Source organism: Haliotis asinina, chromosome 7, assembly GCF_037392515.1.
Source record: "Haliotis asinina isolate JCU_RB_2024 chromosome 7, JCU_Hal_asi_v2, whole genome shotgun sequence".
In the NCBI taxonomy this organism is placed as follows: Eukaryota; Metazoa; Mollusca; class Gastropoda; order Lepetellida; family Haliotidae; genus Haliotis; species Haliotis asinina.
Window position 1 is genome coordinate 25,594,945 of NC_090286.1, and position 128,788 is coordinate 25,723,732.

Consider the following 128,788-nt stretch of genomic DNA (forward strand, 5'->3'; position numbering starts at 1 on the left):
TCTATAAACACACAGAACTTAGCAAGTTTATTCAAACATTCCTCAAGACAGCATTCGGCATCTCCTTTCTTCTATGGGGCAACAATGCCAAGCTGACCAAGTGGCTTTAATAGCATTATTTTGAAAAAAGAAAAGATGAAAAACAAGAATATTTTTTATGTGGCCTTAGTTTAATTTTTCAAATAGGTAGGTGTGTGAAGCCCATTCTTGATATGGATATGTAACATCCTAGCCAGGCAATAAGTATTCTTGATTATCCAGCTAAACAGATATTGGGCTTAGAAGGAACATAGCTTTAGTAATTATAAAGATGATAAATGATAAATTAATACCATGAGCTTTCGCTCGTTAGAATCCAAACCATTCACTCGTTTCATAAATATGGTATTACACGGGGCATAGTTTAGTATTCTCTATATATCTGTCTGCCTGTATATATGAATAAACAGTATTATGTTTTTGTTATATCCAAACAGTACTTTCTGGCCTTGCAGTGACAAACGTCTCGCCTTGGTTTCTTTGTTACCCCTAAGAAAGAAATGAACCACCTTTATAAACAAACACTTTTATCTCCATGGAAACACAGATATAGGGTCGTCTCCTATAGTTCATCGATGAAAAATATCTGCTTTGTTTCGCTTCTGAAAACAAGCATGGTGAAATACGCAAACGTGGTTCCATCCACCTTCGAAGTTCACATATTAGGATTTCTTTGATTAAGTTCTTTCAGAATAGCAGTGCGCAACTAAAAAGGCCTGTCTGGTATGTTACCATTGACGCTCATTCTCGAATGTCGCTACTCGTACTCCACACAGTACGTGTATGCTATGCAAATCATACAAGCGAACCGTATATCACAGTATGGAATTCTTGTCGGTACTGAAACAGAGGAGATTACTTCCGAGATTGCAACAAACTCATGAACTATAATGCTTCATGTATAACACTGCGTTGCGACATCTATTTCTTTGTACAAATGGGTATATAAAAAGTTGGGTTTGCTCTCCATTCCGCATGTCGTTAACGATGTCGACTACAAACATGAACCCTAGTAACGAAAAACAGTCAACCAGCCTAAGAGCGGACGAAGGCACTCGTGGTGCAACATCTCTCGAAGAAGCAAAGCAAAAATACGAATTCTTTTGGAAAAGTCATTCTCCTTTCAGTCAGTGGTACCCAGCAAGTTTCGAGGTCAATGGCCAGAAGTACAACTGTGCTGAGCAGTATATGATGTACCAGAAAGCAGGTAGGTGATTAGCCGAGAGCCGCGATGCGGTCCTATATACAGTCAAGTCTACTCAAGACATGACCCTGCATCGCGGCCGAGAACACCACCTTCATAAATCCTATTCAGATTCTAGCGGCCGATTACCCCTTGTATTTTCTTGAGATTTTTAAAATATACTTCCCGTGGGTTTTTGACTGAAAAGTCGATATAGGGTCATGTCTTGACTGTATAGGACCGCATCGCGGCTCTCGGCTAGTAGGTGATTTTAATTAATTTTTCTGAAAAGAGGAACTGGTCAAATGGGCACAAGGGCCGAGAAGTGCTAAGTCATAATTACCGATGGAAAAAGCCAAAAGGGCCGTGACAAAACGTCAAATGGACCTTATTCCTAGTCATATGTGCCGAACAAAAAAAAAAAAACGTTTAGAAAGGTTTTACATTATTTATTGACGCATTGAAACAAGATATATCATCATAACATTTAATAAAATGCAAAGGCTAATGGCATGGTAACAGCCAAGCATGTAGCCAGCGTTTAATGTAATGGCAATTCATATATTTAATTATTTACTTAATTAACATAATCATAATTTACACTAGTTCCTTCGTTCATAAGTACATGATTTAGACAGTTCATTTGTTCATAATTCACACAAGTTCATTCAATCATAATTTACACATGTTAATTTGTTCATGATGTATCGCACTTGGGGCAGGCAGGGTAGGACATGAAGCATCTTCTTAGATGATTTTGACCTGTTGAATTAAGAATTAATTCAATTCATTAACATCTCTAAATAGTTAGTTCAATTACCAATTCAGTTATTTCTAATTAGGAATCAATCAATTGGATGTACTACTCACCTGAGTTCTTACTTGGACTGAAACAAGTTTGCTTGCCTCTATGATTGGCTATGGTTATGTTTTAATTAGATTTGGATTAAAAACTTCCAGCAGCAACAAAAATAAACATCCCATGTTTTAATTAGATTTGGAATATTAACATACAACAACAACATCCCTTTTGACTACAACAGACGAAAAGGAGTAATTAGTCACAAGTGCAGTACCCCACAACTGTAAATACATGTGGGAATTAACATGATAAATAACTGAATTTTGTAACCATAGTAAATTAAAACATTAGTATTAAAATCCCATATCATCGAAGGAAGTGTGTATTGTCCAGTTGGTGAGTAAGTGAGTTTAGTTTTACACAATACCTTATTATAGGTATGATGGTGGCCTCCCAATTTTGTGAAGAAATATAGTACGGTTTTCAAGATCTGCTCCAGTAATGCCACTATTTCCAGCCTCTTGTAGCTGTGGAAAGAGGAAACAAATTACAAAATCCTAAGCTATGAAAGTACCCAAAATCAGCACTCGAGGCTTCTCCATGGAACAAGTTTGGTGTAAAAATATTGCATGATGTTCAAGATCTGCTCCTTAAATAACAAATACAATGAGACTGCATTCTAAAAACATATGTCAGACAGTCAATTTCATTTTTGTTTTGAACATATCTCATTTTCTTCCACTAGAGAGACATGAGCGAATTCAACAGTCAGACAGAGATCTTTAGACTACTTATGATGTAGGCTTTTGTCGTAACTGTTGGATTCCTCAGTGTTTGTCATGGAGAGTGAGTGAGTGAGTGAGTGAGTTTAGTTTTATGCCACACTCAACAATATTCCAGTCATATGGCAGTGGCCCGTAAATAATCGAGTCTGCACCAGAAAATCCAGTGAACAACCACATGAGCATCGATCTGCGCAATTGGGAACCAATGATATGTGTGAACCAAGTCAGCTAGTCTGACCACCTGATCCCGTTAGTCACCACGTACGAAAAGCATAGTCGCCTTTTTTTTTTACCCCAGGACCGTCACGGGTCGTTTGTCATGGTAATATAGGTTGTTTGTCAAGTAATATATGTTCACCTTTATGAACTATGTCATGATCATGACAGATGCATATACCAACTATTCAAAGTGTACATGTTTCTTAATGATGGCTTGATTGTTGGTATCAATGTCTGGACATTTTTGTTCAAGTGCTGTTTGGTGATGAGGAGATTGCTGCAGAAGTTCTCAAGGCAGAGGATCCTAAACAACAGAAGTCTCTTGGTCGGAAAGTGAAGAACTGGGATGATAAAACATGGAACAAAAACTGCCACAGAATCGTAGAGGAGGCGAATGAAGCCAAGGTGCATAATTTAAGTAACTGTTCTTAATTTCAGTGTTGATCTTTATTCATTCCACTCAGTTTTTCTGAAGAATGAGAGTTATCTCCCTTACATGACAAGCTCTATGACATACATGTCTATACCACAACTCCCCACCCAGACCATCTTATTTGCTCTACAAAGACAAACATGCAGATGAGGCTGGGAATTAGTTCCATGTCTATGTGTATTTCCTCCTGGAAATAGTGAGTGAGTTTAATTTTTTGCCACAACTGAAATGATCGTGTGGTCATGTTCACACGTCACACTGACTTGACTGATAGGTCATCGGTTCCCAGTTGCGCAGATCAGTGCTCATGCCATTAATCAGTGGATTGTCTGGTCGAAGCTCAGTTGTTTACATACCACTGCATTATTGCTCTAATGTTGCTGAGTGTAGTGTTAAACAATAAATAACAAACAATTAATGATGAAAGAGGCCTTAAAGTATTCCATTAATCACAGTAATCCACATAGATTTCTTCCACTATGTTTCAGTTCGGTCAAAATGAGCATCTGAAGAAGCAGTTATTGGCGACCTACCCCAAGACCCTGGTAGAGGCTAGTCCGGTGGATACTATATGGGGGATAGGGTATGCAGAGGACCACATCAATGCATGGGATGAGAGGAGTTGGAGGGGCACCAACTACCTGGGGTATGCCTTGACAAGGGTTAGGGAAAAACTGATGAAACAAAATGGACTCAAATGAACATTTCATCCAATACCTCTTTCAGCCACATGCTTACTGCCTGAAGTGCAATCAACTCATGATCATAGTTGCCATGGTGACAAGACTGTGTCAGGTGTTGCTGGACTTTGCACTGGATTGGTGTCACCAAAGGGATAAAATTTGCAGCAGTTATTTTTCAGATTTTGCATCCAAATTTTCATTAATGTAAACTTTGAGGTATTTGATTCGTGTTTGTAAACAGGTTGATAAAGATGGATTTGACCTTTTGATGGATTTGAATCATTGGATAGGGATGCACGAGTTTTAATTGTTTTTGTTTTAATTATTTTGTCATGGCCTAACTTTCATCACAGTGGGCTTTTGTGTCAGGCCATGCTTTCATGTTGTTGGAAGGGAAAAATAATATGTTGTCACTCAGGTCAAAGATGTTGTTGAATAAGGACTTATAGACTTGTTTTTAGTTTAGTTGTTATTAATACTTTCTTATCGGTATTATATTCTGTTTTCACTCTAAATAAATATTGCTGAGCACAACAAAACTCACTAAACTTATATTACACTTAATCTTTTACCCATTTATTTGAGAGAGATGATATGCCAGACTTTCAGAATCTGTCCACAGGCCCTCCTGTCTTCATGAGGATTATAGATTTAATGATTAATTTGTTTACTTGACCCCCAATTTGAAATGCTTCCCTTTTCAATTTTGTTGATGCTCATCTAAAAAAAACTCCCAGATTTTAAAACTTTAATACTCCCAAAGACACAAGGACCAATGAATCTGTCTGCATCATATAATATTGATATGCAAAAGGGCATGTACCTGTGGCAAGCATTACCATTCAAGAGCATCCTTTTACACAGCTCACATGTCTTTCTCATTCCTTTCACACATTTCCATATCAACAGAACTACAGTATAACAGATACTGGGAATTCCTGTATTTACACACTTGGCTTAAATCCAGATAATCACTGTTCTAGTGATGAAATATTTTAATCATATTATGCTCTGGGCTTAAATTCGAAAATGCACAATATTTTGATAAAAATGGATACAAAGAAATGAAGATTTAAGCAGGAAACTGCTCTATAAATACAAAATAAAAATTGCAAAAATGTTTACTCAAGTGAGTAGATGTGAATGTGAATGATAAAGTTGACAGTTTAATTCATGCAAAACACTAACTATTATGAGACAATGAACCGAGGACAGTGACTAGTCTCTACACAGGGTATTTAGAGGGTCACTGTCTCAGTATTTGGAATGGGACATCAATCTGAACACCCAAGAATTATTACCAAATTTAAGCCCATGGGCTAAATTTCGTGTGGGCCTAAATACGGGAATTCTGGTAGCAACATTGATCAATACGTATGTAAACATGATGTAAACAGTCCAGAACTGATAGTTATCTCCCTTACATCACTGGACCTGTCATATGCATTTTAACTCACAGGTTCATGGGACCAATATTCTACAATAACAAACAAGCAGAAGAGGTTGGATGTTAATTGGGGGACACCAGAAATGGGTTTCACACATTTACGAAAAAAATGGGCTTCACACAACTCGTGGTTAATCGAACCAGGTGTGACGAACAAGAGTCTTAAGCACTAGGCTACTCCACTGCCCACTTACCTTGACTGCAACACATGCCATATATTTATTTTCCAGTAACAAATATCAACAGTTTAGTAAATGAATATTTATTTACTAATTGACAGCAAGTAACAATTAACATAAATAAGCATGGTGGGGGCAACTGCCCAGCATACCCATGCCTTGAGCAGGCTGTCGAACCCAGCATAGGTTTCTTGCATACTTATAGAGTACATTCTAATGATAATGAATTTATATAAAGTGCCTGCAGCGATAAAAAAGAGAGTAAGTAAAGCCTATGGGAGTTATATTGTAAACAGGTGGGGTTTTAAGAGCTTTCTTTGAAAGAGTCTTTACAATTGATTTCTCTGGTAGTAATTGGGAGGCTGTTCCAGAGTGAGTGAGTTTAGTTTTACGCGGCACTTGGCAATATTTCAGCTCTGTAGCGGCAGCTTGGAAATAATCGAGTCTAGATCTAGTCTTGATGGTCGGTTATTGAATTTATAACAGGTTTAATTAGTGGTGACATCACTCATAGAACTCGACAAAGGTTCGACAAAGGAGTAAATACTCAACAATATTAATTAAGGTCCGATGTGGCAAATGTATGACATGTTATGTGATATGTGCATGTAATGGTTTATCAGGTGAGTTACAAAACAAACATCAATCAAAGGATTAACCAATAAAACACTGATTGATTAATTACTTTTATCTTCTACAGCGGATTTGTCAAAAGGCAGTGAGTGTAGATGTACTAATCTATACTGACTACACCCTGTCATATAGTGCGAGCGTGAAAACAACATCCTCCTTTCAAAGAATTAACCACCATTGCGTTGATTGATTGATTGCTCATTATCGGTTCACTAAATTACTTAGAATGGTGGACATCATGCAATAAGTTTCCAGGTGTGCTATTGCAAGTGACCAATGAGAGGTTTATCTGGTTTTCACCAATGTGAAAAATCTGAAATGATGTGTCACTTTTTCGCATAATTGACTGTTGAAAGACACAAGACATAGAGCAGGATTATTTACCAGCTTCAGATGAATGGAATATCGTTCTTTTATGTGAATATTGATGGATACATTCCTGAACAAGGTAGTAGCCTGACATTGTTGCTATAACATTAGTCTGTTTTAAATTCATTATTTGCATTTTGTTTTAATTCATTTGTTGTAGCATTCAGCAGAATCTATATGACAGACAACGCACACTAGATTGCGCATAGGGCATGCGTCAAATACGATCCACATTGACAGTCTATACAATGTTTAAATGTTAGTCATGTTAGAAATTTACTAAAAGTATAAGCAGACCGTGTGTTCTTATATTTTCAAAATAATACAAATAAGACAAACCAATTAGGGTTATGAGACAAAACATAAAGACGTACATTGGCTTCATTATTTTTCCGTCCTAATAGTTACCATTTCTACTACTGGCAGATGATTAACCTTCAAAGTGTTTCATTTGTTTCCATAATACATTTGTAATGAAGTTAAAAATGACTTCACCTTACTTGATCTACCTATAATTAAACTCTCAGTTGTGCATACGGGCTGCGCAGCAGAGGTCACGTACCAGTCACGAATTCTGGGATATCATCCGGGTACTCACGGGAGAAAAGCAATAACAAAAATTCACACCAGTCCATGGAAATTGCTCCGCATCATTGCCCCTTTAAATATCTCAGTGCTCTACACTGAAAATAGTAAATTTTTTATTTGGCTAGTAATAGAAAATATTTGCTAGTCAAAGGTCATCTAAACAAAAATATGTCCGTAGAGCCCTGTATCTACCCAAATGAGATACGATAACATGAATCAGCCAAGTCAGCGAGTCTGACCACCCGATGCTGTTAGTTGTCTCATACGACAAGCATGGGCTACTGAACTGAGGCACCTTAGATGACTCTGTCTACCTGTGGTCCTGGCAACATATGCTTCATTGCTCATGCTGTCAACCCTTTGATTGCGGTTTCACTGCACACAAGCTGCTTCCTTAAGGCTTATGTATTGGCTGTGGCATTAAATAACATTGTATGTAATGACCTCATGAAAACTATTGTTTGTTCATTGAAACAAAAGGTCAAGACAGATAACAATTCGTAGATGACCATTTCCTCAAAGTTCCCAAAGTAATCAGTTATATTTATCGATGTCATTCATATTTTTTGTAATCGTGGTTGTTGGTTAAGGCCAATATTCAAGCTGTATGGTGGCAGTATGTAAATTGTTAGGATCAGATTAGACTATCCAGTGATGAACAGCATGAGCATCGACCTTCTCACATGCAGGTCTCATCTCAAACATTGAAATACATAGATTCAAGGGGATTTAATACATTCATTTGTGATCTGTTGAGCTTGAAATCTTAGGATCACCATGGTCCTAAACATTGACAATAAGTAAAGAAATAACATCTCAGAAACAAGGATTATTGCTTACACCAACATCTGTGGCTTATAAATGCGTAAGACAAGTAACATTCAGATATTGTGTGTTCGTTTCTCAACAACCAAATAATTCTGATAACCACCAAACAGTAGACACACGACCTGTCATCCTGATCAACTATTCGTATGATAGGGAGACGCGCAATAGTTAGGAAAGCAGAGTAACCTCCCTTGGGTTTTCCCTACACATGGAAGAGTCGTAATTACTCGGAAATCCTGACAGGAACAAGATCGGATTCCTTGTAAATAAAATATGAAATAAAATTTTCTGTTGTTTACTAGGAGATATCAACGCGAGTTTTAAAATGCAATCGTACAACGTCAGACCGATCAGAAGCAAAACCTGTTTCCGATACAAGCTGTTCCTACCTATAAAGGCAATACATAAAAGCAAATGTGAAAGCGAAAATAAGATTGATAGTTGTAATGAGAATCGCTGAGCCTCACAAACATGGCGGGCGAAAGTGGATTTGAGGTATTCTCAGCCGAGTCGTCATTCAGCCCTCGACATGCAGCTCCATTTGACATCCAGGGAAAAACATTCTGTAGTGTTCTGCAGTGTTTGATGTATCGGAAGGCAGGTACGTTCGAATGCTGAATCAGTGTCCTCGGTTTATCAGCATATATTTTGCTATCGATGTCCAATTTGTGGTTAATCAGATAACAATATACCAAATAATATATATATATATACATCACCATACTGTCTGTTTTGATTTGTTTGTGCACAGTCCAGTGTCATTTATAACTTCCACATTTAACGATGGCTAGTAAAATACCTGATTGAAATGCACCTCCTGACAGAATCTTATTTTAAACATGGTTTGCCTGGATTATTCTTGATTACTGAATGTCACCACGACGAATTCTACCTACTGTAGATAATGTTTATTCGTTACACAATTACCTTTACAGTGATTTAAACGGGGTACCTCAGTCAAATGCACTTATAGTCTATCAGTTATATCCAACATTGGTTATGCATCTGTAAGGCGTTATGAACTGATAAGCAGTGAGATGTGTGGAAATGAAAGTGAAATTAACTACCCATTAACGTGTTGCAACATGAATATAAATGTACTTTCTGTAACTAAAACGATGTGCAACGTCAGGTCTACACACACACACACACACACACACACACACACACACACACACACACACACACACACACACACACACACACACACATATATATATATATATATATATATATACATGTATACAATGTACACACACAAAAAAAACCCAAAAAAACAAACAAAAAACAAACAAAAAAACAAAACAAAAACAAAACATAAAAACCAAAAAAAAACACTCGATATGCTGTCTGTGATCTCGATTGTTAACCGGTCAACACGGTAAGAGGCAATAGATTAAATTTCTAATAACTGTGTTTGTCAGACCATTAACCGCTCAAATGATAACGACTTCTGAGCAAATGCCGAGTAATTATAATACATTATGTTACCGACGTGTGAAGAACCGGGTTAGGATCGTTCTTCAGCAACGCATGCTTGAAATAGGAGACATCTAATAGGATCGTGTGGTCAGACTTGCTGATTGAGTTTAAGCATGTCATCGTGTCCCAAACGATCGATGCTCATGATGTTGATCACTGGATTTTATTGACCCAGTTTGACAAATTTGCAATGGTACTGTCAATATAGTAGATGGCAATGTATACATCATGCGATTTGAAATCTCATCTGAAAATGTTACTGTTACTTTAGTTTTCTGAAAAACGAAGTACTTAATATTTAGGAGCGTTGGGGTAGCGTAATGGTAAAAGAGTTAGCTCTTCACATGGAAGATCTGGGTTCGATTCCCCACATGGGTACAGTGTGTGAAGCACATTTTTGGTGTCCTCTACCATAATATTTGTGAATAATGCTAAAAGCGGTGTAAAAGTAAACTCACCACACTGAAAGAAATTTAAACAACTCATACTGGAACGTTTGGTGATTGAAGTTGAATCACTTCACAGTCATTATTTCGATCTGAAATGATGCTTTTATTTACAGAACTCTTCAAAGACAAAGAACAAATGTTCAATATCATGGCAACACATGATCTGAAGCAAATAGAACACTTTGGTCAGATTGTCCGGATGGTGGATACGCACACTTGGAATAAAGAAAGAGTTATATGGCTTGAACTCGCTCTCGAAGAAAAGGTGAGAACTGAATTTTCCGCATCCTCGACAGTTGTTTGTGTCTCAGCTCTGTTTTCTGTATTATTATATTGAGGGACGATAGATTTTTAGATACTAAGGGTGTGATCAGTGATAAATGAGACAGTGTGGTTTTACGCCACTTTTAAGTATATTCCAGCAACATCACAGCAAGGGTCACATGGGCTTCACTGATTGTATCCATGTGGGGAATTGAACTGGGGTCTTTGGCGTGACGAGCGAACGCTTTAACCACTAGGCTACCCCCACCATCACAATTAAGGATTAAGTTTCCAGTGACCGTATGGGTAGGTAACCGCAACATGGGTGAATTAAATATTTGTATGACATTTAGAACTGATTCACTTTATCTTTAAAAATTTTCCTTCATGGGTGAATGAGAGTTTGATATCTGTGTAAGTAATTGCCTTTTTTTATCAGTTCTCACAGAATCCAGACTTGAAGAAAAGTCTGTTTGCTACGTTCCCAAGGACACTAGTATATGCCACCACGAAAGACAGGTTCTGGAGTATTGGTCTATCTGACAAAAATCCTAAAGCTTTGTCCATGAAGGACTGGAAAGGACTTAACTTATTTGGCGAGGCTCTCACTAAGATCAGGGACAAACTCATGAAGATGAATAACTGGCTCCAAGATGGCAGTGAGGGAAAGGATAAGAGGGTGAAGGAACGGGATGAGACAAGGCAGGGTGATGGAGGGAACAGACATGGGGTAGGGGGACAGTCGACCCGGGATACGAAAAGACAGGGTGGTGAAGGGAACAGACATGAAGTGGAGAGGCAGGCGGATGGGGACGAAGGGAGGCACAGGGATGGACTGAACCGCCATGGTGGAGAGATACATCCACCTTTGGATGAGAGAATGAAGGTGGAAGGTGAATCGAACAGCCACGAGCTGGACCAACAGGCGGGACGGGATAGCATGGAGCAGAATGGGAGATGGGAGAGCCAAACAACAGAGGAACAAGCCAGTGGGGATTACAAGGTGCAAGGTGGGGAAGCGAAAAACCAGGGGATAAAGGAACACGCCTCCAAGGGCAAGAATAGTCAGGGCGGTAATGGGTTGGAGGGGCAAACAACTCGGGGTAGTAAAAGAAAAGGTGGGAAAAGGAAGAACCAAAGAGCAGATGGTCATAAAGCTATAGGCAGTAGGCAGGAGGGTTGTGGTGGGGAAGGTGAGAAGAGGCACAAAGGGTTGGAGGAAGAACGCTTGACGGGAGAAGAGAACAAAGAATCAGACAGGATTTCGGACTGGCAGAAAGTATCCGACGAGATGCCACACTGGGATGCAACAGAAATAACGTCTCGTCTCAAGCGAAAAGAGACAAATGAGCAGACACAACAAGACTGGAACAAACACGGACGGAAAAACACGGGATCAAGAAACACTAAAGGGTTCTATAAAGAAATGCCAAACCAAGACAAATTTGTCCTTTTTTTCGGCAATCAGTCACCATTCAGTCAGCATCATCCAGTCAAATTCGTCATAGATGGAACCGAATTTAACTGTGCTGAGCAGTACATGATGTATCAGAAGACAGGTAAATACGATGTGATTTTGTCTTCATTTATAATTTCTTGATTAGGAATTGATTTGTCACTGAACGAATTTGAGCAAATCACGTTCTACTGATGCGCGCCTTTTCCTTATTACTTAATGTCAATATTCGCCAATCCATGCATTATGTTCGTATTCATTTTATGTATCCAAACAAGTGTTCAGTTGTCCTTCTAATGTTCGTCAGTTTATTTGTCTCTTTATGTTTGACCATAGAATTGGTCTTCAGTTACCCATGCTTGTCGGGCTCAGATGGTCAGGCTCGCTGCCTTGGTTGACACATGCCATCGCACCCCAGTCACTTTGTTCGATGCGCATGATATCAGTCACTTGATTGATGTTAAACAAGAAACAAGAACTCCTGATGTTTTCATTCACTATCAGCTTCATACAAGTGATGATTACATGCGAAGATCCGGATTGGCATTGATCTTCAGCGACCCGGCCCCATGCTTGACATGTGGCGACTAACTGGATCGGCTGGCCACACTCGCTTACTTGACTGGCATATGTCATCAGTTCCCAATTGCGCAGATCAGTGCTCGTGCTGTTGATCACTGGATTGTCTGGTCCAGACTCGATTATTTACAGACTCCCATCATATAACTATAATGTTGCTGTTTTAAAAAACAAATAAATGAAAAACTCGTCATGTTTGTAATCATAGTCCGCTTCATATAAGTATTGGGTTATCCTTGCAGTTATATTTGATAACAAGGAAATGGAGCGGAAGATCATGGGGACGTCTAACCCCGTAGAACAGAAGCGTTACGGTCGGCAGATACCAGAATTTAAGTTCGAAGTATGGAAGAAACACTTCATAGATGTGGTTGAGCGGGCAACGGAGGCCAAGGTTTGATTTGTTACCTGTTCATTCAAGTGTCCTCCTAAGGTGTGGCGTAAAACTAAACTCACTCACTCACTACAAGTCGGATTACTGTTCCCGACCACGCAGACCGTTGTTGATAATACAAATCCTTGGCCTCAGATCCACACAATATTTACTTGTCGTCATACAGCTGCAATATCATAATGGTTTGCACAGTATAGTGATTACATTGTTCTTCTTTCAGTTCACCCAGAATCCACATTTGCAGGGACCCCTGTTCGCCACATATCCTAAACTCTTGGTGGAGGCGAGTCCGTCAGACCGACTGTGGGGAATAGGTCGAAGCGAAAAAGACCCGTTAGCCTGGGATAGAGAGACATGGCGGGGAAAAAACCAGCTTGGCTATATAATTACCCGAGTGAGAGACAGACTGATGAAGAAGGAGGACACGCACTGGGCGGAATGGGAAAAGTGGAAAGATGACAAGAGATGGGAGGAAATGGAGAAAGAAGAGAAGATGAAAAAGAGGAAATGGGAACACTCGAACTTGGACATTGGAAACACCAAAGAAAGGAATCCCAAGACTAGACGCGAACGTGACAATGTGAGAGATGATATGGTGACTCTGAAGGAAGATAGGCCCATGTACCTATCCAGACGAGAATCTTACAAACATGTGTCCGGGAAAGACAATTTTGAATTTTTCGGTGGCATCAAGTCTCCATTTAATCAACACTATCCTGCCAGATTCACAGTCGATGGTCTAACCTTCGCCAGTGCAGAACAGTTTACATTGTACCAAATGGCAGGTGAGTGGATGCTTGTTGCCCTTGGTTGTTGATACATCAGGGCAGAGTTCTTCATTTCACTGTATGTGATTGAACTCTATGAACATGTACTCTAAAAACAAAGGTATCGGTGTGTATAAAATCGGAATTTTGTTGTTTCTTGTTCGATAATGCAAGAATTAGGTTAGATTGTTAATTTGTGTAAGGAAAATCGTAAAATGATAATTGTCAGTATTCTGCAGTTAACCCCGTTCGCAATTGTAGATCTAAAAAACTGAATTAACTGTACTTTTACTTTCTGCTTTTCAACAAACTGAAATAATTAAATCTTGTGTGCATATACTTTCTTAGTTATGCTGGTAGTTGAGGGCTTTTTGGCAGATTTCCATGACTCGGAGAAGCAATGTTTATTGTGTTTGTCTTGTGCCTGTTTTTCAGTGATATTTGAAGACCAGGAATGTCAGAAGAACATCATGTCCACAAATGACCCCAAAGCGCTGGAGGATTACAGCTATGAGATACCAAACTTCCAGTGGGAAGTATGGGAACCAAAATGCGTACAGATTGTTGAACGTGGCATCACGGCAAAGGTTAGAGAACCATATAGTACACAGGTGGTAGTATTTTACGATCTTCATCCGAGGACAAATGGTACACTGGTTCCCGGTCTTTTTTTTCAAAATAACCCCTTACACTGTATGGGAAATTTTCTTGGAGAAAGAAATGATCTCAAACTTTAAACTCATTAAATATTCTCATTCTGTTGATCTTCCAGTTTCTTGAAATGGCTCATTGTTTTCCTTGTTTCTTCAGTTCACTCAGAATTCCGACCTGAAGGAGCTACTGTTCGCTACATCCCCCAAACTGTTAGCAGAGTGTAAGTATGACGACCTCTTCTGGAGTATTGGATATGGCCTTGGGTTTGCAAGGAAGAACTCCAATGCATGGAATACAAAATTCTGGAGAGGGGATAATGTTCTGGGCTACACTTTGACTCATGTCAGGGATAGACTTATGGAGAAGGAGCAGGCCCAGAAGGAGGTGGGAATGGGAGATATGAAGCCTCAGAGCACGACAGAAGGTGGAGAAGATGATACGTTGATTCTTGGGACTATGAAGGAACTTGCAGTGGGTGGAGATGATAAGCAAAATGTAAAGACAATGAAAGACGAAACTAATGCAGTAAATGTGGAGATACCAAGAAATGTTGAGGATGTTGAAGATGATGAACGAGGATCATGTGGCAAACAGGATGTGAGAGAGAACTGGGATGATGAGATGGAAGATGTCACTTCAACAGAATGCGAGGTGCGTGAGAACAAAGATGTGTCTGAGAGCGTATCAGGTGGTGAAAGGAGAGTGGTAGACCATCAACAGGAGGCAAAAGACAGTCTAGGAGAGGAAGTAAGGTTGGAGTATGCCCCAGTTGAAGGAGAGGATGATGGTACACAGGAAGTTGTAACTCGCCTTGATAGTACAGAGGTGGGTGAGGAAAACCGGGTGGAACAAGAGAAGGTGGAGAAGGATGATAGAGAGGAACTCTTGACGAGAGAAGAGAGCACACCATTAGAGGATCATGAATCATCGCCGAAAGAGAATGACAAAGAGGCAGACGAGAAGACTGATGATGGAGAAATGGAGAGATTAGAAAATGGTGTAGAAAAGTCAAGATTGGTGGTATGTGATGCTGAGGATAAAAACGATGCTGCTGTAAAAGGCATCAAAGAAGGAGACACGAAGATAGAGGAATACCTACATGGGGAGACGAAGTTGGCAGAGCCGGTAACTAAATCTGGTGAAGACAACAGGGAGGTTGCAGAAACTGGTATAGTGGAAGACAGAAAAGAGGGCGATGGAAGGGCAGCAGTGGCGCACCAGGGCAATGTTGGTGAGAAAATGACAGTAGCAGAAGAAGCCTCGGAAAAGGTACAGGAGGTAGAAGGGAAGGAAAGTGATGGTCCAATGCAGGACGTGAAGGCAACAGAATATGCCAAGTCGGGACTTGATATCGTGAAGAAAGAGAGTCATGGAGGGAGGAGGATGCAGGAGAGAGGGGAAAAAGAAAGTAATGTTACAATGCAGTATGTGAAGGCAACAGAGGTTGTCATGTCTGCGCCAGATACCTCAAAGGAAGATGTCAAAGGAGGGAGGAGGATACAGGAGGATGAAGAAAAGGAAAGTAATGATACAGTGCAGGAAGTGGAGGCAACAGAAGATGTCCCGTATGTGCCTGAAGCCTCAAAGGAAGATGTCAAAGGAGGGAGGAGGATACAGGAGGAAGAAGAAAAGGAAAGTAATGATACAGTGCAGGAAGTGGAATTAACAGAAGATGTCCCGTCTGCGCCTGATGCCTCAAAGGAAGATGTCAAAGGAGGGAGGAGGATACAGGAGGAAGAAGAAAAGGAAAGTAGTGATACAGTGAAGGAAGTGGAGGCAACAGAAGATGTCCCGTCTGTGCCTGATGCCTCAAAGGAAGATGTCAAAGGAGGGAGGAGGATACAGGAGGAAGAAGAAAAGGAAAGTATTGATACAGTGAAGGAAGTGGAGGCAACAGAAGATGTCCCGTCTGTGCCTGATGCCTCAAAGGAAGATGTCAAAGGAGGGAGGAGGATACAGGAGCAAGAGGAAAAGGAAAGTAGTGATACAGTGAAGGAAGTGGAGGCAACAGAAGATGTCCCGTATGTGCCTGATGCCTCAAAGGAAGATGTCAAAGGAGGGAGGAGGATACAGGAGGATGAAGAAAAGGAAAGTAATGATACAATGCAGGAAGTGGAGGCAACAGAAGATGTCCCGTCTGCGCCTGATGCCTCAAAGGAAGATGTCAAAGGAGGGAGGAGGATACAGGAGGAAGAAGAAAAGGAAAGTATTGATACAGTGAAGGAAGTAGAGGCAACAGAAGATGTCCCGTCTGTGCCTGATGCCTCAAAGGAAGATGTCAAAGGAGGGAGGAGGATACAGGAGCAAGAGGAAAAGGAAAGTAGTGATACAGTGAAGGAAGTGGAGGCAACAGAAGATGTCCCGTATGTGCCTGATGCCTCAAAGGAAGATGTCAAAGGAGGGAGGAGGATACAGGAGGATGAAGAAAAGGAAAGTAATGATACAGTGAAGGAAGTGGAGGCAACAGAAGATGTCCCGTATGTGCCTGATGCCTCAAAGGAAGATGTCAAAGGAGGGAGGAGGATACAGGAGGATGAAGAAAAGGAAAGTAATGATACAATGCAGGAAGTGGAGGCAACAGAAGATGTCCCGTATGTGCCTGATGCCTCAAAGGAAGATGTCAAAGGAGGGAGGAGGATACAGGAGGAAGAAGAAAAGGAAAGTATTGATACAGTGAAGGAAGTAGAGGCAACAGAAGATGTCCCGTCTGTGCCTGATGCCTCAAAGGAAGATGTCAAAGGAGGGAGGAGGATACAGGAGCAAGAGGAAAAGGAAAGTAGTGATACAGTGAAGGAAGTGGAGGCAACAGAAGATGTCCCGTATGTGCCTGATGCCTCAAAGGAAGATGTCAAAGGAGGGAGGAGGATACAGGAGGATGAAGAAAAGGAAAGTAATGATACAATGCAGGAAGTGGAGGCAACAGAAGATGTCCCGTCTGCGCCTGATGCCTCAAAGAAAGATGTCAAAGGAGGGAGGAGGATACAGGAGGAAGAAGAAAAGGAAAGTAATGATACAGTGCAGGAAGTGGAATTAACAGAAGATGTCCCGTCTGCGCCTGATGCCTCAAAGGAAGATGTCAAAGGAGGGAGGAGGATACAGGAGGAAGAAGAAAAGGAAAGTAGTGATACAGTGCAGGAAGTGGAGGCAACAGAAGATGTCCCGTCTGCGCCTGATGCCTCAAAGGAAGATGTCAAAGGAGGGAGGAGGATACAGGAGGAAGAAGAAAAGGAAAGTATTGATACAGTGAAGGAAGTAGAGGCAACAGAAGATGTCCCGTCTGTGCCTGATGCCTCAAAGGAAGATGTCAAAGGAGGGAGGAGGATACAGGAGCAAGAGGAAAAGGAAAGTAGTGATACAGTGAAGGAAGTGGAGGCAACAGAAGATGTCCCGTATGTGCCTGATGCCTCAAAGGAAGATGTCAAAGGAGGGAGGAGGATACAGGAGGATGAAGAAAAGGAAAGTAATGATACAATGCAGGAAGTGGAGGCAACAGAAGATGTCCCGTATGTGCCTGATGCCTCAAAGGAAGATGTCAAAGGAGGGAGGAGGATACAGGAGGAAGAAGAAAAGGAAAGTATTGATACAGTGAAGGAAGTAGAGGCAACAGAAGATGTCCCGTCTGTGCCTGATGCCTCAAAGGAAGATGTCAAAGGAGGGAGGAGGATACAGGAGCAAGAGGAAAAGGAAAGTAGTGATACAGTGAAGGAAGTGGAGGCAACAGAAGATGTCCCGTATGTGCCTGATGCCTCAAAGGAAGATGTCAAAGGAGGGAGGAGGATACAGGAGGATGAAGAAAAGGAAAGTAATGATACAATGCAGGAAGTGGAGGCAACAGAAGATGTCCCGTCTGCGCCTGATGCCTCAAAGAAAGATGTCAAAGGAGGGAGGAGGATACAGGAGGAAGAAGAAAAGGAAAGTAATGATACAGTGCAGGAAGTGGAATTAACAGAAGATGTCCCGTCTGCGCCTGATGCCTCAAAGGAAGATGTCAAAGGAGGGAGGAGGATACAGGAGGAAGAAGAAAAGGAAAGTAGTGATACAGTGAAGGAAGTGGAGGCAACAGAAGATGTCCCGTCTGTGCCTGATGCCTCAAAGGAAGATGTCAAAGGAGGGAGGAGGATACAGGAGGATGAAGAAAAGGAAAGTAATGATACAATGCAGGAAGTGGAGGCAACAGAAGATGTCCCGTCTGCGCCTGATGCCTCAAAGAAAGATGTCAAAGGAGGGAGGAGGATACAGGAGGAAGAAGAAAAGGAAAGTAGTGATACAGTGAAGGAAGTGGAGGCAACAGAAGATGTCCCGTCTGTGCCTGATGCCTCAAAGGAAGATGTCAAAGGAGGAAGGAGGATACAGGAGGATGAAGAAAAGGAAAGTATTGATACAGTGAAGGAAGTGGAGGCAACAGAAGATGTCCCGTCTGTGCCTGATGCCTCAAAGGAAGATGTCAAAGGAGGAAGGAGGATACAGGAGGATGAAGAAAAGGAAAGTATTGATACAGTGAAGGAAGTGGAGGCAACAGAAGATGTCCCGTCTGTGCCTGATGCCTCAAAGGAAGATGTCAAAGGAGGAAGGAGGATACAGGAGGATGAAGAAAAGGAAAGTATTGATACAGTGAAGGAAGTGGAGGCAACAGAAGATGTCCCGTCTGCGCCTGATGCCTCAAAGAAAGATGTCAAAGGAGGGAGGAGGATACAGGAGGATGAAGAAAAGGAAAGTAATGATACAGTGCAGGAAGTAGAGGCAACAGAAGATGTCCCGTCTGCGCCTGATGTCTCAAAGAAAGATGTCAAAGGAGGGAGGAGGATACAGGAGCAAGAGGAAAAGGAAAGTAGTGATACAGTGAAGGAAGTGGAGGCAACAGAAGATGTCCCGTATGTGCCTGAAGCCTCAAAGAAAGATGTCAAAGGAGGGAGGAGGATACAGGAGCAAGAGGAAAAGGAAAGTAATGATACAGTGCAGGAAGTGGAGGCAACAGAAGATGTCCAGTCTGCGCCTGATGTCTCAAAGGAAGATGTCAAAGGAGCAGGGAGGGTACAGTGGGGAGAAGAGAAGGAAGGTAATTGTTCAGTGCAGGAAGTGAAGGCAACTGAAGATGCAGCGTCTCCACCTGATAACTTGAAGGAAGGTGTCAAAGGAAGGAGGACGACACAAAAGGCAGAGGAGAAGGAAAGTTTATCTAATGGTACCATGCATAAAGTGGGGGCTACCGGAGATGTCACGTCAGTGCCTGATACATCGAAGGAAGATGATGACGGAGGGAGGACGATACAGGTGGTAGAGGAGAAGGAAGGTAATGGTACAATGCAGGAAGTGAAAGCAACGGAAAATCTCACGTCTGTGTCTGATGACTCGAAGGAAGATTTCGAAGGAGGGAGGACGATACACAAAAATGACAAAAAACAGGTGATAAAAGGGGAAGATGATAATGTAGAGAAAGAGCCTACTCCAGCGGAGGAAGATATCGTTGCAACGTCTCACTGCGATAACTGGCAAGAAGATGTAAGGAGAGTTACTCTCCAACAGGAAGCGATGGGTGCTGTAGGGGACGACTCTACACCAGAAACTCCCGGCGAGGAAGTCGTGTTGGAGGGAAAAGAAGCGGGAGAAGATGGGATGGAACAAGAGAAGACAGACAAAGTGAATTCTGAACAAGCAGCTGTTGTTGGACACGACATAGACCCACAGGCAGACGAAGTACAGGAAGTAAAAGATGCACCAAAGGGAGAAGTAACTGACATGGCAACCGAAATTGTAGTGCCAGAGAAAGTACAGGGACGCTTCCAGCAGAGCTAACATCGAGATATATGCAGAGGTCGTGGAGGGGAGTCGGTCTGAACTGGACATACTAGTGACAGTTTTGTTGTACAATTGGGAAGGTGAACGTTGAGAAGTACATGCATTTGAATTTTCATCACATCTGAAAAGGAGACATTTGGTCACTTTGTTGACTTTGTGAATATAATTCATACACTAGTGTGGCAGTGGAACGCCGTACGTGGCAAACTTCCATGGAGCAACACTCTAAGGCTTGACGACACAACGACAGACGTGGCCACTATACATTCTATCGAGTGAATGAAAATGTAACGCACACCTGCAAAAGACAATTAAGGCATGAGCCAAAGAAAAACAAACGAAGTAGCACTTTTTTGTAAGCCTCGTTTCGGAATACATTGAGCTCTCAGCGACAACCTTTTTGTGGCAAACGATCTGAATTGTTTTGCTTACTTAATTTTATATGCCAAAGATCCGGGTCAGAATTGAACTTAAGTAATTCAAGCTTGTCGTAAGAGGCGACTACCCGGATCGGTTGGCCAGGCTTGCTGACTTGGTTGACACATGTATACCATTTGGGTAGATCGATGTTCATGCTGTTGATTGTCTGGTCCAGATTCGACTATTTACAGACCGCAGCCATACAGTTGGAATATTGCCGAGTGCGGCGTATAACTAAACTCACTCACTCACTCACTCACGCACCCTGGTATTTGCTAATCTAGACATCGACAGTTCACGTGCACATTCCCACCGATTGGAGTAAAAATTCCCGAATGTCCGTTGAAATATATTTTATTTTAGGATATCAGGATAGGGAGGACAGTCAATAACTTTTTCATCAAAGTGACACGTTTTCCGTAATGGCATAATCAATAGATTATTGTTCACTGTGTTTTATTGTTCAACTGAAGTAGAAGATTGCCCAGGAACCGACTTGTCCCGAAGTACCTAAGGCTGTATAAAAAAGTTAAATGTTTCTCGGGTACATCTTTTTTCAAAATGACGAGGGCGGTAGGACTTTATTTTAAATTTTTGATGAAAAAAAGTGACGAGGGAGGTACATATTTTCTTACTTTCTCAGAAACACAGCTTGGAAAGTATAGTGCTTGTTAATGAGTTGTAGATTCAGTCACACTCGTTCTTACGGACACTTATAGTGGACGAATGGATGATCGAGATGCGGAAAAGTCAAAATTATTTTTTTTAAAAGGCAATATAAAATTGTTACGCGCACAAGTAAAGGTGACGCGCCGATGCAAGAGAAACATTTATTTATTTATTTTGCCGAAGTATATCGAGGACCACGTGTTCCTCTGGATACTGGGTGCTGAAGGAACTCAAGACACTTGTTTATACTGACCACTTTGCTTTTGCTTACCGACCTGGGTTTGGTTTCTTTATTTCCAAACAGATGAGCTTAAGTTGACGTTCAGGGGCTCCTTTCACAAAGCAACGAAGGTTAACCTTAAGTCCCATTCCTTAACACTGCGGTAAGGTTACCTAAGTCTAAGGTCTAAGTCTAAGGTAACCTTAATGCAGTGTTAAAGAATGGCAGTTATGTTAAGGTTAATCTTAGTAAAGGTTCTTTGTGAAAGGAGCCTCAGATTTATATAATTATTTATTTTGTCTTGGTGAATATCAGCGGCTATCCAGATCGTCTAACGTATGAGACATGCGATTGTTGTTATAGGTTTTGTAGTAAATTATATGATAATCAGCGCAATCACGTATATTTAAAGTCAAAGGGACTATAAACCTGCCGTTCGATTCAAGCCCTAATACACTTATCCCTCATTAAGACATGACAGTTGTCAAGTGTTCTAGATAGATCACGTGATGTTTCAGCACGTGTCACTGCGTCTAGTGTGTTTCGCTTGTTGAGGGAATCTTGACATTGTTATGAAACAACAATATTATTCGAAAGTATTCCCTTTTCAGTATTACGTCCACGTGCTGTTGTAGAGCACAGATTTGTTAACATATCAGATTATTTGTTCATATTTGGCATGATTTCATTTCTGATTAAAAGTTTGGCCAAATATTTTTTTGACCTGTGATGAACGTATTGTTTATGTAATTTACACGTACATTCTGTCTTTTTTACTATTAAATAATATAATTTGAAGTAGCAATGTGTCCGTCTTTATATTCCGTACGTCCTGTGAATATATACATATATATATATATATATATATATATATATATATATATATATATATATATGAATGAGAGAGAGAGACTCAAATTGTTACCACCCCAAAATATATTTAAGCAGGTAAAATAATCCAAAGAAAATTACTCAATTTTAGTTACATGTACAGTTGATTGAAACTAATTCGTGTACGTACTGTCAAACAGTCACGCCAGTCATTGCTGTTACTCAGATGTATGGTACATGATATCTATTTTTTACCATACCATTGTTGCTGGCAGCTGTAAACTTAGACTGTCCGTCAGAAACCTACCCCGCTTCGGGCGGTCGGACGGGCCTTATTCATACACTGACATGTGTAGACATATTTTTTCTAATGTAAAGCTTTTCACCAGTTAAGGCGATAGCTATTCACGTAGGCGCCTTATTTGGGTTAGAATTGGTTTTCCGCAAGCCATGCTTGTAACAGGTTGACTAACAGGATCGCGTAGCCGGGCTGATACATGCCACCGTGTCCCAAATGCGTAACTCGATGGTCATGATGTTGATCACTGGATTGCCTGGTCTCGATTACTAACAGACCACTGTCGTATAATTGGAAGATTGCCGAGTGCGGTGTTAAACAACAATCAGACGAAACTTGTAAGGGACGACACAACATCTGGGCGTCAGGCATGGTGATGAGGATGAGTACCGGCGTTATTTCAGTCATATAGATGCCCGTGTAGATTTGATCTTCAGTTAGTTTAGTTTTACGCCGCACTCAGCAATATTCCAGCTACATGGCTAAGGTCTTTAAACAATCGAGTCTGGACCAGACAATCCAATGATCAATAGTATGGGCATCGACCTACGCAATTTGGAACCGTGGCTATGTGATCTGGTATTCTTTTGTATGGATCCTAGATTTGGGGATTCCAGCGATATGAATGCATAGAAAAAATACTTAAACTAAACTCACTCATTGAACCATTTTCGACTACACGTGACGTGAACACATGCCTCTATTCCTATACCTTTTCAGAAGACTTTTTTATATTTCATCCGCCCTTTTAAACCTTACCCATACTCAGGTGATCTACGACCAGAACGTTAATTCGTACAACGAGCTTGAAATACACACACGCCCGCATACGCACACGCACACGCACGCACCTTGTCGAACAAATGAACAGACTTTTGTAACATTTTTGAACTTGACATTTGAAAAACAGAGTTACCTCCCTTAATTCGTCACTGCGTTGTATCAGTGGTTGTCGCTTCGAGTAGCCTGCTTCTCCGGGAATGCCAAAACCCTGGCCGCGAAAGTTTAAAATTTACATACTTTTTAACTAATCACACATATGACTAGCAATGACAAATACAGACTTGTATTCGACCTGTTCCCAGAAGATAACGTTTTGTTAATAAATATTCATATCAATGAAACGTGGAAAATTTGTAAACGTGAAGCATTTCTGGGAATACCCCAGAACCGAAAGTATCGGGTACTTAGAACCGTGGCTACACTGACATGGTGCGTGGCTAAATGGGGTCACGTGACACATACCAAAGCTATGTAGGGTCTCGTTAAGGAGAAACGCAATACATAAAGTAGCATTAGGTGACGTACATTGCATGGCAAGCTGGCTTCGTTGAAACATGGAGGAACAAAATGAATTTCGTTTCTTCTCAGGCAACGATTCACCATTCAGCCTCCAATATAAGGCGGATTTCGAAATAGATGGCAAACAGTTCATCTCCGCCGAGCACTACATCACCTACCAACAGGCTGGTGAGTTGATTATGTGATAAGTAAGCACGTATACTTCGCTGAAAGCGACATAATGACCAACAGGGAGAGAACAGCGTCGCATGTATGCTATGACATAAAATGTGATATAAATCATGACCCATTTTACGAAATATGTAAGTGAAGATTCATGTCATTATGCATTTCGAAATCGAAAGTCGTAACTGACAAAACCTCCATTGCTATCTGTGTGCATGCCGCGTCGTGTCATGTTGCCTATTTATATTGCTAACGTGTCAAATAGTGTAGCGTGTACCTTGAGCGACGCCTGTCTAACTGAAAAGATACATTTCACCGCCTGCATCCTTTGCTACAATTCATACTCACACACATGTATCGGTGCCAAATAGTGAGTGAGTGAAGGAGTTCAGTTTTACACCGCACACAGCAATATTCCAGCTATATGGAGGCGGTCTGTCTAGTAGTAGTAGTAGTAGTAGTAGTAGTAGTAGTAGTAGTAGTAGTAAGTAGCTTAAAATATGCAGTAGAAGTATACAGGCTGCCATGGTACAGTGTAATCATACTGAGTGTGGCATTAAACACAGCATATGCTGGGATTGTGGGGCCTAGACTAGATCATATACAGGCTGCCATGGTACAGTGTAATCATACTGAGTGTGGCAATAAACACAGGATATCCTGGGTTTGTGAAGCCTAGACTAGATCATATACAGGCTGCCATGGTACAGTGTAATCATACTGAGTGTGGCATTAAACACAGGATATCATGGGTTTGTGAGGTCTAGACTAGATCATATACAGGCTGCCATGGGTACAGTGTAATCATACTGAGTGTGGCATTAAACACAGGATATCCTGGGTTTGTGAAGCCTAGACTAGATCATATACAGGCTGCCATGGTACAGTGTAATCATACTGAGTGTGGCATTAAACACAGGATATCGTGGGTTTGTGAGGTCTAGACTAGATCATATACAGGCTGCCATGGTACAGTGTAATCATACTGAGTGTGGCATTAAACACAGGATATCCTGGGTTTGTGAAGCCTAGACTAGATCATATACAGGCTGCCATGGTACAGTGTAATCATACTGAGTGTGGCATTAAACATAGCATATGCTGGGATTGTGGGGCCTAGACTAGATCATATACAGGCTGCCATGGTACAGTGTAATCATACTGAGTGTGGCATTAAACACAGGATATCATGGGTTTGTGAGGTCTAGACTAGATCATATACAGGCTGCCATGGGTACAGTGTAATCATAGTGAGTGAGGCATTAAACACAGGATATCCTGGGTTTGTGAGGTCTAGACTAGATCATATACAGGCTGCCATGGGTACAGTGTAATCATACTGAGTGTGGCATTAAACACAGGATATCCTGGGTTTGTGAAGCCTAGACTAGATCATATACAGGCTGCCATGGTACAGTGTAATCATACTGAGTGTGGCATTAAACACAGGATATCATGGGTTTGTGAGGTCTAGACTAGATCATATACAGGCTGCCATGGTACAGTGTAATCATACTGAGTGTGGCATTAAACACAGGATATCCTGGGTTTGTGAAGCCTAGACTAGATCATATACAGGCGGCCATGGGTACAGTGTAATCATACTGAGTGTGGCATTAAACACAGGATATCCTGGGTTTGTGAAGCCTAGACTAGATCATATACAGGCTGCCATGGTACAGTGTAATCATACTGAGTGTGGCATTAAACACAGGATATCCTGGGTTTGTGAGGTCTAGACTAGATCATATACAGGCTGCCATGGGTACAGTGTAATCATACTGAGTGTGGCATTAAACACAGGATATCCTGGGTTTGTGAAGCCTAGACTAGATCATATACAGGCTGCCATGGGTACAGTGTAATCATACTGAGTGTGGCATTAAACACAGGATATCCTGGGTTTGTGAAGCCTAGACTAGATCATATACAGGCTGACATGGTACAGTGTAATCATACTGAGTGTGGCATTAAACACAGGATATCCTGGGTTTGTGAGGTCTAGACTAGATCATATACAGGCTGCCATGGTACAGTGTAATCATACTGAGTGTGGCATTAAACACAGGATATCCTGGGTTTGTGAAGCCTAGACTAGATCATATACAGGCTGCCATGGTACAGTGTAATCATACTGAGTGTGGCATTAAACACAGGATATCCTGGGTTTGTGAGGCCTAGACTAGATCATATACAGGCTACCATGGTACAGTGTAATCATACTGAGTGTGGCATTAAACACAGGATATCCTGGGTTTGTGAGGCCTAGACTAGATCATATACAGGCTGCCATGGTACAGTGTAATCATACTGAGTGTGGCATTAAACACAGGATATCCCGGGTTTGTGAGGTCTAGACTAGATCATATACAGGCTGACATGGTACAGTTTAATCCTACTGAGTGTGGCATTAAACATAGGATATCCTGGGTTTGTGAGGCCTAGACTGGATCATATACAGACTGCCATGGTACAGTTTAATCATAGTGAGTGAGGCATTAAACACAGGATATCATGGGTTTGTGAAACCTAGACTAGATCATATACAGACTGCCATGGTACAGTTTAATCATACTGAGTGTGGCATTAAACACAGCATATGCTGGGTTTGTGGGGCCTAGACTAGATCATATACAGGCTGCCATGGCACAGTTTAATCATACTGAGTGAGGCAATAAACGCAGGATATCCTGGGTTTGTGAGGCCTAGACTAGATCATATACAGGCTGCCATGGTACAGTTTAGATCATACTGAGTGTGGATCCGTTCTGTGTACCTGGCATTTCGTGTTTTATGTCTTTTCAAATAGGCAGATCGAGGAATCAAAGTCCCCAATCAGGGTTAGAAAACACCAGCAACACTAGAATAACGCTTAGTGTCTGAATATATATAGTTTTGATAGTAACAAATACACCCATTTTAAGTTGAAAACCAGCCCATGTTTGATTGGAAATTCAGAGCCTGGGGAAATCTAGACTTGGCAGAAGGGGAAAACAACGTTTCAGTTGCAGTTATATCTGAAGCATGCGCTAAAGAGACCCGATTTATTTTACGGACTGTCGTAATAGAGATTGATGTTGCTGAGTGTTGTGTCAGGCAAACAACACATTTTGAAAATTTCAGTTCCACTGTGTGTACGATTCATGTTTTCAAGAGTCAAGGCCCGACTCAATTACGGACTCGTCCTAGAGCTGAATGTTACCAAGTGTCTCTTTAAGCAACAAACAACATATTTTCTCAATTTCAGTTCTATCTGAGGACGAGGCATGTGCCAAAAAGATTCTGTCCGCCAGTGACCACGAGAAAATGAAAGACTGTGGAAAAGGTATTCAAAATTTCAACCAGGAGGCTTGGCAGGAGAACATGGAAACAGTCCTTGAACGCGCCATCGAAGCCAAGGTAGGATGATGCCCTATGTGCAGGATCCGGATTAGAATTGGCTTTTAGTAACCCAAGCGTGTCATATCTGGTCCAGACTCGATTGCTTACAGGTCAAACAAAAATGATGCCCTGAATATGACTTAAGACATCCGTATTTTCCATGTGTTTTTCATCTCCTGCCTCAACCAACATGACGGCCGAGCTGTAAAGTAGGGTCGCTCTGCGTCTGATATATACTAAGGGGGGAAAATAACGGATCACGTGAAAGAAGAATTATTCCTTTATATTTTTTCCAGCTTTCTTCACAATCTATGCGATACTAACGATTTGGAAGACATTGGAAAAAAACCCAAAGGAACACATTGCTCTCATGTGATCCTTGTGTTCCTTCAGTATATTTATTACAAATATAGAGGAAGAGGGATACAAGATAACCTGGTTTTATATAAGTTAGTTTTGTCATCATGACATACATAAATGGCCACAGCGGCGAGGACAAATGGGTATATAGCTTTTTATGATTTCACATCGGAGAGTAATTTCAGGGCAGGCGACAGGTGGAAAATAGCTGGAAATACGGAGAATGTTAAATTTGTTCCTAATAACCACAACATATTTATGAGAATTGGTAGTACTATGTATTCCTCATCATTGACGCCCAGCAAAGCAAGGGCACCATATGGACTTTAGGGCTCTTTACAAATTATGGCTAAATGATAGAACATGAACATAGTAACTATATATGTTCACAAACAAGACAGATATCTTAACAAGTTTTTAAAACTCAAGTTTTTAAAACTCAACTCAAGACATCGTGAGTGGACATATTAAAAATTCAATTACTCCCTCAAATCTAGGAAGTGACGTTTGTCTACTAATCTTTATTTTTGTAAAATAAGCTGAAATATCTGAAAGGTTATGCCGACAAAGCCAGCCTGATATTGATATTTTAAGGGGTTTGTTTTCTAAAAATAATAATAATGATAAAAGCACTGTTTATGGTATAGTTGCTGTTTTTCTTACAGTTTGATCAGAATCCCAAGCTCCATGCATCCCTTTTTGAAACACACCCTAAGATCCTGGTTGAGGCTTCCCCCGGGAACAAGAAGTGGGGCATTGGGCTGGCCAGCACAGACGTCAGAGCTCAGGACAAGAGTACGTGGAAGGGAAGTAATCTTTTGGGGTATGCCTTGACTCGTCTTCGGGATAAACTAATGAAACAGCCGCGGAGGCATCCAGCTGAAGCGAAGAAACACGTGGCAGCTGAGAAAGAGGGAGAAGCAACAGCGGACTCCGAGAACACAAAGAGCAAGACAGCGAAAAAGAAGAAAAAGAAGAAGAAGGCCCATAAAGCGGAAGAGGGGGCCGGGGACGCAGAGAGGCAGAGGGAGGGGGCTGTTGGAGACGAGGAAGCGGAGGATGGCGATGTCCATCCCAAGCGAAAGTGGTTTAGCGAAAAACAGGATCAGAATAATAAGAAACGTGAAAATGAACCAATGGGAAAAGGAGACTGCAATTCTAGGAGTCCAGTGGGAAACAAAGAAAATGAACCAAAGGGGCCAAGGTTGACAAGGGAGATAACACCTACCAAAACATGCAGCAACGAGTCAACAAACGGCGTTCACTTTAATCCCACGTACAGAGACAAAAGATATGAAGGATTGTCCGGACAAGACCAGTTGTTTTTATTCTACGGTCACAAGTCTCCATTCAGTCACCATCACCCAGCCAGGTTCGTGATTGATGGTGTGAAATTCAACTGTGGTGAACAATACATGATGTACCGGAAGGCTGGTGAGTCAACGCTGAAATGGAGTTGATTGGGCAGGAGAGGAGTGGAGCAGAGGGAGCGATGAGGTGGAGTGGAATGGGGAAGCATGGAGTGGACCGGAGGGTAGTGGATATTAGTGGAGTGGGGTGATTTAGTGGGTCGTGTTCGTATATGAGCGAGAGCGTACTGGTGGATGTGGAGTGAGTGAGTGCGGCCACAGACCCCCACTGCGGGTGAGAAAATCTTTAAACTAAGCGCTGGTTTACTAGCCAACCCCCCACTTGGATAGTAAAGCTCAATTTATCGATTTACTGACCCGTAGTGCGACCTGGTGCATGGGTGTGTGCGTGCGTGCGTGCGTGCGTGCGTGCGTGTGAGAGAGGGAGAGAGAGAGAGAGAGAGAGAGAGAGAGAGAGAGGTGGTAGTTGAGGGAGTGACTTATTGAAAGGTAGCTCCCGTTTAATCATTGTGATACTTCCACATGTATGTAAACTGATGGACAAAAGAAACGCTGGCAACATATTTTCTTATGAAATGAAAACGTAAGACAATATATGTAAGCAATTATGACTGTATATCAAAGAGATGGTAACTGGCAACAGGTGTACACGCTCTAACAAAAATATGGTGGATATTTAAGAAATTATAATGAATTTTGTTCAAGCAGTTGGATTGTCCATAAGTCGATCACACCGAAATCACCCAAAATTAAGAAAATGTCATCAGTATGGAGTGTGTCCACCTCTAGCACGAATGCACGCCCTGACACGACGTCTAACAGATGTAACCAGTCTCCTGGCAGTTGCTGGGGTGATTTGACGCCACTCCTCTTGCAGGGCTTGCGTTAACGTCTGTCGGTCATGAGGACGTTGTTGACGTTGCTTAAGACGTCTCCCGAGGTGATCCCACAGATGTTCTATCGGATTCAAGTCGGGGGATCTGGCTGGCCAAGGAAGAACCTGGATGTTATTAGCGTTCAGAAAGTCCCTTGTAACACGTGCACTGTGTGGAGTGGCGTTATCCTGTTGAAATAGAGTTCTTGGATTATTCTGTATGAAGGGAAGCACGACTGGTCTCAATACCTGGTTGATATATCCTTGAGCATTTAGATTACCATTAATGACAACCAAATCAGTCTTCCTGTCACCACAAATACCGCCCCATATCATCACACTGTCGCCACCATCGGGTTGCACCTCTTGAACACAACGACGTGACGTCCGTTCCCCTCTACGTCTGTACACGCGCACTCGGCCGTCAGCATTGAAGAGTTTGAATCTGCTTTCATCCGAACAAACCACTCTGTCCCACTGTCGTCTTTGCCAGAGTTGCACAGTTCGAGCCCACCTCAATCGGTTCCGTCGATGTTGCAGGGTCAAGGTCATTCCTCTGAATGGTCGATAAGCCCTCAGTCCATAATGGCGGAGACGTCGGGCCACGGTCTTCCTGCTGATGGGGTGTTGTAGTGCATCTCTTGCTGATGACGTAACAGTGAGGAATCTGTTACGAAGGTGAAGCAGACGTAAATAGCGGTCTTCATTTTGCGTTGTTACCCGCGGTCTTCCACTCCGTGGTCTGTCTGATGTCTGACCAGTCTGTCTGACACGTTGCACTAGTCTCTCTATCGTGGTTTTATGACAGCCCATGATTGTCGCAACCCTGGACTGGGTTGCACCCATCTCCAGCATTCCTATCGCTCTCTCGCGCTGTACAGATGTTAAACGTGGCATTCTTGTTCATCAAATCTAAACGGTCGAATGTCAGAGAAGAGTTTTAATCATTATTTATACCCGATCTTTGCACGAAATTTTCGTAAAAGCACTTTTGAAATTATATGCAAAAACGCAGATTTCACCCAAAAATCATGCTGCACGTTCATTACATGTTATCAGCCACGAAGGTTGGGTTTGCAAGAATGTTCCTATATTGCTGTAAACAATGTTTTTGAGTTTGAATCAGTTTTGCAACCAGGTTTGTGAAACCAGCGTTTCTTTTGTCCGTCAGTTTATTTCCGAACATCAGTATTTGACCTGACAATGATTGTCTGCGTAAATATAACCATAACACACCATTGGAACAGTTCTCAATACGTGCCTTGAGCGGTGAGCTCGGCATACATAGTGAAAGCGTTCCCTTGTCATGGCGAACTCCGGGGTCTGATTCCCCACACAGTAATAGCATGTAAAGCCGTTTCGGGGACCCCGCTGTAATATTGCTAAGAGTGGTCATCCACACCTTTTTTCAGGTTTGTCAATCACGGTTTGAGAATGTTCTGGATAAGATATAATATATCTCAGTGAGTAACCTCCAAAAATACGAGCTTTGGCAGTAGTGAAGTGGTTTTAACAATGTCACGACGGGGGACACCAGAAATGGGCACATATGTGGGGATCGAACCCGGGTTTTAGCATGAAGAGCGGATGTTTTATCGATGAGGGTACCCCAACGTTCCTTGGACTGGAGATGTAAGCATGGTTCACTATCAAAAGCATTTGTTTTCATTTGAAATATTTTCATTATTATCTGAGATACTCTGTACTAATTCCATCCGCCTATTTTACATTCATTATTATTGTGTCTATGTGTATATATATTTATTTTTTCCTTTTCTATCCTCGCTTTGTATTTCCAGTTACATTCAATGACAAAGACATTGAGCGGAAAGTAATGGCAACGGATAACCCTGCAGAACACAAGCGACTTGGAAGGATGATTCCCAATTTTGACATAAGAGTGTGGAAACAGTGCTGTCAGCAGGTTGTTGAACGGGCAAACATGGCCAAGGTGAGTGTGATATGCGCCGCTTTTAGCAATATTCAAACAGTATCACGACTGCAGACACAAGAAATTGGTTTCCCACATTGTACCCATGTAGGGAATCGAACCCGGATATTCGGTGTGGCGAGCGAACGCTTTAACCACCACGCCACACCGCCGCCATTGGACAAGGTGAGAATGCGTGAATGATGGAATGTTGCCAAACCTTGCTTGGAAACACGCTGTTGTTAATGGTGTTGAGGTCTTAATTGAGGAGTTAATACTGTAATGGTTCTGGTATATGTGTGTTGGATATGAAATTAATACTTACTTTTGTAACAGATCATTTACGAAATATAGAACTTTTATGGATAAGAATGTTCTGTTTATTGCATAGAATGATGTTCCAATGTAGGTTATCACATTCTTATCAAGCGAAGAGTGACCACATTAAAAGCTTGAGAGAAGAATCCTTCTAGAATGCTGATCAAACAATGGCAAACAGTTCAATTATTTTTCTGTGTAGCGGAAAGAGGTAGTGAGTATGGTGTATTTCGCTGACATTTCCATCATGTCCTACTGAACTTGTTTTCCTTAAACCATTCGAATTACAAGCAAAGTGGAAGCAACACTCATCCAAAGCCTTTCTATGTCTAAACCTTACGAAACCAAATGTTAGTGAGTGTGATCACTTTTACGCCGCTGCAAGTAATATCACGGCGGGGGACAGAAATGGACTTGATACATTGTACTTTAGTGTGGAACTGGAACTCGGGGGAACATTAACCTGAAGAAGAAAGAGTGATTTAATTTATATGTTAAATCAGCTTGGGAATATATATCCACATTTATATTATTTTTCAGTTTTCCCAGAATCCCTATTTGAAGAAGAAGCTGTTTAAAACACATCCGAAACTGATGGTTGAAGCGAGCCCCTCCGACTTTGTATGGGGTATTGGGCTTGACAGGGAGGACCCGTTGGCCTGGGACATGCAGAATTGGAAGGGGAAGAACCAGCTTGGATACATATTGACATATGTGAGGGACAAGTTGATGGAGGAGGAAAATTACCAGATGTAATAGAAAAGAGGAGATAAGAAACCGGATGGAATTATATAAAGAACCGGATGTAATGGAATAGATGGAGGGATGGAACCAGATGTAATGGAATAGGGGGAGGGAAGGACCAGGTGTGACAGAAAAGGGGTAGGGAGTGAACAAGATATAATACATCGAATGATAGAAATGATGAATGTAAAGTATTGTATAAGTTAACTTTTTAACTTTTTCTGGACAATGGTGTCTGGTTTCACCCGTTGTTCATATGGTCAGTGATTTCACTGTGTCAAATGATGTACAAAACCGTCATTATGTCCAAAACCCTATTTATGTTCCCTTTACACGGGGGCACATCGAGGCTGATACCAGTGCGAAAAGATTCGGTTCGATCTACGATCAAATGAAGTTTTAAAAAAACAACTTTCAGGATGTGAAGTTAGACATTGGTAGAAACGTTCCCGAATTCCATCAGTGCAACAAATGAAACAAGTCATTATTGGTCAGATAAACAGGTGATTGGTCGTCACATGTCATGTAATAAATGTTTAATGCAAATAAAATGATTGGTTCTTGCACACTTTTGCATATTTTCTGTGTATCAAGTCATTTCAATGAGACAGTTCTCAAGTGCAGATAGCTTACCTAAAGCTATTGTCAAGCATGTACTGTCCCAGCACACTCACTAGTCACACTAAAATATCACTTCCAGATTGATATATTTTGTAAAATATGAAAGATCTGAATCTTTAACACAGCGCTAACATACGGTCGTATGTTCAGCGGTGATGACTGTTATTACCCCGAATGATCCCAGCTGCCTGTGAGGTTAACAGTCACATAACTTATCCCACCGGGTACCCATTTACTGTTGGGTGAACGAAAGCAATTTTTAACAAACTCACTTGCCTGAGGTGAGACCACAAGTATCACATGTGCTTCGTTGTGGGGCAGGAGTAGAAAGGCTCAGGGGTCAAGCTGCCATATACGGTCACCCATCTTAAGCTTGTCCAGCTTGACCTGATCAAGTGAATACTAATGCATTGCGTGACAGTATCACAACTGGCTGGGTCTATTATTGCGAACGGGTCCACCTTTGTCAGTTGACTGTCAACATGTCCGAACAGCCGACACAAGGTTGCCGTTTGTCACATGAGTGTCGAGAAATCGTCAGCAATGTCCTACTGTTTTTTTCAAAAAGAAGCAACAGATGGTTGAATATTTCCAATATTTGCATGTTTCGCACGAACACGACATCAATAACATTCGCTGCTCCCATATTTGTTGAAGTTGACGCCACCTGGCTTTTATGCCACTGACCTCTCGGATCATGCATATGTAGAGTACTGTCGTAACTGGGATTTGGGTGTTAGTAAACCCTCGTACCAGTTACCTGTTACGACGACCGTTCTGCCTTATTGGGGGTGCTGCCAGCTCTGGTGGCATACTCGCTGGGTCTGTCCGGGGGGCTACATCTAGGAATAACTGGTCTGACGACCGGGATTCCTAACTAGCGCATATCATTCGTGTACTGGCACTGAGGCATACAATGAATAACTCAACACAAGTTTCTATACTCACATCGGTTTACTCGATCCCTCTCTTCATAACAATTGGTCTTGGCCTGGACAGGGTAGGGCAAGCTCACGGGATGTGAACGTTCTACTGTCTCTTCAACCCGCACCGCACCTCGCACCTTTTAGTGCTGACGGTATCTTTTTAAGGTGTTCGAGCCTGCTCCACCCTTGTCACATGACCCTCTACAATCTCTCTGATTCGTTAGAAGTTACATCATTCCCTGGTCTCATGTCGTACCTCGTGATTGGAAATCTCCCTTAATTCTAATCAGTGACTCAGATTTAATTGCTACTTGACGAATCTATTCTGTTGTGTTGTTTGACATTTATTCCCTTTTTCATCCCTTAATATATTACCCAATAGTAATAGCATTGGTGCTATGCCGAACTTACCGCAAATCTCAATGATAGATGTATAAATCGTTTCTTGTATACGATTGCAATTTTCACCTTATAACAGTACCTCAGGTCAAGCTGGCCAAGCAGTGAAGACTCAGCGCTCAATGTGGCTGAACTTTAACCTATTTGTGCTATCCATGCCCAAGACCACAGGCCAACATGTGCTCTTTGCACACAGACACTGCCATCTCAGCTTTGAAAAATATTGCGTTTCTGCCACAGATTTTACATTCCAAACATGGTAGGAGGCATGTGGTACCTTAGGTACTGTCAGAAATATAACAAAATTGTTGCGTTTATTTTACATTTAATTGTACACTTTATGTAATTGATATCTGAAAGTGTGAAATATCTGTTCTACTAAGTTCGGCCTAACTACAATTCCAGCGGCAGGGAGATGGGAAACGTAACAGAAGGGCTTTACTGATGACGGATTAGTGCAGAAATGAACAATGTGGACTTTACAACTTATTTGGCTTTATGCAAATTAGTGTGAGGTGATATTGTATTACAAAAGGACAATTTCTAAATGCCCATTTTGAAAATAGACTTAGCTTCATTATAAACGACAGCTGACGTAAAAAATAATAACTTTCAAGCTGAAACTATTAAAAATGTAGTTACCATTGATTCTGTCTGTCACTATACACAGAAACATAGTCTCAAAGCAAGCCCAGGGCGGTGTAGCAGATGATGGTTAGGGTCGGGCACGAGGATAGAGATATAAGCTAATATATGACTATCCCTTAGAGGAATTAAACTGTGGAAGCAGACGGCATGTCATAACAGTTTACAAATAATATCCAACCCTGTCGATCTTCGGGTGGTTATGCTACCTATATGTTTTGAGACAAGTGATACGATACGTTTCTGTGTGTATCAGGTATAATACTCCTTTAAACGTCTCATAATCTTTATGAAAGAAGGACACGTAAGATGAGACATATTCGGCACATGAAAAAGCAAAACATCTTTGAGGTGACCCCTTGAGCCACTAGGCAGCGAATGCTTTTCGTGCCAATGGTACGTCGTCATACCTGTCTGGGCGACATTACTGCCATTTATAGTCTATCTATTGTTTTCAGCAGCTAGTCGTATTTTAATAAGTTTTGCCCGGTTTCACGACATGTTTTTTTGTGTGTGGATAACCTCTCACGCATCTCACTTACTGCCCACTTAGGCCAAAGTGAGCTATTTTGACATATATATCGTATTTGTAGTTGTGTCATTTTTAGGGATACAGAGTAACAGCATGAAAACATTTTTTTCTATTTCCGACTTTAATTGATTTCTCACCATGAACAAACTTATATTTACGCAGTATTTTGATCCATAAAATACTTTTTACGAACTGTTGCAGGAATGACTTATGCGCTCAAATACAAGTGTCCTCAATTTTTGTACTCAAAAAATATTCTAAAATTAGGGGATGGTTGGGGGTGTCATTGATTTTGTACATGACATGCAGGAGAGGGGTCATTTACTTTACATTATGAACAGGTCCTTACTTTCACGGTTTTAAACATACTGCTTGACAAGTATAGGATGAGCCAGCGCAGTGAACGCGTTTGTGACAAGCAGGCGGGGCAAGTAATCTGGACGAAAACACTTGGTTGCTCCAGGTAAATATGCGATTAAACACATGCAATACATGCTGGCCGTGGCGTGAAATCAATACCGATACTGTTTAAAACGTGTGTCGCAGAGCGATTTAGTTCAGCAAAACACCATCACGACACAATTCGCAAAGGAAATTGAACTTTTCAAAATTTAGACGACAACCTGTTTCCCTCTTGTTTCAAATGGAATGTTCTGTGGGATGTTCCCATATATGCAAATTGGGGTCATTTGTCAGGTCGTGGCTCATCTAATATTTGTCAAGCAGTAGTATTTTGAGAGTTCACAGAAAGTCTGGGTTAAACCACGGGGACATCCATCACTTTCTTACGATATCTGAGTTCTTCATAAAGTTGATGGCAGAGATCAAAGCTTACAGGAGTGTATAGCTGTTTGGAGGAACAACAGCCATGCTCAAAGCTTAATCTGTCAGCATGTGTGTGTACACTTTGTGTATAACACTTCAATGGTGGCGTTAAGTACAGATAAATTATTAAGTATACAGTTTAGGTATAGATAGTGGATATATGTAAATAGTGGTATTTGTAACTTTCGAAATTATGAATAATGATATATTTATTCGTTGATATACTGATAAAATATCAGTAATAAAAATACCATTATCCCTAACTCATTTTGTCAAGTATACTTGCACTTATCTAGGAATGTGAGGGTGTACATGCGTACATGAATGAGTATGCGCGTGAGGGCTCGTGCGTCTTCTCCTTCATGAATATCACTTTGTTGAAGCGTTGTGGGATATTCTTAAACTATTTATATTCATCTCTAAACAAATAACCTAGAGACCTTGTACTAGCCGAGAGCCGCGATGCGGTCCTATACAGTCAAGACATGACCCTGCATCGCGGCCGAGAACACCACCTTCATAAATCCTATTCAGATTCTAGCGGCCGATTACCCCTCGTATTTTCTTGAGATTTTTTAAATATACTTCCCTTGGGTTTTTGACTGAAAAGTCGATACCGATCTACTCCCAGATAATTTCCCTACACATACACGTAACTGTCATGTTTTTATGATCATGCGTTTATATATTAATGGGCATGTTACCCGTAAACTTCGTGTTTCAACGATAGCGAGCTGACATGTTGACATGCTATGCGCATGCGCCAAATTTCTATAGTCTGTATCGGAAGATGTTCTGCATTAGTGGTACGCAAAACTCACTCTCGTCTCATGTTTCGCGCGCTCGTACTTAGGTTACAATCACTCTTAATGTCTAACGTATTTATCTGTTTTTGTGCCATGATTTATAGCTTTTCTTTGCAGAGAGGATTCCATTCACATCCAAACGAAAAAGACGTTTAGGTGGGATCAAGCACATTTATTTTTGTACAATATAGTGCTCAGGACACTTAAGGAAGCACGATCTTGTCGTTTTCACTATCATTTTTCACTTCGACACATGTCCAAGAATTTCAAACATTCTCAAAATTTACATTCTTGTATTGTTAACAAAATCCAAGCAGGCCTAAGTGTAAGATAAGAATGTTATTACTAGTATTAGTTTTTACACTTATAAATAATATTTTGCCGGATAATATGAATGTTTGAACTTAATCTGTGAGTGAATTTGATCGTGTTTGTGCAGACGTATTGCTTGTTGCAAGGTAATTTGACTTCAGACGTCATTACATTTTTCTTTTAATCATAAAAAATGAGGGTGTTCTATTATGCATTTTGTTTAGTACCGGAATAATTTTCTATCCGTTTTATAAGGTTGTGCACCCGTAAAGATCCGGGATATATTTAAATTTTCAGCATCACATGTCTGTCGCAAGAGGCGACTAACGGAATCGGATGGTCAGGCTCGCTGACTTTGTCCACACATATCATCGTATTCCATTTGTGGTGTTCACGCTGTTGATCTCTGGATTGTGTGGTCGAAGCTCGATTATTTACAGACCGGCGCCATATGGTTGGAATATTGATGAGTGCAGCTTAAAACTAAACTCACTCACTCAGTTATACTTGGTTGTTCCTCAATGATTTTACATGTGTAGGTTTAAATAAAATATGAATGATATTTTCAGGTTCAGCTTTGCAGAAAGAATACAGAGAAACTACAATTTTAAATTTGAACGACTTTATCTGTTGTCAGCATCCTAATTTCTGTGAATAACACGGTGTTGTAGTCATCTTAGCTTTGTCTTCTTCGTTGCTATTACTTACTGACGTTTTCAAATTATCTTTCGATATTTATGTATCAGTATCCTTTTGCCATTTTGATTAACTGATTTTTATCTATTTTTCCCCTTTAAACACCATCCTCTAAGCAACAGCATAAATTAACCTGCATCCTCCCCCTGTAGTATGAAGTTCTGAGGTTATATGTATATGGATTTAATGCTTTCCCCAATATACAATCAAATGATACAGATTCAGTTTCCACATCATAGGATTTTTTATGGATTTGATAATATGTTTTCCAAGAAAAAATACTTGAAAGGAGATATTAGAACAACAGATTGGTACAATGTTTCACTGTAGGAAAGTTATTAGTATTTCTTATTAACAGACATATTCATTAGAAATTATCCTGGTTATGAAATTTATATTACATACGTGTTATATGACGTATATATTATTATGGACAAAGGCGTTTAATGACTCTAGGTGTGCGTTCGTTACTAACTTTTAACGATATAATCGTTTTTTTTGGTTTTTTTCTGTTTTTGTTTGTTTTTGGGGGTTTTGTTTATAATATATACGGCGTATTCACTTTCAATTGCCAAAGAAACTTTACTTCTGCAAAAACTGTACCAAAAATTAAAAAGAAAAGAAAACAAAACAAAAACAAAACGACCCAACAACACAAAAACGCGTAATTTACGTGTAGACATTGAAACACATGGTAAATTATTCCGTTGTTTATCTGTCAGGACATTCAAATGGTGAGTGATTGATAACTACACTGGCAATATTTCAGCCATATGGTGACTAAAACAATTCATTTATTAAACCCGTGGAAGCGATTTGAAGTTGTCAAACAACAATCAAGCTTCAGGTAATCTCAGATTTGTTCTTTTATATGTCAGAAGTGAGGGCCGGTGGGATATGTCATCTTCTAATGAGTGAGTTAATATTTAACGTCACATCGGCAATATTGCAGCCATATCGTGACGAGAACATACGTGATATAAAAACGAAATATATATGTATAGTATGAAGAACCTGTCGACCAAAGGACAGTAAAACCACTAGTCTATCACAGTTAGTATTTAAAACTAGCGCGTCTTCTAAGCGTCTTCTACTGACTCATAAAAACAGATAAAGTTATATTATAGAAAGGACAGGAAAATAACTAGATTATCACTGATAGAGAATTAAATTAAAATAACGAAAAGAAATTAAGAAAAGGACTGGGGATACGCACCAACTAAAGGTAGATCACCGGGTATCTCGGTGACTTACAGTAATTTGTCTACCTGCATGGACCTTATCTGGATTTACATGATCTCTTGTACCGATGGCGATAGTAGTCAAATCTAGCCATATTTGGAAATCACAAAAATGACTCGTTTAAAAAATCTGGTAAGTTTGCATTTACTTAAGTTCGTGAGGTAGGAACTGTCTCAGGACAATACTTTTACACTACTTCAACATCCTTTGAGGACAGAGCCGCAAACAATCTCAGTTGCTAATTTAAACTACCAATTACAAAAGAAAAAATATATCTAACAACAGCAACCCTCTCTGCAAAGAAAAGCTATAAATCATGGCACAAAAACAGATAAATTCGTTATACATAAGAGTGATTGTAACTGAAGTACGAGCGCGCGAAACATGAGACGAGAGTGAGTTTTGCGTACCACTAATGCAGAACATCTTCCGATACAGACTATAGAAATTTGGCGCATGCGCATAGCGTGTCAACATGTCAGCTCGCTATCGTTGAAACGCGAAGTTTACGGGTAACATGCCCATTAATATATAAACGCATGATCATAAAAACATGACAGTTACGTGTATGTGTAGGGAAATTATCTGGGAGTAGATCGGTATCGACTTTTCAGTCAAAAACCCACGGGAAGTATATTTAAAAAATCTCAAGAAAATACGAGGGGTAATCGGCCGCTAGAATCTGAATAGGATTTATGAAGGTGGTGTTCTCGGCCGCGATGCAGGGTCATGTCTTGACTGTATAGGACCGCATCGCGGCTCTCGGCTAACCTTGTACCAGACGAACACCCCCAGCTAACGCCCAGCGATCTAAATTGACTAAGCACATCGATCAGGTGTTCCAGCAGAGTTGCCTCCCTTTCGAACCCGGAAGTGTCGTAAGTTTGCCGAAATGGAAACTAGCCGATTTAGCGGTTTATAACCCACTAACAGATCGACGTAAAAGGTCGATCGCTCCTGGCTGTTATCAGCATGGCAGAAACCAAACCAGTCAAAATACCTGAATCTAAGGCGAACCTCAAGCGTAAACTCGTCGATGCACCACCAGTCCCTGAGAAGAAACAACGTAAAAACGACAACAAAACCAACGACACACTCAGCAAGGGCGGTCTTTCACAATCGCACCGACACATTAATGGGAGGGAGAATTTTGAGTTTTTCTACGGCAATAAGTCGCCCTTCAGTCAACACTACCCAGCCACATTCACGATAGAGGGTGTAACATTCAACTGTGCTGAACAGTACATGATGTATCAGAAGGCTGGTGAGTGTTGCTGTATCGATTTACCGTATTACCTCGATTAATAGTATTAGGCGCCGCATCTCCCACGTACCCCAGTGATTAATCACAGCTTGTACGTTCAGTTACCTGAACCTGGATCTCTTGTAGAGGCCCGGACCATAATTTCATAGAACAATAACACAATATAATACAGTCTGGGTAAACATGGTCTCAATACTTATCGTGTAACAATTAATACTGTGACTAAGTTTAGTTAGACTGAAATGTAATGATGGTAATAATTATCTGATGATTCGTCATTGCATGACGCTGGTTCAACGGCTTGCCAGAAATAAATTAATCAACATATAGGAGAAATACACCCTGTGGGTATGTTGGCACAGACTTCAGTATATGATGAACAGCTTTGTTAGTATGACTACGACAAACGAATACCAACTCCCCTTAATGCAGCTTTTATGACGAGTTTGTCCAACAACGATAATTATAATAATTATAATATTTAACGCGTTGGTTAGAGTGACTTGTGTTTTACGTGATGTTTAGCAATGTTCCAGCAACATCAAGGCAGGGGACACCTGACATCGGCATCACACACTGTATCCATATGGGGAGTCAAACCAGGGCCTTCAGTGTGACGAGCGAACATTTTAACCACTAGGCTACCCCTCGCTGAATGGAAGAGAAGATGTATAGGTCAGAAACAATTATGATAAATTACGTATCGACTCATGGTCATTGGTTAGAATCGATATCCAACTCTGCTGCTGTAAGGTGAATCGACTGTGTGATCCAGTTGCCCCAAAGGTTTTGGACTTCTATAATCGCTCACTGGTTTGCTTGTTCCAGGTGTAGTTATTTAATTCCTGCTGCGATGTGACGGTCATGATGCCAGGAGAACGATAGCCATTTCCTTTTGATTTCTGTTTAAGTTCCACAATGTATCTACTTTCAGTGTTGTTTAAGGACGAAGAATATAAGAAGAAAATCATGTCAACATCAAATCCCAAGGAACAAAAGCGCCTTGGTCGGAAAGTGCGGAACTTCGATAAGAAAGTATGGGGACAGAATTGTGTTGGGATTGTTGAACGTGCCAACACGGCCAAGGTGAGGCCACAAGTGGGACAAACGTTCCCTACTGACAAATATAAACTGAATATATGACGAATGATTGTAGGGCAGGTATAAATGTAATTCAGCTAAACAGAATTCTGGAATTCTTTGATTTGATTTGATAATCTTCCAGGTGGGAACAGTTGGTCAGTATGAAACTGGATCACACATTTTATGAAGTATCCATAAAAGGCTTTCCAGGTTTTGCTTTGTGATTATTTTGCCTTGACTATACATATAGCATGCGTAGAAAATATAACTTGCCCGATCTTATTGTTTCTGGACAGGGGCGTCATGCAATTACAATTATTCCATTCAGCAAAAGAAATAACGGATATTGGATTTACCAGACCAATAAAATGCAAATGATGAAGCCAAAGATAAAGCCAGATGGTGAAGAGAAATTTAGGGATAATATGAGAATTTATTCCATTGGTTTCGTTTCATCTGTATGGATACATTTTACTCTTTCCCCATAAGCAATGGCTTTGGCTGGTGGTATGCTAGCAAAATGAAATGTCCCCTATTTTTGTAATGTTATACTTATATAAATAGGGGCAAGTTAAAAGCGTGTGTTGGCACATAGAAGCCGAGGGTTCATTTCCCTACATGGATACAACGTGCGAAGTCTGTTCTGGTGTCACCCTTTGGAATATTGCTAAAGGCAGCATATAAACATGCTAACTCCTGTGAGACAAGTAATAATGTCGTGAAGTATTTAACAGCCATGATTTTTGGGGTTTTTTTCCAGTTCTCTCAAAACCAGGACCTGAAGAAGCAGCTTCTGGCCACATCCCCTAAACTGATGGTAGAATGTAGCCCTAGGGATCGCTTGTGGGGCATTGGCCTTGGCAGAAGCAACCCCAAAGCTTGGGACACCAAGACGTGGCGGGGGAAGAACCTCCTTGGGTACGCCCTGACTGCTGTCAGGAGCAGACTGGAGAAGAGACATGGTGATGAAGACGGAGGAGCAGAAATGGTTGAGGAGAATAAAAGAACAGCTGAGATAGATGAAGAAGGAACGCAGGTCGAAGAGAAGAATGTGGATGGAAAGAAAGGGAAGGACTGAGATGTCATGAGACAAGTGTGTCTACGTACGTGCGTGCGGGTGGTGTGTGTGTGCATGTGTGTGAGAGAGAGAGAGAGGGAGAGAGAGAGAGATTTTTATGGAAGATAGAGGGGTCCGTTTACGTTTGGTTGCAATTATACACGAGGTTGTGTTTTATTATTATGCACATATTTCATTGTTGTTTTTGCCATTAAATGATAAATTAGACTCTGTCGTGTTTTACATCATTATTGTTGTGCTGTCGCTTACTGAAAAGTCCAGAATACGGGTCGGGTCGACAGGCTTACACCTATGAATGGAACTGTTTGTCGAAGTGTAGGTCAAACACAAAGCAATAAGAAGCGGCTTCATGGGTTACACAACAGCCATAAAACACCGGACAAATTATTTCATTCAGTTGGACAACAGTTCGGAAGACAGTCAAGCGTATTCGTTAAAAAGGGCACGATGCAGATTATGTATCCCCCATATCTCCAGGGCATACGTTCCGATAAGTTGCCACTCCTCTCTGGATGCATCTAAGGGTAAGCCTCATAAATCTATAACCTCCTTTGGTTGGCTTTTCATTCAGTCAGTTGTATACGCTGAGAAGTTGAGCGAACCAATCACGACTCACTTTCGGTTTTTAAATTATCTGACCGATTGAACTTGGCAACACGAACCATGCAGATGGCAGAAGGAGTTCCTGCATATATTTGTTATATTTTCGGACCTAGCAGTGTGTGTGTAAGAAAGAGGTATAACGAGGTCAACACAAGTTCGTTTCAGTGCCATCAATTTATCGTAGTTGTTTTTGCGTTTCGGTCGTGTACATGATGCAATAAACTAAATTCTGTAAGTTGGCGCTACAAATACTGAGCAGGGATTTTAGGTCGAAATATAAAAATCACGTTTTTGTGTAACTTCCGAAGAGCTTATCTCCCAAAGTACGGCTTCGGTTTTAGTGTTCTGCGCCTCATGGTGTAGTTAAATATATTGGCTTGACATATGTGTATAGTCTCAGTGGGGTATACATAGTAAACATTGTTAATTCAGACAAACAAGTTTTATTCAGTAAAGGGACCTGAATGTTAGTTCCTGCTGAAACGAACTACAGTCTATAGGTGGATCGAACTGGCAACGCCCCTTAACCCCTGCCGTAGACACTGTACCGTGGCAAACAGGTATTATGATAACAGAAATGTGATAACATTCTTATCTGTTGATTGCGTGTTGTATAACTATGTGCATGTCATGAATGATTCATACATGTCTCCTTTTACTCCCTAGCGCTAAACCAGGCGAATCAGTCCGAATGTCACTCGTCATGACTCGCCTCTTTCCGTGAACTGCATTCGGAGTAACACGAATGATCATGAATAGCCTCACGCCATACCCCTGCGTTATTGTATACTACGGTATTGTCGTTAATAAATATGAATAATATAAACATGCGTAATTCATCCAATGTTTACTATACAACAGGGTGGGCTATTCACATGTCGCGCGAAAAAAACTGTAACATTTTTATAATGTGCCATTATTGAGTGTGTGAAGTCCGCTGTATGTTGTGTTTGCAAACCAACGATCAAAATCAGCGGATCCGCTAACGAACAAGAGACACAACTCCCCAATTGGGTAACCAAGCCCCTTGGTTACCGGAAAAATGAAAACCCGGTTTAGCGTTGTACCACCACACAGTATTCGACTCAGAATACCATCCGTACCTTATCCATATCCAAATGGAAGGAATGTAGATTAGATGGCCACAATGGCTGTCGCTTATGGCAGATTTATTGAAGTATGTGTATACATGTACTCGAACTGTTTCAGTTTTATCCTCATCCTCAAAATGTCTCTTGGGGTACCAGCAAAGGAGAATCATTTCAAAGAAAAAGATCTTAATTTCTTTTCTTTAACATTCGAATAAGGTGGAAACAATACTCAAAGCAATATCCCAAGGTTTTCTTAGTCTATATTATGCGAAACCAAGTGTGAGCGTGTGAGTGTGAGTGAGCTTTATCACGGCGGGGGGAATACACAAGGAATGTGTAACACATTGTACCCAATGTGGGGAATCGAACACGGGTCTTCGGCTGGGCGAGCGAATGCTTTAACCATTAGACTCACCACCGCGTCTATTTGACTAAGTGTAAGTCTGGAGCTAGAAATAAAAAAACAAAGAAAGCACGTATATATATTTATTTATATTGCAAATGCTATCCACATGGCAATTGTTGAAAGTATCATTCTAATTCGAACGCAGATAGTATTTGGTAACGGGTTTTAATTACGGAAGGATCATATTATATGAAATACGGTACATAAGCCCAAATATGAATAGGTCGCATGTACGGTTCTTCAACAAAGCAGACGATATATCGATACAACAGACGTCTTGGAAGCGGATAAAGCAAAAGCGAAAGTAGAATACTGGGAAGACTCCGTTGTCGGCGAGCCATACATTGTTAAGGAGACATTTACTCCTATCGATAAGGTAAACTGTAACCTCATGAATTCATGTGATATTTCACATACAGGCACTGGTGATCTAATTCTGAAAGGAATTTCCATGTGGAGTACCCCTCCTTGTCTATTAACTGGTAGCGATCAAAAGTAATGTCAAGTCATAAACGGAAGAGGGAGAATGAAGATGTCGAGGTTGGTCCAGCCAAACGACGGAGAAATGAAAGTCACCTTCAAGCAAGATCACCCTACAGACACAACTTTCACCGCGGTGATAGATTCCCTGGAGGACAATCACAGAAATATGAACTGTTCTTTGGCTGGAAGTCCCCTTTCAGTCAACACCATCCAGTCAAGTTCATAGTTGAAGGCAAAGAATTCAACTGTGCAGAACAGTATTACATGTATAGGAAGGCAGGTGAGCTGACAGGTTGATGCTTACAAGCATTTGCAACACTAAACTACTGTTTCAAGTTGAATTTTCCTGTCGTGAACTTGATGAAGACCTTTGTAATTTTTTTTTTTTACCTGAAAGGCAACATGAAGATTTTCACATTGGCAGAACTGTATCATAAGTATTTAGCTTTGATTCTTGAGTATCTGTAAAACGTTCACTTTTATTCACCAGAAACGTTTTGTGCCTCAACAAAGGAAAACAGTGAAAACCTAGCTCACTCATATTGTCTTTGTATTTTTCAGCTCTTTTTGAAGACAAAGATATCGAGGAGAAGATTATGAATTCCAAGGATCCCAAGGAACAGAAGCGTTTGGGCAAGCAGATCCGGAACTTTGATTTTGACACGTGGATGCAGCACAGCAAGGAGGTCGTGGAGAAGGGCAACATGGCGAAGGTCAGTCTGTAGCTGTAGCAAAATACACTTGGGGTGGAAGGGTATCATAGTTGCTCAATGGTATTGAAATGAGTGTTGCAAACAGCCTTGTAAAACCACACCCACTTACGAAGTGGGCTGTGGGGTAGCCACATGGTTAAAGCGACGCTGAAGATCCGAGTTCGATTCCCGACATGAGTACAATTTGAGAATCCCATGCTTGGTGTACCCCGGTGTACTCACTCACCCACATGCACTTACTATACTGTAGGGACTGAAATGCAGACACCTAGATAAGGATATATATCTGGGTGCATGTGTAATAATCTTATACAATATCTTATAGATTTTAGAAAGTAACCATTTCACAAGGAGTTGTCCGCTGTTCCCATAAGTAACAGCATTAGGAGGTCTGTGCAACCAACTTTTAACATGAATTTGTAAAACTTACGATGAATAATTTCAGTATTCCCTCTTTTTTGAAAATCCCAGATCTCAGCGCCAGATTGGAAGATTGGAATAATCTTCTTAGCAAAAATATGAACAAGCATCACAGAAACACACATTATACTGTCTTATGAATGACTTAACAGACTAAGTTCTTTGGTAGGTTATTCAGAGAGATTTTAACATGCTCCAGTCCACATTAATTTCGGCGTCAAGACGACGTTGAAGTTTAACAACAGAGTCAACGACCAAAATCATATCATCTGCAGACAACAATGCAATAATGTTTAACATTTTTTCGGATATAGATATACCGACCTGAAATCTATTTTCTTATGACTGTATGGTGTTCATTAATGAACAAAGAAAACAGAACAGGTCTGAGGACACAGCCCTGTCAAACTCCACAGTAGCTATAAATACATTCAGTTAATTTTCTACCAAAATCATAAGATACAATGGCTTTAATATTTCTGTATATATTTTGTATCAGAGAACGAAAATTACCGTGAAATCAGTTTTGTTAAAGAACATAATTTGTACATGTTTACCATATCAAAGACCTTACAAAAATCTATGAAATCAAGGTAAAGTTAACCACCTTTACACGTTATATATTTCTGAATAATAACCTGTAGAAAAATATACTGTCAACAGTCGAGTGATCTTTTTGAAACCTCATTGGCATTCACCTACTAGTTTACAAAATTCTAAATAATACTCCAATCTTTTATTTAAATCCGTAGAAATAATTTGATACCCATAAAACTACCCCCTAATTTGTCATGGAAATCGTGTGAGATTGCGTCTCTGTATTTCTTTACTGAGTGACAGTATTCACTATCTGCACAACATTGACGCAGTGAGATTTTGGGAAGCTTAACCCGCTGTTTGCCGATTGCCATATGCACTGTGTCAGGTGACATCTTCATTCGTCGTGTGCACGGCAAGTGTGCACATACAGAAAAAACATATTCAATCATTGGTTTATGAACACTGATCAACAAAACTAACGACTTAAGCCTTATTGAATCATCACAACAAATAACTTTCTATTCCCACTATGAAAAATACCAACATGGTAAACGACATGTGATTGATTGACTGAAGAAATATATTGACCCCTGACAAAACTACACTGCGCTTGTATACGGAGTTGACGCACAAGAGTATTGATAGATCATAATATCCAGTATATTTAGTTAATATTATGGAGAATATGGAAAAATTACATGTTAACCTACAAAGCCGAATGCGTGTATTTACAATATGTAAATCGACACCTGTAATAGACTTGTGAAAATCTATGCTACAACGGTTTTTCAAGAACCCATGCCCTATGGGATTTCGGACTCGCTGACTTGGTTCCGCAGGTCATCGTATCCCAATTACACCGATTGATACTCGAGATATCAGTAATTGGCGATTATCCACAAACCGTCGTCATATAGCTGGAAATTCTCCGTGCAGCGTAAAACACCAAACGCCGCTGGTCATTGTAACATTGTAACTGAATTGCCATTCTTGGTGCCTATACTCGGATTTCGAAGACATGGACACGGTCCAGCTAACATTTTTTCAGATGTACGTTGTTCCATACCAGTATCTTTGAACTGTGTGGCAATGGAGGTCAGTTTCAAATGTTGACGTTTGTTTACATTCAGACACGAATATTTATTGACCGCCTTTTGCAGGGAAACTGATGAATGCGTTGTTAAACAACGAATATGATATTCTTACTTTTCAGTTCATGTAAAACATTTCTATTATGTTTCCAGTTTTCCCAAAATCCCCACCTAAAGAAACAGCTGTTTGCCACAGCACCTCGACTTATGGTGGAGGCCAGTCCCCACGATGCCACCTGGGGAATTGCCTTACCCAGGAACGACCCCCGGGCCTGGGACGAGCGAACATGGAGAGGTCAAAACCTGCTTGGCCAAATCATCACCAAGGTCAGGGACAATCTGATGAGACAAGATGGAGTTCAGGTTGACAAAGCTGGAGGAAGTATGGAGAAGACAGATTGCAGCTCTACAGTGGCTGATAGTTCGGATGAGTACCAGTGCACCAGTTATAATATGGACAGAAGAAGATTGAGGTGGCAGGATTTCAGCCAAGGGATGAGTTCCGGACATAGGCCGAGCAGCAGTGGGCATCTAAATAACCCTTGGCAGTGGTCACAGAAGACGAACAGAGACCAGAGTGGAGGAGAGCGAACAAACAGACACAAGAAAAAGAAGAAAAAGAAACGAAATAATAAAAACGAGCATTTTCCTAGACATGACCGACCAAGAAACATGGACTATGAAACACAGACAGATTATCGAGGACATTACAACAGGGGGCATAGTGACAGGGGCTGGAAAGGCAGACGAGTATTCTATAATTAAGACGACAAAGATACTGGGATAGCTGTCCGCGTCGACAGAGATACCCTGTAGCACCCGTGACCAGCTCGCGACCTTCTGGCACAAGCCGAACTGAGACGGGCGCCCATCTCGATGAATGCCATATTGGTGTTTGAACACGAGGCTGACTTCAAACAAGTACGATAACGTTTATTCTGCCGTCCTCTTTTTGTTATCTTTTTAGTGCTACGGTAGGTTTCGTTTGTTCCTGCTGCTGTGGTCCTTTACCTCTCTGATCTTAAAATTTCCTCCAGGTAGTATGTCCTATATACACGTGATCTTTACAATAAAGAATATAACAATGACTTGCCCGAGACTAATATCTTAATCTCTGTTTAACTGGAATGAGCAATGGACACGTTTTGGAATAAAACGGACCGATGCTTATGCTGCTAATCAATAGATTGTATGGTCCAGATATTTCTGTAAATAATCGAGTCTGGACCAGAAAATACAGTGATGAAAAGGATAGGCATCGGTCTACACAACTGGGATACGATGGCATGTGTCAGCCAAGTCAGCGTGTCTGACCACCCGATCGTCATGCTTGCCTCTTTACGATAAGCATGAGTTACTGAAGATCAGTTCTAACACAGAAGGTTTCCGCTAGTGTGGTTCACCACATATATGTTTATGATGTATGTATTTACACAGTATAATTTGCAACCAGCTGTATCACTTACAACCTCTTTGAGAGGCATTTTAGAAGTTGTATAGATGCAGGAAAACTAACTTATATGGATCGTCAACTTCTTTGTTGCAATGAGTGTAGGTACCAACGTTAGCAAGCAAGAGACACAAAGCGTTCAAACAAAAGAACATATACGGAGCTCCATGAGGATACACAGTTGACAAAGTTGATATACATTGGATTTCAAGATTTGCTACATTGCTACATTCGTGGTTTGACCAGAGTTGGTTGATATCAACGTGGGCCTAGATTTTCGAAGCCCTCTTAGCGCTAAGATAGTCGTAAGTTAATGTTAATGTATGGCACTTACGACTATCATAGCGCTAGGAGAACTTCGAAAAGCATCAGGTTTTGACGTCACAGTATTGTGAGCCATGTAATTGTTGATGTCAAAGCACGTGATATTATGTATAATTGATGACATCAGGACATTGTACAAACTACTGTCAAATCGATACCTCCAAGGAGCGTCCATTCATTCAATCTTGGTGGTGTCGTTTTATCTCACACAAGCAACACCTCCAGTGGAACACACCTTTGGATTATAAATGGTAGTCCATACATGTCACATATTCTAGACTAGCAAGGGTTGTATTGGGAATATTTGTTTAAGGGTCTGTATGACCGAGTGGTTGCATTGCCTTTGGGTTCATGTCAGATCAGGTTTAGGCTCTGGTTATTTATCTCAAATAAGTAAACTGGGTTTTTCTCAGGTTAATTTACACATTGCAGAGTCTAAATCTCCACGATCGAAAATATTCTTCCCGGTCTATTCTCGGAAACCAATGGCAGTCTTCACAAATTCGCGGAAACACCGCTATTGCAGTACCGAGTTACCTCCCATCACCAATAGGACATGGCGCTGAGCTCTGTGAATTCTGGGTGCGAGATTCTGCACGTGCATTGTCAATGATAATCATGATGTCAACTTTGACGGTGTAAAGCACTGAACTGGAAAATAACTGTCCGAAAATAGGACAGCAATCAAAACTAATGTCACGTCGTAAACGAAAGTGGGACTGTGAATATGTCGAGGTTAATCCACTCAAACGACGCAGAAGTGAAAGTTACTTGCAGACAGGATCACCCTGCAGACACAACTTTCACCGCGGTGATAGATTTCCTGGAAGACAGTCAGAGAGGTACGAACTGTTCTTTGGCTGGCAGTCACCTTTCAGTCAACACCATCCTGTCAAGTTCACAGTTGACGGCAAAGAATTCAACTGTGCAGAACAGTATTACATGTATCGGAAGGCAGGTGAGTTGACAGGTTGATGTTGACAAATATTTCCCACTGGTGCTTACATTTTACGGCCGCTTCTGTTATTATTGTTGTGGCAATAATGAAGTAATTGAATTGAATGTGAAATGAAATGAATTGAAAGTAATTTAATTTGAGTAAATTGTTGATTTCACCACATCACACTGAAACAATAGGTCTGCACTATGAATATGCTATTCTCAATTAAATCCCATTTCTTCTAACATTCAAATACAAGTTTGTTGCACACAGAATTAAAATGATGAAAGCCCCTTTCAATTGCTTTCCTTTGTTAACACAGAATATGAGGATGTAAACTTTGTTTTTAAAAACGCTGTTTCAAGTAACAACATTTCGAACTGTAAAGATGTACAGTGAATCTGCAATTCACATTGTGTTCTATCTGTGACTGTTTTTAGTTAAAACGAAATATTTTGTTATCACCAAAGGCAAAAGTTTCTGTAATTGTCTGCCTTGAACCTGGCCTTATATTTAGCATATGAGAGGTTTTACCTGGTACAAATTATTGCAACCTACATTTCGAGAATGGCTGAAAAAGTAATTAAATTGATAAAAATTGTATGTGCATTATGTATAAAAGCTACCTTTTCTGTAATGTAACACAGAATGTCTGGTGTGTTAATTGTTGATTTGTTTTATTTCTCTGAATGTTTGAAAACCCACATCTATAGTAAATTTAGGGCTTGGGAACATAAACAGTGATTATTATATTTTAGATGTAGAGAGATCCCTTTTACTAAGAGTCTCACTGAGTTACTTATTTGAATATTGTGTAACTTCCATCTGAAAAGACCTACTTGGATCCTCCTGATTTTAGCATTGCTTTTTGATGTATTATCCCCGAACAACTGCACATGCTAACACACCCACAGACATGACCATAGGATTTAACATGTTCAGGTTTCAGGTTAGATAATCTTTAAAGTAAAATAAATATGACAGTCCAGTAAGCACTACAGAGTCTTATGAAATCTAAAGGGGCTTTGGGATAGCCTAGTGGTTAAGGCGTTCACTTGTCACACTGAAGACCCATGTTCATTTTCACACATGGGTGTCACTGGTTGTGATATTGCTGGAATATTGCTAAAATAATATTGCCTATAATAAACTTTCATGTAGTTTGCGAAGATGTTACTGTTTGCTGACAAATGTTTCCATTTTCCAGCTCTTTTTGAGGACAAAGATATCGAGGAGAAGATTATGAATTCCCGGGATCCCAAGGAACAGAAGCGTCTGGGCAAGCAGATCCAGAACTTTGATTTTGACACGTGGATGCAGCACAGCAAGGAGGTCGTGGAGAAGGGCAACATGGCAAAGGTCAGTCTTCAGATGGAGTTAAATACACTTGGGATGGAAGGGTAGCCAAGTGGTTCAAGTGTTTGGTCATCACACTAAAGGCACATGTTTGATTCCCCATGTTGGTACAGCATGTGGGACCCCTCTTGTGATGTTGTATTGAATATTGCTGAATGTTTTGCAAAACAATACTCACTAACTCATTAAAGAGTGTTATTGATTGGAAACTTAAGTTATTGATATATGTATTTACTCTTAAGAACAAAATTAGTTATTCTCCATGTGAATGCATGAAAATGTTCCTAGCCTGATACATCAGATTGCCTTTTGTCCATTTTAACCATGGTGATCTTGTAATGTAAACATTATGGTGGCAATTAATTATTCATTCACAATATTCACATATGTGTATCAATACTGTGTCCACTTTATATATTGTAGGTTGATACTTAATGAAGAGGAGGTGGTTTAGCATTTTGTTTAAAGCATTTGCTCATGAAGCCGAATACCTGCATTAGATTCCCCACATGGGAACAATGTCTGAAGCTCATGTGTCATCCCATGATATTGCTAGAATATTGTTAATATGGGGGAAACCTTAGTCACTCAGTAAACAAGATGTCTGCACTTTACCACATCTCGTAGAGACCTAGAGCAAATACCTGTATTTTTTTAACGTTTTGTATGTACATGAACTATTCATACTAATCTGACTTTCTCACACATATTTAAACTTGATTTTGTACAAATACGTATTAAGTTTCAAACAAATCTGTGGCACAAAATTATGTCATAAGGATGCAGAGGCTTTTGAGCTCAATTACTTGTGTTTCTTTACATTATTTATTGACGGAATGCAGGCAGGTTGTATACAAGATTATTTTGTGTACAAGGATGTAGAATACATTTCCTGCAGGAAGATTATCTGACTTAAACACCAAACTTCTTATAGCAGTTGATCACAGTGAGTCATCAGGTGTATGCTTCACAATGTGAGAGCTAAAGAGCTAAAGAGCTAAAGAGCTAAAGTTATGGTCACTTACATGGCAAAGATTTTGTCCATATACTAGTAACCAGGGAACCTATATAGAGGGGGAGAAAAAACTCCTCGAAAAGCTGCTGAACATATGTCTCGGGTTGTTACGTAATCAGTGTAGCCAATTTGGTGGCAGGGTAGTATTTAAGATTGAGCCTGGTTTATTTTCAACAACTGATTAAGTTCGCTGAGTGTTGTAACAATTGAAATCCAACATGTAGAAGATAGGTTAACTATTTTGTCACTTCAGGTTAAGTCAAATGATTGGTATTAGTGTCCGTATTAGGATAGTAGATTTGTAGCAAAGTTTCAGGTCGGTATGTTATAGCTCACTGACTTCTATTCTCGATTTGCTGCGAAGATAGACTAAATTGTGCCGATAAAAACTTCTTTCACACATTCGGTTAATTTTTAGAAGGAGAACATACCTTTAGTTGAAAGGTATTTGCAAGTAATAGTGACAGTTTTATGACTTAAAAAATTGTTAGGGTGTAATTGAGGTGTGTGAAAAATATGACATTTCGCCATTGAAATGCTATATGCTGTTGTTTGAGTATTCTTAGTTACTCCCTCAAAAACACCTTTCACATACACCTTTAATTCATATGAGGGGAATATACTATCAGGTGAAATGTGTTTGCAAGTAATAGTGATAGTTCCATAGTCTAAAAAAGAATGTTAGGGTGTATTTGATGTGTGTGAAAAATGTGACATATCGCCGATCTGCTCTGATTCACCATTGAAATACTATACGCCGTTGTTTGAGTGTTTCTAGTAATTACTTCAAAAACGTCTTTCACATACACCTTTAATTCTTATGAGGGGAATATACCATCAGGTGAAATGTGTTTGCAAGTAATAGTGATAGTTCGATAATCTAAAACAAAGTGTTAGGGTGTATTTGAGGTGTGAGAAAAATATGACATATTGCCGATCTGATCTGATTCATCATTGATGCTTTAGGGATATAGTTCCATAACTTCTTTCTTTCTTGTTGATCTTATTATTTGTACAAAACTGGAAAGGTGTTTTAGAACGCTTTGTGAGAGTTTTACACTTTATTTTTGAGGGCAGAGTGACTGTCAGTTAATATTTTGTTAATGTCCATTCCATTTCCCACATGCAATAAGATATCTGAATTAATTATTAATGTAAACAAAAATGTTTCAAAGTAGATTTTTTAAAAGGACAGCTGATGTTAACACATGTTCTCGCGATACTTTTGCGTTCTTTTACATGTTTTGGGAGGGAAGGCCATATGTACTTATTTCTTTTATTCTTTTTCTTTATTTCATTCTTTCATTCACATAATTCTTGCTCTTAAATTCTTACTATAATTCATTCATTCATTCATTCATTCATTCATTGTAAAATTCCGACTGATACAATAAACTGGCTGATGTTCTATTAAACCAGGGATAATCTACAACATATACTCTATATAATCTCCCTGGTTATACACAAGTGAAGTTGCACTAGGAACGAGCCAAGTAACTGTGTGCGTTAGAGCATGACGAGGCACACGTTAATTAGTACAAATGGTAAAGAAAGCAAGCGAGTGACCTATCCCTGTTGTAGAGTATCCCAGATATAACATTAATGAAGTGTCATAAGTGTTTTAGGGTCTAATGGTCAAGGTGTTTGCTAATGCCGAAGACCTAGGTTAATGTTCCTACATGGGTACTATGTGGGAAGCCCATTTCTGGTGTTCCCTGCCGTGATGTTGCTGGAATGTTGCTAAAAGCAACGTAAGACCTAAGTCATTCACTCCCTCACAAATGAAGTAGATTATCACAGGCCACTGTGATGTAGACAGGGTGTTGTAGGATATACTCTCTCACACTTACAAACTGTCAAGATATGTAACAGTGTTCAGGCATGAATTGAATAAAACTGAAATAAAAAACAAAACAAAAGAAAATATGCCAAATCTTAAAGGAATAGAATTGCTGAAAAGACAAAGGAACTGTTCTGGTAAACATTAGAAGTAAAATATTATTTTTTTTATCACTTTATTTCTTTTTGTTCTGGGTACAGCATTGACAAGTCAGCATATCTGTATATACACAATTAGAAACAAACCAAATGTACGAAACTATTATTGTGTAAATAGATTATGGCAAGAGGACCAGAATGTCACGAAAGAGTCGTATTTGCACTGGGAGTATGCATTAGATTTATGCAATTGGTAATTGTAATTCAATATTGGTTTCAAACCAGTCAGAGAAGGTACAATGTTTGCTGCCTTTCTAGAATATATGTATTCTTTAGTTAATATGAATATGAAATTCAGTACTTCATTTCTTGTCTCTTTAAGTCCGAGAATAATGGTTTCATTGTTTAATTTCAACTGAGTATCTGTTTCATTCTCAATCCATTCCAGTAGATCTTGCCACAACTTTTTGTCATGTTTGCATTCATATAATAAATGAATGATCGATTCTATTTCAGCGTCACAAAAAGTACAAAGTGGTGATTCTATTAGTTTGAAGGGGCGGTGGGGTAGCCTAGTGGTTAAAGCGTTCGCTCGTCATGCCGAAGACCCGGGTTCGATTCCCCACGTGGGTACAATGTGTGAGGCCCATTTTCTGGTGCCCCCGGCCGTGATATCGCTGGAATATTGCTAAAAGCGGCGTAAAACCAAACTCACTCACTCACTCACTATTAGTTTGTATTTGTATAAATCTTTATTAGTTGTAAGAATCCTGTGTAAAATACGGTATTGAAGCCATCTGTGTCTGGAACTCTACGAAGCTTGAAATTGTATGTTTTCCATAGACAGGGTGTGATATCTATGTTCAGCTCTTTTTCCCACTTGCTTTGATAAACCAGTTTTTTGTTTATAGTATTTTTGTGAAGAAGCTTGTTGTAAAATATGCTACATCCTTTCTTAGTTTTGAATAGTATTTCCAAATTAGGGGGAATAAAAGGTAAGTCTTTTTGAATATTAAATTGGAACGAACTCTGTTTCGAGAATGATTTCAGTGAAGATACTAACCCTGTATATTCAAGAAAATTTGTTTTAACCCCATACAGTTCTACAAATTCTTTGTAAGAAAGGAATGTATTGTCATCTTTTAAGAGATCATTTACATATTTTACGTTTGATTTTAGATAGTGATCATATACAACTGGTTTTTTCCCTATTGTTATGTTGTCATTTGCCCATATATATTGTCTGCTGAAAAGATCTTTTTCGTATTTACTTTGTTCTTGTAATTCAGACCAGGCTTGGAATACGTCTTTCCAGAATGGGCTGATGAGTTTTTGAATATAATGTGTCTTCAGATACAAATGTCCCATCTCTATGGGGATTAGTTTACTCACTGGTTGTGAGGTATATAAAAGATTGTTTAATTTTTTGTCATTTACGAATAAACTTCTGATCCATGATATTTTCTGGGACTTAATTGTTTCAAGTATTTCTGGTACTTTTAGACCACCTTCTTGGTAAGTTTTTGTTATCAGACATCGTTTTATTCTATCAGGTTTACCTTTCCAAATAAAAGAGAAGCATTTCTTTTGAAGATTAATTATCATTTCCAGTTTAGGGTTTGCTAGCGAGGTAAGAAGATGATTAAGTGTTGGTAAAATTAAGCTCTTTAGAATGGTTATTCTTCCTAGGGGTGTAAGATCTCTCAGAGACCACATTTTCATTATTTTGTCAATTTGTTTTATTTTGTCTTTACAGTTCGTTTCCACCATTTCTGCTTTATTATGCTGAAATAGAATGCCTAAGAGTACAAAGGGCTTTTGTGTCCAGTCAAGGTGGTATTCCCTGCAGTATTGCAAACTTGAATATTGTTTAGAACCAATCCACACAACTTTAGTTTTGTCGATGTTTATTCTAAGTCCAGAGAAGGAAGCATATGTCTCCAGTACATGTAATGTTTCCCTGAACAACCCCTGACCCATCTAAAATTATAGTAGTATCATCGGCGAATTGAGTCAGTGGGTATTCTAAGTCAGTCATAGTTATTCCTCTTACCATTTTGTATTTGTCGCAACATATGGGCCAGAATTTCTGCTACTATGAGAAATATATATCGCGAGAGGGGATCGCCTTGACTGCAACCCGCGTAATTTGGAAGAATTCTGATGGAAATCCGTTTACAAGGACACTAGAATTTATGTTATTGTAGAATGTTTTTAACCAAGTTTTGATAGAGGGCCAGAAATTGAAAAAGTCCAGACATTTCTCAATAAAGGACCATTCTACGGAGTCGAATGCTTTTTCAAAGTCTATAAGTATCAGAAGTCCAGGTTTATTCGTAAATTCTGTATAATGTCGTTAATCAGTCTTGTACATTCTCCGATGTATCTACCTTTCATAAAACCTTTTTGATCTTCACTGATATTTTTATTATGTTTCCAGTTTTCCCAAAATCCCCACCTGAAGAAAAAACTGTTTGCCACAGCTCCTCGACTTATGGTGGAGGCCAGTCCCCACGATGCCACCTGGGGAATTGCCTTACACAGGAACGACCCCCGGGCCTGGGATGAGCAAACATGGCAAGGTCAAAACCTGCTTGGCCAAATAATCACCAAGGTGAGAGACAACCTGATGAGACAAGAGGGACATTTGGATGACAAGGAATGTAATAGTGATGGCAGTACTCGTGGAAGCCCTGTCAGATATCAACAGAAGACAGACTCACAATCAAGCTCCAGCAGGAGAGACAGTAGCAGTCTCAGTACACAAAGATGCTCAGTTTCTGAGGAACAGAAGATGGATTTGAGGGGAGATGGCTGTAGGAGAGATAGTGAAAGGGATAGTGATTGTGGCTGGAGTAAAAGCCCCGCCAGAAAGAAACACAGGACAGATGAACAGGACAGTTACAATATTAGAGATAATGAGATTTTGGTGGAGACAGAGAAGGAGAGAAAGTGTGAGAGAAGAAGGAAGATGGAATCCAGAAGAAGCCAGGAGAGATCACTGCAAAATACAGATAGCAAAGAGACAGATAATGATAGTGATAGCAACAGTTCCAGTGAGAATAGAGGCACGGGAAGCAGAAGTGTGATGTGTCACTCTTCCAGATCTGAAAAGCATTCAAAGGAGACGAAAAAGAAGAAGAGCAGAAAAGTAGGTCAGAAAAAGAAGGAACGTAGAAGTAGCAGTGAGGCATCACTGGACAGACATGATACGAGGAGGAAACATAGTGACAGCAGTAGTTCAAGCAAAAGTGAGGATTTGAGAGGAATGGACAGAATGAACAAGACTGCTGAGCTTCGTATTCAAGGTGAAGGTAAGAGTGTGGATGGTGAGGACAGTGAAATGGTGTCAGGAAGAGGAGGGAGACAAGGGGACACTGAAAGGACAAGTATTGACAATGATAAGAATGATTGGTGCATGCACTTGAAGGTGATTTTTGAAGGCAATGGTAGTGGGGAGCTTGGTGGCCAGCAACGGAAGAGCTGTGACACTGAAGATGGAAAAAGACTGTCTAGTAGTGTCCAACATAGCAAACATGGTGAGACGAGGCCAGGGAGTGAGGGACAGATAGGGAACACCCAGAGAAAGGACGACAGAGACCTGGAGATGCTTCAGGATGACACAGTCACAGAGAAACATCTTCATGGAGGTGAGCATGATATTGATGTAGAAGCACTTGAGACAGACAGAAAGATGAGGAAGGAAAACAGTGAACGTCGAGAAAGTAAGAAAGAAGCACAAGGAGAAATTGGGAAAGCTGAGAAAGAAGGAGAGGCTGAGAAGGGAGAGAGTGAAGATGTGTTTCCTACTACTGTTGAAACTGAGATCGCTGACATACCACACACAGAACATGTTTTGTGGGATAAAAAGGACACTGAAAATACAATAGCTGGCAAAGGAAGTGATAGGTCAGATGATGAAAGCATGAAGGTGTCCAGAGATGAAGCAGATGATGATGAATCTGGGCAGGAAAACATGAAGTTCATCACTGACCACAAGATGGCAGCTGTTGGCGGTGGAACAGAGGGAGCCAGTGGACGAGCCGAGGACAAAAGAAGTCATGCAGAGTCTCAGATGGTTCATATAAAACCGTTTAAGAAGTCAGCCCAGAGACACTATCGAGACAACAGGAAGGTCAGTGATACCGACTCAGGTGAGATGGATGCTGGGAGCAGACGGTCCAGGAAAAACATAAACAGCAGAAACAGGCAGAGACATAAAACTGGTGACAGGATGGGTAGATCTAGTGTGGATAGGGGCAGCAGAGGTGTATCTAGCAGGGCTAAATATATTGATAATGTGTTCAGAAGTAATAAAGATCTCTTTGAAAGGACTACCAGGGATAGAAGTGAGACATGGCATGCTATCAGGAGGGACAGTATTGATTGTGAAAGATCCAGAAAACGTAAAAGGGATATTAGTAGGAATTCTGGCAACAGTAGTGATGACAGGACATTTCATTGGAAGCATAGTGAGACTTCAAAGAAAGACAAGGACATGCCCAGGAAGGATAGAACGACTGCTGAGCACAACATGGTCAGGAATAATAGTGAGACTTCAAAGAAAGACAAGGACATGCCCAGGAAGGATAGAACGATTGCTGAGCACAACATGGTCAGGAATAATAGTGAGACTTCAAAGAAAGACAAGGACATACCCAGCAAGGATGGAGAAGCTTTTGAGGATACGGACAAAGATAGCAGAAAGGCCATTGGAGGAGTTGACAGTGATGCAAGAGAGAGTGAAAGTCCCAAGGAGCATAAGCTAAAGAAACAAAATAAAGATAATTGTACAAGTAAGGTACAAAAGAAGAAGAAGAAAAAAAAGAAAGCTCAGGAGATTAATGAGAAGAGGAAAAAGAAGAAAGCACAGAGAAAGGAAATGAGAAAACAAAGAAAAGCCCTGCAAAGAGAAAGAAGTAGGAATGGCGGTCAAGGTCACAATGATAAAGGTGAAGGATAAGGGCAGTCAAATAAGATTGCTTGAGCCTGTGCGCAGTGGATTGAAATACAAAAATTGAATTTCACAAAATTTCAAGTATAGTTAAATTTAATGACAAATCTGATCTTCCCTATCAAAATGGTAGTATTTTAATAGCATGCATGATAAGAACTATGTGAAATTAACAGTCATGCCATTTGAACAGAACATATCTGCCAGCAAGAAGCCATAGAAGCCGAACAGACACAGGCAGGCGTGCGAGTCTCTTAACGTTCACAGGGATAGTACTGCTTACTGACCTATAAACACAGTACAGTATTGACACGGTTGTTATGAAAGGAATGTTATCCACTTATTTAATACTCTAGGTTGGCATGTTCAATTGGACAACCCACTTAGAAGTTTCATTTTCCAAGGGAGAATACAATTATACTTCCATTTTTGTAAATGATGAAAATTATTTATTGTTCTCAGGCATTTGACAGTAAAGAGTTTTTGTTTCAAGGGTCTGTGTTGTTAATCCAGAAGAATAGCAACATAAATATTGTTTCTTTGTTTTGCTTCTTATTGTTAGTCTTTATATACCACTGGCTGAGTGTTGACCCTTTTTTTCTGACAAGTATTATCCTTTAACTCATAAACAAAATGACAAAATGAGTGGATCCTTGTTTATTTTATGATCATAATTGTTCATTTGTTAAAAAAAACCCTCTTGATTTCCATACAGAATATTCCTGTACAAGTATGACTCTGGAATGTTTAATATTGAATTTATTGGTGAATGTGAACATTCAAAATGTCATTTTGGATGTCTTACACGATTCAAGGTCAATACAAAGTGTAACCTCCACATGACTGTATGACAGCCAGCACTCTCCTCCTCATACCCCCTGTCAGCCTCCTGATTCTCTTCAAGGGGTAGTCTTAAGCCATTCCTCAAAGCAGCTTCCAATTGGGCAAGGTTCTGTACAGGAGGATCCTATGACGACCAGTCATGTCCCAGATATGCTCCAAAGGGTTAAGATCAGGGGTTACCATCCATACTTACCAGCATCTTCTGATGATTGAGAAGTATTTATTACATATCTGAGAACTGAACAAAATAATAGTAATTACATTCTCATACCAAAAAGAACTCATGGAAAATTGGGATTTATGAAGAGAGGGCTGGTGTGTAGCATGTTAGAAGAAGGCATATGTCATGCCCGTGACCTGGTTTTTATTCTCCACATGGGTACAATGTGTGAAGCCCATATCTGGTGTCCCCCTGCCATGATATTGCTGGAATATTGCTAAAAGTGGCGTAGAACTACACCCACTTAATCTTTTCACCTTGGAATTCATTGAACCATCGTATACTGGACAAAAATAGTTAGGGATATATGCAAATTTCGAAATTTTGAATATTGATCTATTTACTCATTGACACACTGGTAAAATATCAATCATTAAAATACCAATATCCCTAACTTATTTTGTCCAGTATATTTTCACATGATCATCATTATAGTGGATGTTACTGAGAGGATCGTCAGTGACTAACATCATAGCCACCAGTCACTTAAAACTGGTCTACAAAGCATAATGATGGAGTTATATTGCAACAATATCACCTAGGAAATGGACTTCCTCTTCAGCAGGTCCCGTGAAGATCCATGGTAGGATTTGTCTTCATTAAGCATGCTTGTCGGAAAAGGCGTCTAACAGGATCGTGACGTCAGACTTGCAGACTTCGTTCAAATGTATGCCATCATATCCTGTTTGCACAGATCAATGATCATGCTTTTGATCACTGCATTGTCTGGTCAAGACTCGATTATTTACCATTCTCATACAGCTGGAATACTGCAATCACACATCATTGGTTCCCAATTTCGCAGATCGATGCTCATGTTGTTGATTCTTGGATTGTCTGGTCCAGACTCGATTATTTACAGACCACCGCCATAAAGCTGGAATATTGCTGAGTGCGGCGTAAAACTAAACTCATTCACTCACATACACTTGTCTACAAATAACAACAGCACAAAGCATATCTTAATGTGGTTTAGTTTACTGACACACTCGGGAAAAAAACATTTCTGATTGTATTATCACAGTCACCTTGCAGTCAAATAACAAATAATCTAGAATATATGACAACCATAGTAATATTTGTGTAAATCTCGGATAATAAGCATAACCAAAACATCTTCTTGTCAACATCACTGAACATGGTCTCAAAGAAAACTAACTTTTCTTCAAGTGGTCTCAGTATTTCATACAAAAATGGGCACCCATCTGTATGGGTGTCATAGAAACAAATCAGTAATATTGTGAAAATCTGTATAGTTGTTTTCTATCATAAGTTCATTGGATAAGTGTCGTACCAACACTTCCGCAGATGCATCAAACAAAACACTTTCAGTTTTGTCAGTGGGAACTCCAAGGCCATGCTTGGGGAAACACATATTGTGCCCATGTGTCTTCAGCATTACAAGCGAACACGTTAACCACTAGGCTACCCCACCTCAAAAAGGGTATTAGATATTAATGGATAATGGCATTAGACACACACAACACTGTTTATGTATTATTTTATGACTGTAATAATTGCTTCTTAAAAGTGAACTTGTCTCTGTGAGACAGTGAGTATGGTTTTATGAGGCTTTAACAACATTCCAGCAATATTGCAGCAAGGGACTCTAGAAATGGGTTTCACACACTGTACCCATGTGGGGAACTGAACCCTGGGTCTTGAGGTCTTCAGCAACCCATGCTTGCCAGAAAAGGATCAGGTGGTCAGGCTCGCTGACTTGGTTGGCAGTCATCGGTTCCCAATTGTGCAGATCAGTGCTCACGCTGTTGATCACTGGATTGTCAGTTGCAGACTCCATTATTTACAGACCGCCTTCATATAGCCGGAATATTGCCAAGTGAGGCATAACACTCAAACCACTGTGTCGGGAGAGGGGTTCTTTTGAAACTCATCAACTCCCCGCCCACATCATGTCTGTTCACACTGTTACAAAAGAAACTAAATAGACCAACCATGGTGACAAAATTAAAAACAGACATTTTTCTTTTGCCCCATACTATTATCATTATCCAGAATATTGATATTGTCCCTGGGTCCTAATCATTGTATAACCGGCAAACTTGCAGTTTTCAAAGATTCATATATTCCAAGAACACATGAACAAATCTAACTAATAAGGGTTTATTAGACTGTTTTGTCCTTAATGTCTGATACCTCTAGGTAATGTTGGCATATTGATTACGTATACCATGGCACCAGTTACCAATATTCCTGCACCATGTTTACATACTGTCGAGAAATTCTGCATTACAAACTCACTTCTACAACATGACTGAAGTGGTGCATCTTGACTGACATAACATGAAAAATATATACATGTATAAACAATATAAATACAAGTACTTCAACATGCTAAATATATTATATGACAGTAAATGGAAAGGGAGTGTGCCTTGCAGTGAGGCAGGGTGAAAACCATCACATGGAAATCAAAGATCTGCAATCTTCTGAAATAGTTAAAAGTCACTGCATATAAATACATAAACTGATCAATATCACACATACTTTTTTCAAAAATGCAGCTGTCACCCTTACAACAACAATATTAATCATCATAACTATGTATTGCCAGTGATGTCAAATGTGACTTTGAGTATTATACATATTTTAGAGTAATCAGTGTTAATTATCAAATTTGAAACCTTGGCATCACAGGAGTAGCAGGGACGTGCCCAGGCATGTAACACCAGACCAGTGTTCACGACTGGTGTTTTATAGTAACAGGACATTGCGTCCTGTAACCTTCAGATGTCTGTCTGACCCACTGAAAATTCACAGGACCCACAGGATAAAATGAAACACACATTTCAGATTTAACATTTCTCATTATTGGCATTGAATTATTAACATTATATAATGACAAACATTATAAACATAAATTGATAAACAGTGAACATGTGAGGCATGCCACAAATAGCGACTTCAGACAAAGTTATTGTGATATATTCAGTCAGACACTGAGGCCAGCAGGTTGGGAACCTCTGTCTGACCGCTGGCAAATCTGCCGGATTTGTCAGAGGGTCAGACACTATTCGTGAGCACAGCCAGACAGGCCGAAAAACTCCAGCCACAGCCAACCCCCACCCAGCTGCCAAACATGAGAGAAAGAGAGAGACCACAGAACGCGAGACAGGACAAGTTTTTAAACATATTACAAATGTAATTAAATCATACAAGGCTGCTTCCCTCTCAAAAAGCTTATGATAAAACATCCAATCTTTATAAAACGTGTTGATCTCTAAACTGACCCCTCCAGTGTATATCTGTATTACCCACAAAGTTAACAATGCACATGTCCCCTAACCCTAATTTCCTAACGGGAGGCTTCTAATGCTTGTCTAAGCAGCGCATGAAACTCCCCAAAATTCAGTTAGACCACAGGGCTGGTTCAATGTAAACTTTCCAGCCCTGACCAAAACTTACCTACCTACACAAAAATACTAATTTACTTTGTACAATTAAATTAAAACCTATGAAATAATAATGATTTAAATTTTAACCCAGCCATCAGGCAGGTGAATTTGAGAAACTGGCAGTCCGTGTTGAAAATACCTCCCCCCACCCCTTGGGGCAGTCGGACAGGCAGGTATTCACAATGATAGTATGATAGTCCAAGACAGTAAAGCCTTTACCTGTAAAGTGTAAGGAAGGGTTTCTTAGTTTCTAAGAATTCTTAGTTTCATGGCTCCTTGCAGGCAATATGATGCATGATGATTTTGATGGAATAGTTACTGTTCAGAATACCCCAGCATAAACCTTTTCATGACTGTATTATAAACAAATTCTGGCAGCCACTATAACAGGCTGGGAAGCAAAGCTCTGATTGTTTAGATGAAAGGTCATTCTATATTTGTATAGTGGTAGGAGTGAGTGAGTGAGTTTAGTTTTATGCCACTTTTGGCAATATTTAAGCAATATCATGGCAAGGGACTTCAAGAATGGGCTTCACATAGTGTACCTACGTGGGGAATCGAATTTGGATCATCAGCATGACAAGTAGACACGTTAACCACTAGGCTACCCCACTGCCCTCAAAACTAGGAAGAACAGAGAGCTGATAAAAAATTTATTTGACCTTTTGGAGCAAGTCCAACATCCAACATAGCCAAAAATGATGTTGTTCTACACAATCCATTTCCATAAAGTAAAAGCTAACATGCATCCAGTTCATCATTTTCCACAGACAAACTAAAAATCAAATTTCACCATCAATCAAATCAGTTTTCAAATGGTTCAGTTTGAGCATGTCCTTCATGACAACAGGAAGATTCAACTGTTCCACTTTGGATCGAATATCCCTACCTGCCATCTTGCGAATCTTGAAACAACAACTGTCTTGAAGTGAATATGGACTACTCATCACGGCCTGTGCACGATGCAGTGCAGCCATCAGCAACAAATCTGTTGTGGTAAGACTCTTATGATGGATGTAGTCATTATCCTTGACAGTTGGTCTGTAGCCTGCATCCATCAAAAGATGAAGAAACTGAGGATGCTCACACTTCACTCCAAGTGAAAAAGGGGTACAATCAAACCCATCTGTTTTGCCAAGAGAAACATTTAGGTCCATGATAAGGTACCGTGCACAGACGGTGTCAGTATGTTTAGCAACCACATGCAGAGCAGTTATTCCATACATGTCCTGTAGGTCTGGATCAGCGCCATAATCATACAACAGCTTCATCAAATCAAGCCTCCTGCGCTCGGCAGCACTATTGAAAGGTGTTGTGGGTGGCCCGCCATGATTAACGCATGCCCCTGCTTCTATAAGAGTCCGAAAGACATCCAAGTCGTCACAGCAATCTGCAGCATAGGATAGCAGAGGCAAGTTATGCCGACCCCAGGTTTTAACTTTAGCGCCATTAGCAATAAGATACTTCACCATTTTGTGATCATCAAGCGTGTGATACAATGGCACTCCATTGACACTGTCCACAGCATTGACGTCTGCTCCGCATTCAACCAGGTATTCAACCATCGTAAGATCACCATTCTGTGCAGCTCTATGCAGGGCAGTCCGTTTGAAGTAGCCATCACTGACATTAACATCACAACCATGTTCTTCAATAAGCAATCTCACAATAGGAAGGTGACCTTTTTCTACAGCTCGTACAAGCGGTATCCGGAAATCCTTTTGTGTGTTGTCTTCCTTATTTGTGATGTGAGGGTTGAACCCAGCCTTGATCAATGCCTTTACGATGTCGACATCACCTCCTGCTGCAGCCCAGCTGAGGGGATAATCCGGAATATCCTCAACGAAATGGGACTCCTTGTAGTAACAAAGCCTGTTGAATCTATAGACCATCCCCGGTCCTTCTTTGGCAATGTATTCAAGTATATCATTCTTGTTGCCTGCGATGTGAAGAATGGAGTATAAGTGATAGAACTCGTCAACATTGTCCAGCAACTCTTTATGAAAGTCTTGAGACAACCTGTCTGGCATCGGGATCCCTTTCTCCATGTTTAACTGAAAGTAATGTTGATGGAAATTAATAACTATGATCTTTCAAACATGTTCATTAACTCAAAGAGTTTCAGAAGACGTCATATCTTTGATCATCTCTTTGTTTCTGAATGTTATTAGTTGTTCTTATGTTGATAGTTATTGGTCAGCATAAGGATTACTGAGGTTGAAACAAAAGGTAAGTAAGCCATATACAAAGATAATGGCACATGTTCAACTCGCTCATTTCACAACCCGTGAAGACCTGGGTTAAATCGGTCTTCAGTAACCCCTACTTGTTACAAGAGGTGACTAACAGGATCGGGTCATCAGGCTGTCTGACTTGGTTGACGTGTCATTGTCTCCAAGTCGTATCCCGTATAAATCTACATACTATAAATTGTAGAAAATTGAAAGAATCCAAAACTATCAAACCTGTCGGTTTGGACTCAGTATAATGTGTCTCAATGGGGTATTCATGCTGTCTCAGAGAGCTAGCGCTATAAAACCAGCTTAAGTCTGGACTAGTGCAAGGACATAGACACATGCATACATGTTATCATATGCGTGAAATATTCTTAAGTGTGACTTTTAGATTGATTTCAGCTTACCTCTTAGAATGTGGAAAATTGGATTTCCATGTACAGTCAGTGTTGTTTATTGTCAACTACTCTAACCTGTGTAAGCTCACAGTATATCACAATACAGATGCACCTATCACAATAGACTCCAATACAATGCAGTTGCTCAAACACAATCCTATTTCTAAGAACAGCTACTGCTTATCACTCTGCAAACTGACAGACGTTTTGCTTCATTGCAACATGTTCACCCATATTTTCTCTACTGTTACAGTCTGGAAATTCTGGGACAATGGGTAATAACGACACCAAGTATAACAATGAACGGGTGGACAACTTACAGGTACGTCTACTCCATGTATGTCGCTATTGGCCGATCCCCCTTTTCTGACAGTGACAGTGTCACTGTAAGTCAACTCGTGAGAAGTTGCACCACGATCGTCACAGCTATGAAATCGAGTCGGTGATAAGCAAGTAGTATTTGTATGGTCCGGCAGAAGTATCTTTATAGTTGCACATATCCTAGTCGAAATGAATTTTGGTATGGTATGAATCGTTGATGATAGCCATTGGTCGTCGTGTTTACGTTTGCCACAGGTCAAGGGAAGTTACTCTACTGTCAATGAATTTGTAGCTCCGGACATTGCTGGTTTCGTTCCACTGTGAGGAGTTTTACTATGTTGGGGAAACCCGTAGCCGATACCTCAGTGAGATTGCAGACCTCCTCAATAACCTTGAAATGAGCGCTTTACGCTCGATGTCACTGTGTGGAATATGCATGGAAACGACATTACTATTTCATATTTGTTTACCCTTTTGTTAATTTCTATCTATACTAGTCTATTTTATTCCATTTAGTTTTATAAATGAATGTATAACATTGATGGACATATTTTGGGATACAAGTGGAATAATATAATGTGTAAGTTGACGATAGTCGCTTGCGTGAACATGTCCCTTTCAAAGTTGTAGGAAAAAAACTGTAAACTGTATAGCTACCATTAGTGTATATATTCCATCTTGTTTTGGCCGCGAATCCCCGCAACTATCCGCCCTGTGTTACTAACAGCATACTGAAATTCCTGCTACGTACAAAACTGGAACACTTCACCTAGCAGTGAATAGGTACCCGGCGGGATGAGGTTGAATGCTAATTCAAACTGACAATATTACCTTGTTCTGAGGTACTATTATATCCATGAAAAGAAGCCAATTAATCATTGAAAGGAAGTGTTTGACTCTTCCTAAAATCAAGACTGGAAGGCACACTAGAAATCTGAGTCCCGGCCGCCCCAAGATCATGCCGGTGGACACCACAAATGGGCATCACACATTGTACCCAATTACGACAACCATAGTCGCCTTTTATTGCAAGCATGGATTGCTGATGGCCTGTTCTACCCCGGACCTTCACGGGTTCTTGTCATTGAATAACGAAGGAAAACATCTGCTGTGAATGAAAGTGTGTGTAGATAACCATAAAGATACTCACAAAAAGTTCCTAAATGTTGGGTATGTTCACCCAATATACCGATTCTCAGAAGAGATATTGCAATAAGTATCATGTGAAACGCGAGTAGCGATATAGCCGCACCCAGCAATATTCCAGCTATACGCCGACGATGTGTAAACAAGAGTCATCAGATGACATATCCCCCAGGCCCCCACATATTTGAAAGGACAAAACACCTGACAGTTACTTGATGTTTTTTTAAAAGTTTAAGCATGAGGACTATACATAGAGGGAGAAGAAACTCCCCGAAAAGCCACTGAACGTATGCCTTAGGTTGTTAGGTAACCAATGTACCCAATATCGCGACAGCGTAGTATTTAAGATTGAGCCCGGGTTACTTTCAACAGCTGATACATTTAGCCGAGCAGTCCCTCCTGGATTCAGCGGCAAAGTTTTTAGAATTCCACGGCAAATTTAAGCAAATTCTGCACCGCACTTTTCAATATTCTGCAAACTATTCTGCGGCTAAAACATGTAGAAAGAAACAACAAAAACATTAGACCGACCTTCATAGTTTATAAAGTTTACACATATATAAAGTTAAGTCGACAGTACATATCACATCTTGAGTGACAAAGCACCCACACCTCTTTCTGTGTTTGAAAATTAAACACTCACTGAAAGTTATTTCTCGCCGCTCAATTGTAACTTTGATGCAGACGAACAACTTCCGGTTTCATGCAGACAGGTTTATACCTAAAAGAAATCTGAAATAGTTTCAGTTTTCAAAATGATCGATTTTGAGAATGTGATTGTAGTGTCAAATTCATCTAATATCATTTGAAAATGCATAAAACTTGCTTAATTAATAAAATATCTTTAATCATGATTATTTTGAAAATGTCACAATAAATATGTCAGTCCTTTTTATGTGTAACCAACCCTACTTTAGCTCCACTTTTCGTTTCGGCTGACAGTCAGTCTTCACCCAGTTTTTGAAATGAGCAAATTCCGCGGCAGAGAAGTGGCAAATTCCGAACGGATTCTGCACGCAAATGCGTTTTCCGCGGACGAGACGTTTTTTTTCTGCACGGCAAGGTAAATTCCGCAATTTTTTCTGCAACCGCGAAATCCAGGAGGCACTGGCTGAGTGTGGTAACAACTGAATATTGCTACTTTCCTCATGGGAAGCATTTACCCATGTTTCGTCCAAATATACAGGCTTGTAACCCTCTGTACGTTTCTTTCGAATTGTGCTTAAGTACTGGTTTCTTAGTCGAACAATATCAGACTTCTCGCACAGTTCACGTCTATTTTCAGAGCCTGCTTTTTTGTAACGGAAACCAAATTTGTGAAGCAACTTCTATAACTGATATTTTGAAATGACCAAAGAATGATTTGTCTCCTTATGCTTTTTCAGAATACGCAGAGAGACAAAGGTATTTTATTTATATAGAGACTTAATGGCGTTTCTAACCAGCTTTTGTTGAAAGGAATCGACTTTCTCACATCGTGCGGGTTTTGAGACGGTTCCCTCGGTTGTGTCCGTGCAGATTGAATCGGTACAGTTTTTCAAGATAGTTTCTAACTTCCCGTCCGTCATCCCAAGAGCACGTGCAGTTCGTAAACGATACTTAGCCAAAGCATATTGAGGCCTTCGTTTGTTTTTTTTTAAAAAAAAGTTAAATACTTTGCAAATAATTGACTTAGCGTCGTGTGATTATCTCATTGTTTCAGGTATTGCAAGCACGAATGTCTGGTTTGCCGAGCAAATCACACGTGTCAATTTCACACGGGCACCTTGCCCACCTGGCTTTTCTACCAGCAAGAGGCTCGTGCAATAGCGAAAGGTGACAAGGAAATGATGTTTGTTAAACAACTTTTTCATTCGGGTGTCCCAAATTATGAGAGTTGGTCTGTCGATTTCATGTGACTATGCAGAATTTGGTTTTGTTGCAATTTTTAGATTTTGTGTTGGTGAGCAATTCATCGGTCTCAAATGGAATCAAACTGACTGTAGTACAAATGGTAAAGAAAGCAAGCGAGTGACCTATCCCTATTGTAGATTATCCCTGGTTTAAGTTTGAATCGTTTCCGCGGAAATTATGAAAAAAAATAAATGCCATTTATCTGTAAACAGCAAAAGGCATCACTTCAATATCTGTCTTATATATCCACCAAGACCCGTTGAAAGATACCAAATAGTTTTCGAGTTTTGCTGACAGATATTAAAAAGTTTTCGAGTTGTGTTCCGGAAACGAAGCCCATCAATCAATTCTGAGACTAAGTCCTGATCGTTTCCATGGAAACCCAGAAAATGATAAATCACAAAAACCTGCAAATAGCGAAATGTCCCACTTTGGGGTCCGCCACACATATCTACCAAGTTTCCCGACATATATGAATACGTTTTGGAGCTGTGCTCGAAAATATTAAATCACAAAAATCTGTAAATAGCAAAAGGCACCACTTTAGATTCTGACTGATATACCCACCAAGTTTTGCAGAAAAATATTGAATGGTTTTTGAGTTCTGCTCAGGAAACGAAGCCCATCCCTTCATTTTGAGACTAATTCCGAAACATTTCCATGGAAACAGAGAAAGTAATAAATCACAGAAATTAGTAAATAGGAAAGGCACCACTTTAGATTTTGATTGATATTTCTACCAAGTTTTGCAGAAAGATATTGAACGGTTTTTGAGTTCTGCTCAGGAAACGAAGCCCACCACACCATTAGACTAAGACCAAAATGTTCCATGGAAAAACCAAAACAAACAAACAAACAAACAAACAAACAATAAATAAATAAATAAATAAATAAATAAATAAATAAAATGCAAAAAAAATCTGCAAATCACAAAAGGCACAACCACAGGTTCAGATTATTATATCTACCAATTCTGGTCAAACAAAATTGAACGGTTTTTGAGTTATGTTCCGGAAACGAAATAATCGAGTCTGGACAGACAATCCAGTGATCGACAGCATAAGTATTGATCTGCGCAAATGGGATACGATGACATGTCTCAACCAAGTCAGCAAGCCTGACCACCCGATCCCGATAGTCGCCTCTAACGACAAGCACGAATTACATGTACATGATGTACTTCAATTCTACTATAAAGAAAATAGTAATATTTACCTGTACCCAGGAATGTGTGTCAACCTAGGCGCTGACTGTCACAAGACCGGCTGTTTCATCCAGTGCTGCGGCAAGAAATGCATGATTAGGCTTGTGTAATTTTGTTTTTGTCATATCCGTAATATAGTCAAGATGACGCAACTGCAACAGTTAGGGATCGATGAAATGTTGGGGTTTTTTACGTATGAAGAAGCTTGCCAGATAATGTAAGATTATTCCCTCAGAAGAAATATGAGATGATGAAGTTAATCGCCCACCATGTCTCATTCCAAGGAATTATGCAAAACCTTGATGTCTGTACGGCCACTGCCTCCATATATGTCAGTTATGGAAGGTAGAGTAGGTACCTGGAACACAACGTCCTGGCCTATGTTTCCCGTGCATTATTAGTTTCCAGATTGTGCTAGACAGTCGGGTAAGCTATGCCTGAAAGTTACTTGCCAACAAAATAATTAACTAGCTCGTAATGTTAATGTGAACATGGGTTTCATCATTAAACTATTATATGATGAACATTTTTATCAGGCCACAATCGTGCATGCTTTAAAAGTATATTATAACTTAACAGTTCGAAGGGAGTGATATACAAAGTACTGATGAGTCGAATGCCTATGTCTCGAATATTATGCATGACTCGAAGTACCTGTCGGTTCCGACCATTTTTTCTAGCATCATAAACATACCTATGTCTTGAATTCTTAGATAAGTCGAATTTATTACGCGGTCCCCACGGAGTCGACTTACCGGGATTTGACTGGGATTTGTATTTATAAAATAATCCCATGATAATTCAGTAGTCAGTCTGGCCTGTGACTGTGGAGATTTACTGTCTCGACTGGATTTTTACTAGCCACGGGCTAACGGGCCAGTGGTTATTTCGTACACTGTTCCTGTTAGTCCAGTTCATAACTGAATGCCCCATAAGCTGTCTTGATTGTTTTTACCACATCAAAATGTGTCAGCACATCAACAGAAATTATAGTCTTTGTTTTGCTTCATCAAAGGCACGCTTACACTTTTTCGACCACTTCCACTCAACATTGGCCTTCAACTGTTAACTCAAAGGGCGTGGCAACACTGACAAGTTTTCGATGAACCTTGCACGGAAGGAAGGCGTTCCCTATTCTCGCGGCACTTACGGACATCGTCTGAAAAAAGAATCACACAAGGTAGAATTGGTACCTGTAAATAAACCTCGAATAGAACATACTGGCCTATGTTTTTTGTGAGACCCTATTAAAGTATGTTATATCTATGGAGGTCCCGTATGTGACTCGTAACGTCTCTCTCTTTTATGAAGTTTGTCCCAATATTCTCATAAATGCGGGCCTGCTTGTAGGTGGACAAATTTTATATTCCGATTATGGGATGCATTTGTCCGTCATATCGTTTCGTTTTCAAAGTGAATAGTTAAATAGCGACATCTCCCTTAAACACGATGCTGGTCCTTTGGTCCGTGGCTAGTAATAATTCATCTGGGCTACGTACGTTTGCAGAGGTCCCGGTGGTCAGTGAATTTGTTAAGTAAATTTACAAATGTTACTTTAGACCAGTGAAGTACAGACAGAACCACTAATTATTGCCTACTCACTGGTCCTGTAGCCTAGTGGTACATTGTTTTGCAAAGTTTCTTTTCCTGTATATACAAAGTGCCATGCAGACAACCTACCCCGGAGTGAGCATTTTTGGAGTTATCTTACTTTGATGACCTTCACCCTGACTCAGCACATTCACTAGCCGCCATTTTAGCTCGGAAACTTAGCGAAGGTAAGTTTCCTTATTGATGCTCCAATAATTGTTTATCAGGCGTTTGAAAAAACGCAGAAACTGTTCCTAATAATAGTTCTCGTGCTCATCCCTGTCCAAAATGTCAGAAAATATGCTGTAAAGAGGAACTGTTTTATTTTTGTTTTACCGATGGGAAATTAACCTTATATTGGGCCCCAAATATTTAACGATAATTATCACGTTATGTTTGGTGGTCTGCTGAAGATTGAGAACACTCAATATTTAGAATGTCAGGAGGGAAAACATTTTTAAAAGCACAATCTTGACATCTTTAGGGTTCAGTCATCTAATGTCAGGGTCGGATTTCCTTTAGGACAGGGTATGTTGGAGGTATGGCGACAGCAATATACCTGTTTTCAATACACAACGAGTCCTTACCGTATTTCACCTAGTGTTTCCGTTACACTATAATGGGTATGAAATGTTGCATCATGATTATCCCCCGCAACGCTTTTGTCTTAGACCAAAATCGGTTGTGATGCTCTTTCTCAGAGCAGAACTCAAAAACAGTTCGCTGTTTCTTCACCAGACTTGGCACATGGATAGGTCTAGAGGTGTACTGGTGCCTTTTGGTAGTTGTGGAATTCTGAATAAAATATTTTTGGCATTTCCATGGTAACACGTTTGCCTTAGACTGAAGTTGGTGGTAATGATCCTTTCTGCAGCAGAACTTTTACATTTCAGTACCCTTCTTCCAATTTTCTATCTACACAGCAAAACATTTGGCGTAACCAATACTTGTAGACATATCCATGAGGAGACTTTTGCCATTGCAGGGATATTGATGACTTTGTCGTCATGTTTTCTATCTTTGTTGAGGAAATGTGACTATATTATTCAGTCTGTTCTACTGTTCTTACCTCATGTATTACAGTTTGCCTGTTAGACCTACTGCATTTTGAAACTGACCCATGAACCAGAGGCATGGGAAAACATTGCAATTTTCGGAAACCCATCACAACACAAATAGAATTGTTTTCTCATTTTGGTACAGAGTACTGTCCAGGTGCATTTCAGGTACTTGTCCATATCTTTCTTTATACTTTGGTTTGTATCAGACATTTTCTTTGCTGTTAGTGCCTGCTTCTGTCAGTTTTACTTAAACCTTTTAATCCTACAGCAGGATTTATCTATTTGAGACTTACTGGAAACCAAACTCTTACAATCAGGTCTTGGTATATCTGTATTTTCTAGATCTGTTCTTCATTGATTTTATCTCATTTTATCTTATCTGTATCTCTTGATATTCTTGTACTCTCTATCCCATCAGGTACCCACTCTCCGCTGGGTAAACAGAGACATGTTTGAACTTGTGGTCTAACTAAGTGCTGACTATGTTTCAATTAGTCACTGCAATAAGATGTGCTATCAGGGCAGGTCGAATCATAGGGCCATTTACAATGACACTTTCAGTGAAGGAAGTCGGAAGCCTTATCACAAGCTGCATGGTGTGCATCAGCCGTACCAAAAACTACTAATTTGTTATTTGTCTCAATGTGAAGACTTTTTGGAATACGTTTTATCATCCTGATAAGAAACTATCCACCAACCTGTCGAGACCCGAACACAAGATTGGCAGTATCATTAATATTGTTTGCGCTGGAAACTTCGTAAAAGATTTCCCGTTCTAGTTTTCAATGTAACCTGAATCCTAATAAGGGGGTCGCTTAGCAACAGTGATTTCAATCAGCCATCTTTGTTCAGTTTGAACAGACATATTAGATACACGGCATTTGCGTTGAAAGTACTGCAGATTTCTTGGTTTCAAGCATATTTGTTGCTGTTCCCTTCTTGCTTTCCCTATGTTCTCGTCTGTCTCAGGTATTTGTTTGCTTTCTCTGCTTTCTTTGCCTTAATTTCCTGTGTGTTCTTTCTCTAATCTAACTTTTTCTCCGAAACTTTTTCTCTTAGCCTCACTGGATAGAATATTAATGACAAGGTCCTGTTTCCTGCTGTGTAGTCACCAGGTCTGTCTTGGAAATGTTTCAATAAGCAAGTCCTTTGACGATTTGACTTCGCATTCTGATAAAAGTGTTTACCCAGGATGCCATATACAAGGGCACCATCCAAGAATTTGTCAGTCTGTCTGATGCTACCAGCCTCGTCTTAGCGAGTATAAGCAGTGTTGCCCGCAAAAGTATATATATGACTAGATATATATCGTAAATCTCGCAATTTCTTGACATCAACACGTCGCTATTCATATTTCGTGTACGTTTTGAATCCTCCATTTCATAAACTCGGTGTTATATTTCAGTGATGTTTCTGAACTTGTGTGCGAGAAAAAGGATATATCTAATTCCATAAACACGTAAAATAGTGGAATACGAAGTGTTAGATATAATATATATTGTGCGATAAAACACAGAGTGGAAAAGTAAAATTCGAAAAATCCTCGAATAGGTAACAAAAGGCACACCTGTTGACAGATTGGTCGTTATGTGTGCAAAGATTCGTATTTCTTGATAATTGTAGGGTCCTAATAAATGCACCACTACATAGTCAAACCTGTTTCTGTTTATTTTTTTTAAAGAACAATTCTAAAAAGCCTCGAATGGGTAAGAAAATGCACATCTGTATTGACATGGTCTTTGATTGTGCAAAATTTGGCAAAAGAATGTTTCCTGTATGATCCAGTGTTCAAAGTGACAGGACATTGGGTCCTGTAAGTTTCAGATGTCTGTCTGACCCACTGAAAATTCACAGGACCCACAGAATAACGTTAAACAAACTTTTCAGATTTGACATTTCTAATAATTGGCATTGAAATTATTAACATTATATCATAGCAAACATAAGATTTCTAAACAACAAACAAGTGTCACATGCCGCAAAAAATAACCTCACGCAAAGACATTGTGAAATATTGAGTCAGACACTGGGGCTGGCGGGTTGGTGATTTCTATCTGACCACTGGCGAATCTGCCAGAGTTTTCAGAGGGTCAGACGCTATTCGTGAACACTGATAATCCAAACAAAAATGACTCTTAAAACAGTGTGACACTTGTCTCTGTGTAAAGGTTGAAATACGCTAAAAGTACAGGTATCCAAAGGCACATGAGTCGGAGACAAACTTGGCTCTGTGTTAACCATAAAAGAAAAAATCTGAAAATTCTAAAGTAGGCAGTAAGCAGCGCTTCAATGAGTAACCTCATCTTTGAGCTAAAAGCACTGAAATATATCTGCTTGATTTTAGGGATGTACTCATCCGAACACACATACCACTACGAACTTAGTCAAACGTGTTGTTTGTTCTATGTGATAGCTGAGTGCAGTCAAGTCTTAATGATGTCAGTATGTATGTTAATGGGTTCTTGTCTGTCAAAACTTTGAAAGAAGGAGGATAGTGAAAGTAATCTCGAAACCTGTCAGTTACGGCACATTTCAGAGCGAGAACTCCAACTTCCCGAAGTGCGGGTGATAATTCTTCTCTGCCGGGCTTAATGCCCTAGACCCATATGCAATGACTGCCTTCCGTTGTCCATGCTGTTGGTGCAGTATCAGCTCCCTTTTTGCGAAGCATCAACATGAATTTTCATGGCTGATTATCGTCAGGGTAAGCCGCCATTATTTCCTCTGTAACCAGAAATTCCACAAGTACACAAACTTTAGTTTGGTTCATTGGCTCCCAACGAATGTTTACAATTTTCTCAAGTTTGTATTTCTGTGTGAGGGGAAGACTGACATACCATGCGTGAAAGCAGAATGTTCAAATACTACATGTGAATGTTGGTAGAATAATTCACAGTAATAGTGTTTCCGCAGAAAGATCCGCCTCTGGTGTGCTTTCATGTGTACACGATGGTTTTTGATTCTGTGTAATTTACGTATTGAGTATACAGATACACGATACAGGATAAATGAATGCAGTATTGTAACAAAAGCCTAGACATAGAACCAGAAATGACGGAAAAGATTTTCGGTTCACGTTTTCCATCCACCCAAATCTCCCGTGATAGGCTTTGAAAGGTGGTTACCTAGCAACAGTGATAAACTGTCAGCCATCTTTGTTTACTGCGAACGGAGATCTCTGACATCACACCACTTTTGCATTGCAAAGTACTGCGATTTTACTGATTTCAAGCACATTTACTTGCCGCTTTTGCTTTCCCTATGTTGTCGTCTATCTCAGGTATTTCCTTCCTTTCTTATATTCCCTTTCGTTTGTTTGCTATTATGTTTCTTTGCTTTGTCTTGCTTTCACTTTGCCCTACGCATACCATTTCGGTTTCCCTCCTTTCTTTCCATAACCATCTTTGATAAAGGCTGAGGATTTTGATTTACAGCCTCAAATGTATTAAAGATGGGTGTTCGAGAACGTCCATGAGAGTACCGCTGCAAAGTGTAGATCTACCAATTTTGCCATTTGGATGGTCAGATTTTTTTTCTAAAGATACTGTATATGTCTGTAACAGACAACCTGATGAATATTGAAATACCGTAACAAGGTGCATTTATGTGTCGCAAAAAATGTAGTAATGCTGCGAAAAGTTGGAGCACCACCATTTGAATACAGCACCAAAGCTCTTTGTGCGAACAGTCTAAGTGACTGGCATCCGTCACGTAGGATGAATCCTTACATCCCAGGTACGTTCCTGGTCGGAAAATTGAAATTATATGCGCAGAGCAGATGATTTCACATTTGCCAGTGAAAATTTCACAATAATCCATCCTAAACTCACTTTAGAATTGTTTATGCAACACTGAAATAACAAGTAAGTCTATGGAAATTACGTCAAAATCAAATGGCTCATTACAACCGGCACGGATCTGTACCTACTCACATTACTAGTCACAAATCTATTGTGTATTCAGTCTGAATTATATATTCCTTGTAATGCTTTAGACGTGCTGATTTCTCATGAAGGTAATTTTGAAGCTATTGGTATGGGTTTCTGCCCTTTTAGATAAATAATATTTATATATCTATAATTTAGTATTAATTCTGTTTGTCATCTATTAAATATAACGTGAAGCACACCATCATCCGCCATAACTGCCCTGCTGAAATAACAAGAATCCTCATCCTAAATGCATACACTCCCAAACACTTCTGTAACACCCCTGTAAGTAAACCAAATTTATAAAAGAACACTCCGTGGATGTTATAAAAGTGAAGAACAAAACCATTTTGTACCCCATGTACAGGTGGCAAATGGAAGTCGTGCAGACAAAATTCAGCTAATTCTGTATGTGGATGCTTTTGTTATGTATCTGAAGCTGGATTAGGGTAATCTTTAAGACATAATCTTTAAATAAAATACACCCCCTCCTTACATATTCTTGTAAACAATGAAAATATGTCGTACCCTGCATCTTGCACTGTTGGCAGGTGATTTTAACAGGGAGGTTAGCACAGCAAGGATACACAACAAGCGTTTATTTAAAACAATCAACAAACGTTCCTTGCGTATTGAAATTGGATACTGTATATGTGTAATCAAAATAATCGGGCTTGATGTTGTATATACATTTAACTTCTACAGCATCTTCTCATTTAGATTGAAGAATGATCAATGGATAATTGTAACTTTGAACTGTGTTGAAAGCCCAGGAGAGCACAAACTAACACCGAGTTGCAATTGTGGTGGGTGGGTAGGTGGGTGTTATATTCCAACACCATCTGACGCCCACTCGTATTCGTGCGGTCATCATCTGGTCATCTACTAATGGATTCCTGAGTTCTTATAGTGCACAGGGTTGTGTACTGCCCACTAGGGGTTGTGAACACTTAAACACTTAAAGAGTCTGCACAATGTTGACTCCAAGGTTTTTTACATCACAGGGGGGCTCGATCCAGGCACCTCCATGCTCACCGGATTGTTAACCTGGTGCCTTAGACAGCTCGCCCACTGCGCCGTACATTGATAAAAAAATATCCATAAAAATAGGAAGGTAAACTGACAGGACAAAATATTAGGGCTTAATTTTACAGGGACTACACTCGTAAGGATTTGATTAACGTTAGGTCTTCCCGTCTAGTTGTTCCGTAACATATAATGTTTGGCATTTAATCAGTTAATAGAATATACCGCCAACTATAATCTATGCTGAATGTATGGATTGAATGGTTGTCAGACAAAGTTTTCATCTCACTCGGTTCGTGTTGCAGTTTCCAGACAATGCCACCATAGTGAACGGAAATACATATGTTTTAAAGGGCTCAGAGCACATTAAGACGACACTTTTCAACACAACGATTATGTACATTGGATTTCGTAGTCATGTTTAAGGCGCTACATGCTTCCAATATCACGAGAAGAAAAGTCAACTGCAGTTTTCGACAGTATTATTTCTCTAGAGGGCCGTAACTCTCGTCGTACATAAGCGTCATCGGTAAAAAGGCCAATGGAATTATCTCCCCTAGATTGATCCCAAGCATCTTGTTGAAATACGTTTTAGCTATCTCAGTAAAATTACATCAAATATGATTCAATAATTAAATTTTTATTGTGTTCATTAAACTTCTGGCTATCTGATTGGTTAACTGGGAACATTTCTTTTGAGTTCATTTCCCAATGAATCTGAAAAAAATAAGCCACGCCCACCGAACCGGACTACTTTCGGACCTGAGGACTGTCGGGGAATACCTTTACACAGCGAGGGAATTCCCTTGTACTCGGGTACCTTAATGAACATTGGGTAAACACTGAAGTGATGCATTGTGGTTAACATAAACAAACAACTCAAAATTATCCGTGAACCTTAATAACGTTGCAACGCCTCGACAAGAGCATGCGCACGTTGGAACATCAGTTCATGGCATCGCAATCCCAGTCACATCACACCCTCTGTCTACTTGAGCAAATACGACAATCTCAGTTCCACTAACTTCATATCATCGGGCTTCATTTCCAATTCTCACTTTTCAAACTGTCTCTTTCAGTTCGCAGGTAGTAATTCAAACGTTTGAACTTGAAACTTTGCCGATACCGCGACGTGTCACGTTGAGTTGTTCCACTCTGATTCGCCGACCGATGTTAGCTTGGTTGATTGACAGCTGTTCGGAGGTGCTCTATGCTGATTGGCTAATGGTTTGGTAGGCGTGTCATTTTATGTAAATGAGTCACCTGAGTCATGTCACGCCATTAAGGAATTCTAACACCGAAAATGTTAATCGGTGGTAACAAAGATATCTGTTTCGATGAATTTGATTATTTTCAAAGAAAATATTGTTGAAAGGGTATAGTATTTGTTGCTGAATTTAATTATAAGGATTGACTGTGTATTTCTTTCGTTGCATTGAAGTATGAAACTAAAAACCAATGTGCAAACTTTTGTAAGAATCCGCTAAATCCAGTTTGCACATTGGTTTTTAGTTTCATACTTCAATGCAACGAAAGAAATACGCAGTCAATCCTTAAATGTATTGCAGTAGTTGACGAAGTAGCATTTGGTGAAATATGTGTACACTCAATTGATTGGTGCAATGTCATACCAGAGGAAAATTTATTCTGTTTTAAACAGTCTACTCATTTGTAAATACTGAAAAGGAATGAATGGTTGTGCATGCTGTCCTTAAGGCTAAAGGTTTCATTACTTTGTGTATAAAACTAAATCTATCTCTTGCATATGGGTTACTGTCTAAATGTTCACACATTGTGTCTCAGATACCTCAGATGGTGACCACTTTAAGAGTATAATAGAGTTTACATCTCAGGCATAACCTTACTGTTTCGTTACTCTGAAAAAGCTCGGGCCTAGATTTTGAAGCTCTCTTAACGCTAAGATAGTCGTAAGTGCCATTCATCACCATTAACTTACGACTATCTTAGCGCTAAGCGAGCTTCGAAAATCTAAGCCTTGGAGGCTAGATTTTGTGTAGGAATCGGAAGGGCTGGAAAACATTTATTTTACGTTTTCCATCCTTAAAAATCCCATGTGATATACTAATTACTATGAAAGCTATGATTAGCTAGTTATGATAGATGGTAGCCGAATATTTACTAGTTCCAATCAACAGAAACTCACACTCATTTTTTTCAAGATAACCCCAAAATAATTTCACATTCAAGTTAAGTATATATTGTATTTTTATGACATGTAAATCTCATCACATATATTTATGTTATTTATTTTCAACGAAAATATGCATTGCACATCCTCACAAGTGTTATTGAACATCTTCTCATACCATCCATTTGTTTTCATGGATAATTATAAAACTATACTTCCGTTTCAAGAAAATACCTGGTAGAACTAATTCACAAATACATATATTGGCATTTTCGGTCATGAAGCAATTTCCCTGCAAGGAATTATGTCCTATTCTTAATAACAATGCATATTTTTTGTTACATTTCTAAATGATTCATAGTAATTTTAAGTATGATTCACACTGAAACTATTGCAGAAAAAAAATAAGCCCTTAGAAAAGTGACAGAGAGAACGTTGTAATTTTTAGAGCAAGTTACTGACTACTTACAGTCATCCATAAGCATAGCTGATACAGACTGGGGTACCTCAGTTATATTTCCACATCCATTTCCATATCTCTTCATTGGCAGGATATAAGACAGTTATGGTGAAGACAATTTTGTGTTACATGAAAGGCCTTTTGATCTTAGTTTTCCAAGATCAACAATCCATTTTATTCAGGCTGACTATTAATTTCTGTAATGTTTAGAAACATTACTAGACTGTTTTGAGACAGTATTAGCTGCATGGATATGTGAGCGGTATAAATATCCCATCCTTGACCCTAAATGTTTACGTACACTTGTAGTATTGAAGATTTGATAATCTTGTGGAACATTTCTGGAAATGTCAGAACATATGTAACACTTAATTTTGAAGAGCACAACATTTAACTGAAAGTGATAATCTTAAAAAAAAAATGGAACGCAAAAACATCAAGCTATCTAACGAAAATGTGGCTTCCTATTTAATTCCTCTGTATTGGCATTATATTTTTGATGAACATGGTTGTAAATCATTTATTGATCCTAGAGTCCTCTGGGGTGATTGAATGTACACTGTCATGGTAATATCAGCTTCTGGCCAAAGTCACTCCATCATTTTCAGGAAAGACTGTTTTGTACAGTAAAATGCACCAACAGCCTTTCATTATTCAGTCATGAGAACTTGATTCAAAATGAAATTAGGTGAAAGGTTTGTACCAGTTGTTCATACACCTTGTAAATGCACTCATAGAACCGTTTGTGAAATATGCAGATATCACCCCACGAATAACTGTCAAACAAATGTTTTACTCTTCCAGTTGGTTGTTGTAATGATTCAAGGAATTATCTCTAGAGTAAACTGACATAGACTCAGAATAGCCTAAGGGATTATTGCATGAAGGCTGTATGTGTCTGTGGGTTATGCTACATCATTACATATTAGAACTGTCAGCTGAAACATTTAAAAGCTTTGCAACAAAGAGCTTCTATTTAGTCTAAAGCAGAATGTTTTTATATTTTGTGTGAGATGTTCTGGCCGAAAGCGTAGTGTAGAAAAGTAAGATTGATTGACAGATAGATGCATCTTAGCACAAGTATTTCTACTACTGACATTTGAACCCTTTGCTTGAGATATGTAACAGGGGACATATCATATCTATTAATATTGTTAGTTTCAACAGCAGTTTGCATACAAGTATTGTATGTGTCTTTCTTATATGCCTGCCATACATGCATTACCATTACCGTTTGTTACTGTGTCCCAGACACTCCGATTGTAACCACCCTCACTTCAAGAGTTTAGAATGAATATTCCCTGTAAAATATATATCATGGTTTACCGTTTATATTCTTTGCGTCAGCGCTATTAAAGTGTGATATGTAGTCGAGGTATTAAGAGTTGTATTTTTCATGACTGACAATACACTAATGAACACTGTGATTTAGCATAAATTCATACTAGTTGACTAATCTCAAACCAAGAGTGCCGGAATCTTTTTCCCGTCCAGATTTTTTATGGACACAAATCTCGCGTGAGTAACTGTGAATACTGGTAACCTGGCAACACTGATCTGTCAGCCATCTTTGTTCATTGTGAACGAAAATCTCTGATAGCTTTTGCGTTGCGAAATACTGCGATTTTACTGATTTCAAGCATATTTGCTGCTGCTCTCTTGCTTTTCCCTATGTTGTCGTCTGTCTCAGGTATTTTCTTCCTTTTCTTCTTTTCTTTTATTCCCTATCGCTTGTCTGCAATTATGTCTCTTTGCTTTGCCTTGCTTTCACTTTATCCCATGCTTAACCTTTCTCTTTTTTCCATAATGACCTTTAATAAAGGATTCCATGTACTCCGAGTAATGACATAAGAATCTCCAACTCAAAGTGTCCCAACCGAGAAAACACAAGTTTTGGGGTATTAAATATTTCTTCATAGTATGAAATATTTCCGATGAATATTGAAATGCCGCCATGTACAATTTTGTGTCGCCAAAATGTAACAATAGGCAGAAAAGAACACCTTTAGAATACAGCACCACAAACTCTTGTGCGGACAGTCACTGCCGTAGATCACGTAAGATGTAACTTTACATCCCAAACTGGTTCCTTTTGGTCGAACACTGTACTTGCCCAGAAACCTGTCTTGCATGTAGTTTGGTACTGTCTTCTTCAAGGACGGGCCCGTCCAGTCCTTTTAATGATCAATGTAAGTGGATAACATTCTCCGTTAGGAAGGCATGTTAAGGGGAAACTTCACCGGTAAAGGTTAATAGAACAAGAATCACATCCAATTCCCCATTGATGGAATTTGGGTTAGGTTACATTTCTCGCTGGCATCATGATTATTGAATCAGTTTCGAAAAGAATATAAGAAAGGGTACCTTGAACCTGTGACCATAGACATATTGATTTTTAATTTTTAAAATATTCTTTTTGATAATCTGAAAATTTCTGAAAGAACACTTTTCCTCTGTAGATATTAAAATGAAGAACGGAAACATCTTGTGCTTCATGTATTGATGGCAAACGGATGTCATGCAGACAAAATTCAGTGAATCTCATATGTGGATGTTTTTGTTATGTATCTTGAGATGGATGGGGGTAATCTACATACCAAATCATAATCTTTACATAAAAGACACTACCTCTTGCAAACAATGAAAACATGCCTCACAATGCATCTTCCACTGTTGGCACACGTGTGCTCATTTTAACAAGGACGTTAGTGACAAAAACATCTGCACAGCAAGAACACACAACAGTCACAGACACTCCTTACCTATTGAAATTGGATACAAAGTAATCGGGCGTACATTGTATATGTTGTATATTGATTTGGATATCACAGCATCTTCTCATTCAGATTTAAGAGGCACCAACGGGTGATTGTATGATAACCTTTTTACCAGTCCTGGGCTTGGATCTTTTAAGCTCTCTTGGAGCTGAGATGGTCGTTACGTGCCAAACATTAACATTAACTTACGACTATCTAAGCTGTAAAAGAGCTTCCGGCCCTTGTGAACACAAACTAACGCTGTGTAGCAGTTTTAGGGGCTTCGATATGTATATTTGTGGCACTAAAACATTGCCAGAACATGTGCTCTGGCCACATAGATAAATGAACTGTCATCATGTTAGTTTTGTACCAGTGTAGTATTTATTTATACAAGACTCTAACCAAAAAGCACGGGTCTGTACCGGATGAGACTGTGTGATAACCTGCGGCGCCAAGATCAACATCTGTCATCATATCTACAACACTGATAATTCCTTACAATTCCAGCTACTGCTAATGCCATCAAATGTCTGTCAAATTCTGATACTAGCATCATGTATTTTTTCTCACTTCATAAATATAGGAGACTGTGTTTTAGTTTTCATATATTGTGCATCGAGTAACCACAGACCATTCAAACATAGCACAAATATTCTAACTTTTTAGATTTTAAAACTGTCATTAAGAATCACTGATGTGCACTTTCTAATGAAATATGTCATGTGTATACTCAATCGCTTGATGTGATGTCACACCATAGAAAAATGTATTCTCTTTCAGATACCCTACTCATTTGTAAATACTGAAAAAGAATGAATGTTTATCTAAGAAACATCCTTAACAACTCCTCCTCGGCATTACCATCCACTGATGGGCATTATCATCCATAAAAGTGAATGAATGCTGTGCCTTTTGCATGTTTGTGAGGGTGGTTGTGTTTGGATGATGTTATCATTGTTATCAGATCATAATTCAATTTTTCAGTCACTAAACGACATGTATTCTCATTCTCTCTCTCTCTCTTCTCCCCCCTTTCGCTCTCTCTCCCTATTGGTGAGATAAAGGACAGTTATGGTGAAGACAGTATTGTGTTATGTGAAAGGCTTTTTGATGTTAGTTCCTTAAATGAACAAAGATCCATTTTTTTCAAGAAGAATACTCATGTTTGCAGCATTACATATTTGATCATAAACTGGAATACAACACATGAAGCTATCTGATGAAACTTGCTCCTTTCAATGGACATTCAATTCCTCTATATTGGGGTTTTATTGTAGTCACAAACATAAGTGTAAATTACTTAATGATCCTAGAATCGTCTATGGCTTTGGGATGGTTGAATGTACACTTTAATGGTGGTATCAGCTTTTGTCCAAAGTACTTTTCAGGAACAACTGTTACAGCAGTGACAAATCACTAAACATGAAATAGATTGACTACTGAACCATTTCTAAAACAGTCTTTCGTTCATGAACTGGCACTTCACCTGGAAACGTGATAGTCTTTTTTGCGTCTGTTCCAGTGAATCACAGCAATATATGAAAGACATGGAATGAAAATATGCATAGGTGTAGTGTATCTTATGTTAACTGATTTGTTTCAGAATTACAAAATCGAAGGCCAATGTCATGTATGTATGCGTTCTTACTCAAGAATTCTGTAAAGGAGAGCCTCAGATTTGAGCAGTTCGACAACAAATTTCATTTTTTTTGTCCAGTAACATGCACAAACAGCCTTTCAACTAGGCCTAGATTGAAATTAGGTGAAAGTTGTGTTATAGTTGTTTAGTTGTACATATATGTTGTATGTGTACTCATAAAGCTGTTTCTGAAACATGTATCCAATTATAATATGCAGATATCACCCCATGCATATTTTTCACTTACGGTTCGTTGTTGTAATGTTTCAAGAAATGATTTCCAAAGTGAAATGACATACAGCTGTTAGTTTCAACACTGCATACAGATATTGTATGTGTCTTTTTAGTATGTCTGCCATACATGCATTACCCATACCGTTTGTTAAGTACTGTGTCTCAGACACCATAACTGTGACCTCCCTCACTTCAAGAGTTCAATGGTTCACTTCAATGGTTTACAGTTTATGTTGTCTATGTTAACCCTAGTAGATTGTGGGATGTAGTCGAGATATTAAGAATTGTATTCTGTTATTGTGAAGCCTTGCAATACAATAATGAACACTGAGATTCAGCATGAATTCATACTAGTTGGCTTAACTAATCTCAAACCGAAAGTGCCAGAAAAGTGTTCTGGTGAAGGCAGGAATTATAAATGTTGACTATGATCATGATGCCAGTGAATATACTAATGAACACTGAGATTTCGGATATATTCATACTGAAACCAAAATGCCGGAAAAGTTTTCCCGTCCGACTTTTTGATACCAACAAATCTCGCGTGACTAAATGTGAATACTGGTTACCTGGCAACACTGATCTCTGTCAGCCATCTTTGTTCATTGTGAACGAAAATCTCTGATAGCTTTTGCGTTGCAAAATACTGCGATTTTACTGATTTCAAGCATATTTACTGCTGCTCTCTTGCTTTCCCTATGTTGTCGTCTGTCTCAGGTATTTTCTTCCTTTCTTTTATTCCCTGTCGTTTGTCTGTCATTATGTCTCTTTGCTTTGCCTTGCTTTCACTTTATCCCATGCTCAACCTTTCTCTTTTTTCCATAATGACCTTTAATAAAGGATTCCATGTACTCCGAGTAATGACATAAGAATCTCCAACTCAAAGTGTCCCAACCGAGAAAACAAAAGTTTTGGGGTATTAAATATTTCTTCATAGTATGAAATATTTCCGATGAATATTGAAATGCCGTCATTGTGTCGCCAAAATGTAACAATAGGCAGAAAAGAATACCTTTAGAATACAGCACCACAAACTCTTGTGCGGACAGTCACTGCCGTAGATCACGTAAGATGTAACTTTACATCCCAAACTGGTTCCTTTTGGTCGAACACTGTACTTGCCCAGAAACCTGTCTTGCATGTAGTTTGGTACTGTCTTCTTCAAGGACGGGCCCGTCCAGTCCGTTTAATGATCAATGTAAGTGGATAACATTCTCCGTTAGGAAGGCATGTTAAGGGGAAACCTCACCGGTAAAGGTTAATAGAACAAGAATCACATCCAATTCCCCATTGATGGAATTTGGGTTAGGTTACATTTCTCGCTGGCATCATGATTATTGAATCAGTTTCGAAAAGAATATAAGAAAGGGTACCTTGAACCTGTGACCATAGACATATTGATTTTTAATTTTTAAAATATTCGTTTTGATAATCTGAAAATTTCTGAAAGAACACTTTTCCTCTGTAGATATTAAAATGAAGAACGGAAACATCTTGTGCTTCATGTATTGATGGCAAACGGATGTCATGCAGACAAAATTCAGTGAATCTCATATGTGGATGTTTTTGTTATGTATCTTGAGATGGATGGGGGTAATCTACATACCAAATCATAATCTTTACATAAAAGACACTACCTCTTGCAAACAATGAAAACATGCCTCACAATGCATCTTCCACTGTTGGCACACGTGTGCTCATTTTAACAAGGACGTTAGTGACAAAAACATCTGTACAGCAAGAACACACAACAGTCATTGGATGCAAAGTAATTGGGCGTACATTATGTATGTTGTATATTGATTTGGATATCACAGGATCTTCTCATTCAGATTTAAGAGGCACCAATGGGTGATTGTATGTTAACCTTTTTACCAGTCCTGGGCCTGGATGTTTTAAGCTCTCTTGGAGCTGAGATGGTCGTTACGTGCCAAACATTTACATTAACTTACGACTATCTAAGCTGTAAAAGAGCTTCCGGCCCTTGTGAACACAAACTAACACTGTGTAGCAGTTTTAGGGGCGTCGATATGTATATTTTTTTATTTATTTCCAAGGTGTGACACTAAAAAATGCCAGAACATGTGCTCTGGCCACATAGATATATGAACTGTCATCATTTTAGTTTTATACTAGTGTAGTATTCATTTATACAAGACTCTAACCAAAAAGCACTGCACCTTTCTGCGATGCAGTTAACAAAATTGTTCCTAAATTTCGAGTTTATATTCCAACACCACCTGACCCCCATGTGATTACATTGTATTCAAATTAAGACAACTTATGTATCGTGGAACAATTTTTCTAATCACTGCATCGCATTATCACATATGGACATTGGGCCGAACATTGATGAACCTATTCATGGACCTTGTCCAAAAATCGAAAGGTAAATTGACACGAGGAAATCTTAGGCTTCAAGATTACATTTTCACAAAACACTCTGCTGTACAGTCACATCTTCAGACGTAAACGTGATACTATTAATCAGTTTATAAAATATACTGCCAAGTACAGTATGTACAGATTTTATGCATCGAATGATTTTCAGAAAAAAAGTTATATTTTGCCTGGTTCCTGTGGCAGTGTCCAGAAAGTACCTTCAACGTAAACGGAAATACATATGGTCTAAGTAGCTCAGTGCATATTCAGACAACACCTTTCAATACAACGATAATTATTATCTCCGCCAGTGGCCATATTAAGGCGCTAAATATCACCATTACCACTAGAAGAATAAAGTCAAACTCCAGTTTTCGATACCATCTATTATTTTCTCTAAGGGAAGTAACTCTCATCGGCAAGTAAGCATCATCGGTAAAATGCCACTGTCATTATCTCCCCTACACTATTCCCCTGATTACTAATAACTTACTTTTATTAATGTTAATGCATCTTGTTGAACTTTATTTGTAGCCATCACAGTAAAATTACTTCAAATATAATTCGTCGAATATCAGAACAAACATACAATAATTTATGTTCTGTAACATTCACATTCATTTCACATTCATAAAGTACATGTTGTGGATAGACTGTATTCTTAATATATATAATGTTATTATATATTAAGTTTAATATTTTTGAAAGAAAATTACTTGCACATTCAGAATTTCTTATAACCAGTATGAAAAGAGTGCTATAGAACATTTTCTCATCTCATTTTTATGTCAGTGATAATTATAAAATTATTCTTTTGTGTGAAAGAATACATTCTCAGTTACAGCAAGGGTAAACATTTGTCACCTGACAGGACAAACTCACAGATAGTGGGGTTTTGGACCATGAAGCATTTTGCACATTTTCTCTGCTATGGAATATGTCCTATGCTGAATAGCAATACATATTTTCTGGTAGCTAAATTATTACATGATTCATACCAAGAATGTTAAGTATGATCCACACTGTAACTACTACAGAAAAGACACACAGTACAGATAGAGTGAAAGCTTAAACTGTTAGAGCAAGTTACAGTCTACTTGTTAGTTCACAGTTATCCATAAACAAAGCAGACAGGGGTACCTCAAGTTGCAGTTATATGTCCATGCCATTATGAAATCTCCCGATTGAGGGGATCAAGGGCATTTATGACGAAGATAATATTGTGTTAAATGAAAGGCTCTTGGATGTTAGTTTTCTTACATCAACAACAATCCAAATTGTTGAGGCTGAGTACTAATTTCTGTAATGTTTGGAAACATATTCCCTTAAACTGATTTGATACACTTGACGATTTGACAATACTGTAGAACAATTTACAAAATGTCAAAAAATAGTTGTCCTATGATTAGACAAAAAACAGCTTTTAACTGAAAGTACAAATCTTAAACCATAAACCGGAATACAACACTTTAGCATCAAGCTATTTAAAGAAAGTGTGTCCCTCTTCCCTTGACCTTTCATTTCTCTATAGTGACTTTTAATTGTAGACCAAACATTATGGTAAATCACTAAATGATCCTAAAATCCCATGTGGCTTTTGAATGATTGAATGTAAACTGCCATGGTAGTATCATTTTTCAGCCATAGTTACTCCATCCTTTCCAAGGAAGACTGTTACAATACATCAATGACAAATTATTCAATGTGAAATATATTGCCAAATTAATGAACCATTTATAAAACAGTTCATGATTTGGCACAAAACCTGGAAACATGAGAGAGACGTTTTGCATCTGTTCCAGTAAATCACAGCATTATAGAAGAGACATGGAATGAAAATACTCAAGAGTTTAGTGTACTTTTTCTGTTAACAGAATCTTTCAGACTTACAAGATCTCAGGACATTGTCATATATGTTCTTTTTCATATTCAGCAATTGTGTTGGGGAGATTTGAATTACGCATTGTACATGTATATCCAAAATACATCCATTTTATAGTTATTAAATGTCAGTAACTCCAATCTGAGGATTGAGTTGTACAGCAAAAACTCACAATTATGCACATTAACATGCAATATAATCCCTTTACCATTCACAGGAACTAAGGTCAAGATGACATTAGATGAAACGTTTATTCAGGTTATTCAGTCACATAAATGGCGTCTATCAGATTTCTAGCCATCTACAATACGCAGATATCACCCAACAAGTAATTCTCAAACAAATATTTTACCCTTCCGGCTGTTGCAGTGGCCTACAAAGTGAACTTACATATATTCTATATAACCTCCATGATATTTATATGGAGGTAACTCAGGTTGTGTCTTTGGGCTGTATTTTTTTCATTTTTTGCAAAATCAGATAATATTGTAAATTTAACCTGTCAGCCTGAACATTTTAAACCATTGCAACAAGGGGCTTGTTATTGCATATTTGTTTCTATAGTCTGAAGCATAATGTGTTGAGTATATTTCTGGGGCAATACAATGGAATAAAGCCCATGTTTATCTTTTTTTTTTCCTCAGAAGAAAGTATATTCTGTTTGAGATGTCGTTGATGATGATGTAGTGTAGGAAAATTAGATAGATAGATAGATAGATTGACAGACAGATAGAGGCGACTAACGGGATTGGGTGGTCATGCTCTCTGACTTGGTGGACACGTCATTGGTTTCCAATTGCGCAGATCAGTGCTCATGCTGTTGATCACTGGATTGTCTGGTCCAGGCTCGATTATTTACACACCACCGCTATATAGCTGGAATTTGCTGAGCTCGGCGTTCACTCACTCACTCACTCACTATTTATTTTTAAGATGCTATCAGTATTACTGACATGTTCCTTAACTTCAAGACAGAACAGATGACATTATATTTGATAACATTAAAGTTTCAACACTATGTTTCCATAGAGATATTGTATATGTTTTTGTATATGCCTGCAATGAATGGGCTATCCTCACTGTTTCTTACTGTGTCTCATACTCTTCAGATTGTGATCATCCTCACTTCAAGAGATGAGAATTATTATTTCTTTTAAAATATGTATAATGGTTTACCGTTTAGATTGTTTATGCCAGTCCTGTTAGTAGTCTGACCCACAAGTCGAGTTGTTACAACGTATTATTTGCTATCATGAATTTACTATCAGGTAATACAATCATGAACACTGAGATATAGAACAAATTCATACTGAAACCAAAATGCCGGAAACGTTTTCCCGTCCAGATTTTTGATACCAACTAATCTCGCGTGAATAACTGTGAATGCTGGTTACCTGGCAACACTGGTCTGTCAGCCATCTTTGTTCATTGTGAACGGATATCTCTGATAGCTTTTGCGTTGCAAAATACTGCGATTTTACTTATTTCAAGCATATTTATTTGCTGCTACTGTCTTGCTTTCCCCATGTTCTCGTCTGTCTCAGGTATTTCCTTCCTCACTTTTATTCACATTCGTTTTGCTTGCCATGTAATTTTCTTTGCCTTTCTCCTTGTCTTTACTCTGGCGTTTTCCTCTTATTTTTCAAGTCTATCAATAAAAGTGTATGCACAAGCCACAGGAGGCTTGGAGTGATCTTCAGTTCTATCTGCATACGTTTTCCGACATGTTTCTTCAACATACATACATTCTAAAACCATCTACGATTTAATTCAGATAATTATTTAGTATACAGTCTTTTCTACCACTAGATGACACAGCTTAACCTTCTCTCCTCTTCAACCTTCACTTTGAAGCCATATAAAATGCATCACGCACAAAAATACACTTCACATCTTTGCGGTTTGAAATTTTCTTTTGCAAAATCAAGGGAAAAACGAATTTAAAAAGTAGCGTGTTTACCGGAAAGGTCATAGTATCCTTGAATCGTTTAGAATGTTGTCGAAAACACGTATATCAACGTTGTAGTACATATTGGTAATTACCTTGAGGTGACGCCTGTCCTGATGTTTACAGTTTCAGTAACAGTGTAGTTTTGGGTGGAGTGGGGTGATCTTATATACTCTCACACAACACCTTTCATTTTTATCATCGTCACTGTGGTGCTGAAGCAGATCTAGCCCTACAAGCGTGTCTGTGTGTGTGTCTGTGTGTGGTTAAAATACATAAATCACAGTGCAAGGTTGCGGTACGAATTCAGGACCAGTTATCATTTTGCTATTTACAAGCGTGCACCTACTAGCGGTAGTACGTTGTACGAATGATAGTTCAGTCTAGTTAGTTTAGGAAATCGCGTCACATCATGCTCTCTGTCCACACATTAAATCCAATTCATCTTCACGTTGTTGCCCCGGGTAAGAATTGATCTTCAGGAACCCATTTTAGTCGTAAGAGGCAACTAACGGGATCGGGTTGTCAAATTCGTTCATTCATGTCATTTGGGTAACATAAATGTCATCGATTCTCATGTTGTTGATTACTTGATTGGTCCAAGTAGAAAGGTCTGTAGAGATACTGACAAAAACATCACATAAATCAATGCTTTTGTCAATCAAAAACTTTTCCCTGAGGATTTTTGGACACGAATATTAGAGATACAGGACAAATTTTATGGATCGCAACTTCTTGAATTTATTTTACGACGTTTCGGGGCTTAAACGTAAGATAAACTCAAGAAGCTGCAATCCATAAATTTTTTCCTGTATTTCTACTCCAACTTCTAAATGCCTTTGAAGAATCACATGACTATTAGACCTAACCAAAAACCTCCATACGCTATTTGTTCCACACATGCATTCTTTTCATTCAGGGCATTATTTACTTTTAAACGTCTTTTGGGGGTTTCTTGAAACAGCCTCAAATTATGTTATCAAATCAAGATGTTTCATGATGTAAACGAATATTAGGTGAGATGTATATTTTAAATCCAGTTTTGGAAAGCAGTTACATTTAATAGTTGTGCAGCGTCATACAAAGTTCCTATACAGACACGTGCACATGTAGAAATGTGAGGACAGGTCAGACAAAGCCATTCTGTTCGCTATTACTGGCACATTACTAGTTATATATCAAGAACTGAGAGAAGAATTGCAGTATACAATAAGGATTGGATATTGAATCAACTTAATGTGTAAAGTATTTGTATAAACTGAAGGAAATCCTCAATGGCACTAGTAATAATCTTATCAACACCTACCTGTTAATAACCTGTATATACTGAGGACATGTTCTTATATTCTATATATGTTTGTGTGCCTCTTGATTATTCTGTTACTTAATAATATAATTGCAAAAGCATGACGTTTTTGAGGATCTTCACATTTATCTGGGGCACATTCATGTATTCATTCATTCATTCTTACTTGATAATGTTTGTAATAATAACAATCTAAACGTTACTGGTTGACATCCAACTCTAATCTTGCACTCTGATGTCCAAGTTTTCGAAAAGAAAATTAACATTCTTGTTTTTGTAAATAAGTGAGTTGCCCATATATTCACAATATATATGCTTTACATTTATCATTTCTATATAGTAGATTTACAAGACTACAACACATATATATACATAATACTCAATGTAATAATGGTCAGATGGCCTTGAGTAAACTGAATCTGAATCTCTAGCGTCTTTTCTTTAATATACTAGAACCTGATCTACAAAACCTTCGTTGGCTACATGACATTCCTAAGCCTATGACAAACTATAGAATTATCACTGGTTGTAGGAAGGGCTTTGTGGAGCTTGACTCTGGATGCAAAGTAATTAAAAAGTGTCTATACTATAGTACATTCTGTGTACCACTGATGTGGTAGCACAACCCGTATAAGAAACTACCTGTTTTTCATACCCCGGATTCCATAGCACGAGTGCCAAGGGGTGATTACATGAAGGGACAGCCCTACATGAAATACTCTGATATTCCACTAACTCATCGTGTGCATATAGCAATTGACAAACGCTGTCAGTGTTAGCTTTGAGTGATGAAAATTGATGAAAATAATGTTTCTGCTTCCCCCCCCCCCCCTGTCAGGGGATTAAGCCAAATTGAATGCATGAATTGAAAACAAACGTGAACAACTGCAATCTATCCATGATCAAGTGGGACACTACATCGATCGGAAAATATCAACAGATCATTATCTAAAATTCTAGACAGTATCTGTCAAGTATCATTTTTGTCTTTCAACATTCCTTCAAGATCACTTTACTTCCAGATTATGAATGCGTTCATTATATGTTTTTTCTTTCGGCAGTTAGCTTACTTTCAGACCCAAGGTGGGTACCATTAACCCAAGAGAGCCTTGTAGATGCTGTTATTTATTAAATGCTGTTCAGTTTTGGAGTATTTTATTTGATAATCTGAAACATAACGAAGATTGCTACCCCCTTTCATGTGCTGTTAGAACAATGGGAAAATTGTGTGAACTGCTTTGAGCTTATGAACATATAGCAATGCGTACACAATTGCTCAGTCAATCAGTTGGGAAAAGGTCCCTTTGACTGCAATTTCAAGACATCTGAGAAAACCAATAATGTTTCAAAACTTTCATACGATATGGAGACAGTTTTTAAATGTTGAGAAGAGTTACAATGCTATCGGTATACCGAAAAGACCAGGGGTGTTCATAGCATATGACAGCATTCAGGTGATGAGATGCACCCTGAAATAGAGTTAAAAGTGCAAAATGGACTGTAGGCAGGATGATTTCATTTTACCAAGATGGCTGATTCCAGTGTTCACGATCATGTTTCAAAGTAACAAGGCATTAGGTCCTGTAAGTTTCAGATGTCTGTCTGACCCACTGAAAATTCACAGGACCCACAGAGTAAAGTTAAAGAAACATTTCCGATTTAGCATTTCTTATAACTGGCATTGAAATTATTAACATCATATGATAACAACCATAAGATTACTAAACAGCAAACAGGTGTCACATGCCGCAAATAACAACTTCACACAAAGACATTGTGAAATATTCAGTCAGACACTGGGGCTGGCGCATTGGTGATTTCTATCTGACCACTGGCGAATCTGCTAGATTTGTGAGAGAGTCAGAACACTGTGATTCGCCGAATTCGTGAAAGACATTTGCACAGCAAGGATATAACAATAAGGTATCAATATCACCCAAGGTTTAGAAAATCGTATGTATTGGGCACATACACTTCAGGGATCATGTTATCCTTTTCGAAGCTGATTCAGATTGAAGAATTACCACAAGATGTATCTAAAGCAGCTATGTAGCGGCCCTCATAAACACATAATAACACTAAGTTGCAATATTGTTGTCAGAGTGTCCTTTTTTACATAATGTCCCGTGTGTTGGGAATATCAACAAATGGACTTCATGAAATTCTGTTTATGGAAGTGGGGGTAGACTTAGTGGTATTGGCTTTATCAGTTTAACTGTCATGTGGTTCCATTGCACCCACTTTGTATTGGGACGTTGCATGTTCAGTGAATGGCTTTGTATGTCTTCCAAGTGAGCATTCTAGAATTTCTAGTCAGTATTTATGTCCTGATTCAGTCATACGAATGAACACTGAAAAATGTTACAGGTTAGAAGTGGTACCGGAAGTGCCCGGAAAACTTTCCCGTTCAGGTTTTACATTCAACCAAATATCACGTGATATAATATGAAAGCTGTAACATAGCAACACACTGATCTCAGTCAGCCATCTTTGTTCATTGTGAGCGGATACTGATATCACACCACTTTTGCTTTGTAAAGTACTGCGGCTTTTACTGATTTCAAGCACATTTAATTGCTGCTTTTGCTTTCCCTATGTTGTCGTCTGTCTCAGGTATTTATTTTCTTTCCTTATTTCACTCACCCTCGTTTTCTCTATCTTTTGCTTTTCTCGTGACTTCCGTCTGTCCTTTTCCTCATCATTTTTCAAATTAAAAAAATAACTCCAATAAAGGTAAATATGCCAAGGAGACCAACTGTATGTGGCACTTCTACACTTCCAGATGTAACTGATTTCATACTGTTAACAAACGTTATCAGACACAAAATAGCAATCTGACAAGGGTTATCTGTGGATCTGATGACAGTGTTGTGTGCATTATAAACACTCTGAATATGTGATAGAATTTGAAACCATTTATTCCACGTATGAAATGGTCCGAAATTGTTAACAAGGTATAAATTTGAAAACGTATGCAAGGTCTTCAGTGTTGAAATACAGTATGTAGACATGGCATTTGGAATAAAAACCCAAAATATATTGAGATGGATCCTAAGACTCAAATACACCTCTCTGAAATGTTAATAAACTAAGGATACCATGGATTCTTGTTATAGAAGGGACGGACTGATAATATTTCGTGAAATACCTGGAAGTCATGCGGTAAAAAGATGTCAGTGACACCTTCCTAATAATGATTGGGTCGTTGCAAAATACTATCACTTTGAAATTTCATTCTTTGGTTTGTATTATATTTAGTAAATGCGTCGGTTTGTACATGATGCGTTTCAAGAAATAAATAAATTCTCCAAAGGTAATGACCATTCCTTTCTCATAGTTGTAGGTAGAGTCATTCATACCCTTGCTGGGCTTATATGGTTAAAACAGAGCGTTTCAAGTGTTACAGTTCATGAGCACAGGTTACTCTGAGACTGTTATTGGTATCACTGGTGATAGCACAAGCGAGAAGGACAGTTTCACACAAAATAATTGCCAGTACAAGTTATAATGAAACTGATATTGGTATATTTTGTGATAACACAAAGACAACTAATCGACAAATCATTGCCAACACAAGTAATATCCTACCAGAACCAAGAATACCTTTCAGTTGGTTTAGCATTTACACACATCAGTGCTAGTTCAGATTTATATCGCTGATAACTCATCCATGTTATCTTCATAACTTATCCTGATAACTTATCCATGCAACTTAGGCCTCCTAGTTACATGAATTTTAACCAAGCTAGATGTGCTACTGGAAATTGGCACTTGTGAAGGTTAGACCGAGAAACAATGTAACTCTTACTTTCGGGTAAATGATATGGCTAATCTGATATGATGTGGGTATGAAGAAAATCTGAAAGTCCCATGTAATAATTTTGATCTTAATATTTTTCCCATTTTTTTGGTAAAATCCACCATATTTCATAACTGATGCACAATTATGTATTTGATGCTTATGGGAAGGTTCAAATCTTAGAGGGGCGTGTATAGTGGGATGCCTCAGAAAAACAAGGTTTGTTGATATGAGAGGGACAAGGATATACACCGATACGTTTCTTAGGAAGATGTGTTATATGGAATTATTTGTATTCTGTGAATTACTGGTAACCTGGGGTAATGGGATGAAAAGATATATGGTTATTTGGGAATTTCTTTCTACAATCTAAATTACTGATAAATCATTCAGGGAAAAGCTGTTTAGTCCCAACTTTGTGAGTTATTAGTTATCCACCATTCTGAAAGTGAAACACTTCTGGGTTCGTTGTGTACGCTTTGTGCTGGTGTAGTCACACAATGTGACAGTCAACAGTCTTCCCCCGACCAACCACCATTACACAAGATCATAATAAAATAGAGGTATTTGAATTCAGTTTTCATCTTTCAAGATACAACCATCTACTGATAAGTAGAAAACAATGTATATATATTAAACGTAACCCTGCGTTTAAAAAGTATAACGCTAAACGAGGGATAGATGGCATGAGGATATTGTCACCATTAGAACTGCACAGTGTTACCGGCATATAGCTAGTGTTGGCTCAAGAGAGGGTTTTGGAGTGTTTTGACTCATCAAATTCAGTGAGGACTCCCTCTATTTTACATCTGCCCATCTATTTAACATTGGAGGGGGTCCAGAAACATTATTTTCATCAATTTGGACCCACTCAAAATTTCACCCAAATCTAACACTGTATAGCAATACGCTTTTCAAACAGACTTTCATTCACTACAGATGTTTCGTTATTCAGTGACAAAACGGCATACTGTAGGAGTTTAGTTTTGCTGTTATAGGAACCATAACATATGTTAAGGTATTCAGCACGAAGAACATAGGATCGGCATGTAAAATTAGTAGCACCAACTGTCAAACACTTTTAAGCTCCCAATATATTGTGTTACAGGTATCTGATTTGCAATATATTGCAGTACAATTTATTTGCCATTTTGTTTGTCAAAAGTTGAAACAAACTAGCTCCAAAATGAAACTCAACAAACAAAATAGAACACCAAGCACAAGAAATGCATTTGTAAGTTGAGGGGTAATAGGAAATCCTGTAAGGAAAACATACAAAGTGTGACCTACATCATCATATCTACAATGTAACAAATTCAAGGCGTGACAGGCCTGATGTCTTTGTCATACATAGTGACTTAACGAGATAAAGACCTCTTTGTGTATTCAGATGCACCAGTCGTCGTCAGTATAAACAGCTCATGCTGGCAAGTGATTTTAAATGAAGTATCCCCGCACATGTTCATGTCCGTGTTTCAATAGGTTTAAACTTCTGCAAACCATGTTTATCGTTAGAGTCGACAAACTGGATTGGGATCAGGGGGTCAGGCTCGTTAACATAGCTCACATACTGTCATCGTATCTCAGAGGTATAAACAGGCACCGGCACCTTGACAGCCTACATAAGCAAGTGGTCATTTACTGCGAGAATCAAACAGCCAGGGTTTCACGTACTGAAGTGCTCCTACCATCACTAAGATCTTTTTCAACCAGTAGGAATTTAAAGATTGAAATGAGATTTGAAAATTGGTCCCTGTTAGATGACCTCCTATCGCACTACACTGAACAAATATCCAGCTACTCTGTCACGCCTTGTGTCGTAACTCCCTGACAGCGTTTTTCTCATTCTATTATGTACTAAATTGTAAAACATAGGCTCAATTGATCACATGCCTTTTGACTGAGCTACATGCCTGTTGGTACCAATTTTCTTCAGTAACATTTTATGCCCATTACCAAAGGTTGGGGATGTATAGTTATTTCAAGGAATGTCTTCCGTTCGTCCACAGGTATTTTGTCCTCAACCGATATCTTGAAATCATTGTTTTTAACAATGGAGAAGTGAAGTGCAACAATGATCGTTCATAATATCAATCGCTGTTTACCCGGTGAAGATTCGATTTTTAGTAATTACTATCCGACCAGTCGTGATAAAGCTGGATGACAGCTTTCAAAAAATAGGTACAAGTACTTTAATTACGAATCCAGAACACCCAGTGCTTGTTAGCTGAACGCCAAGGTGGCTCCCTGTCAAAGATTCAGACTGGCCTGCCATGAACCTAACTTGCCTCCACTTTAAGTGCTTGCATGTCAATAACTCCGACAACACATACCCATTCATCCACTAATTTCAGTCTGGTTGCTTTCAGGATGGACTGCTCCCGGTGCTGGGCCCCCGGTCCTCGCCAGCGGAGCCTCCTTCAGCCTCCCGGAACAGTTTCTGCCTATGGACCTGAGCTTCAAGCTGGGCGTCTACCCTAGCACCCCAAGCGACCTCTCCGTCTATAGGTACAAGCTGGGCGTTCCTTGTGGACGTGTGTCATCCCGGGACCCCCGTCTGTTTCGACGCCCCATGAGTGTAGCGCCCCTGCCGCCCGTGTCTGGAGAGATGCCTAAGCCTGAACATGTTCAGGTACTGGTTAAGCTGAACAAAACAAAGAGTAAGTGTAACTTTAAATCTTTATGGGAAGTTCAACCACAAAACACAGACTGCATCTGTGAGATATTTATTTGGATATGATACACCGACTCACCTCTTGCTGGAACAGTACCACAATGTTAACCATATACCTCTTCTCCTGCAGGTTTTCTCCGACCTCATGCAGCAGGTTGCGGCTGCTCCTCTACCGTCATCAGACGAGGAAGAAGAGGTTGTCTCCCCTAGAGTGGGTACTGCCTCCAACTCAGAGCAGGTTGTCTCCCCTTCACGTCAAACTGAGGTAGCTCCAACTCATACTCAGGACAAGGTAGATTATCATGCTAACTTACGAGAACACCTTCTATTTCCATTTGTCATGAGCGCTGAGCTGTTGTAGATACAATAACGAGGGTATGGAGTTACTTGAAAGAGCTAATACTTAAACCTACAAGTCAGGGTCCCGTTTCACAAAGCTCTCTTAAGCCTAAGATCTCGTAACTTTCCTCAATCACATTGGCACCTCCTATGTTACAGTATAGGAGGTACGAATGCTACTATCAAAGTTATGAGATCTTAGGCTTAGGAGAGTTTTGTGAAACGGGACCCATGTCCTCATTTGGGAAGGTTCCAATGAATTATTGCAAAGTGACCAAACAATTGCCATCGCACATTGTATGTGGAAACCCTATGTCACCTTGGTGATTTCAAACTGGGAAAAGTGAAGTTTGAAATGATGTGCATTTGTGTATTGCATATATGTGTGTATTGTGTGCTTGCGTGCTTGAACCTGCAGATGTATTCCTTTTTCATCTCGTTACAGACTGAAGTGAACCCTGCTACTGTGGCTCTGCCGTCATCAGACTCAGAGAGCGGCTCAGAATACAGCTCCGACTCAGACTCGGATGATGACAAAGAATGCACCTCATCATCTTCAGGCAGCACGTGCAACAGCAGCTCGTGCTCCAAATGCAATGGTTCAGACAGCTCTTCTGACAGCGATTCTGACAACTCCTCAAACAACTCCTCTGACAGCTCATCCGGCAGCTCATCAGACAGCTCATCCAGCAGCTCATCCGAGGAGGAGGATTCCAGTGAAGAGGATGATGTCTCGGACCACACCACTGAAGAAGTGGACCATTCCCCTAGCTTGGACCACAAGGTTTGTCCGGAATGCACAATTATATTTACATGTACAATATATAAGCAAGTCCAAAATGGTTAATAGGGCAATTTCTTCATTATCTTGATTGTCAGATACTCTGTAAACGTGTTTTCTCTATGACGTATCATACAGTTGTAATCCCTCCCCCTATGCTCACAGTGGCCACTCATTGGGTGTTTCAGTCTGGACCAAGTGCTGAGACATCTTGCTCCTCTGGATCTCCAACCTCCTCTGGATATGGCTCAAGCTCTGGCTCAAGCTCTGGCTCAAGCTCTGGATCAGCTGCTAGCCCAAGTTGCAGCTCAGGCTATGGCTCAGCTACTCCTGGCACCTCCTCGTCTGTCACCCTTGACCCAGACTTTGAGAAGAGACTTACAATCATCAGATATGGTCCTCAGGTAGGTTGTTGTTGTGACACTACTTCTAAGTTCATGGGCAAAAGAAAGTGTACACTTTTTTTTTAATTTGGGGGAAAGTTGTTCAAGCCAGTAAAATCCTTTTAGGCCGAAACGGTTGACTGACTGACACATTGAATAATCATGTGCCCAAATGCAGCATGTTGGATGTGTAGAAATACGGAAAGCCAGAATACCGAAAAGCCATGGCTTACTGCTCGCGCACAGACATGAGGCAGATGGGCACCAACAACAGCCATATTGGCAGGGCCTTGAAATGTATATCTGGCACCATCATCAGACTGTTCCAGCATTGCAGACATCACCCAAGACAGGCCACTATTAGGCAGACCACGTGGGACGGCCATACAGGAAGACGACAATCTGCGTATTCTTCATCTGCGCAACCAGGTCATCACTTCAACGGAAACGCCTCGAGGCCATGTCATCTGTCGACGTGCCGTTCTAGATGTCTATGTGCAGCAGGTATCAGAGCCCAAGATCTTCAGCGTGGAATAGCATTAACCCAGGAACATCGTTGTCATAGGTTCCTGTAGGCAAGGGCTGTACATCGCTGGCTGGTACGAAATTGGCAGCGATTGGTTTTACAGACAAAAGTCAATTCTCCATGTTCAGTAATAATGACCAGGTACGAGCTAAGGAGAACGACTAGCGCCGAACTGCGTTCAAGAAGTGCATCCTTTTGGAGGAGGCGGTGTGGTGAGGAATTTGTGGGAATCGAGGTACACAATAATTATTGGTCGTAATACATGGAAACTTGAACACTGAGACGATGCAATACCATTTCTTCGCCAGCAACAACAGGGATCACTTCTGCAGCACGACAACGACAACGCCATGCTTCACACGACGCAAATTGTCCTGAACTTCTTGAACGCCCAGAATGTCCACGTTCTTCCATGGCCAGCACCTCACCGGACTAAATCACATAGAGCACTTATGGGATCACCTGGTGCGAAGACGACCATGACTCCCAGCGAACCGACAAGAACTAGCAAATGCTCTCAGGAACGAGTGGAATAGGATTCTGCATGACGTCATTCGTCGGCTGACGACATCAATGAGATGGCGAGTTTGGGCGTGTATTACATCTGAAGGTGGTCACACTCGTTACCAAGGATGTGTATAGGTGATCAGAGACTGAATTGAAACGACATTGACTCTTGTATCTGTGAACTGTGCTATTCCTACTCCTCTGTCCATTACATGACATGTGCTCTTCATCTGTTATACGTTTCTCATGGACACTGTTGGTATATTCAATATTGTCCCAGATGCTAGCTTCATTAAATGTACTATAACATATATAACACTATAACTTTTTGCCCGCTAGTAGACAAGACCAATTCCGATATCCAACCGAAATATTTCATCTCAAGTAAATTAAATAATTACTGGTCCTCGACTTTTGCAACGATAATTATTATTTTAGGGATACTTTTTGGGTCAGGTTTCAAAGAAATATATTTTTCTGGACACGTGGGACGTCCAGCAATAATGTCCAAGACAACGTTTCAGGGCTTATACTTTTATCAGGGGTTAAAAAAAATCCCCTCGCCCGACGCCCGGGACAAGTCAGCTTTGATTTCGGGCAATCAAATAATGGTATCTTACTTTCCGTGGACAACTAGATAATATCCACGTATGGTTTCAGACTGCAAATACACTTGGGTTTCATTTCATTTCTGCTCATAATGATTATAGTTAACAATAATAAAGTAGAGAGAGTAGAGAGTGAAATTATAATTATTACATAAATAGCCCAGTAAACATTAACATCACGCATTCTGTCATAGAATCAGGGCAAGTGGGAAATCAGTCAGGACAAGTTTCTTTCTTGAAGTCTTTTCAAAATATTTTTGAACCCCTGTTTTATAGAGGGAGAAGAAGCAGTGAAGGGAGAAAGCATTTATTCCCAGGAAATCGTTTTGAAATATGAAAATATGAAATTGCAGATCTCCACATTTGAAAACATGAAACTTATAATATATTAATTGGCTTAGGTTGACAGATGATATTTGTTGACATTTTCCAAAGAAATATATAATGTTTGATATTTCAAGAATCAGTTTATATTGCCAACTAAAGTGTAAGAAGTACAAAAGTGATGAAAAATGTTTTGTTCAAGGCGCAAAAACTGGACGATTCTGAAATATCAAATAGTTACCCCTTTCGGAGAAGGTTTAATCGAGATCCCGAAATGTCAAATATTTGCCCCTTTCGGAGAGGGTTTAATCGAGGTCCCGAAATATCAAATATAGAGATCCCGATGAAAGGGTCTCTTTCTCGAAAGGTTTTGTTGAAAACAAACAAGAGATCACAGTGTTCCTTAATATGTGAAGAGACCCGTGAAGGTCCGGGGCAGAATTTTTCAGTTTTATTTTTTGCAAAATGAGTCAATATTGCAAATTAATCAGTCTAAAGATTTTAATCCATTGCAACAAGCGTTTGTTGTTGCACGTTTGTTTCTATAGTTTGAAGCATAATGTGTTGAGCATTTTCTGGGGCAATGCAATGGGATAAAGTACAATGCTTGTCGTTAGAGGCGACTAACGGGATCGGGTGATCATGCTCGCTGACTTGGTTGACACATGTCATCGATTCCCAGTTGCGTAGATCGATGTTCATGCTGTGGATCACATGATTGTCTGGTCCAAACTCGATTATTTAAAGAACACCGCCTTATAGCTGGAATATTGATGAGTGCGGCGTAAAACTAAACTCACTCAATACCGGAAGACCATCCATGCATCAGCTCTCTTTCAGAAACCTGATCATGTATGTTCAGTATGGGTGTCTTTGGATAGCTGTGTTGGATGTCATTCTGTCCTACACATGTAAAGATTGGGTTAGAAGCGATTTTCAGTAACCCATGCTTGTTGTAAAAGTCGACTAACGGGATCGGGTGGTCAGGCTCGCAGACTTGGTTGACACAGGTCATCAGTTCCCAGTTGTGTGTATCATGATCATTATGCTGACAAGCAAACAAGTATCCAAAACATAGTCTGAGTGGTTTCTGTGAGTAACGTCACTGATTTTCTTGGTTGTTATTTTACAGGCTCGAGGTCTCCGGGTTTGGTACAACGAGGATGAGGTAAATATCATACCATTTGAAGCCGAAAATGTATGTGTAAAAATGAAAGTACCTTTGGCCACAGTAAAAATTGCATTATCAAAAAGGAGCTATTATTATGTCTCTGGTTTGTCAGGACCATCCCGTTATTCACGGACTTCACCAAAGTAATAGATGTCCAAGACTTCACTCCGGGCGCGCTCATCTGTTTGATTGTCCTTCATGTTTCTTCCAGAGTGATGACTCCCTCAGCGACTCAGATGATGAGCCTGTGCGTCCATCGCCCCCTGCCCCCGTCCCCTACACCGGCAAGGGCAAGGGCAAGAGCACCAAGAGGAGAAAAGTTGATGACCTCGTCGAACCATTCAGCCGCCTCAGCATTGGCCCTCGGCCTCCTCGTCCACGTCGTTCTGTCGCCCCTCGTCGCCTCCTCCGGTGCTTCGGCAAGCTCGATGTCACCGAGCCACCCACACCCATGATGCCAACAAAGAGGAAGGTAGGAGGCTTTTAACACGTTGAAATTGTCCCATCGCATAGATTAAACGTATTTTGTCAGAATTATGTTATTCTTGCTGCGATTTTATTTTGACATAGAAGGTTGATGTAGGTGTAACTATTCAATCCCGCAAAGGCAAGCTATTTACCGATATACTCTGTGTGGATTCATGACAAAGTGGGCTTGTTAGCAATTATAACAGACAACTGATCGAGCGGTTTCATTCCTTGACCATTGCTTATACCCCATTCCTTGGCCGTTGTTTTACCCCATTCCTTGACCATTGCATATACCCCATTCTTTGCCATTGCATATACCCCATTCCTTGACCATTGCATGTACCCCATTCCTTGACCATTGCTTATACCCCATTCCTTGACCATTGCATATACCCCATTCCTTGACCATTGCATATACCCCATTCCTTGACCATTGCTTATACCCCATTCTTTGACCTTTCCATATTCCCCATTCCTTGAACATTGCCTATACTATCAACCACAATTTCGCCGGACTCAGATTAGCATACTGTTGCTAGGCTGTTGCTGATCATACTTAAACCATCGTCGACTGTTTAGTCGTCCACATAAGACCGACTGAGTCGTATACAGTAAACATCATACTTTTAGGACGATTGTGCGAATACTTTCATAAATAAAATCCTGCCAGTGGGTGGACATTGTTTACATTCCGGGCCCATGTACAGTCAATGCCTGGATATTCAGTGTCCTTTCACAAGTGAAATAATGCAAAATGGGCATACTAGCAGTGTATTTTATGAAAAGGCGGGATTTTTTTTCGCAATATCAAGTCTTTGTTCTGTTGGGAATTCTTTGTTATAACGTCAGTCGTAACTTATGCCTGTTATGGCAGTTTAGGTTGATTCCTGCCTGGGAATTTGCTCATAATATCAGTCTCTCTTTTGTCTTGTCCAAGCTCAACTATTTACAGTAAATAAATAGCGTAGATTCTTCTTTGCCTGGATGAAGGCTAAGGGGATACCGTATTCCGCGATTTCATTGGTTATCATAATATTCCGTGTATCTTCCTAACCAATCTTTCATGACAAAGGATATTCCCAATGCCTAGGATCTATGGCAACCAGAAGTTAAGTGCAGATTAAGTACCCAGGTCCCTATTCGAAAAGTGTTCATAGAGTGTCAGTCGTGAGCCTGTGGTAAACTAGTAAGGTCAAGTGACCGCCAGAGGTCGTGACTCTATGAACGTTCGGTGGATCACACCTCTGTATAACGAATTTCCCAGGATGACTGTGGGACGGAAGCCTGTTTCATCCCCCTCATTCAGCTGATACAACTTGATACACTGTACACATACACATCAAATGTCGGCATATAATTCCGACCCTGACAAGGTTTGAGAAAGGAGTCATCCCGTACAGAGTTGTTTTTTGTCTCTCACAGAAGCAATAGAAAAATGGCAGGATCTGTAGAAAACCTCGTTCCATACACCTTTTTTCAAAACTACTCTAACAGAATTCTTCTTGCGGATGAATATGAATACTGAATAACTGAACTGCCGTGTGCCAAATCCCGTGGAAGTAACATATATCGTATTCGGGATTACACTTTCTCTGTAAAGTAAAGAATCTGGTACTTTTGTTTGGATGAGTCCCATCTGGGGATTTAGTCTTTAGTCCCAAATGTATATATCACTAACGCATATATGTTATATTTAACTGCTATCTTTTAAGGCATTGTGTATTCATACTACGGTATTTCCAGGCGTGTATCGAGGAAGACTCGGATGAGGAATGTGAGTCGAGGAAGAAGAGGCGGGCTGTCCGCAAGGCGGAACAACGACGTTATGTTGAGCTGGTCCGAGAGATCTTCGGAGCCGACAGCGACGATGAGACTCCAGAAGAGACTCCCAGAAAACGTCGCCATGTTTGCAAGAGACGCAAGGCAGCTTCTGCGTCTGAGACAGCACCTGCTCCGGCTGGGGCAAAGAAAGTCCGGGTGTAAAATAATTAAACTATTTTGGCCATTTTCGAACATAACCAAATAAAATAATAAACTTGGACGTAAATATAATAAAAGTAGAGATAATAGTTAAACAAATATGTTATTATTAATATTAGTGCTAACAATATTTTGGACATTTTCGGATATAAATATAAGTAGGGAAATGTTAGACTAGACATTTGCTAGATAAAAAGTAACATTCTGTCAATAATTTGCAAACTGTAGGTAACAGAATTAAATATACATGTACTTTTCGAAAGATACATAGATGTAATTAGTTGTAAAGTTATTTATTCCTGTACAGATATAGATTAAATTATATATATAATAATGTTTATACAAAAACAGTGTAATTACTTAATTTATTTCGAATTCCTATTAGTTCGCTGTTAGGGTCGGGTTTCTGAAAACAGATGTAAATACAAAATACCAGCAACTGTAAATTTCAAATTCATAATAAAAAGGTATTTATGACAATGCATTTCATTTCATAATTTAAATAATATATAGTTCAACAACACAAACCACTGTATGTGTATATAGAATCAACGTAAATGGAGGGTTTGTACCTTTAGGTAGTTTAAATAATAAAAGTAAATTGTATCTGTATATAAAATCAAAGTAAACTTTACTTTATAAAAAACAGTAAATATCCTGCTGAAATATGTTTATAAAGTTTTGGTGGGTATGTCGTAAAAACGGAGTCAAATAAAACGGGAATGATCTTAAAATCTTTGAATCATTTATCTTTGATAAGGTCGTTTTTCTAGATAAGTCAAAACTTCTTTTCTTCATCAAATAATATTGCTCATAATCTGACACTTAAACGTAACAATTCAATAAATATTTCACTCTCAGCTTTCACTATAATCTGCATAGATAGCAGAGCTGGCCCGTCGAAAGATACCATGATTAATGACTTACAATCAGAATAGAATAATATCGTAAAAGTGCTAATGTATAAATGTGGGTAGCTTTAATAAAAGTAAGAAGGTTTAACAAGTCAGTTCCTTGTTTGGCAGTTTTAAAGGAATCAACATACAAGCTACTTCTGTGATATATAAATATTTATTGTTGACTGAGAAGATATACTTTACAAAAATACTGTTTAAACAGTTTTTATAGTCATACGTTCATAAAATATAAACCATTGTGCTCAAATGTAACAAATACTGTACATTTATGTATACATATATTTACATTTGTTAAACACTTTATACATAAACATGTTACTGGGTTTTCCATTATCAAGGTGCTCTTTTTTATACTTATAGTATAAATAACGTTTATATCTACATCTTGAATAATGTTTGTATTTTTATTTCAAATAATGTTATTTACAAAATAAATATATTTCGGACCATATTCACTGTGTTTGAGTTCTATTCCTGCTTTGCTTTCATAAGAGCACCTGCACAGATGCTTGGTTATAATGAGAATTGCTGTCCTACTCGTTTGTTATGAGAATTACTATCCTACTCGTAAAGTATAAAATATTAAAACCCCACTGCTTTTGTAACAGCGCTTCTCGGTGGTAGGAATTACGGGAAATTACCAGTTTTGACATACTAATGCTAACGGGTCGTGTGACAAGGGTTTTATTAAGTTATATTTACGAGTAGGATGGATAATTCGTGACCACCGCGACATTCCTGGACAAGCCTAAAGGCGGCTAAGGAAAGGATATATTCCAGCAATAAGTACATAATCACGTCTGGACCAGACAATGCAGTTACTGATATCATGGGCATCGATTTAGGCAGTTGTGATATGATGACATGCATCAACTTATCTCACGACAAGCAGATCTGGGTTAGAATTGGCCTTCAGCTACCCATACTTATCGTAAGGGGCGACTAACGGGATCGGGTGGTCATCCTCCCTGACTTGCTTGACACACGTCATCGTATCCTAATTGCGTAGATCGATGCTCAGTGGATGGTTCGGTCAAGACTCGATTATTTACAGATCGCCGCCATGTAGTTGAATTATATATAATTTCATTATGTATTAACTTAATTAGAAATATTGTTTGGGATGGGGGAACGGGACAGTCTAAGTAAACTTGTATTTCGGTACACTCCACCACTGAGTCTAACAAAACCTAGTAGGAGGTCGCGTCAGGTAACCTTTGAGCGACCAATGACCGTCCAATCAAACGCGAGACGGTTAAATAGATTTAACGAATCAGACAACGGCTACTATTTAGGGATCGGGGGGACTTTCAAAATATTCAGGTCACTGACAGATTTCTCAACGAACAAAAATCCGCTTATAACACCGTTATTTGACCTGCAGTATATACGCGTTGGGGTTTCTGTTGACATGGTTACCATTAGCTGATATTTCCGCAAGATAACATCCTTGAATATTGACAAAACACTATTTTCAGTGACTGTTTACTCTCCGTTGTCATGGTTGTACGTACACCGCGTGCATCACCCGGAAGCGAGCGTACGCTAAATAGCATTCGGAATCGTTCGGGTACGAACCTTTTCGAGATAAAAAGTTCAAAAGGTGTGTGCGAATGTCCACTTTCGCGATTTGGTAAGCTATGTTGTGATTGGTCAGTCTCAAATGTTACCTGATGCGACCTCCCATAAGGTTTTGTTAGACTCAGTAGTGGAGTGTAACGAAAAGTACTGACGATAAGTTTACTTAGACTGGGGAACGGGAAGAACTCTTATTCATTTGAATAAGGAGGTACCGCACTTCCTCTATTAAATACATACGACAAATCAAAGTCATCTCCAACAACAGACTTGCAGAGTATAAATCCAATCCGAAAATCTATGTCAGCGCGTTGCACGTGCTGCACGTGACGTTATGACACCACATTTGCGAGGACCCCCAAGATCGCAACTACAGCCTGAACACGACCGTGCAATGAAAGACGCTATAAAACAGAGAAGTTCGGCTAAGCGCCGTACAATCTCCCCTGTCCTGCCACTATCGCTGTGCATGGGTATGTATAAACGAATTTTGTTATTCAGAAAATTCGGGATTTATTACGCTCCAGTTGTTTGTTGCAAGTCATCGTTGTCCCCAACAGAGAAAATGCACAATGGTTTCAAATTAGCTGTCAAGGTTTCACTGGCTTCAGGAGGGCGTTACTTGCCCCTTTATTACAATACTGTTTCTCGCGGTGTGGGGTAGCTTACAAGCGGCAGGGGAGCTTTGCCCAGTAAATACAAGCGTTGGGTTACTTGCATGTAAATCCCGTGCATCTGTGAGCTCGTACATGTGACAAATCATGGAAGATAAACCTAAACTTGACCTGGTGTGCCTATAAAAATTTCAAATTGTAACAGACACTGGTGAAATAACATTCCAAATAGTACAGACCGAACCACCTTCGCTTTTTGATATCATTTACTATCTTACTTATGTATATTTTGCTTGTTTGTTTATTTTAGAACGTTTATGATGTGTTTATTTTCCATTCGTTCATTTTTCATTTGTCACTTCGCTCATTACGTCAGAGACCTGGGTTCAATTCGATACATAACTACATTGTATGAAAGCCATATCTTATATTTCCCATGATATTGCTGAAATTATGCTAAAAGCGGTCTAAAACTATACTCACTCACCACGGACACATGAACAGGTCTATATTCAACTCATGATAAACGTTAACAGAGCACTGTAAGTGCAAGGCAAGTGTTTCAGTAATTCTGGCTTACATAGAGTACCTGCTCCTTGTTTACCTCAGATGCCTAGCGATTTCAAGTAGATTGGATTCATCATACTGTGCTTATTGATATAAAAGCGGTTTTATTTTTTTTTTCTGCGTTTTTTATGTGTTAATTTCTCCGACTTCAACCAGTAAGAGTCCGGGCAAGCAAAACAAACAAATTAAAAAACCTAATCGTGTAACTCTTAAAAGCTATTTTAATATTTAGATCACTAGGTCATAACCATTAAGTCTACTTATGCAGTACATCGGGTCGTTTTGAGTTGTTTATGAAGTACAGATATGATCAAAACTGAAAGATGAAGCTGACCAGTTGTTACATTTATGCGCGAAAGGGTAAAAGTATTGTTTTTTAAACTGAGATAAGAAACCTTATAGTATTTCACGTCGTGAAATGGGAGATGGGAAACAGTAACCTGATATCACATGTATATCACACTTAAAGTCGACGTGCATGATCTATCATGATGCTATATAACGTACTCCCACACACGAGATAAGGGATAGCATAGGAGCAGCGGCGTCATCATGAGTGTTTGTTTAACAATACACGCGTTGCTTGTAAACAGGGACGTTTGTGTAGCGGCAAAACGGCATTGCGCTCTCTAGCACGTTTCCATATTAGATATACCCGTAAAGATCTGGGTTAGAACTGGGTTAGAATCAGTAACGCATATGCAAGCTTATCGTAACAGGCTGTTTAAGGGGTTGGGTGGTCACTCTCGCTGACTTGGCAGACAAATGTTATCGTATCCCAATTGCCTCGATGTTCAGGCTGTTGATCATTGGACTGCCTGGTCCAGACTTGATTTATTACAAATAGCCGTCATGTAGCTGGGATATTGCTGAGTGCGGCCTAAAACTAAACTCACTCACTCACATATCAAATAACAGTTAGTAAAATGTTTGTATCCTCTATTATTTTAATGTCTAAAATATCATTTTTTTTAAAAATACAAATTGAAATTCGGAAATGCAGTGCCTTGTATTCGATTTTGAGAAATGATTGCCCGCTCTATACTTGCTTCCTTCATCCTTTTGGATGAGTTTCGTTTTACGTCGCTTTTAGGGATGGCGCGGGGGAGAGGGTGTAGCCGAGTGGTTAAAGCGTTCGGGTTCGATTTCAAGCATGGGTGCAATGTACGAATATTGCTGGAATATATCCAATGTGAGACATAACGCTGAAACAGTTCGAACAGCCAAGATGGCCTCCCCTCGTATTTCACAGCTGTCTCCTTAGACTACGCAAAGTTTAAAGTACACGTGGGGGTTAAATTATGGTTCACAAAGGTTTGTTAAGTGGATCTGCCGCAATGAAAGGTAGGAGTAGGTTGTCTCCTTCAGTTTACTTTGTTATTCGTGTTTATCAAGCTATTCGCCATTGTGAACACGTGTCGAACGTAGTGGGTCTGATGGCGGCACTGAATCAAAATTGTAGTAGTAGTAGTAGTAGTAGTAGTAGTAGTAGTAACGTTTACATATTGGTAGAAAATAGTATAGGCTAGCAGCAGTAGTAGTAGCAATGATAGTAATGGTAACATCAATAGTAGTAGTAGTAGTAGTAGTAGTAGTAGTAGTAGTAGTAGTAGTAGTAGTAGTAGTAGTAGTAGCGTTTGCAAGGTGGTAGAAATAGTATAGGCTAGCAGCAGCAGCAGCAGTAGTAGTTGTGGTGGTAGAAGTTGTCACGGTCGTACACGTTGTGATTGTAATAGTATTTACGCCCAATCAGCGATAATGCAGGACAACACAAAGTAAGCAAGATATTAACAAATGATGATGGACGTCCACCATACAAGTCTGAAATACCGGACTATTAGTACATAATATATTTTACCCCATACATCTATTGATTGCACGACAAACGGACGATGAGCGGTTAGTTTAATCAAATCTCACCATCAGTCGGCAAATTAACCCGTCTCGGATCGTAACCATGACAACGGATACACAAAACCAGAAATCAAACCTCCGCGCAATCACACAAAGTCCTGCGTTACGACAGGGTGGGTAAACCTATATGTCATCAAAATGTATCATGTCAGGGGGAAACAAATGTTACCATGGCAACCAAACCTCTGATGGATTAATAACGCCACAGGGTTCATACCCGCGGCTTGATCATGATTGTTTTCTGCAGTACTTCGACATAACAAATGTATTGTATCGGCTCTTTGTAAACAATAACAGTTCGATTTATTACTCCGTTTGATTGAACACGACCCACTTTTCCAATGGATGGGTTTATACTGTACAGTGCTTTCCGTTTTGTTTTGTCAGATTTGGGCCGTTTACATACATACATACATACATACATACATACATACATACATACATACATACATACATACATACATACATACATACATACATACATACATAGACAAATTGAAAACAAATAGTAACACAAATTTGAATGATTAGTCAAGTTTATGAGGACATATTCCACAATACGCTAGTGGTTTATAAATCACCTGAACCAGTTTGTAGTAAACATTAGAAGGTATGCATACTGTGTTGTCAATGCCACGTTCTGTCGTCTGTGGATTTAAGTGTTCAGCATGGATTAAGGCCGCTTTTAGCAATGTTCCATCAATATCACGGCGAGGGACACAAGAAATGGGCGTCACATATTGTACCCATGTGGAGAATCGAACCCGGTTATTCGGCGTGACAACTGAACGCTTTAACCACTAGGTTACCACACCGCCCGTCTGTAGATTTGATGGTTTTATGTCACACATTTAGCACTATTCCAGCAATATAACGATGGAGAACACCCAGATGTCTCCAACACAAATTGTACCCATGTGGGGAATCGAACCCGGACATCCAGTGTGACGGGTGTGAGCGGGCAAACCGGTCCATAATAGCATGACTGACGACTCCCAATTCCGAGTACTGAATACACATTAAGCCACTCCACTCTCTTGAAACTCTACACGCCTACAACTATGGAGCACCAGGGACATGTGGTATCTTGGTTATTCTGATTCCCCTGAGAAAAGTCCACAAGCCCCGATTTCTCGAAACAATCTTAAGTTTTCACTCAAATGTCAAACTGACTGTACAACTAAAGAAATCTGTCCACCAAACTCAGACTGTCTAGTAAGTTTCCGTTTGATACTGAAGTCAAAACTCAGACTTACGTTTGCTTCGAGAAATCCGGCCAGGTTAGAATCGGCGTTTAGCAAATTCATGCCTGTCGTAAGAGGAGACGGGATCACGGCACATTGTCAGACTCGCAGACTTGGTTGAGTTGACACGTCATCATACCCCAATTGCATAGATCGATGCTGGACCAGACAATCCAGTGACCAACAACATGAGTATAGATCTGCGCTATTGGGACCCGATGACGTGTCAACCAAGTCAGCGAGCGTGACCACCCAATCCCGTTAGTCGCCTCTTACGACAAGCTTAGTCGCCTTTTATAGCAAGCATGGGTTGCCGAAGGCCTATTCTACCAGTTGTAATACTGATCTTTGCTGTACTTAGGCTGAAACTAACACATCGTCCCCGAGTAATTAATTTCCACCCACCGCATGCACTCGCTCATACACTTTGTTTCAAAACGATTCTTTATTTCTAAGAATTAATCTGACCAGTGAGAGCGAGAGAAACGTTTACTATCAAAACTTGTGTTGGTATATAGGTAATTTGAAATCTCGGCCCTGTACACACAAACTGATAGGTGTAGTTAAAACAATAAGGGTGTAATTCTCTCTTTATATCACTCATATAACAAGTGAGAGAGTGAGTGGGTGAGTGAGTGAAGATTTAAAGCTATTTCAGTATTTCAGCCATACCGTGACTAGAAAGCTTATGAATAAAATATAAATGAATAAAAACAAATGTATTGCTTATATAACTGGAAAATCACAGTTATAACTGCAAAATTAGATTGAAAAATATCATGGGTACATTTTTGTATACCCATGGGATTTGAACCACCTCTTCCCTCCTCACTTACTCTCTTCCCCACCCCTCTCTCTGTCTATCTCCCTCTCCCTCTAACGCCACTGTTTCATATATTCATATAATCGCATGTAACAAGATTATCATCATATGTCAATATGTTATTTTATTTTCATTACGCTGACAACGCTACCAGAAATTACTCCTACCAAACTACACAAAGCACAATGGATCCGAGCGTGCTGAGATCTTTCGGCATGTAGACCCAATCAACGGCGTGTTGATGGAACGGGGAGGTGTGTCCCAACTCGCAGTGGATCTGAATGCAATTTGATATAAGCTTGTGTTGATCTCTCTGCCTTGAGACCCGATCATATTGGAATACGTCTCACTAAATACGAAATTATGGTCAGCCACAATACCATAGACTAACGACGCCTTCGAGTTACACGCCCACGTCGCGAGCTGTATGTTTCATTTACTCCAGATATTGCTTGCCTTGTCATATATCACTTGACACGGGGTGACAGGTAATTGTGTTAGTAAGTTTCTAGGTAATGAGATCTGGGTGTTAGATCTTCAAAATGTCTGGGAAGGGAAACTGTCGTTTTTGGTTTTCTTATTTTTTTTCTATTATTCAAGAACGTTTAAGAACTTGTAGTCCCTGCACCGCCATTGTCCGACCTGCCCCATACTGAAAGACATGTACCATGTTAAAATGCTGCACGTTGTCCAAGTGCATCTAAAGTCTGAAGCGTCACAGCGGTGTCTGAAGCTAACCTAAGTCAACAGATATTTTTGGGCCATCACAAATTTACTATAACCTATATTACTCAAGAGAAATAAGTATGTACAAATAAGCTTTCGTTATAACTTTCTTCTTTCTGGGTCCCCGGCTGTGATATTGCGGTAATGTTGCTAAAAGCGGCGTAAAACCATAACCATACTCACTCACTATAACGCCCTTAGGTCAGAGCCCACGAGGAGCCGTGCTGGAACTGAATCCCACCACTGCTGACCGTATGTGGAACTAATAGAGGATTGTTTGGTCATGTTTTAACATGCTATTGCTCATGCTTTCTGTCACTTGTTCAGACTGGATTATTTATCGACCATGTGGAATATTGATTCTTCAAAGGCATTTAGAAGTTGGCGTAGTAATACAGGACAAATTTTATGGATAACAACTTCTTGAGTATATTTTCACGACGTTTCGGGGCTTAATCCCCCCCCCCCCCCCCATCAGGTCATGTGAGGTCATGGGCATAGTTAACAGTTAAGCCTTACTGTTCAGTTCGGCTCAGCTCTACAAAATTTGTCCTGCATGTGGAATATTGCTGAACACGACCTTAAACAGTGTTCACTCACTAACTCCTTGTCCCCATATAGACACACATGAATTCAGCCCTCAGTCCAATATCAATTTGCATGAAGGTATCGTAACATCACCTTGTTCGAGTCGTTGCCGCCTCAAACAGGCGCAGTTCTGATCGGAATGGGGAAGCACTTCTTTTTCTGGGGAGACTTTCATCCTTTTTTATTTCCTTACTTCCAGCATTCAAGGAAGGTAGGGAGACATGCATTGGTGTAGCCTGGCGTTTTATATGGTCTGTTTTGTTTTTAGGTTTTTAACGCCGCGCTCAGCAATATTCCGTCTATATTTCAGAGGTCTGTATGTAATCGATTCTGGGGCAGAAAATCCAGTAATCAACAGCATGAGCATCGATCGACATACGAAACTGGGGTACGATGACATCGTCAAACAAGTCAACGAGCCTGATCACCCGATCCCGTCAGTCGCCTCTTGCGACAACCATGGGTTACTGGAGACCAATTCTAACCCGAATCTTCACTGGTCAAAACCCAATGTGATACCGTAACAAGGCGTTTACCACTATCAAATTTTGATTTCTTTTTCTTTTCTGTTAATATTTAATCCAAGGACATTGCACCATGCCATCTGGTACCAACATCGCCACATGGCTTCGTTTCTCGAAGACATTTTGTAATCAGGGTCTGTACAGTCTCATCGGACAATCAGAAATGGTCTAATGCTATCAGTCCTGAGCGGCTTTGCGCCAGGCACTGAATAGTTTCATGATAATACGGCAAATCTTACAATGCTTGGTTGTGTGATAATTAACTTATCTCCCCACACGCGGAGATGATCAAACCGTAATCAAAGCTCTCTGAAAGGACACTCGCGTCACATGCTTGTAACCCGTCTTAGGGCTTTATGGCTCTATAATCCGGGTATTGTCGTACACGGTGTCAAGTGAATGTGATAGACACAGTTTCGTACTTTCTTGTTCTGTAAAGTGATGAATGGTATTTTCGTATCTGAATAGCTTGTTATGTATAACGCACGGTTGACGCCTTAGACGATCTAATAAACACAGGTTTACATAGATGTGTGTGCATACTTATAACAGCTGTCTGTGGGAGGGATTTATTTGTTTCACTGAACTGTAAACCCTCCCTATGTGTTGTAGTGGCGTAGTTAGGTTGAGATTTCCTTGGCGTATCAGATATAAGAAATGATATCTCCGAGAAATGGAATGAGGAACATGCGCTCAAAACTTCACAGCAATCTTTGGTTTTGTTCAGTATAATCAAATTCTACTTAGAGTAATAGTCGAATCTTGTTCAACTAAAACTGGAAACAGAAAATCGTTTTTTTATGATTCAAAGCACAAAGTACCTCATATATTCAAGTATGTAATTTCAGGCTGGTTAAGGTAACAATCACAAACTTGACATTTGGAAACGAACGAATTTTATGCTTAATCTACCTCTCCAAATTCATCTTTGTCTCACCCCGCCTCAGATCACACAGCCTCCGTCCATTCTCCCCTCATCTCGCATCGCATCGCCTCACCTATGTCCATTCTCACCTCATCTTGCATCGCCTCACCTCACCTACGTCCATTCTCACCTCATCTCGCATCGCATCACCTCACCTACGTCCATTCTCACCTCATCTTGCATCGCCTCGCCTCACCTACGTCCATTCTCACCTCATCTTGCATCGCCTCACCTCACCTACGTCCATTCTCACCTCATCTTGCATCGCCTCACCTCACCTACGTCCATTCTCACCTCATCTTGCATCGCCTCACCTCACCTACGTCCATTCTCACCTCATCTCGCCTCGCCTCACCTCACCTACGTCTATTCTCACATCACCTCGCCTCACTCTGCACCCAACTCAGCTCACCAGACTTCACCTATTATGTGTTATTTCTTTGACACAATGCAACACAATTCAAGTTGTTCCGACAGGTGCATGTTTACCAAATAGATTATTGATTATCGACTTCTAAAACTGTTCCTACACAGACACCGTATTTACATAACCTCCATTATACCGCAAGTCTATCTTTTTTTAACATTTAATTTTGAATTTATGCTTTCCTTGTGGACATAATCCATTGTCAACTCACGTCGTTCTTTGCAAACGCCTGGCACTGATCAAAGTGCATTGTTAAACGATATCACATTGATCAGGCGAATACAACAAAACTTTGTTCGGCCTTGTTTACACACACTATTTCTCTGTAAGTTTCGTGTTTTTTAACTACACAATAATACTGAAGTGATAGCAAAGACAGTGCGTTATACTCGTCAGTACAAGGTAACTGAAGCCTGTTTATACCGCATATCCACCCGAGGATCATTGGTGTTACTTTCATTCTTAAAGGTACACTTCTAAACATGTTTTAGGGAAGAGGTGAATAAAACTAAATGTTGTGACATATTTGTAAAGAAGGTTATGGGTGACTGAGTAGGTGAGTCGGTGGATGAGTGATTGAGTGTGTGAGTCTGCTTCTTTGATGAGAAAGCAGTTTAACCTTAGACGTCACTATGTACAGCAAATCCCCAAAATGTATAAATACACTTTGGTAAAAAAAACAAACAAAACAAACAAAAAAACCAAACATTTTCATTTGAAAAATAGTACCAAAATAGTATGTTAGTGCCACATACAAAAACAAAAAAAAGCGTCTAAGCACATTTGTACATACATTTTACCCGTGAAAATCCGGTCTCCAGCAGCCCATGCTTGTTGTAGGAGACGTCTAACGGGATCGGGTGAAGAGACGAGCTGACCGGGTTGACACATGTGATCACTGGCTTATATCAGTTATTTACAGAACGGCTTCTTTTACCTGGAATATTACTGAGAGTGGCGTTAAACAGCAACCCAACCAACACATATTTTAGTTTTGTATCTTTAAGTCCATCCATACCCGTTTATAAAGGTTTGAAACTGATCTGAGCGATCAATATATCACTCCAGAGAACAGTGCAGCACGATCCAGGATAAAGTGCAGCATGAGACGTGTTTTTCCTCACGTTCTCTGAATTCTTGTGAAAAAAGGAGGAACTAATACAATGAGTCACCGTTACCGTTGTCTTAATTGTTGTAGTTCAGTAGCACAGCCAATGTCGTGTTCATTCGTCGCACAAACTGACTGGGTTCAGTTCCACACATGGATCAGATGTGCGGAGCCCGTTTCTGCTGATTATGTGCATGATGTTATCACGTGCAGACCTCAGCAAGGATCCCTAACCATACACACGTCACTAAACAAATGTTCAATTTACACCATTGTGGATTAAGTGGTCAGTAGCTACAAAAGTACGCTCGTGCGTAAGCACGCATGCGTAGACTTTCATTCCATAAAATGATTTATTTACGTCGTTTAACTAATTTTAAATTATACGATTGTGTCTGTAACTGACCAGTAGCTACACACATACGTACATACACACACAGACAGACATGCGCACAGACACATCTACAAACGTAAAATATGAGAGTGTGGGTTCGAATCTCGGATAGGTATCCACAAACAAAGAATTGACCGCCTCCTAACTAGCGGGTAAACTTTTATATATATCAAGTTACCGTTAACTAACAATTCTGCAACAATTAACCGTTATTCTTTCTTCACCTTTTGACCTCTGTAGAAGGTGACGCCCAACAAACACATCGTTATGAATGATATTGACAACACTACTCTTGTTTCCGAATCTCTCACGTCGGATCATACAGTGGGACCTGTTTTCTCAGCTCGGGCCCAAAATTCTTGTTTACAACCTCTCTGAAATATATACCACCCGCCTTTGATAACCCGGATGACAGAGGGAGCGACAATCCGCGCCTGTATGTACTTTCACATTACCGCGACCACGTGTTGACACACGCCATGTCGTGGAGTGGTTAACAAACAACCAATGTCTATTATAATAACTGTGTATTGTCAGCGACTTATATTCGACCCTTTTGTATGAATCCACTCTGGGTAGAAAAACACCGTCAATATTATGATAGGGGTGAAAACGGGCATTGGTGCTCTAAACAACGGTTGTAAAATACATGCAATTATATTGACGAGCTAGTGAGTGATGTAGGCCTTACCCCGCTTTTTAGAAATATTCCAGCAATATCACGACAAGGGACACCAGAAATGGGTTTCAAAATGTACCCATGTGGGGAATCGAACCCGGGTGTTCCGCGTGACGCGTTAATCACTAGGCTAGATCACTGTCCCTTTTTGGACACCAAATATGTGATTCACATACTGTACCAATGTCGGGAATCAAACTTGGACCAACAGCGTGACGATAGAATGCTTTAACCAGGAAGCTACCGAATAACCCCTTCACCGGAGTTATTAAAGTGAATGAAAACTGTTTAACCTTTTAAGCAATACAGTAATGTCCTTTGCAGCCATAAAACATATTTTAATCCATTATCTTTCAATAGAATGGTGGATAATTTAACAACACGAAAACACCACGTGAACCGACTTAACATTCTCCCTGCGCGGGTGTTCCGTGTACATTTCAAGCTGTCAGTCACCGAAATGTACAATAAGCACAGAGTTGTCTATTTCCCGACGTTCGCTAATGTTGAGTATATATTTAGACGATAATAAACATCGATGCATATCATTAAGACATACCCGTTTACATCAGCGGGTGATTCGACACTCACCGATGATTTCTCGGCGATATAGAGCTCTGGGTATCGTTGAGAAAATGTGACATCTGCCATTATGCTGATGTCTTCCTCGGCGGTGAAACATACACGATAATGATCAAGTTCAAGGTTGAAGTAATTCCACACATAAGCTGTTTGTGAGCTAATGACAGGGAATGGCATCTCTTTCTTAACATAAATAATGACCTGTCGAAAGGATAAAGCAAAAAGTGTAATATGAATATATTGTTATACTGAAAGATATTGATGTTTTGAGGGCCTAATGATCTTTTGAAACTCTCAGTGTAACATGTGCGCATTTGACAACACTTCGTGCATAAATAACTGCCTGCCGAGACGGGTTCCTTTCAACACGGACTGATGGATTCTCAAATTCACCTGCCCGACGGTCGGGTTAAACTTTAGACATGTATATGAAGATATGTAGCATATTTCAGGTTAATAAATCAGTAGTAATTCAAGAAATGATTAATTCCAATTGGATGATAAACTCCGACAAACTACGTCCATTGTCAAATCAATGCTTTTGCCGGCAGGTGAGTTTTTGTCAAGGCAGGCAAGTTTTACATCTAACCAGTCTTGTGGTCTGGCTCAAATGTTTAGGAGTTTCATACCGTGGCATTAATCAGATACTTTAAACTCGCATGTGATAAGAGAAACACACACTTCCATATCAAATTCCCTACTCATTTAATACACCCACCCGAACCTAACATATCATAGAAATATGAACGAATTTAAGAACACTAGATACATATATGTACTGAATATAGTCATGCTTGGTATCCAATTTCTAACTAATATACATATTTATCTTTTCTCGGTAAACAAGTTCTTGTATATGTTAGGCCGAGTCTTGGATTCGAACCCACACTATAGGACCGAGGTATCATACCACAACCACAAAGTTGGCGATCTAACCCACTTAGCCACCACAGCTCACAGATTCTTAATGCAAAAATCGTGTTCAGAACGGAATTCTCGGCCATTTGTAACTGGACACCTCTTGCTCTAACTGTATATAAATGATAACCATAATAGAATATAGATACATTAAACTGGGTAAACCTTTGATACGTGAAATTTTCAATCTTTATTCTGATATATTATTAGGAGATAAACATACCGTGTTGGGAAATCAGAGGTATATAACGAAATTATAATAGCTCTAAATGTGATTTGAAACCGACCACGTAGCATAAACCTTTGATAAGGGTAATTTTCAATCCTTATTCTGATCAGGGAGTATATATATATGTGTGTGTGTGTGTGTGTGTGTGTGTGTGTGTGTGTGTGTGTGTGTGTGTGTGTGTGTGTGTTGTAGAGTATCCCTGTTCTGATATATAATGTCATATTTTTCAAAAAATATATTTCAGTCTTTTGTTGACAAATTATACAGGGAGCTCTTGTGCCGTATTACCTCAAAGTAGAATTTGTTGCATTTTTGTTTCATTTTCATCGGGTTTTATTCTTCAGAAATACCAAGTACGAAACGAACAAAACCCATTTGACGATCTCACGAATGCATTTAAATCTGAGCGAATGAATAAACTACTATACTACTGATATGACACCATCACAACAATTAACTGTTTACAGCGTGTCTGTTTACAGCGTAGCAGGGTGATTAAGGAAGTAGGTATACGGTTTCCAGAGCGCAGCGCTACTGAAGTGGAAACCAATGTTTAGTACAACTGGACACCTGTCTCCTCAGGGATGGTGTCACTACTGAGGTGATTGATGGGACTTGCAATCCGAGTGGCGTCACTCGAGATGGGGATACATTTGCGCGAGACAATGCCGGGATCGATGTATTGGGACAAACGCTCGAGGGTTACGACCGTTTCTGCACGCAATCCGTGGATCGATAAGGGTCGATGACAATGCATGTGTAAATTGGCGATTGATTTTGGGTGATAATGCAGTTTTTTTAGTGCAGTGTAACGTGTGTTTCACATATTGAAATATGAAAACGCGATCATGTCACAGGTCTAGTGTATTTGACTGTAGAAAGGAGTCGGTTGTCAACCGAAAGGAAACAATGACTTCAATTAAAGAGGAAGTTCATATAAACCTACTCTCTGAACAGACTATAACCGCAACTCATTTTTACGTGATTTTTCGTGTTTTCATGTGGCTGCTTAAATGTACAATGACGCACATTTTCGACAATGTTTTGACCTATATTTTATATATTCGTGGCATATGCACTCACTTTAGCTTCCTATTGGTGAAATAAAAGACTTATTATCCCTTACGACGTGCCTGAAATCCATAATCGAAACTTCGAGGCGAACAGCTTTCGAACAGGTAACACTTGCCATATATGGAAAGTAAACGATTGCTCCGTATATCGAAAACTGTCCCACACGGTGTTGTCGGTGTTTGCCGAACTGGTTTCAAGCACCAGTTGTGGATAAGGTATTCGTAAAGAGCGCTTCAAGGGGCATAACTCTGTGTGGCTCGCTTGAAATAATGTTCAGCCGGCACAGGGGTCGATTTAATGCAACGTTGCATTAATTCAGTCGAACTTTGTAATTTAATATTGTAATCTAAATACGTAATTTTATTTTGAATACATCATACGGTAGCTCACGTGAGGGCTGATAGTACTATTGAGACAAATACATTTTATGTATTTTTTTAGAAATGTGGCGTGACATTGTGCCTTTAAGTCACCATGATCTGAAGATGTATGGGACGCTGGAATTAGAATTTAAAACATCAACAACGACAGCATGATCAAGTTTCTATCTTCGTTAGAAGAGACCTGACAAACAAAACTAATCTATTCTTTTTTCTTTTGTTTTCATGGATTTAAAATCACACACAGTTCAATCATTAGATTGACAAACTTTATGGATAACAACTGTTTTATTATGAGTGCGACGTTTCTGTACAGATTCTTGCACCGTTGTCAAGCAGGAAACAGCCACGGTCGTTGTAACAGGGCTTCCAGTCTGCGACACAGTCAACTCAGCTACCAGTGTCCCATCAATAAAACATCTTTATAATATATGATAGAAAAAGGAGACAATAAACACGTGCTCTATCTCATTTTATCGTCAAGAAATTATAAACACAACGTTAATATTTGTGAGATGTTTGTAACAACACCCCGTATTTATGACTTTGTGATCCATTGTGTCATAACGGTTTACTGAGGTATCCTTCTCAGGGGGTCATAAATATGTATACCCGACCCTGATTGCGATACTACAGGAGCATGACAGGAGTGGTAGGTAAACTATCATAAACCATGACTCTCTTAGGTCTCATTGTATATAAACTAACAGAGCCATAACCGTTTGGTCAGTGACACGTCTTTTAACCACATGTACAAAAGATATCGTGCTTTCCCTGCAACTTGTGACGTTTACTGTTAGTCTGGTCAAGTGGTGTATGTACTTTCCGATAAATATTTTGCAGACAGACAATGCAACTTAATGGTATACATTCTTTTATGTATAATTTACTGGCTCAGAAAGAGTAGTCGGGATAGCCGTGTGGTTAAAGCGTTCGCTCGCTACCAGAAGACCGGGTTTGATTTCCCTGCCGTGATGTTGCTGGAATATTACTACAAGCTGCGTAAAACTAGACTCACTCACTCACAAGACTCACTCACTCACAACTGGCACAAAGAAACATACGTTCTCTTAGTATGTGGGTGAGTGTTTACGTACTGGTCTTTGTAACATCACTTCCAGTAAATAATGATCAAACCCGAGACTAACCAGTGGTTGATGCGAAGAAGAACGACCCAAACTGCCGGTGTGGAATGTATGGCTATGAAATGTCATGTGTAGTGCAGATTTGCGACCCTTTGTTGTGTATGGATCCGCTGATCTTTAATGTGAGTACAATAATTCGCTCTCATGACGGTCCATGGTATACCGGCACCATATTCGAGCTTGCGGGTTTCGCCAAAACCTCATGACGGCATGCAAACGCCATGAACGGCATCCAGCGTTCAAACTTTCCTCCTTGACATAACTGAAGATGGTTATGTGACTCTTAACCTTGTTCAACGTCTCTGGCTGTTTTTGCCTGTGTTGACCCCAGGGAACGGAGAATGAAAATCTACTGATTATGTAAACGTGCAACAACAACATATATCAAAGGCTAAATGTTATAAACTGGAACGTGCACTGCACAAGTTCATAACACAGTATATAAAACTGATTGAGTGTTCAGTTTTTGCGGAGTTGAACCACCTCGTTTTCTTTTGGGATCCCTTCTGTGAGAAGCTTGGAAAAGGTAAAGCACCGCTGACAAGCGCTGTCTCATAGTAATCGTTATTTATGTATCACGCTCTGCATCAGATAACTCACCATGTTCTTCTCTGGCTGTGATGATTTAGCAGTGAGAGTGAGTGAGTGAGTAATTTTCCATTAAATGATCTGTATATGATATTTTGCAATGAAAATCACAAGTTTTGATAATTTACCGTTTCTGCCAATGTCAGTGGTCAATTTTTTCAGATTTGGTTTTGGGAAATATAGAGTCGCCTGCAAGAAAACAAAATAAATGTGCGAATGCAGTCGGTGGGTACAGTTGACCGTTAATTACTAGAGTAAGACGATTACTTGAGGTAAGTCCATAGATGTGCATATCTTATCTGCCCTTAATTACAAGGACACGTATCAGTTTCACGCGAATACACCAAACATCCGGGTTACAATTGGTCTTCAGCAGCCCATGTTTGTCGTAAGAGGCGACTAACGGGATGGGGTGGTCAGCCTCGCTGATTTGGTTGACACGTGCCGTATCACAATTGCATAGGTCGATGCTCATGATATCGGTCACTGGAATGTTTGGTCCAGAGGTGAATATTCAAAGGCCGCTGCCATATGACTGGGGCGTTAAATAACTGAAACATGTCAGGCAGAGGGCAGTGGGACAGTCGCCGAAGACATTTCAAACAATCTGGGCACACTGTATACAAAAAGAAATATTGGAGGTCATCAAACAGTCGATTATTTTGAGTTCAGTTTTAACTACTTTTTTTACCACGCCTGCACTTAATACCACATAAACACCCTTTTGACACATGTCTTCAAAACAGCCCTTGAACAGTCTACTGTTATCATTACTTCTATTCTTTCGGTCAGAAGAGGTTGTTAACATAATGCTCTTGGCGTGTTAGCATTAGAAATAAACAAAGCTGTATATGTGGATACGGCAAACACGGTATATAGAGGCCAAGAGGGGAGGGAGCGGCCCGAGTGATCTTGTAAGAGCTTAAAACCTTAAAGTGGCTATTTGGAAAGGCAGGTGCTTGTTTGTATTGTAAAATCTCCCCGACATGCTCTCGGCCAGTATCGTAACTTTCCGGAAATCATTTTCCGGACAGTTTCGACGAGCAGATGGGGGTTGTAAGTAATTCGGTTGGAGGAGAGCGAAACAGTATTTGTCGAATAAAACGTTCATTTATGGATCTCAGGCCAGACACAGCAATTTAGCTGAGAGTTGCTCCACCACCAATTCCAACCCACCCACACCATTTTAGATGTTCATGATATTAATCTCTGGATTGTCTGATCCAGACAAGTTTATTTCCAGACCGCAGTCATGTAGTTGGAATATTGCCATGGATGGCGTTAAACAGAAAACAAAGAAACTGAAAGTTTCTAAACCCTACACTCAATTACAAATATTTTCAACATAGTACATTTTACAAATGTATTATTATTACTCCTTCACGGCGTTGAAGGCACACTTAACCACTGACATAATGACGTTACTACTGCTCTCTGGATGAGTTATTTATGATGAATATTTGACTACTCTCTCTCTCTCTCTCTGTCTGTCTGTCTGTCTCTCTCTCTCTCTCACACACACATACACATACACATACACACACACACACACATACATTTAGACTTGGAGTTCGTCCTTTATAACAATTTCAGAAAAAAGAACATTAATACATGTACTGTTTTTCCTGAAATTTGGGTTTATCCTATTTCCCCGTTCATGCAGTTTTAAGTCCTACAAAACCAATAATCATTTAAAACATTTAAAACATTTAAATCCAACTCCGATATATCGTGTCATGCCCTTTATTCTTACCTTTGTGACCCGAGTATCATCCGTGGTTTCGAACACAGCTGCTAGAGGTGTTTCAGAAAAATTACCAGGTTGGTATGATCAGATTGCATGTCATTTGAAGTGTATGTGCGTGATCTCCCGGCTAACACTGGGAACGATCACGGAGGGTTGTTCAACCTTTGGTACGAGAGAGATAAGATTTCGAGAGTGAAGTATATGTGTTATGAACCTTGATTCACATTAAATCAACGTTAGAGAGCTGAGCACGGTACACAAGCCTGAATGGGGTGTTAACTGTAGGTGTTCTTAAACATCCGTGGTTTGCTGATGGTAGCTGTAATAAAACAGTTTTCTGGAAAAAAAAGAAGGAAGAAGGTATAGTGCATGCCATGGAAGGTTGTCAAATCTTTATATGAAGTCATTGACCGGTTATCCTAGTGGGTGGTAGACCTGAACATGAAGTGACATATATACCTGAGGAGTCAATTCCCATCTGCGTCAAAAACGTCTTGATTGAACAAATTTCGAAATATGTGGAACTGATGGTAGAAAAAATGTACCCCTGAACACAGAAAAATAATAAAAGCCTCGTTTGGAGATGAAGCAGCGATTATGAGTAAGTGAGTTTAGTTTTATGCCGCTTTTAGCAATATTCCACGCAGCATCACGGCGGGGGACACTATAAATGGGCCTCGCACATTGTACCCATGATGAGAATCGAACTCCGGTCTTCGGCTTGACGAACCACTAGGCTACTTCCCTAATGCATCGGCATCGTCTGGTATAGACGCTCGATTTGTACCTATCGCTCGCAAGCATAAACGACCAAGCCACGGCCACCGACA

At 39.7% G+C, this 128,788-nt stretch overlaps 3 protein-coding genes and 1 long non-coding RNA gene across 4 annotated transcripts; 2 read left to right on the forward strand and 2 right to left on the reverse strand.

Moving 5' to 3' along the window:
* Positions 1–831: 831 nt before the first annotated feature.
* On the forward strand, positions 832–4,683 carry LOC137291674 (riboflavin biosynthesis protein VVA0006-like). Its single transcript, XM_067823103.1, has 3 exons — positions 832–1,246; positions 3,282–3,433; positions 3,950–4,683. Exons 1-3 carry the CDS (start codon positions 937–939, stop codon positions 4,160–4,162), a joined length of 675 nt encoding a protein of 224 aa, XP_067679204.1. The 5' UTR covers positions 832–936; the 3' UTR covers positions 4,163–4,683.
* LOC137291675 (uncharacterized) lies at positions 1,657–8,366 on the reverse strand. Its single transcript, XR_010957274.1, has 3 exons — positions 8,201–8,366; positions 2,452–2,551; positions 1,657–1,984 (listed from the first exon to the last, which is right to left on the reverse strand). It is a non-coding gene; the product is annotated as an uncharacterized lncRNA (long non-coding RNA).
* A 155-nt stretch (positions 8,367–8,521) lies between these two features.
* LOC137291923 (uncharacterized) lies at positions 8,522–61,156 on the forward strand. The gene is made up of 23 exons (XM_067823480.1): positions 8,522–8,789; positions 10,233–10,384; positions 10,823–11,942; positions 12,661–12,812; positions 13,033–13,597; positions 14,015–14,166; positions 14,390–20,021; positions 21,702–21,709; positions 23,811–23,937; positions 27,182–27,333; positions 28,341–29,109; positions 31,719–31,870; positions 32,708–32,919; positions 38,105–38,123; positions 40,849–41,179; positions 42,114–42,265; positions 43,023–43,337; positions 45,927–46,203; positions 46,485–46,636; positions 48,841–49,442; positions 51,106–51,419; positions 52,609–52,760; positions 58,151–61,156. Exons 1-23 carry the CDS (start codon positions 8,660–8,662, stop codon positions 60,671–60,673), a joined length of 14,160 nt encoding a protein of 4,719 aa, XP_067679581.1. The 5' UTR covers positions 8,522–8,659; the 3' UTR covers positions 60,674–61,156.
* A 4,626-nt stretch (positions 61,157–65,782) lies between these two features.
* Positions 65,783–68,375, reverse strand: LOC137291673 (ankyrin repeat and SOCS box protein 13-like). The gene is made up of 2 exons (XM_067823102.1): positions 68,096–68,375; positions 65,783–67,197 (listed from the first exon to the last, which is right to left on the reverse strand). The coding sequence occupies exon 2, from the start codon at positions 67,189–67,191 to the stop codon at positions 65,926–65,928; it is 1,266 nt and encodes a 421-aa protein (XP_067679203.1). The 5' UTR covers positions 67,192–67,197; positions 68,096–68,375; the 3' UTR covers positions 65,783–65,925.
* Between the last annotated feature and the right edge of the window lie 60,413 nt (positions 68,376–128,788).

Coding starts and splice junctions, on each gene's coding strand:
- LOC137291923 (XM_067823480.1), top strand. CDS start 8,660: ATGGCGGGCGAAAGTGGATTTGAGGTATTCTCAGCCGAGTCGTCATTC. Junction 14,167..14,389: donor AACGTGGCATCACGGCAAAG/GTTAGAGAACCA, acceptor TTGTTTCTTCAG/TTCACTCAGAATTCCGACCT. Junction 27,334..28,340: donor AACGCGCCATCGAAGCCAAG/GTAGGATGATGC, acceptor TTTTTCTTACAG/TTTGATCAGAATCCCAAGCT.
- LOC137291674 (XM_067823103.1), top strand. CDS start 937: ATGTATAACACTGCGTTGCGACATCTATTTCTTTGTACAAATGGGTAT. Junction 1,247..3,281: donor TATGATGTACCAGAAAGCAG/GTAGGTGATTAG, acceptor TTTTTGTTCAAG/TGCTGTTTGGTGATGAGGAG. Junction 3,434..3,949: donor AGGAGGCGAATGAAGCCAAG/GTGCATAATTTA, acceptor ACTATGTTTCAG/TTCGGTCAAAATGAGCATCT.
- LOC137291673 (XM_067823102.1), bottom strand. CDS start 67,191: ATGGAGAAAGGGATCCCGATGCCAGACAGGTTGTCTCAAGACTTTCAT.